The 127,002-nt window shown below is 32.5% G+C and overlaps 3 protein-coding genes across 5 annotated transcripts; 2 read left to right on the forward strand and 1 right to left on the reverse strand.

Annotated features, from left to right (window-relative positions):
• The first annotated feature begins 947 nt into the window (after positions 1–947).
• LOC136990773 (protein AF-9-like) lies at positions 948–75,025 on the forward strand. The gene is given in 8 exon segments (XM_067289209.1): positions 948–1,221; positions 17,427–17,607; positions 23,256–23,479; positions 42,894–43,091; positions 57,033–57,200; positions 63,563–63,670; positions 72,906–72,929; positions 72,931–75,025. Coding segments are annotated over 8 exon segments (2,127 nt in total). The 5' UTR covers positions 948–1,203; the 3' UTR covers positions 74,137–75,025.
• Positions 75,026–81,652: 6,627 nt separating this feature from the next.
• On the forward strand, positions 81,653–116,226 carry Aduk (Another Drosophila Unc-51-like kinase). Of its 3 annotated transcripts, XM_067289149.1 has the most exons (15): positions 81,653–81,766; positions 81,838–81,978; positions 90,451–90,571; positions 95,620–95,724; positions 95,802–95,945; positions 96,027–96,109; positions 99,074–99,229; positions 99,311–99,416; positions 104,387–104,427; positions 109,906–109,999; positions 115,447–115,514; positions 115,610–115,685; positions 115,767–115,807; positions 115,882–115,999; positions 116,061–116,226. In XM_067289149.1, exons 1-15 carry the CDS (start codon positions 81,677–81,679, stop codon positions 116,081–116,083), a joined length of 1,407 nt encoding a protein of 468 aa, XP_067145250.1. In that variant the 5' UTR covers positions 81,653–81,676; the 3' UTR covers positions 116,084–116,226. The 3 variants fall into 3 exon arrangements, 1 of the variants encoding a protein (XP_067145250.1); XR_010883104.1 differs by having other exon boundaries at positions 115,452–115,514; positions 115,767–115,999; positions 116,061–116,119; XR_010883103.1 differs by lacking the exon at positions 116,061–116,226 and having other exon boundaries at positions 115,452–115,514; positions 115,882–115,974.
• A 91-nt stretch (positions 116,227–116,317) lies between these two features.
• On the reverse strand, positions 116,318–117,275 carry LOC136990745 (homologous-pairing protein 2 homolog). The gene has a single exon (XM_067289176.1). The coding sequence runs from the start codon at positions 117,213–117,215 to the stop codon at positions 116,565–116,567; it is 651 nt and encodes a 216-aa protein (XP_067145277.1). The 5' UTR covers positions 117,216–117,275; the 3' UTR covers positions 116,318–116,564.
• Positions 117,276–127,002: the final 9,727 nt, after the last annotated feature.

Here is a 127,002-nt window from a genome sequence, read left to right on the forward strand (position 1 = left end):
TAAATCGTACAATTTAATTATTACCAACTTAAAAATTTATACTAATTGTGGGCCCCGGGGCGGATAGTGTTGCGGTCTTGTATGTCAGAGATTTCTATAGCATTAACTCCCGAAACACAAAAACAATCGGCATTATATAGAATACTAGCTGACCCGGCCACGCGTTGTTGTGGCTCAAAATGTATCTATTATAAATGTGTAACACTTCCCCCGTGGGGGAATTTCAAAAAATCCTTTCTTAGTGTACGGTACATTCTCTTGACGTCACCCTATTAAAACGACTTAAATACGCAAAAAACCGCGTGTAAAATAGTATAAATAGAAGCCGAGTTCTTCACGGTAAGCCTTAATCCCGTCCATCTCCCTCCCGTAAGGAGAATTTCGACATGTATATTATATAAAAACACGTGCATATTCGAATGCAACGTTGTGTCAAAATTTCAAAGGAATCGGTAGGAACAAACAAACGTTGTATTTTATTTATACAGATAAGTAGAAAATGATCTGCTTACGTCCATTCTCACAGAAAAGCGTAATGCCTTACAGAAAAGCAAACTTAGGTCGTCTGAAGTTAGCGCCATCTGTTGGACATAAAAGCCTTAATCCATATATAAATATATTTTTGAAAGGGGGGAAATGGTGATCTTCACATATGCCACAAACCTTCGCGGGAATGTATTAAACAACTTCCCGAAGTTTCGTGGCAATCGGATAAATGGTGTGGTAATGCATGAAGGACAAACACACACACAGACATACATTCGTTTTTATATATATATAGATATGTAGAAGTTCCGTATACATTTTTACATACACCGAGATTAATTAATTATACAATTGACCGTAATCGTTTCTTCGTCCGACTGTACAGTTTATAAACGAACGGCGAAAATTCTGCATCCCGTCGGGATCGGCAGGGGGCGCCGAAATGGCGGCGGGCCGGCGCAGGCGCGTTGGGTTGCAGTCACAGACTTGGCGACATGTTCGAGACGAGTGTCGAGTTTCGCCTTCGATTCTTTAGCATTAAACTAGTTTTAATCGACAAATTGGTGGTTGATCGCATTTGATACGAAGTGAAATCGTCCGCCGATCGATGTTTTTCGGTTGATCAGTCGGAACGACGTGGTTACATTTTGTTTTCGTGAGAAATAAAAGGAAAGGAGGAGTAGGCTTAAAGCTTTAATAGCCGAAAAAAAGGTTAAAATGGAAAATTCTTCGACGGTAAGACGATCGAATTGTTGTTATAGTTAATTCGAATCGTAATTCCTTTTTTGTAATTGCACAAATGACATGTTTATTTGTTCCATTTACTAAAAAATAGAACGAACGTTTGTTGTGTTTCTGTTACGCTCGACGAAAAAAATAGCACGAAAACAACCATAAACACGTTCGCACGTTGCGTAAACAGCGCATTTTATGAATGTCATTACCGGGTTTCGATACTTTTCCTTCCTCTCCCTGCCTACAAATACGCAACGAATACGTGAAAACTCACTTTTTTCACATCGAAAACGTGTACCTTTCACTCGCGCTTTGGCGGCAAAACAAAGTTTGAATCTCAAATTTCCTAATATTTAAAATAATTGAGCTTGTGCTTTGTTTACGTTTGTGGCAACCAAAGACGTGCGGAAATTACAATTGTTTCGGCGTGTGTCGTTGGTCCGTTGCAGTAAAGATGCTTTGGTACCGTGGCACTTGCCGAAACAAGAACGCTTTTGGGTATCTTCTTTTTTTGGTTTTGTGATGCTAAATTTGACAGAATTATACAAATAAAAGGTAGTTTTGTCTTCTCGTAAATGTCTGGTTTGATTTTGCCAGAAAATATTTCTCTAAATTTTATTTAGACTTAGACTTAATCGATGTTTATAAAATGCACCACCGACGGTAGATTTATGAAATGTAGATATGTTGTTAAATTTTGCTTGTGAAACTTAATTTCTTTATTGCAAATAGTATTTTAATACTTTCAAAGAGATTTAATGCTTATTTTCCAATCGTGGTCGACGAAAATGTCGACGGTTAAACTGCGACGTGATTGTTTATTGTACTCGATTCGAGGCGAAATTTTTTTCGAGGATGGTCTTGCCGCGTAACTTTGAGGATGTGATGTTTGCAAAGTATTGAAATTTAATTTGTCGTGTTAAATTTTTTTAAGACGGTCGGTTTTTACCGTTTGTCTTTTTTCGAAACATCTATGCTTTCTCTTTCAGTTATATTCCTGGCTTCGCTTAAAGTAAAATTTGATGTTTGTGGTGGATTGCATTCCGAGTCGATTTGCTCTTCGGTGGAGGAGACGAATGCAAGGTTCGTATTGGCCTGCAGCCGGAGTGAAGATGGTGTTAAACGAAACCTTGTCTTTCTTTATATTTCCGAATACGACAAAAGTTTCGACGGTTTATTTTTTATATTAAATGGATCCGTCTTCAAACTGTATTGCAGTAAATTTCGTTTATTATCCGTGTACTCCCAAATCTTTTAGATCCGAAAGTTGGTCGATAAATGAGATGTCGTTTGGATTACGGTATCGAAATGTAATTGGCGGCGAATGTTAAATTTAAACGGAATAAAAGAACGAGAAAAATAGGTGATGCGTATCGTAATTAGAATCGAAACGTCACATTTTGAACGGTGATAATTTTCCTAAATTACTATTATCTGTGTGCTCTCTTTGTTCGATATGTTAAAAGGTGATTAAATTTAAAAGGTTAATGATAGCTTGTTCTGTTAAGTTTAATGTGTGTAATAATCATTCGTTGCATAAAAATATATGTCTCCTTAGCACAGTTCTGAAGTTTTAAATTTTTGATGTCTGGGTTATAAATGATCTGTTGTTTTCATTTATAAATTTAATTATTTTCTAACTTGCATTTTGTTAAAATTGATAACTGATTTAATATTTTCTATTTGTTTGTTAAATCATAATTGAGACAATTAGCTATCTTAATTGGGAAGTCATAGTGCTCCTATAGTGCATTGTCCACTTACCGTACAGGTAATACAAGTTTGACTTAATAGATGTTATATATTTTTTGTTATTTGTCTTCCTTACTCCAGAGTTTGCTTAATGTTTTTTTCTCCCATTAAAAGCATGGGGATGACCCTAGCAAATCAAATAGTTGGGGATGGTGGCAGTAATGCTACTTTTTTCCTGTTTAAGGATTGTGAGAGATGGAGGTTTTGTGTTCATTGTTCAAATACCTACATGCTATTTTTAGGAATTAAATTTACATTATTTACACCACATTCTTTTTTAGAAATTAAGATACATGTATAATTTTAGAAAATTATTGACTTCTTTCAATAAATCAATTAAAATAAAAGATACTATACATTGTATCTTATATTTTATTATAGATATTATCTTTCATCTATATTAGAAGAATTAGAATGTCATTCATTGAAATCATATAAGTTGCTAGCTTTTCTCAGATTATTTTTATGGTAAAAAGAAATAAAGGAAGTAATTTGATACTAAAGATAAGCAGAACTAATCTCTTAAATACTAATAATTATAAGCCAGATAATTAGTTGAAATCCTAAGACATAAATTAGATAGTTTTCTAGTGATTATATAATTTTATGCAGATTTTTGATAATTTTATAACATAACCACAAGTCCTGTTTATTGTGTACTTTTTTAACTTTGCTTTTTGTTATATATTTTCTTTGCTTGTAATAAAAAAATTATAATTTTGAAGCTTAAATATCTTGTCTATTACTCAAATTTAAATAGTATTCAAATTTTTACTGGAATGTCACTAAGAGAATAGTATTCTATGTTTCTAGAAATAACTTTGTAAGGTAACTTGTACAGGTTGACATTCAAAAATCCGGCAACCTCCGGACTGAGGAATGCCGGAATTTTTATGGTTATATATGCTGTATGTATTTAACAGAAAATGACTACCTGTATAATTCTTTAAAGAAAGAAAATTAAACACTAAATGAAAAGCAAATGAAATTTTAATGTTTATCGACTATATAAAACAGTTCTACAGAATTTTAGTTAGGCGTCTCCAGAAAACAGTGGCGCACCAATGCGATAAATTTGAAAATGCTTTCCAAAATCCATGCTGGAAATCTGAAGGAATCAGATTATTGAAGGCGGGATTTTTGAATGTCAACCCGTAATCAATTTGTACAATTCTAAGTGTTTTTCCTGCATTTTCCTTCTAATTTAAATGCTTAGGTAAAGAATTAGTAAACAATTAAAATTTCTGCAAAGAATATCAATTTAAGTTGGAACATTTCATTTACTTTCTAGATATGAAAATAAGCTTGTTTTTTAATATGCATATGCAGACCATCTGTTCAAAATTATAGAATGATCCACATATATTGAGCTTTTAAATATCCTGTTAATACAAGAAAAAGTGTAGATAAATTGGAGAGTAACTTTCAAAATAAACTTTTTAAAAGTGTTTTTAATTTGAAAAGAACATTAAAATATGGAGATGCATACAAAGTTTGTAGTGTGTCTGAGTTTATAATAAACCATAAACATTTTTGCTCAACACAAAATATCAAAGTAACTTGTTAAAACCATGCAAACACTTTTACAAAATAAATATTGCAACTGACATAACATTTTAGAAACAAACTATGAATTGAAACACTAGTTTTGTCCTTCCTTGCAATACAAATAGAGTAGTAATTATGCATTGTTGCACAGGTATAGCAATTAGAAAGTTGCTTTAATGGGTAGAACTGGCGATGAATGTTTAATAAAAAGTATTCGAAGAAAGTTAAAAGATCTTGAATAAAAATAAGTTAAATGTTTTAGGAATTAGAGCAGTCTTATTAATGAAAATAACTTTTCCTTTCTGTATTAGCTAATTTTATATCATTATGCAGTATTGTGAACTTTAGAAGAAATATGGCAATAGTTATCATTCTTTTTTTCTTAAACTAGTATAATTCTTTGTCATACTGGACATATTTAAGTTACAAACTTCAAAATAATAAACTTTAATTCACTTAAAATGTTGGGTTGTAACTTGAAACATCTTTAATTTGATAAAATGTGGAAATGTAAAAGGTACCTACAAGCATTCAATGGAAAACTCAATTATTGTCAATAGTGTTTTTCCCTTATATGCCACATTATTAACAGTATTATTAGGATTCAAGAAAAGTGTTGTTCTAGTTATAGGTGAAAAACAAAAATTTACACTTTGCATACTTTTGCAGAATTCTTCATTTTAGTTAATTTTGCATATGTTGTTGAATTGAAATTAAATTTATATGGTAAAATTGAATGACAAGAATATCTAGGAATTTCCTTAAAAGTAAAGGTGATTAACAAGTAGTGTTGCCACCTTTTCAAAATTGCCGACCCAGACGGCAGGTCGGGTTTGTTCAAACAAAAGTCTCCGACGCACGCACGATGTTATTTTACCATGCAAAGAATAACGTGCACGTCAGTTCTAAACGAGTTAGGGACTTGTGTGGGAGCAACTTAAACGACAAGAAATAACTTATAACTTAGCCGTGAAGAGCCAAGAGGAAAAAAGAATAAAGGTCGACGGGGGTTCCGACGTACGTCGGACGTCGGCATAAGATGGCAAATTAAGTTTCGGCGAGGGTGAAGTCTTTTGCTGTTAAAAATAAATTTGTAAATTTATAAAAATATTTGCTAGTACTTTGTTTCATCATAATTTCACAATTTCTACAAAATTCCAGACAAAATTAATAGTTAACCCAGACAATGAATTAAAAACCAGACTGGGTGAAAACCGGCCTGGTGGCAACACTATTAACAACAGACATTTGGACATTGAGGGATGCACATTTTATGTATTGTATTAGAATTAATGATTGTGTTTCATTTGATTCACAAAATCACATATAGCCTATATGTGATTTTAAGAATTTAGTATTTATATTAATGCTTTAACTTGTTGATAATTATCTAAATTTTTATTGATATTATTGGAATTTTTCCCAATTTTACAGTTTAAATTTTTATTAACCATTTTTAATATATGGTTAATGTTAATAAAATGTAATTTAAATATGAAATTAGTGAAATTTATTAAACTTTCTTTTGTAAATTTCTCAGAAGTTGACAGTTTTAAGCTGGTAAATTGCATATATATTTAACATGAATCTATAAATACTAATTTTATATTAAACACTAATAATAATTTATTCAAATACACATTTGGGTTGTTGTACATCATGTCACTTTGTGTTGTACCAATATTGTAGTTTATATTAACCGTTTTAAAATATATATGAATTTTCTTGTTGCTTTTCTTCATTTACTGACACATGCAGATATTTAATTTACATTATCCTCTAGTGAAAGTTTAAGTAAAGCATTTTGTTAAATCAATAAACAAGAAAGAAAAAGCAACAAAAATTTAATATATGTTCTTGTTTGTGATATATTTGTGTATTTTTTTCTTATACTAATGTTTTTTTTTCCTTCTCTTCTTAACATTATATTACTTCAAAATTGTTTGTTTACATTGACATGATGTTTATTGATTACTAAATCCATGTAAAATTTTTTTAAACTATGTATATTACATTTAGTTGATAAAACTTCCAGAATTTAGTAAAAATACATTGTCAATTCTTTATTAATACATAAAATGAATATCTACTTGCCTTAACCTAATGACCAGTGTTCTATACTTGTAAATGTTTTCGAAGCCCCTTCAGGGCTCTTCCTCGGGCATCTGCGTACAATTTCCTGCAAGCTGGCTGTTAAAATTCGAACACTATTTGAACGGTGTTCTATTTAGGATGCTATATGCGCATGCATTCCAGAACCTTTAAACATCGAACAGTATGATGCGTATCAAACTGCGCATGCGTTCTATGTTAATTCTGTTTGTAAAATTAAATGCTATGCCCAATAAGACCTGCCACACCATTGAAAGGGACATCTCCTCTTTAAAATTAATGCATGTTGTTCTGCATCTAGCTTTAAATATTTCCATTGCCTCCAACCATTTGATGTGTTTCAAATGCGGGGTGGTGAGGATAATATGTGCTCTTGTGAAGTCCGCCGTAATGTCCGGGTCCGTCGCATAAGTTGAGAGGGCCATTGTACATCTATTATGCTGTATGTATATGTTCTTTTATTCTGACTCCCATTGAATGTTTGGTGGAGTCAACATAGACCAGTTCTTTATCCCATCTGTTGTCTCTGGTGGGGATGCTATAAATTCCTGGTAGTCTGTCTTGGTTAGGATGGTCTTTTCCATTTCGTAGTATGCTGAAAATGGATGGGCATCTCCTGTATGCTATATTTACTCGATGTTTCTTGGTGATTGCAGTATATATTGATTTTAAATGGGGGTTAAAAGTGAGGGGGATCCTCTCTTTATTCTCTTCCTGTTTATGTTTTGGTATTTCCATCAGACTAGTGAATGTTTCTTGTTCCCATCTATGGCATTCACATAAACAATGTATAAGGTTGGTGTAACCGTGAGCTATGGCTATCTCTTCTATATTTCTTAATTCTTGTGTTAGTGCTTGTGTAGTGGAAGAACGCTTGAATGCTCTCGTAATCAAGGCTCTGAAAGCTGCTATTTTGTATGGAAACAGATCACATGAACCAATAGGAATACACATGGAGATAGCATTTGGTTTACGATAGACCGATGTGTGTATGTCCGTCCCTTCAATTACGATATCTATGTCCAAGAAGTGGACCCTGGTGGGGCTGTGCTGTTTCACTTCAATGAACAGACTATAAGGATTGTCATTCATTGCATCGATGAACTGTGTCAGATTCGGTGCTGTCCACCATAAGATGATGATGTCATTTATGTATCTTCTGTACAGGAGTTTATTGAAGAGGAAGCCCAGTAGGATGCTGTTTTCTAATAGCCTGATCACCATTTTCAGGGGTCCCCAGAAACCAGACTGCCCATGGGAACACCTCTATTCTGTGTGTAAACAATCCCATTAAATTGAAATACCAAACTATAACATATCAAGTGTGCCAATTCAAGTGTGTGTTGGTGCATAACTTATCCACTTTAGTAAACAGGATGTCCCTGATAGCTCAAAATCAAGGTGGTAACTTTATTGATGGATACAATGATCGAAAGTCCAAGACCGCAGCGTACATGGGGGAGGCAATCTCTTTAAGTTGTTCTAATAGTTCCCCTGGGTTGGATATGGTAAATTGGTAACCTTCCAAGTGAGTATTAAGCATATTATGTGTGGCTTTCTCCAACTTACATGTGGGAGCTCTAGCCTTGTCTACCACAGGATGTAGTTGTTGCCGTTGCTTGTGGGTTTTGGCAAAGGTGAATAATCTGGGGACATCAGGAGCATCCATGATAATGCCTTTTCATATCCAGCTTTTTGGCTAGCTTTGTATTGGCAAAACATTTAACCCTGGAATGTAACTTATCTATCCAGTTTTCTGTTCATCTTCATTGAGACTGCTTTCATTTTGTCTGTATTTAAAATTTAAGGTATGTATGTTTTACTATTGAATTTACAAAAAGCTTTGGATCACAGGGGCCTGACAGAGAAGGAGTGTTGAGACAACAGAATGGAGGAGAAAAGTTTGGGCACAGGCATTATTAACCTAATGATAGATAGATTTACCTTTTTTTTTTTGTTTATATTTTGTGACAGAATCAAATAATCTCTTGATTTGTTTAGAAATAAATATATAACAAGTTACAACAAGGAAAATTTTATTTAACATTTTAAATTTACTCATTCTAAGTTAACATGGTAAATAGTTTTTTATTACCTAAGAAAATATAGGTATGAGTGTTTAATTTTCTTTTGTTATATTATGCATATTATTATTTCATTAAAAATTAACTTCATGTAAGATCATTCATCTTAAAAAATATGGATCATTCTAGAATGGAGTCTTGCAGTGTACTTTATTTAAATACAGGGTGAGGCATGGGAACTTCCTTATTTTAAAAAATCATAAAACAAAAAGTATTGGAGATATCAATTTAATTCTTTTCTCTTTACATAGAGGTACATTTAAAGTTTTATTTCATTAGGTTTTGAAAATGATATCTTGAAGGTGGCCTCCATTCTGGTCAATACATTTGGAGAGTCAAAATCAGAAGTTTCGGTCCACTTTGTCCAGCATGTCTGTGTCTATGTTGGCAATAGCAGCACAAATGTTGTTCTTCAGCTCACCTCTTCTTATGTGGATATCTTAAATCCTTGGTGTATACCAAGGATTTAAGATATTCGCATAAGAAGAGGTATCATATCCTTGGTGTATACCAAGGATTTAAGATATTCGCATAAGAAGAGGTATCATATCCTTGGTGTATACCAAGGATTTAAGATATCCCCATAAGAAAAAATTGCAGGGGTCTAAATCTTGCGAGCGTGTTGGCCACTGAAGATTGCCCCTCAAACAAATTAGATGTTCGGGTAAGTATTCATGCAAGAGAGTCATTGATGTTCTTGCCGTGTGAGCCGTGGTGCCATCTTGTTGGAATCACACATCCCTCACATTCATTTCTTCAAGTTTGGGAAGAAAAAACTCCTCAATTATTTGGGACATAATGCTTGGAAGTGATTGTAATTGCCCTATCTTTCTCTTCAAAAAACCATGGGTCAATAATGCCAATTCTGGATAATACACACCAAATAGTCACACATTCTGTATGCAGGGGCTGCTCATGAAATTCTCGGGGGTTTGTGCCACTCCAATATCGCATGTTTTGTTTATTCATACATCCTGACAGATGAAAATGTGCTTTGTCGCTGAAGAACACGAGGGCGTCATGAAGCAGGTTTTCAATCAAAGCTTCACATGTATTTTTTTTGTGAAACAAAATCGTGTGGATTAAGTTGTTGCACCACTGCCAGTTTGTATGGATCAAATCTCAGGTCTTCATGAGGAATTTGTCTCATTGTGCATTCAGAAATTCTAAGCGCAGCTGCATGTTTGCATGCAGATCGCTTAGGGATTTCAAAATTGTCAGCTTTACTCTCTCAATGTTTTCTGGTGTCCTGGTTTCTTTTTCTACACACTACCAGTATTCATAAATGTGTTCACCCACTGAACAATTGATTTTCAATCAGGAACATGACCTGCAGGTGCGATATTAAAGTGTTTCCTGAATGCACGCTGGGTTGCAATGACCAAATGGCTGTTGGAAAAGTAAGTCGCCACGGTGAACGTGCACACCTCTCTCATCCACTGCATGATTGTTACTAAAGTAACTGTTCAAAAAACATTAGGCCTTGCCCTTTTGAATGCGCTCAACCCTACTCTCCAAAGAGTAACGGCTGCTGTGTGGTGCGCATTTCAAATAAGAAAGTTTCCCTGTTGCATCCTGTACTTTCCAATCATTATTTCTTGGTTTTATAATTTACCAGTATTTACTATAGAAAGTTGTATTATTTCTTGGTTTTATAATTTACAAAATTACATAATTTATAAATTTTAAGTTGAATACTTGTTTGTTTTTAACATGTATAGATTTTAATATTATGAATGAGATAAAGTTTAGAATGTGCATGTGTGTGCTGCTGCTACAGTGAGTTCAAAAACGGCTTCAAAAATAGCAAAAAAATAAAGTTTTATAGATTATAAAATTAATACAAGTTATACTGTTAAATTCTTATATTTGAGTAGTTGTATTGGTGTGTAGTTATCCCGGGAAGTAATGCCGACAGAAGAGGGGCCGAAGCCCCTCTTCTGTCGGCATTACTTCCCGGGATATCTTGTAGTGTGGTAATTTAAAATACCATATTTACTTGCATATAAGATGGGTTTTTCTTTATTTTTCACTGCTTAAATTCTTATATTTGAGTAGTTATATTGGTTTCTTTTCACAACTTTTATTCTCTCTCTCTCTCTCTCTGCAATCATCCATTTGAATTGCAGTCATTCAATATGCATAACCTTGTCAAATTTCTTAAAGAAATCCTAGGGAACTAGTTTTAATTATAACTAATATCAAAATTTTGGTATCCAGTAGTGACCGAAGGCTTAAGTTATATATTCAAACATCAGATTACATGTGACAGCCTAAGAGACTAACATAAAATATATTTATACATTATAACTTCAATTATGCCACATAAGCTTCCCATCACTATTGGATACCAGAGCTTCATTATTATTGATACTATTTAAGGATAGACCTCATGGAAAGATTGAATTAAAACAAAAGCAATAAAATGGATAGAAAGATAGATGGATTTTTGGTTATAATACTGAGTTACTGGTAAACTTGTACTTGGTTACAAGATCACTTTTAATAAAAATTACAAATGGGACATTTCTATTTTCAGTGCTGTATTATTGCAATCTAGTAAATACTATTTCCAGCACTGTTAATGATTAGAAATGGTTTTGAATGTGGATTGATAGCACTTCTATATGGATTCCTTGTCAATTTTTTGCAATGCTGAGTTTTTACTGCACCACAAAAAGTTTTTCTTATACAATCTCCTGAGAGAATAAAGAATTGTATGGCAAACCTAAGGTAATTTGTTTATGAGGCATATCATCATAGATACCTATGAAATTCAACTTGCAGTGATGACTCACTTATGCTTATAAATCTGTACATGGATCATACTACATACAAACATAGAATTTGTAGCACAGCTGCTTCAATTGAGGTGATGTCTAGCAATGAGAAAAATGTATTATTTTACCATTATATTTATCTTAGGAGTAGAAGAAAAAGGTTGTTTAATTATTATGCCTTTGTGTCCTTTATCTTAAGTTAAACTACCAGTTGACAATTGATAAAGTACCAGTAGACGACGTAAGTTTAAATTTTGAAAGAGGTTGTGTTTATCTTTACATTTAAAGAAATATTAATAGCAGCTTGTTTCTTGCTGCTACAAAATTGTCAGATGATGATACAAATATTCAAGCATTTTATAGAGTGAGCAAAATAACATTTTAGATACTTGTTGAAATTTTGGGTCTGCTCATTCAAAAGCAAAATGAGCAAAAAGATGAAAACAAGTTACGCATCATATGCCTAGTGATTGACAGAATAATATGCTCGGCATCATGAAGTTTTCATGTTGTAAGAAATATACAAGCTATCATTCAATTACTGGCGAGAAGACTCGTCTTCATTATATTTCCATAAAAGAATCTGCTTCATATGTGGGATATCAAAACTTTGTTTTCTTTTGTTTACTGGAGAATTGCTCATAGTATTTTTCAGAACATTTCTCTTAATATATAAAATTTGATTTGTTTTGCTCTTTCTCAATCATTTCAGTATAATCTGACATTTTCGTTACCAGTTCTGTTTAGTTGGATAATTGTCCCCTGCTTACTTTATTTATATATACTGTATTTTATATATATATATATATAATGTATTAATTACTTAAGTTTACTATGAAATTTTAATACGTCTAAGAATGATTGGAATGGAATTAAAATCTACAACTCTTGCATAATGTAGGTATGCATTACAAATTACGAAGATTGACCTTGATGTATGTTAATTCTTCATTTGGAATATAACTAATAGCAATTTAATTTCTATATGAATTGGGTGCTCATCATATTAAATATTTCAAATGGCATTTGAAAAACAACTTATAAGTTGTTATTATTATAATTGTTTTTCTGTGGTAAATATGTTTGTAGATCTTACATTGTTGATTTACATATTGGATATTATTTGTTTATGGTAATTTATGCTGAAATAAATAATTTTAGAATGCGATGATAAATTATATAAATATTTAATTTGTAATTGTCAGAATGGATCAAAGTAGATGGTCATTGACTCTTCAAGAGATTTTTTAATATCTAATTGATTACTATAATGACAAACCTGTCATTTTTAATTAATCTCTTAATGAAAAGATAAAAGAATTGATAAATGTGTTATTTTAAGTACATAAATATGTTTTTTGTTATTATTTTGAAAATTAAAGTATCAAAGTTTTTGAACTCTGATAAATGAAAATTTGAAACTAGTTTCCGATATTGTGAAAGTTTAGAATCTGAATAATCCAATTCTTATTAAAAATGTTTCATTTAAACTTATAAAGAAGCAATTTAACTAAGAAAATTTTTAACTCTACCAATTTTATATATTACAGACTGTAGGATAATACATTAAGGTGTTGACAGATGTTTGAATATTTATTTTATTTATGAAATCATTTCATTGAACAGTAAAGTTTGTATAAATTATAGTATTTTAGTTGCAGTAGATATCCAGTAGCAATTTGTCTCCAGACTTGTTTAATCTTATCAGAACTGTGTCTATAGACAATAGTTTTTGTTTTGATTTTAATCTGGTTTTTCAAGCCAAGATTACAAAATATTGTCATAAAAACTAAGTAGTATATATAAGACTGGAACAAATATATTATAATGATTAGAAATAAATTGATATTTATTAATTACTAGATATGATTTGATTTAGTTGATTTTTTTTAAGAGAAAGCTAATATACAATGACAGATTTATGTATTAACCAATCAGTATTTCTTTAAATAAACAATTAAAGAATCAAATCATATCTAACATTAAGGCAATGTGAGTTTATTTCTAAAGAAAACTTATCAAATGGTTATTATATCTAAATAACTACATGTTTTTTTTTTATGATACCATTTTGTAATCTTTGCAACCAAAATCTGATTAAAAGCAAAGTAAAAATTATCATCTGGCAAAAATAGTTTTCATTAGTTGTATATTCTGAAACCGTGTCCTCTTTTCTTTGGATGATTTGCTATCACTACTAGGTGCTTATACGGACACTTGGCAATTCTATCGACTTTTATTCCAGAATTTTTTATTTGCCGAGACCTGTTTTGGGCCCGAGCCCCTCTTCTGTTGGCATTACTTCCCGGGATATCTTGTAGTGTGGTAATTTAAAATACCATATTTACTCGCATATAAGATGAGGTTTTTCTTTATTTTTCACTGCTTTAGAAACTTAGATTGTCCTATACGTGCGAGGGAAGGATTCTTTAGGTTTTTGCAATAATTTTTGTGATGCTCACCCTCTGGTGTTTAAAAACAAAAGTATTTTATCTGGGTCGTTTTAATCGTTATTGTGTATTGCAGGAGTAAAGATGAATAGCAAAAGAAAAAGGAAAGCTTTTGAATTGAATTCCAAATTGAAATTGCAAAATCACACGGGAGCTTGATCTGTTTTAATCCATTCCCACATGAAAACAGAGAATTATTTGAAAATCACAATTTGGAGAAACTCGTGAGTGTGGATTCGACAGTGAAGAATTGGCAAAAAAGGTTCCCGATTACATGAACAAATTATGTTGTCGATTTTACAAGATTTTCCTTTAAAGATTAAAATGCCAGTAATTTTTGCGGGACAATGTGTGCATTTACGTGCATTTGATATTTTATTTGTGATTAGATTAAATAAAATTAGAATTGTATTAATAAATCTAATTTTATTTATTTTAATCTATAAAGTCACACCTCGTCCTATATGCAAGATCGTCTTATACGTGAGTAAATATGATACATCATATTTTAATTCAGTTTAAACTTTTTGTAAATAAGGGTTTATTTTTCATATGCCGAACGTCTCAAAGGTACAACTTATTTCAAATTACCTATTTTATTTAAAGGCTTCTTAAATCCCTGTCCGTACATAGAACATTTCTTAAAACACATTCTGGATATCGGTCATTCATTTTCCCTTATTACAATTGCTTACTCATTGCCAAAAGGTTACATTATAAGAATACCTTTAGGTAAAGATATTTGTATAATGTAACCTTTTAGCAATGAATTTGTCTTCAAGTCAAGAAAGATCTGTGAAATATTTATATTAAGATGAAAGATTGAATGAAGTGTCTTCTCTTATTGCAGAAAGAGAAGAGGTTATAATTGACAGTGAAGATCTGTTGTCCAAAAATATTTTTATTTGATAAAAAGTTACAAGGAAATTATAGGAAATGAGTCAAACATTTCATGGCTATAGTTACAGAACGTACAGTGACTACAGTAAAATAATGCATGGTATCACAAAGACTTCTGGATATTGAGAGTACTCAATAATTATAATTTCATTACAGTTATAATTACTTGTTGTTTATAATATTTTGTTGACAAGAAATTTTAAATTACTGTGCAATTTGAAAAAAACTGAACTTTAGTTCTCTTCCATTATTTTTTATGTCAGTCCACATTTTATTAATATTATTAGACATTCACAATTTGAAGTTTCCCGACAGGAAGAACTTAAGAAGCCAAGAAGTCTCTGTCAGAAAGATATATAAAATAGGAAAAGAAAAAAATCTAGATTTGTTGACACTGATGGAGACCTCACAAAGCGTTAACAGTCGTTAGCAAGTGTAGACCGTTGTTATTGAAGTGGATGATTATCACCAGTTTTGGACAGATCTTACACCTATCACTCCATATAATGCAGTGGTTCCCAACCTTTTCTAGGATGCGGACCACTTTTGTGAGCAATTTTCTTTAGCGGAACACTTACTTAAGTTAATATGAAATACATAAGTTTGTCATCAGTTATTTTATTAGAATTGAGCAGTTATAATTCAAAATCTCTACTCATATTATTAACGCCAATTCTAAGACAGGAAAAAAATATACCTAAATAACTTTAATGGGAAACTTGTGCCCGATGTTTTTTATATATTTCATTCAGTTTTTATCATTGCCTTTATCTTATTCGAAACAGTAGTACACTCCATAAGTACGAGTCGTACATATATATTTAAGTTTATGAAAATTTTATGATTTTAATTTTTTGATATTCGGCGGCTCGAATACGATTGTACACTTTCCGATTTGCGACTAAATCTGCGGAACACTTGGGAGATGCTTACAGAACACCAGTGTACTGTGGAACACCGGTTGGGAACCACTGATATAATGCATTGATAGACACATACATGTTGTTTACATACAATAATGTAAATAAAACCTTAGGTGTCTATATTGGATAATGAAAGGTTGGATATTCAAGATTCTATTGCATTGCTAATAAGTAAATAAAATTGAAAATTAATAATTGATTTTAATGTAACTATTTAAAATAGTTTTAAATACTGAAAATAATAAGTAAAAAAATTGAATATTTGAAGATATTTTCATGTTTAAAATTTATATAAAAAGTTTATGAATAAAAACTGTAAAAATTTTGATGTTTTACCACAGAAATTTAGAAAAAAATTAAAACAGATAAAGGAAAGTTAGTGCCAGATGTATTACAGATTGTACAGGAATACAGTTTTTACTCCAAAATTTACCAAATGTGTAATTATTAAAAGTTTCAAAAACTTTTATGGAATTTGAATTTAGGTTGTAGTTAAAAGTAGTAGTAATAATTCAGTTTAAAATTTTTACCATTAGATGCATTTTATTGAAAAAATACATTCTTTGATAAAAGTCTGAAATGTGTATATTTAATAAGAATTTTTAAATATTAATACTGGAATTCAATAGGATAAAGATACACTCTTAATTTTTTAAAGACTGCATTTTTGAATTTTGGCTTGGTCACAAAATGGAAGAATTGCATTTGAATTTGTGTAATCAAATCCTAAGACTGTTATTCTCTATGATGAAGAACACCTGTTGTTGTTGTTAATCATCTGTTTTCACATTTGTTTGGTTTGCTGTACACTAAAATATACAAATGTTAATTTGTCACACTTGTGTATGTTAATAACTGTTACCTAAGGATCTAGCCTAGCTATTAGTTGTCCATGGATATAATAAGTTTTTACACAAATGGGTTTTTATCATATTTAAAATACATTTGTGGCACATTTAATCATTTCTTGTGGTACACCGACAATCACTAATATAAACAATGATTAATTCTGTTTAACAATAAAATAAATTTAGTTAGTAATGATTAATAAATCATACAAACTATAGCAATAGCATTTATGTATTGTTATTGCAATATAATTATTATATAATATTTTCAACTTCAAAGATAATTTGTGGATTTTTATTCTTTTATGTGTATTTTCAAAAGAACCTTAATATTTTTGAAGATTTATATTTCAGTTTTATGTATTAAATTCATTTTATATCTTTAATCATTTAGTCATTTATTTATTATGATCACTTGTGTTGTAATGAGTTTATTATCCAACTTAGCAGTTGTCGTCATTTCTTTTTCTATTGTTTTTATTCTATACAGTTTCTTTACTTATTACAAAGAATACTCAAGAAGGAAGAAGACAATCACACAACCATAGTCTTGGGATTACCTTCTTTCCTAAGCATCCTTCATAAATTATTTGTGTAGTTCTACATGATTTCCTTTCACTCATGCTAATCTGTATTTTATTTTTAATTGTATTTGTAAAAATTTATACACTTCTCAAAAATGATTATTAAAATAATTACAGAATTCCTAAAAATTAAAAAATTTGAAGAAAATATAATGCTATCCATTGTAAAATATAGAATAGGAGATTTTTATTTTCTATTAATTTAATTTTATTAATTATTACAGAGTGTCGTGGTCAAATTAGAATTGGGTCATTTAGCTTTTCTGAGGTCTCATCCGACACAAGATGGTTTCACTCACGATTGGACGGTCTTTGTTCGTGGAATCGACGGAAACAACAACATACATCATTTTATCGATAAAGTAGTCTTCTACCTCCATGAAAGTTTTCCAAAACCAAAGAGAGGTAATTTCTTTTCTATCTATTTAAAAAAGTAAATAAATCTTGGGTTATAATTAAAAATCAGATTGTCATAACTGGCAATATATTTGCATATTATTTGAAAGTTATGGCTCAAATCCCACTTGGGCATTTATTTTAGATTAAATTAATTTCAAATTTTACTAATTATTCATTTTATTGACAGATGGTGACATGTAACACCTGTAATTCAAATTCTCAAATTATTTAATGTTTATTAACTTAGTTTATCACATGAATTTGTAATTATTTTTATGTATTATTAGCAAACACAGGTATCTGCACCAAAATGATATCCGAACCTTTGATTTAATTGAACCAAATTGACAGGCTTGTATAAATAACTAGCAGACCCAGCCACGCGTTGTTGTGGCTCAAAATGTATCTAATATAAATGTATAACACTTCCCCGTGGGGGGAATTTAAAAAAATCCCTTCTTAGTATACATTCTGTTGATGTACCTTATTAAAACACAATCAAAAAAACAAAAAACCGCATCTAAAATAGTTTAATAGAAGCCGAGTTCTTCACGGTAAGCCTTAATCCCGTCCCTCTCCCCCGCGTGGGAATATTGAAAAATCCCTTTTTAGTATATATTCTGTTGATGTACTTTATTAAAATGCAATCAAAAACGCAAAAAACCGCATCTAAAATGGTATAAATAGAAGCCGGTAATAGAAGAAGGTAAGCCTTAATCCTGTCCATCTCCTCCTAGTGGGGGGAATTTCGACATGTATATTATATAAAAACACGTACGTATTCGAACACAACGTTGTGTCAAAATTTCAAAGGAATCGGTAGGAACAAACTAACATTACATTTTTATTTATATGGATGGATAGATGATCTGCTTTAGTTCACCCTCACAGAAAAGCAAACTTAGGTCGTCAGAGTTAGTGCCATCTGTTGGACATAAAAGCCTTGATCGTAGATGATATCTTTTAATTTATACGAATGTTTAACGGAATAATATACAACCTATGTCCACCCTGAAGGTCCATTCTAAATATTGGTGAAAGAATTTTTGAAATTGGATGAGTAGTTTCGGAGATTACCTGTTACATCCAAACTTACAAACATTTCCTCTTTATAATATTAGTATAGATTATTCCCCACTAGAATTAATTTGTGTTTTCTGTTTAGTTTTGTCAACCTTTGTTTTCTTGTTTTTTCTGTTGTTGGTTTCTGCAGCTAATATAATTTAGAAAGGATTAGGATAGGAATTTTGTATATAAAATTGCTATGTTGGACTCCCTGATTCACTCACTGACATGAAACATTTGAGTAGAAGCAAACAGCTTACTATAAAAAAGACAGTATAGTCAAGAGGATGTCTGAAAACTAGATGATCTGCCAAATTATTGGGCTACAATAAGACCAAACTAATAATTAGATATAAAGTATCAATAATTTGTCTATAGGTAGGTGATTAATAAACTAACTTTAATTTAGAGTTTCTTGAAGAAAAGAATTAACCTGGAGAAGGAGTCGAACCCATAACTCCTGCTTACAGTGCGGACATGTTACCTGTTACACTATCCAGACCTCCGTCCAGTCTTTGCTTCCAGAACTATTAATTTAGATATAACCATACAGGTCAGTCAAGGTGTCAACCGGAAATGATTTAAGCTCCCATGGTTCTTCTCAATGTTACTCAGCCAGCTAACACTTTTTACCCCAGCGTAGTGTGTGTATATTTATATATAAATTTCATTTTGACATTTTGATTTTTTTAGTATATAAACATATATACAGTGATACCTCGGTTTTTGTCGATAATCCATTGGAAAACAATCGGCGAAATCCGAAACCGACGAAAACCGAGGCAATTATTTCCATAGGAATCAATGTAAATCCAATTAATTCGTTTTAGACACTTCAGAATAATACCAAAAACACATTTTATAGAGAATAAATATTATGTTTAATACTAGAAACAATAAGAAATTAATATTAATGAATATAAAAAAGTAGCGTAAAGAATAAATGAACATTTAGCATAGCATGTAACATGACATTCGAATAGCTGCTGGCTCTGGAAACTTTCTTTAGTCCTGTGATGGAGCTAAAAAGAAAGGAAAGCAATGAAATTGTTTGGCTAGATGTGTGAGGTAATGCTCACACGAGAAACAATGCCACAGTGAGCAGGAAAATGCATGGGTTGCCCTATGTTTTCTCAAAATTAGCAGGAGGTTACATGGGCATGCCTTTGTAAACCAAGACAAATTTTTTGTGAAAAAATTGACAAAAACTAAAACTAACGATAACCGAAGTCAACGAAAACTGAAGTATTACTGTATGTGCCAGAAAAATCAAAATTTCAAAATAAAATATTTTATGCACTACGAAATGTTAGAATTTGGCCCTTGGGCCACACAGCATGTGATTAAACACCAGATGCTTGTTTTCAAAGATGTTTATTATTAGTGTTTACTTGATTACTTGTTTATTATTATTGTTGTTAATTTGCTCCACATTATTTTAAATCACAGTATTTTCTTTTGTCATACTATTAATTTTCTTTATTTATTCATTTGTTTCTTTATTACATTTTCAAATATACTTTACTGTTATAAATAATAAACATCTCTAAGCCCAATGAGTATATAATGAATTATCAACAATTGCCTTAAATATTTAAGGCAAACGTTGGTAATTCATAATTTACTGTTTGTTTATTTATAAAAAAAAACAAATCTTGTTTGTATGGAAATAATTTTGCATACAAACAATATTTGGAGATTGAATGAAGCAAGAGGAAACACCAGAGTTAAGCTGCAGGAAGTAGTTAGGAGTGGAGAGTCTAATATAAAGATAAAATCTAGAAGTGAAACAAAAAAATAAGCTTTCAGTTTTTGTTTTTGACAAAGCCTTGATAATATAAATAGAAATACAGAAATTCATAGTCTTACATTTATAAATAAACCAAATAGCTCTATTGTTGAAATATTTAACTTTGCTAATTTAATAATGAATTTTAGGAAATAATTTATTAAGCAACATCATAATGGTATTTGTATGTTTGCAAATTATTTAAAACAAAAGTTAAAATATACAATTTAGTGATTTAATAGTCTAACGCGACTCATTGTAATCAATTTGTAATTATAATGATTTGCATCAGCAATCTTATATTGAACAATATAGAGATATTTGTTAAGAGCTAGTAAATTTTGATAATTTAAACATCCTGTAATTTTTAAACACCAGTTATGTGACCCATTTTTTGAATCAACATATAGCTGCTTAAGTGAAGAACGTATGACTTAAAAATTTAAATTATGCGTATAAAAGTTTATCGTGTGAAAGTCTCGATTTAATATTTTTTTGCACAGTGTTTTGAAGAAGATAAATGCTATATAAGGGAAGAGGCGGTAGAGAGGATAATGGAAAGATTTCAAAAACAAACTCTTCTAAAGAGATGCAAAACAATATTGGCAGTTTTTACTGTAATGCATTTTATTGCAAAGAATTGCAGTCATACTTTATATAACTGTCTTTGCAGATGGCTGAATTGTCAATAAAATAATTTTTAAGTAACTCTGGTCAATGCCAGGCTCTTTATAGATCCTTTATATTACAAGAAATATGAATAATTTTAATGGAACATAACTCTTGATATTTGAAAATATAATTTGATTGTGTAGTTAACTAAAATATGTTTAATTTCTGTACATTCTTAAAAATGTTTTAGATTATAATCTGCAAGTGCAATTGGAACAAACATTATAAAACATTTTATACAAATATTTATTTGATTAAATGGAAATGTATTTTAAATATTGCAATGACTAAAAAGTTTTTTTCCACTTCTTTTATTTAAACATTAATCATTGTACTATAAAAATTTTATCTTTCTATGATACTGTAAAAAAAACTTTGTTGTGTTTTTTGCACATGTATTTTAAAATGATATGAGGAAGTTTATAAAATTAATAACTTTCTGTTTAAAATTACTCTAGCAGATTTTTAAAATATATATAAAATGCAGATCAAGTTTAAAAAAACATACCAAGACAAGAACTTAAATTCTAATATTATTATAAAAGAGTAACTTTATTTGAGTTTTGTAGGGTCAAGATTGGTTGCTATAACAACCATAGTGTGTCACTGGTTGCAAAAATATCATAGCTTGAAGGAAATTGTAGTTTGTGTAACAGTATCAAAATCTCAGAATATACAAAAATATATTTAAATTTAAAGTTGAATGTGAATGGATAAAATTATGTACATCTGCATCTTAAATGAACTGATTTTATAATGTGTGCAATGAAACATTTAACATAACAGTAGAATTAGCAGACATGTTAAAAACACACAAGTGATGAAATTAACATAACATATTTTGTTTATATCAAGTATAAAATACTTTATTTAAACAGATCAATACAATTTTTTTTTTTTTTTGACAATAGATGCAACCATAGTATGACTGGTGTATGTGTTTTTGTTGTTAATTTTATGGACCCTCAAAAATTTGTTTTAAAAAATTTAAGACATTTTTTATGCAATTGGAATTCTTTCAAAATGAATATTTTTTGATTATGTGCAATCAACAAAAGTCTTCAGTATTCAGAAATTCTTGTTGTGGCATTGAACATGAAATTTTTCAGTTGTCAAAGAGCCACCATATCAAGTGTCTGAATCGGGATATTCAGGTTTCATTATGCCAATCAAAGTGTATTTTAAAAACAAAGAATCCAAAAAAGAAAATTTTGAATATGATCTTTATTTAAGACTCGAAGAACCGCCCGTGAATCAAATTAAGTCAATTAAGAATATTAATTGACTTAATTTATCAGTCAGTTATTTATGTAATCAGACATAATTTATTAATTCTAAAATTTAATGTTTGTTTATTATTAAGAATTATGTATTTCTGTCTTTATTATTTTGTAGAAAATTTCATGGTTTGCTTGCTTACAATAATATATAAATCTTTTCTACTTTAAAGGCCATTTTAGTTTCTGATATGGTAATGTGAATTGATACAAAATCACACAATACCATTTCAGTTTTATGCACTTAAGTAAAAATTAATAATTATATTAACAAATACAGTCAAACCTGTTTTTGTGGGGTCTTTTTCTGTGAGATTTTTTTTTGTGTGGTATATGAAAATTTCAATCAAATTGGAACATAATTGACTCCTGTAAAATTTTTAAAAACTCTATTGGTTGTTTTCTATGACATCGGCAGGTTTTTTCATTTTTTATTCAGAAAAGTTTTTTTCTCATACGTTTATTTCGGTCCCCTCTTATTTTAATAGCATAAAAACCATAAATATTATGTTATATTTGAACAGATGCGGTAAGTTAGCTCCCCTCCAGCTTTAGACTGCGGGTGTGAAATTTCATGCCTTGTTAAATGAAATAACACTTCCTGCAGCTATATTTATCAAATAAAATCATTTTTTAACAATTATTTTTAACTTTTTAATGTTAGATTCGTATTTAAGTGGAAATAATTAATTAATATAAAAATTAAAATTCTTAGAGGATTTTTTCCCCCATTAGGTGTTGCAGAAAAAGGCCCAAGGAGTTAAAAAAATCAAAACTTTATATTTGGTGCTTTATTAATTTATTAGTGATTATGCTTTACTTCATTAAATTGGTTATATGAAATTTTTCAGTTGTTAAAGAGCCACCATATCAAGTGTCTGAATCGGGATATGCAGGTTTCACTATGCCAATCGAAGTGTATTTTAAAAACAAAGAAGAACCCAAAAAAGTAAATTTTGAATACGATCTTTATTTAAGACTCGAAGGACCGCCCGTGAATCACATACGTCAAGAAAAACTTACCTTTCAAAATCCCGTCGATGATTTTCGCAAGAAATTACTTAAAGCCGGAGGAGTAAGTAGCTTTTCTTGTCATTAATATTAGAATAATTATTTGATGTAAAAAAAATACATTATGCAAGTAAAAAAACTGAGCCAAATTGTGTAGTGGTAAATCACCACATGATTTTTCTTTCGTAGATTAAAAACATTAACGTACTCGAACTTCACTCTAAACAATCATTGATGAGTGAAAAATGGTTTAATGGAGTACAAAATACACAAAAATAGCAAAATTAAACATTCTGATACTTTCAAGTGTAACCGTTTATCTTCAGGAACACACAAGAATAGTTTTGTAGCTAGGAAACATAAGAATGAAAACAAAACAAAAAACAAAAAAAAGTCGCTAAGGTAATAGTGATTCAACGTTACGTTAGAGAAACAGTAAAAGGCAATTAGTAATTACAGAATAAAAATTCTTATATTCCATATAAGAATTTTTTTGACAAATTGAAAAGCAAACACATTAGGTCTTCTAGCATTTTGTAGACTATGTGATACTAGAAAGCTAAATGTTTGCTCCTTGATTTCAGTCATAAAAATGTTTATTTTTCTTAAGTTATTCATTTCCATCTAATTTTTAAGATTTGGAATCTTATGTTTCTCTCTAATGTTTCTGTAACATTGTTACTAGGGTTTTTCAAACGGGATCCCGGGAAATTGTTCTTATCCTGGAAAATCTCGCAAATTTCTTAAAAATTCACTTTTTTTCTTATTTTGTGTTAAAGTTCAGGAAATTTTGCAAATAGAAAGCATAATTAACTCATAAACTGTCAGAATAAATTTGTATTTATTAATTTTAAACCTACTTATTAGTTTTTTAAATTTTTTCCTTGTTATGGCATGTTACAAATGGTCAATAATCAATGCGTAGCTTATTTGTGACAGGACTCTGAAAATTCTTTACTTGTCAGAACCTGTAATATCTGGAATAATTGTGCTTATGCTGTCTTAATTTTTAACCATGCCCAGTAACTTGAATAACTGCATTATGCCAGATTGTGCAAATTGACAAGGATGCAAACGAGTATGAAGTTTTTCTTCATAAACCTGATTATTAAAGACAAACGAACTGTCAAATTATCGGGCTACAAGCTTAATACCGCTGTTAAAGCAGCCAAGGTAGACAAATCAAGAATACTAGAGAGCAAAAAAGTACTACACTCTCGAAGACAAACTAGAAATCTTCCAGGCTACGGGTGAAAAAACACATAAAACATCTATTTTCTCTTAAATGCATTAAACACGATTCCAATCACATCAATTGAATCGGAAAGGGCATTCTCGGTAGCGAGACTTTTCGTTACTAAAATAAGAATTAGATCGAGTGATCGGAAGTATCGACCATCTTTGCTCTTTAAAATCTTATAATACAAAATATTATTGTAAATTATTATAATGTTTTATTTAAAAAACGAAAATTACCTTCTAAGTTAGAAGTTTGATCTAAATTCATTTTTTCTTTAAATTTTCAACTCAATTCAAAGTCCTTTTTTTTTGTTGTTGTTGTTGTTGTTGTAGGCAGTTTCCAGCAAACTTTAATACATTTTTTTCTATTAGTGAACATTTCTACATAATTCAAAGATAATTTTTAATATATATCTTACGCAGCATTATTAATGTGATTTTGGAGGTTGTAGAACGTATTAGATTACTTTAAAAAATGAAAAATAATTATATCATTTGATTTCAAGCTATTTTGTATATCTTAAAAATAATTAATTCTATTCCGGGAAACAGTTCACTTTTATCCCGGAATCCTGGGACAAGCAAAAGACCGGGAAACAAGAAATCCTAATTATTACCTTAGAGATTTTTGTTTTCATTTTCAAGATTTTGTAGCAACAAAACTCTGTCTTTCTGAAGGGAATGATTAAGCTTGAAAATATCAGAATGTTTAATTTTGCTAATTTTTGCATATTTTGTACTCAAATAATTTTTACGTATTAAACACTATAATGTAGTATGAGATAGTCAACATTAAAAAAAGAAAAATATAGGAAATGCTTCTTTACTAGTAAAGAATTTATCAAGACAATATAAAATATACTTTACACTGGAATCTACATTACACAATTTATATCATTGTAAAATACAACAGATAAGAAATATATTTTTCCAATTACTACTGTTTAATGTATATATTTTTTTATTTCTATATAATAGTTCATTTATTTTTATAGTTATTATACAAAAACACTTTTTTCTTATTTAAATTAATATATATTAAGTTTAAATTTTTAATAGAACAAAAATAAAATTGATTCATCTTTTTTGTACAGTACATGTTAACTTAGTTATTAAACTAAAACAGCTTCAAAGTTTGGAAGGGCATGGCTGAAACTGAATTCTCTATGATTATTATTATGAACTATTGGAAAAGTAATGAAATGTCAAAATCTGTATAATAGAATTTAATTTATAATTTTTTTACTAAAATGTTTCCTTAATATAATTTCAAAACTGTTTCTATATACAACCTAAATGTTTATCTTACAAATAAATACCAATGGATTTTGTTCTATAAGTGATTTCAGGAACTTATTTTATCAATTTTTTGTTGAATGTTTCTTAACTTGGAATATATAAAATTAAAAAATAGTTTGCTATTACAGCCAGATGGCTCACATTAAGACCTTCTGTTGTTGAGATTAGGTTCAAATCAAATCCAGATCTAGTAGAGACCACTGCAATTTATTGTAGAGTGTGAATCCAGATATTGTTTCTTCTCTCATCCATACTGATTGATCCCTTTGCTGGCAGGCCACCAGAATGGATGTAGTGTCATATAACTTGTGCAGGTGTTTTGTATTAGTCAGTCACTTATTGATTAATTGATGAATAGAAATATGTTTCATTATTGTTTGTTTCATATCGAGTAGAATTTATTATCATTTTGGTTATTGGCTATTCTATCCAATTTTCACTAGATTTGTCACAGTGAACACAGAAAAACAATTCTTATTTCATATAATATCCTTTATTTAAATCGAAAAGCATTTCAGACTTTTAATACCTCTTCAGTTGATTTTACTATTGTTTATTTGACATTTGATTACCTTTCAATAAATTATCAGTTTAATATTATATGAAGTAAGAATTGTCTTCTGTGTCAACTGTTGTGACAAATCTAGTGAAAATTGGATAGAATAGCCAATCACCAAAATGAAAATGAGAAATATATTTTATTGAAATGTATTAATACTTGGGGAATTAGAAGACTACAATGATTATAATTATTTTATTCTTTTAATTTATATTTTATTGACTCAGTGTTTATAGATTTTTGTTTTTATATAATTAATTTCAGTTATTGTATATCTGATTCCACCTACACCCTTTAATGTCCTTACACTGCTTTGTTTTTCACCCTACAATTTACTAGACCATAGGTCAAAAAGAGTAAGTTGGTTACATAAAACATACCTGGGAAATAAGAGAATAACTAATTTTTTCCATCTCTTCAGCATCTACTTGAAAATTTATTAAGACATTTGATTTTATACCCCTATTGGCCCAGTAATCCTGTTACTTGCAAGTTTATGTTAATATTTAACTGTAGTGGATAGCAGAGCAGGATACATTTTGGAATATACTGGATACTACAAAATCTGAATTGTGACAACTGTAAATTTAAATGGTTTCTTTATTCACCTCAATGTGCAAAAAATGGTGTGCATGGCACTTCATCTTCTTCTGGAACACATTTGTTGCACAATATTTCACTGATGAGTGAATTTTTTGCTCAAGATCAGAGTGCTGTATGAGTTCTTTTTATAGTTTCTTGCATGTGTTCCCAGTACTGGAAGCATAATAGTTACATTTCACTAGAAGCATTGTCTTCAATGTTGCAACAATAAGTTGAAGTTTTCTTGCTTGTCCCATGTAGTATAGTATTAACATGAGAGATCCATTTAGTGCATTTGTTCCAAGGAGACCAAGGAAGCTGCCAAATGGCAGTTTTAGAGGCCTCTCTCAAGTTATATTGGATTATTGTATTGGACTGTTGGTTGATTTGTAGTTAAAATGTACTCATATGAGAGCAATTCCATTTTGCAACAGTTTGTGTAATCTGCTGTCAATGCATCTTGTACTTGCTTTACCATATTTTAGTAGCATTCAGTCAGTGAATTGAGGTCATCAAAAGCCTCCTACTTTCATGAGGGTCATTCATTATGTCATGCCCCAAAGTAGGATTTTTGTGCTGACTACCATGCATTTGGAGGAAAGCAGGACATGAAGCTTGAATGCTTCCAATAATTTTATTACAATGCTTTTTCTATTGTTAAACAATAGGAATTATTAATTAATATATATTTTTCCAAAACAGAAATGAAAATTAGACTTGACAGTTGTAAAAAATCAATTACCCAAATTTTCAAATAATGTGTGTAAAAATTTATGAATAATTCATAAGTCATATGTCATATGCTTTTTTCTTATACATTTTAGACACTGACAGCAATTTATATAGAATTTCCTAATAATTGAACAGAGTATGAAATTTATTTAGTTTTCAAAATCCTGCGAGCATCTTTAAGATTCATGTTTCTCAGCCTTACTTTAGAAATTTGTCTCCTAAAGGATTTTATATTAGTTAGTAAATTTAAAAGGGTAAGATACTTTATATTTAATACACTTTTTAGTCTACAAATGGGCTGTTCTTATTATTATTCTGAAAAATAATTATGATTGTATTCAGTACAGGTCGCTTCAATGTATTTTTATATAAATGCCAGCTGAAGAAGAGTCAAGGAGATACAAAATGCTTATTGGAAAATAAAGCTGTTTCTCTGAGTTAATTTATTTGCTCTCATTATTGAATGTTTTATAAGTCCAGAATAATAATAATAGTCTGTTTGTTGACTAAAAGTGTATTAAATATTATTAGGAATGGAAAGCTTAACTTAATACTTTATATTTGTTATATGTTCATTTCCTTTTATCTGGTGGTGTTAATTGCATTCCCAGCTAAAGTGATTCTCACTCTGCTATTTTGTACTTAAAATTAATTTTTGACCCCAAGAAATTTTCATCCCTTGGAACAAAAAATTTTTGTTGAGAAACAGTGCTCTAGATCAATTTTTCAACTTTTAATTCCTGGAATTCTATAGAGAAGTTCTAATAGTTTACAAAACATTATAATCCAAAGAAATTGATGAAATCATAAAAGTTTAATTAAAATTCTAATTTAGAATAAATATATGTACTTTTATTAAAATATAAAAAGTAATAATCTGTATAATCAGAATCATTTAACAATCACTATTACAGCAGAGTGTTGTTTATCCGAATGAGTTGGGGACTGGGGTTGTTCGGATAACCAATTAGGTACAAAAAATATATTAACCTGTCCGATGTTGAAATTTTTCTCCATTGCGTGTCGCTTCGTGTCGAATTTTCGTCGATGTTAAGCCTAACGTAAACTTTTTAAAATAATAATCGTGGCTATTGTATCGTTAAAAATTATTTCTTTATTTTGTACAAACAAAATAAATATATTGAAAAATATAAAAACAAAAAAAATTTATACTTTAGAAGTTAATCTAGAATCAAAAACGTTTGATTCGGCACGTCACAGTCCGACTGGAAAGCTTTCGGTTGATCGGCTTTTGGATGAACGATGCTCTACTGTACTACTACTCACAAATTGAAGTGGCAATTGTGATTTTAAAGATTACATAGGTCACATTCAATGATGACACTGAAAAATATTTTTAATTTCTTCATATGTGATATATTTTAAAAGCAATATCCAATGATTAATCAGTTCAGCAGTTAAGTGCATTTATTTTTTGAGCTATCCTTGATCATAATTTTTCTGGCAGTTGTGATAAAGTAAGCTTATCTGCAATAGTTCTTTGGTTACAAAATGTTGTACAAGAAACTCAATTCACTGACTGGATGCTACTGTCACAGTGAAGATTTTCCTAACAATGAATTTTGGAGCTCCTTGAATGTTCCATTTTTAAATATTAAATCTAAATATAATTATAATATTAAATTTAATATATAGTTATTTCTATTTGCCCTTTAGTTTGAAAGTCTTGAGTAAACACTTAGCTTGTTTATAGGATAAGTTGTCATTGATTTTACTTAAATATTTAAGTTTGCTTGACTGTTTCATAATAAACATTCTTCTATGCACAACCATAATAAATATTTTTATTTTAAACAAGCTACATTGAAATTGGCTAGTGTAGTCATTCACCATCGTTGGGTGATCACATCTTAGATGTAAATTGAAATTTCAGCAATATTCTTAAAAATCATAAGTCAGGAATAATCGCTGATATTACATTTATTGGCATAACACATTACATTATTATATGTATTATGGCTTTAAGATAGCCTTTTAATATCAGACTTATTAAACTTTCTTTCGTGTGCATATACTTCATTATTGGATGCATTTCAGAACAAATCTCACATCACCCATTATATAGGATGAATCACTGACAATTAGACATCTTTAAGTAATAACTTATACTATAACTTACTATAAAAGAACATTTTTTAATACAAAGAAAACACAAAACCAATCTAATGTTCTTTGTAAAATCTCATGCATATAAAGTCAGCAATACGTTATTTATCACATCTCTAAAAGCCATATATATTGATAAATTCTTCAATACATCTAATGACTGCAGACAAACTGCCAAAAATTTACACATAACTGTTAACCTTTTTGCCACATCCTCTTCTTAAATTGTACTTTTCTAACTACTCTCTCTATTAGCTAAATATGTGTACCACAAAATGCGTAATTGCAATCTCTTATCATCATTACTTTTTTCATTATTCTTGAGTTTTAATTATTTCCAAATGTTCATACGATTTTCTCTTAAATTTATTTATTTTTTTTTTCCTTCTATTTTTTTATTAAGAGAAGACTGTATGAACATTTGGAAATAATTAAAATCAAGAATAATGGAAAAAGTAATGATGATAATAGATTGCAATTACGCAATTCGTGATGTGCATATTTAACCATTAGAGTAGTAGTTGAAAAAGCACAATTTAAGAAGAGGGTATGGCAAAAACAGTAACAAGTTTGTTAAAATTTTTGGCAGTTTGTGTTCAGTGAGTAGCTGAATTAAAGAATTTATCAATGTATATGGCTTTTAGAGGTGATAAATAATGTATTGTCAACTTTATATGCATGAGATTTTATAGAGAACAAGTTCGGTTTTCTGTTTTTTTTTTTTTGTATTAAAAAATGTTCTTTTATAATAAGCTATAATGTTAATTATTACTTAAAGATGTCTAATTGTCAGTGATTTATTCTGACAATGATATAATAACTGATAAGGGACTTGCTTTGAAATGCATTCCATAACAAAGTAAAATTTCTGTTTTCTTTCCTATATGTATAATTTCTTTTCATTTATCTGTCTCCTTATGTTGGTGTAATAAGTCTGATATTAAAATGCTGTCGTAAAGCAATATAACATATAATAATAAACAATCAGACAAGTAGTAGTTTCAGAAACATATTATACTAGCTAATGTACCTAATGATGCTCAGGTTATCTTCAGAAAATATGGAACAACTGGGTTATTTCAGTTGAGATGAAAAGATTGCAAAAGCTTATTTATACAATATTTATAAACTATGTAGGTTTGTATGTATAGTGTGTAAAAATAGAATTAATAAAATCTAATAAAAAGTTATTAATACACAACTTCGGTTATTCTGCATAAGGGTGGCAATTCATTTTGATGCAGCTCTGTTGAACAGGTTCCAAAATGACATGTGGTTCTGTTAAACATTACTACACATGATAGTTGGTGACTGTTTACATTTAATAATTGTTTCTGTTACTGACACAAATCAGGATTTTGAAGCAGGAGCCCTTGATTGTGGCTCTGACTCCATGAATCCTGATTTTGTTTTTAAGTGCAGTTGTTTGAGATAGCAGTAATTTATTCAAACCATTTTACTTTGTTAATTTATTTATAATCAGTTTTTATTATTTTATATAAATAATAGAAATAGATCTTTGATCATATATAATAATATGTAATTTTAGCATTATTCTCATGTATATATATTATGCAATATAATTAAAGAATAAATCATAGAAAAGAAAACGATATACCAATAAATAATTAACCAATAACTACTATTCACTGGTTATTTACCATCATTACACCTGCACGTGACTGGAAAGTGGTTCAGTCTGTTTTTACAGTTGCCAGTTTATATTAGAAAGGTTATAATGGTACTTAACATATTAACAAAACTTAATATCAATAAACCTTAAATCCAGTAAACACACATTTTTTGTTGGATTTAAGATTTATTGATATTATTTTTGGTAATTATATCCAGTTTTTGGAGTTTTCATTTTAAACAAAATTAACATTGAAACAATTTAGTTGTTATTTAAAAGATACCAATTATTGTCCTTATTATAGTATTATCAATTACAGTTAATATAAATTAATTTTGTTTAGTTCTGAAAAATAACCAGGATATGCCAGGAGTGTATCCTTAGTAGTAGTCAGAAATATAAGTTATTAGAGAACTTTTGGTTACGTTTACGAGTATTTTTAAATATTTGCAAAGTGTAAAGCTAAGAACTTTCTAAGAAATAGTGAAAGAAATTAACACCTAAGCCCCTAAAAAAGAAAATGGAACTGGAATTAAGAATTTTTTAAAGACTATATGGTTCTCGAGTTCCACAAAAATGAAAGCTCCAATTGGCTGCAAGGCCCTGTCATTGTTTTCTTTTGATCCTTTCTTAATAAGATAAATTTTGTTTTATTTATGTATCTTTGTATAGACTCATTTCATTGTATTTTATGGAAATATTTGCAAAGGTTACATAAATCTCTCTTAAACGACGAAAGATATATGAAACTGTAAGCACTAAGTTTTGGCTCTAAGGAGGACTTATCACAAACTATTGACATAGTTGTAGTCGTAGTGATTACTCAGACTATATCAATAGTGTGTAATATGTCCTCCATAGAGCCAAAACTTAGTGCTTATGGTTTCATATTGTAACATCAGGACAATAAGCAATTCATGAATGAAAGAAGTAATTCTTAGAAGAGCAGTCTGTAACAAAAGAGTTTAAAGTGGTATATTTCAAGGGAAAAATTATACTTTAAAAAAACATTGAAAGTAGATGGGAAATATTCCCATCTACTTCATTTTAATAAATTTATTATTAAAAATATTAATAAGATTTTATTAAAGAGGGAATATTTTTAAGGTCTTTTTAAGTAAATGTTTTCAAAATATTCACACATCATTATACTTTGTTGGAAGCGATATCACCGGATACGGCCAATGTAGTTTGAGACATCCATTAAACAGTAATGACACTGTGACCAATTTTAGTTAGTCACACATTGTTATTTTGATTGCATGTTCTTAATAATTAAATTGTTATAATAATTTTATATTTCCAAAAAAGTAGCCAAACACAAAGTTAAATGTGTTGTGGCATTTTCAGTTGCATATCAGTCTGTATACGGTGACATTAGATTCGTTTTCTGAAATAAACTCTTATGGCCATTTGAAAGAAATTTGCAGGCTTTCATGAATTTTTCTATAAAATACTTTAGAACAGGTTTGTATGAAAGTATATAAATAAAAAGATAAGTTCCCAAGAAAGTCGAGGAAAAAGTAGACAAAATTCAGTTATGTTGCCAATCTAAACACAAACGTGTCTAACATTTGTGTTTAGATTTGCAGTTCTTAGTGGAAATTTACACAAAGAAAAATTATAGAAAATTAAGGGGATGGTTTATGAGAAAATACTTCTAATCTTCAATGCCTACAAATGGTGTACTTTATGTTACAAACATTTTACTAAGTGACAAACTTTGGTTCTGTGGATAAATAAATAAAAAAGATGTTATTGTGAGAAAGACATTTGGGTGAATTCTGAAGCAAATTACACAAAATGTTTATGGTGTTTGTGTCATCTTACAGCACTGTTTATGCAATACAAATTTTGACCATAAAAATAAAGGATTGTTATGAACTTTGTTTGTTTAGAATTTCAGATGTTATCTACTAAGTCTATAGTAATTAAATGTTTGGGATTTTAAGTGTTTCTCAATATGTAGGACAGTAATAAGTGGGGCTGACTCGTGGCTATGCCCAAGTTCGACTTGCATCATCACAAATTCCTTTCATTTTGTTGCCCAGTACTATTAAAATAGTACTAAAATACTAATTGTGTAAATTGAATAAAAACTACTGCTGTACTGTTGTCAATTATTTTCAAGTAGGAGACTGTGTCCTACAATATTTTTTACATTGTCAAATGTAACAATCCTGCTGTCAAGAGTAGTAAGATCTTTACTGAAAATCAGTTGAAGATTTCAGTTAAATTTAATCTTGACTTGAATTTTTAATTCTTTATTTTACTTGTATTTTATTCATTGTTTGCTTATGCCATTTTGTTATTTTATATTTTGTTTGTTTGAGATACTAAAAACACTTTTATTTTTCAGCAATGAATTTACTGTATTAAAAATGCTTTTGGCCTGTTTTTTTGCTTGCTTGTATGATATTTGAAAACTGCCAATTAGCCATGATGATATTTATTAAGCAAATTAATTAAATAAAATTTAATTATAATTAAGTTGTGTTTTGCATTAATACATAATTGAGCAACAAAATAAATTTACTACATGTTTATACAGTATATTTATTGAATAGTGGTTTTGTTTAATCCTCTTAGTATAAAAATTTATTACATTGTCAGTAGTGCATGACAATAGGATTAATAGGATGTTGTTGCAACTGTGTCTGTATATAAAACAATGGGTGCATTCAGCAAACCTGCAATGCTCCAGAGTAAAGTGACTGGCCGAACTAAATTAGTCTTACAAGCCGTCACTTTCTCAAAGCAGTCTGCCATCGTTTTTGACGGATACTTATTTTGCCACATTAAAATGCTTTAGTAAGGCACGTTTTTATGTTCTGTTGTGTTTAAAAATGGATGAAAACATAAATTTAAAATTCAAAAACAATCTTTAGGTATAACTGTAAGGATGGAAGAACAAGAGAGAATTACAAACACACAAATATTTCTGTACAAGTGTTCATTAGGCCTTGGTTCCAAATCACTACTTTGACATCTGTCGGCCAAGGAACCGAACACGTCTAGCCAATCTTATGGAGCTACATGCTTTCTGTTCACCAAATACACCCATTATAAATCTTTCAGAAGAAGTCTATTGGTTATCTGTTGCACATGTTACAAACTTTGTGGAAACTATGGTAATAATATGGATTGTAAATAATATCTATAGTGCTTTTCTTGTTAATTATAATATTCTTAAATATGAAATTTTGGAAAGGACTGTCTGCCAAAATATTGATGCCAAGCAGTTAATTCTGGATATCCACTGATCTACATTTATGGGAACTGTTTTGAGCTATCTTGATTTTTCAGAAAAATAATTCTCATTGCATCAAACTTAGAAGGTTATTTACAAAATACATTTAATTTTAGCCATTGATTTTGACAGCTTGTTAGATATTTTGATCCAAAACCTGCTTGAAAGTAATTTCTAAGGATCATTTTATTGTGCTATAAATGAATAGATTTAATTTTGGAACTATTTAACTGCAGCAATAAATTTTTCTATACTTATACAATATTGTAGTCAGAAGTGTGAAATACGAGCGGAAGGCAATTTTGCACGGAGTTGGAATTAGTAAAAGTAAGTCAGTTCTAACTTCAATATAAGTTCATACATACTATATTTACTCACATACAAGATGACCTTGCATATAGGACAAAGTGTGATTTTCAAGATCAAAATAAATAAAATTAGACTTATTAATACAATTCTAATTTTATTTCGTTTAATCACAAGTAAAATATCAAATGAACATAAATGCACACATTGTCCGGCAAAAATTACTGGCATTTTAAACTTTAAGGGAAAATCGATAACATAATTTGTTCACGTAAATCTGGACGATCGGGAACCTTTTTTTTTTTTTTTTTTTTCCTTGCCAATTCTCAACAGTCGAATCCACTATCCGTCGATTACACTAGAGTTTCTCCGAATTCTGATTTCCGAATAATCATCCGTTTTCACCCGGGAATGGATTAAAACTTATGTCGGACACCCACGTGATTTTTGGAATTTCGATTCGGAATTCGATTCAGTTTTGCCGTTCCTATTGTTATTCGTCTTTACTCCTGACAATATACGAGAACGATTCAAACGACCCAGATAAAATACTTATGTTTTTAAATACAAGAGGGTAAGCATCCGGTAAAAAATGCGAATACACAGTTCACAAAAATTATTTGCAAAAATGCAAAGAATCTTTTGCTCGTGCATATAGGACGACCTAGCAATTTGAAGCTGTGATAAATGAATAAAAACCTCGTCTTATACGTGAGTAAATATGGTAAGTTTTTATTATATTCCTTGTCGATTCACGCCGTGTCAATAAAATTTCTTAAGATATTAATCATCAAGTTTAGTTTATTTAGTATTACGGATACAAATCTAGCTTTTACAAAGAAGTCAGAAACTTTTAAGTGTGGGAGTTGGCAGATTTATGTCCTGCTCCCAAATTGTAAAAAATTTTAGTTTACATAGAGAAACTATTTGAAAGATGTAATGAAAAATTTTAAAGTAATCAAATATAGTTTTTCTATATTTTATACAAACAATTTAATTTTTTTATGAGATTTTGACTATTTTAAGTTGTTATATAAAACTACATGTATTTTTTTATATTAAAATAAGTAAATTTAAAATATATTAATAAATAATAAGCTAAATTCATTAGTTTTTTATTCAAATAAAATTATTTTCATAAATTTCACATGACACACAATATATATATATATATATATATATAATGTGAAACTCTGGGTGAAAAGAATGATTTATTATATTTTAGTTTGATTGTTGTTTGTCAATTGTTCAGAAGTTTTGTGTGCAAAATGATAATTTTTTTCTATAATTTTCTGTTTCTTTCTGTTTTTTTAAACTAAATTAACAAATGGAAAGAGATGTTAATAAATGTGCTTCTTCTCTTCTTGTACTGTGTTATTAATTTTAACGAAAAATATAATACTACTTTGTATCCTAAGAATATTTACCATTTATAAGCAAAGTGTTTTAATGTTTCCAAAAACAAAGTAAAATGTTCGTCTTTTTTTAAAATTAGCTTGAATGAAAAGGTTGATTGATTCTGTACACCAGCAGTTTGAGAATCATAGCTTTGATTCTGGTAAATGTGTCTTTGGAATATACGGTACTAATTTCTAGTGGCCTACAATTGAATTCTAATTACGAAAAAGATAAAATATTTAATAGTTGGAGTAATAAAGAACATATTTGCAATATTGGAAGAACACCAAGTATAGTTACAAAGTAATATCTAAAACTGAAACGAACATCACTTTAATTATTTTGAAATTCCTGCCTTTAAACTATTCTTTAAATGCTTATATTTAATGGTAGGTTCTCGGTGGAAATTGAGACAGAGGTAATATAACTATAGCAGAAAAGAAACAGAAATTGCCACCTGTTTTACATTGTGTCTAATTTCAGTTTCCCGTATTCTGTCGCGAGATCTAATTTATTATACAAGCGAGACTTCTACAAATGCCTCTAAATTGATTTTACACTTTCTATTATCATTTTTTGCCATTTTAAATTTCTTACCGCAAGTTGAAACTGGCATAAATGCGCCCGATCTAATGACATACTAGTTTGTCGCTGTCGGTCGGTTGCCGAAAAGTTAAAATTTTCTCAATTTTCTTCGGCAGAACTTTGTCACTTTCCGTTTCTGTCTTTATTTTTGCTTCAGAAACGATGTCAAATCCCTAAACTATCAGTCATTCGGAGAATCCTAGACCCGAATTTCACTCCATCATAAAATAGTCAGCGTCTCTGTTAATTACGGTTTTAGAAAATGAAATTTTACTATATACTGTGTACAAAGTAGCAATTAAATACGGGCTAATTAGAGGAATAGTTTTTATGACTACTAGTATACAGGTATACCTGGAGTTACGTCGTTTGTCAAAAAAGTATACGGAAAAATAAAAATCGAATTTAAGTCATTTTATTCGACTTTACATCCGTCCGCCACAAATACTGAAGTCGTAATATGACTAGGATAGCGTTAAAAGCACAAAATTATATTAAAATATGTATATTTACCGTAAATAGTAATATAATCATCATAAATCCTAGAGAACGAAACACGAAAACATCTGTTTCTGTGTCGTCTTATTTAGCGATCTTTAAGTGCTCATTATTGGCGTTTTTCCGCCTCTCCTGGAACCAATTACCGACGTAAGGCGAGGTATACCTGTATTTATCATTTTAGAGGAAAAACGCTTCTAGAAGTACAGGAGAGAGCGATTCACAAGCTTGGCAGCATCCTTAGTCGATCATCATAAATTTATTATGATTTTTCATTTTGAATGCAAATAATATATCTGCCTATTATTTAATATCGTCTTACGCCTTACTCTGAAATGTTTGTTCGATATCAAAAAATCAATGCAGTTCAAATCTACGTTGACACATCGAAATTCGTCACAGAAAATTCTTTTTTAAATGTGATCTCGAGCCCTTGATACTTTTAATTGCGTAATTTGATTTTTATTAAAATATGCAATGGCCATACACTTAACGTAGGTTATCCTATTGATTTAAATCATCTTTGTATTATGTTAGCGGCGGTTAAATATTGATTAGAATCGTCATCCGAAGATTCTAAATCGACCTCTTCCACTTGTCCCCAATTGAAAAATATTTCTGTTGGTCTCCGATGATAATGAAATGGTAAATATTTTGTTAAATAGGCTGTATTTATTGATAATTTTTAGTAAAATTATTAATAAATTTGATAACAGACAATAAAGCTGTCTTTCAAATGCTTTCTTTTTGTCTTAAACCCCTTTTTTGCACGAAATTACTTTATTAAACAAATATTTCTCAAAAATTGCGACTTTAATTTGCTATTATCATATCTGTTTGGAATATTCTTCTTCATTAAGAAGGTGAATAACTAAAGGAATTTTACAGATTTGGGGTAATAAATGAACTAGTATATGAGGAGGAATACATCTGAATAATATTGTGTTGCTTAAGTTTAATATAATATTGTAATAGAAAGAAGTGTACCAAGACAATTTTTGAATTGATAATTAATAAATAAGCCCATTAGTTGTTAAAAAATATAAACGTAAGATTTTCTAATTCCACGTTTTTGCTGGGGGAGAGAGTTTAAATAGTTCTCGTATGTATTTAATTCCGGAAAGTCCTACCCGCATTCTACCAATTGCAGAATTCTCTGGGCCAAGTTTGAATCGAGAAAGTAAGATAAGCCGACACAATCCCCCTACGACGGAAACTTCCGGTGTATTATTTAACTACGCACCACCAAAGCGTTACACTCGCGATACGTGCCTGCGCGTAATATCGACGCGTTAACGAGCATTTTACACGCCTCTTCGGTTAAATGGCACCGGTAGAATCATATTCTCTCTCAGTGACCGAGAAATAAGATAGATAAGGCGACTTTCAATCGACCCGTACTTTAAAATTGCCACTTTACGCGTAAGCGATAACAATGGGTCTAATCGTTAAATTTCAGACGTTTAATTAAAGGTAATTCGAACCGGTTGGTAGAATTGGGTATTGGTGTTAGAAAATTAAGTAAAATCTCGCTTGGAAGTTCTCTAGTCACTAATCGAATAAAAAACACCAGAACTTTTAATATTCTCCTGCTCTTATATATAACACAGGAAAGTATGGCGATCGGTCAAAAAAATGACCCAAAAGATATTTACGGGACAGCTCGAAACGTCGTGAAATATAAAATAAAATAAATAAATTCGGAGGTAATTTCTGTGTGTATGGAATGTTTGTGTGTGTTAGGACACGTTTTAGTTCACCCTGTTCGAAGTTTAAATTAATAACTCCCGTGGTTTTTGAGAAAAATTACTGAAATTTTGCAGGGAGATTTGTTTGTTGGGAGATCGATGCTGTTAAATTTGGTGATTAAAGGTCGGGGGTGAGTGGATAGAGGTGGTCGTGTGTATCTCCAGTAAGACCGGACTTATGAAGATTTTACTCGTTTGTTAGCATTTACAATGTTTTATAAAACTCATCCGTACCCTCGAAATTAAGCCTTTTGCTATTTTATAATAGTTAAAAATATAAAAAGACTTTAATAAAATATGATAACGGATGGCGCCACCAAATGTTGCCGGGAAAGTTAAGCAACTGGTTCCTGGATTTTTTATATTAAGAAATCGATTTTAAGGCCGAACGAGCATAAATCGAAGCGTGAAAACACGATTTCTCCGATCGGAACGTTGTTTTGTGTCATTTAAAATCTTTTCTTTCGGAAATTAAAATTCGAAATAATCAGTCAAATTGGGCATTTTAGAAGACTTGCGTCACAATCCCCGCTTTTAAATCACTATCGAGTTTTTTACGTATAAAATTGCTGATAATTTTACATACATGTAACTATAAAACCCGAAATTACAACACTGGAAGGGTGATGAATCGGAGTTCGATTTCCCGTGGCTGGCTTGACGACGACGTAAAAAAGGGGGACGTATATCAAAGCGATATATCGTCACTCGGCCACGTTATACGATATCATACTTGTTATTCTCCGGACGTCCCATATTAATCGTTATTGAGAATGACCTTCTCCGACTTACTCTTGGTAGATTTTCGATTTTCCACACGAAATTTTATACTTTACTTACGATAAATACGTAATTAACATAAACCCCGTCCCTGGTTACCTTTGTTCTCAAATACTTACGTATCTCCGTTGTTCCAAATTATCTCGTGTTGTTTCAGCTGTGCCGGAAATAGATTTTATTTTAATTTTTTTCTCCATTTTCCTATTGTTAACGTTGTGTCAGGGATTTGTAGCCCGCGTTTCTCTCGATTTACTCGTCTTTCTAATAATTGTTTCTGCTTTTGATAGTGTGATTAATCGACCTTTACTTTCGAAATTGCTCTTCTTCGAAAATAAATAATTTCTTTTACAGTACTTTCGTTTTTATTGTTACGTGATATCTTCCTTTGTGTTGCTGTTTATTCGTGACGTCATAGTGGATGGTTGGAGTTGATTGGAATAGAATTTGGAGAACTGTCCGAACCGAACCTCAATTTATGACGGAGCCTGTGGGACTCGGGGTTCGATTTTCGTAATCAACCAAGCTCTTCCATTCTTCCCTCCAAATTCTGCAGTTTTGCAGAAAAAAGAAATTGCAAATTTTGCAGTTTTGTCGCAAACGTACCGACTTTTCGGTTAAATTACTTTATTTTACGATCAAACTTCGATTTAGTGCCACTATTTGTTCGCCTCTAAAATTAGCACTAAATCGAAACGTTTCAAATATTAATACCGGCGTAATAATTAGTGATAACAGTATTGTTTGCAATGCAAAATTATAATTTAGAAATCGGTGGATACCGAAGGATTCTCTAATATTGAGATTCGTTTACTGGCACTGTTTAAGAAGATGATACATCGAAGTTCGACTGTAATAAAGTTATACATAGTCTTTCAGTCGATTTTTGTGTCGTTTTGTTCGTTCTGATCGGTTGTAGGTTGGTTAAAAGGGGGCAAGGTAAGATAGATACGCTTGCCACATGCATAATAGTAGAAAATAGGCTATATTATCGGTCGATCGTTATCCACTGCCGTAAACTGTGATCGTATAAGCGAAGACAGAATGTAATTTCGAAGGTATTCGTGCGATAATCCGGGACAGAAGTTTAACAAAAGACAAAACGCGCGTGGAATCGGTAAGGACTCTCGTCCGGTGCCAAATTTCGTAAACGTACCCGACGAAAATTGCATTTACGTCGGATCCGTTTAATAACGAAATCAATCCGCCATTCGTACTCACCCCTTTAATTCGGATACGGCGTCGGTAAAACGATTGACGTGGAGCCATCCCGTGTCTTAATGTGACGTAAAAATAAAAATTTTCGAAGTCGTAATCAAGCGAAAATCTTTCCGTCAGTCTATGGATTCGGTAATTAAAAATAAGCGGAAAAATTGCTTTTTTTTTCTTTTTAATCATCACTTTCGCGCCAGTTTGCGCTCCGGCTCGATCGGAAAGCCGCGATTAAGGAGCGAACTCTTCTCTATTTTCACCTCTTTCGTAGAAACTAAGGATAAACGAAGTTTCCGAAAGGTTCGAACTTGTTTTATTTTCGGGTTTCTGCAGAATTTCTCTTTAATCGAACGTTCTAATAATCCGCAATACTCTACCGCTCTACTGCATATTGTATTTAAGCGTGTAGGAATTTGTGCCTAAATTGCGATAAATCTACGAAAAAACCACCGGTCTACGATAATTAATTAAAAATGTGGGAAAATTTCTCGTATTTTTTGCCATTTTTCTCCCTTTCTCTTTCTCTCGATAATTTCTGTTAATAAGTGGGAAATCGATGAAGACACTTATCGTGATTTGCTCGATAAATCGATAAATTGCGCACGAAAGGAAGATTTCTCCTTCGATTTCCTTTCAGAAATGAATTTTCTTAATATTTAATTACGATTTGTCGCGCGATTGGGGAAAATGTGCTTGTTTGCCGGCGTGGAGAAGCAACTTTAACAGAAATTGGCGTGAATTCGGGGGTTAGCGTCGTTAAACGCGGGGAACGGTGACGAAAGCCGCGCGCCTTCACCCCGCCGTTTCGTAACGATAAAAATGACGCAGCTGCCATTCTTTATTATTGATTCACCCGGTTTCGTTAAGTGACGTAGTCGAATCCGATCTTCTACCGGTTCTGCACCGACCACTTTCCGACACGTACCCTTTCGCCACCGAAAGAAATGCCACTTTACAATATGGCGCCCCGCCATCTCCCGTTTTGATTAGTCGATCGGCAAATCTCGCGTTTTATCGCCACTGCCGCGAGAACTACGGTAATTCCGACGCGTTCTGGTCTGCGAAAAAGTTTCGGGTCGCTCCATTTCCGTTTCCTGCTTAGGTGAACGGAGCGCGCGCTCGGCGCGGCGCGGCGCCGGGCTAATTAATTTCCCTAATTCGCAACAAAAATTTCTGGGAAAAACGGTGGCGTTCCGCAGCGTATCGATCGGCCGGGTTACGTCAATGCGTTATTTCGCGCCAGCGTCTCGGGCGCGCGCACTTCCATCCCGTCGGTCGACGTCCGGAAAGCCAGGGCGAACGAAGTGGCGGCCGAAAGAGCGGAAGAAGGGAGGAGAATGGCGCTTCCGCTTCCGGGCGGAAAGACGAGAAGCGCGGTGCGGAGAAGGGAGACAAAAGCGTCGGCGCGCGCGCCGTCCTCGACGGAGTTTTGCCTTCGCCCGCCGAGGCGAGGCGCGTTTTTAAAAGTCGGTCGGGCCTCTACGTCACCCGATCGATGGCCGTCGAGCGTCGAGGCGGCCGCCGCTGGAGTAGGCGACGAGAGCGCGGCGCGAGATCGTCAGTCGGGCCGTCAGCCGGACAAGGGGTAGCAGTCCGATGAATGAGCGCCGGTCGCAACATGCACGCTTCACCGATCTGACGCGATCTCTGCACAGGACCGGAAAGAAGTTTCGCATCGCACCCGCCGCCCACCTGGTGGCCGCCGCCAAGAGGCACCCCTCCGTCGTTACGGTAAGCCTTTTTCCCACCTCCGGCCGCTCTCCCGTCTCGCCATATGTTAGCCGAACGGCGCGCCCGCGGCTCGTTCCTCTGCCTCTCCGCCCCGTTTTCGGACACTTCCGGTCGGGACAGAACCCCCGCTCTTATCTAATCGGGCGACGTTACGCCTTTCCCGCACCCTCTTTGACGTTTGTCTTCCCCGACGGAAAATCCGTTTCTGCGGCCGGGCGACGGCGTAACGAGTGCGGAATTTTCGGCGGAGCGAAGAAAGGGCGCGGGAAAGGAGGCCGCGCTTTTTCTACCCTTTTTCGAGGGTCGATACTTCAAGGATAACCGCGTGTTTGCGCCTAACCTTGAGCGGCGCGGATCGATCCGGCGCGTTGGCCAGCGCCGCTCTCGGACGGAGAAAGGAACCGCAGGGGGGGACCGAATTCCGGTCGTTCCGGAAAGGGGGAGGACGGGGAAAAATGGTCGGGCCGGGTCGATAATTCGGAGGCGACCGGTCGACGGCGGCGGTTCCCGTCCCCGCCTCTACCCCGTTCGAAAATCGAACGGTCGCGGGTCGTTTCCCCCGCGTGTTACCGACCTTCTAACACACATTCCCGCGTAACGCGGTCCCGGATGGCTTTTACCCTTCCTCCTACTCCTCCGTGTCGGCGCGGCCGCTCCGTTTTTCGGACCTTTCCGAGCGACGTCAATAAATTGGCGCAAACGTCGGATTTAAGAAGCCGGAAGTGCCGCTGGTCGGGAAGAAAATCGCGCCGATGCGCTAATTGTCTTTACTCTAGTTTCCGGTCGGCCCCTTTTTCGTCCTTACGTTTTACTTCGTTCCCTTTTCCCGGACCGGAAATTTACTCGTTTCGCCAGTTTCTAAATCGCGCGAAAAATTTCGTTCCTAAACTGCTTTTTAAAAAGTATAACGGGTATCTTTCCTCGTCGATTTTTAGTATTTTATATACCAAAAGTCATAGATGTGAGGCTATCACTTTACTGGTTTTCCAAAAATAGTTTCTTAAATTAAAAAAGTAAATTATAAATATATTTTGTGTCCCATTGAACCGGAGGAACTGCTTCGGATGTAAAAGGACGCGTCGGGCATTACTTGTCTTTGTGGAATCGGAAGGACTCTCCGGAAAGTGGATTCGTCGGAAGGAGTTCGATTTCCCGGTTTCTCCTTCTCGGGACTCTTGGGTTTGTGGCCGAGAAAAAAATCGTTTCTTAATTCTGGTGATTTTTTTCCGTGTACCAATTTAATTACGGTAACTTCTAAACATATGAATAATGATTTGTGTAATGTTCTAGCGTTTATTTGTGCTTTGCTTGTTATCGTGTAAGCGAACATTATATGTGGCGACGATACGTCGCGCGTGTGGCTCGGATTAACTTCCGAGCCGTACGCGCGACGTATTTATACGAGTAAATATGCCCGCAAGCCCGAGCCGTTGCGTCGACGATAGCCCGTCGTTAGTTTGGCAACGTAAACGTCTACGAATGTCGTGTGTAACGCGTAACGGTTTGCATGCGTTGCGACGACGAGAAAAATAAAAAAATCGTGCAAAAGTTAGGCCTCTCCGTGCAAATAAGAGTGCGCCGTTTCCTCGATTTTGGATCTGCCGGCCGTTAACCCGGGATTTAAAAAATTTGAATAGTTTCGTGCGGACAAAACAAGTTGGACAAAAAAAGTATTTAATAAATATATGGGTGAAAATAATTTTTTTTTTTATTTATAAAATGTAGATCATTTAAATGTGTAATTTGAGCATTTACAGCCTTATTTATGAATATTTGTTCACGAATTACTTCCAAAATGACACATTTTAAAGTAAAATTAATTGTCTTTATTTTATGTCAAATTTTTTGATACATGGATTGCAGATAATGTTTTAATATGTACCTAAGGAAGTTTGGTTACCGGAAAGATTCTAGCCAAATAGTTAAATCTGGAATTTTTAAATTATCAGTTACCCATTTAGGATATAAAGAAAAAGCATTACCTATTTTGGATAATTTAACTAGAAATCGGGGTATATTCTTTCATATTGAAATGTCATTTCAACTTGTCGAAAGGACTTTAAGTTAATTCTTCCGTCCAGTTAAAAAGCTTTGAATAATAAATTGCATCTTTCTATCAATTGATATCAAGGTTGATAATGTTTTATATAATATGTATAAGGTTACATTACATTAAAATGCTTGTATGATTATTTGGGTGAAGTAATTAATGGCAAACTACAGAAAAGAAAAATTTCGGAAATTCCGTAACAACTTTGTTTAAAATTTTTGAGCTTTAAAGAAATGCATTAATACAATTGTAAAGATTAAGTGTTGCATAGAATTGTTTTATTCTATGCAATTTAGCTTATTATTTTGAGGAGGAAAAAACATTGTACCTGTAATTATTGTAATTTTATGATTGCACAGTCACTAGTTTTTGCCAGTTTCGTAGATAGTATTTATGTAAATCTTTAAGGAAAAAAAATATTAATATGTCAAATATTATAAAGAAATAGTGGTATATGATATTTTAAAATTTCTCTATAAAGAATAACTTTTGATCCACACAGTTCAAGACTGATCCAAAAGTTCTTCTCAATAAAGGAATTTTTAACTGTCATATATCTGTTTATATTTTAATAATTGTATAATTTACAAAGTAATTTCCTTGCTTAAAAGCTATATTATTTACTTACATATAATACTTATTATCACTGCTATTTCCCACATACATTCCTTTTCAAATTTTCTTGAATATAGAAGGAAAAACTGTAGATCCTATATATGTTTATAAAATTAATGAAAATGCAGTTTTCCTTTATACCATACAAATGCAAAAAAAATGCAGACAAAAATATAACATCATTCACGTAGTTCCTATAAAAATTTTTCTGGAAGGGAATATAGATTTAAAAATGGATTTATCTGTAAAAAAATGTGTTTCTTTGTTTTGTTTGTGACCGGATTGGTTACCATGGAAGTATTTAAGCTAACGGTTTCCAATATTTATATCCTTGTAATTCATAAATTGTATTAATAAAATATTTTTATATCCAAAAATATTTTAAACAAGTAATAATTCAGCCAGAAATAATGGATAGAAATTAGACTAATTAGAATGTATTCTCTGTATTGTCGAATATAATAACCGATTTTACTCGGTGTAATTTTGAAATTTTCAAATGCTCGAACGTAATTACTTTTATTCTCGAAGAAATTCTTTGTTCTTTTTCTAAAATGACGTAAGAATAAAAAATAGAGAACCGACTTACGAAATAAAAATGAAATTATTTACAATTGAAATAATGTACACTTTATTTACTTCTGTATCCTTTTAGTCATTTGCATTATGCTTTTTGTAAATACAAATGCATAAAAGTGTGTAAACATAAGCCCCATTTAAAAATTATCTTACTAGAAAATAACTGATTACAGTATGGATACAGAGAAGAAATAATTTTTTTTTTTTTTCAAAAATTTATTACACAAGATACTTATCTAAGCATCCCAGTTTCAATTAGTGATATTTTCCATTATATCTTCTTTTGATGTTAGCAGTACTACATATGTTTGTGAAGTTTCAAGAAATTCCCATTTAAGAAAAACTGCTACGTAATATAAGTGATGCAGTTAGAGTGAAATGGAATAATATTTGACGATTTGGCACGTACTAATTCCATAAATTAAAAATACCATGTCTACAAATGTAGATTATAAAAATTGAATTTATGAACTGTTTTAAAAACTGACTTTGTTAAATGATATTCTAATTAAATGTATTGGAATTGTTAGTGATTGTTAGCAAATTGATATATCTTCATATGTGAGCCTTCGTTTAATATTATGTTTAGTTTTCATTTTCATATACAGAATAATGCAGGTAAACTTGTGAAGAATTTTCGTCGGTTTATAAACCGGTCCAGGGGGATAGAGGTATAATCCAGAATTTTCGTACTGTTCCCTAGAAGTATTTTCCGAATGCCTCTTGCGTGAAGAAATTTGTATTCGACCGGTGTTCGATCGGTGGTAATTCCTTTATAGCTTTGCTTCTAGATATATGTCCATTAGTAACTCTTCAAAACTGGATCATATAAACAAAGACAACCAAACCAAAATCAGTACCTATGTAATTAATAAATAAAGAAAATATCTACTAACGTTTTATATATACCTGATGATGTCTATTTTAAATAGACGAATAACGTTAGTAAATATTTTCTTTATTAATTACATAGGTGCTGGTTTTGGTTTGGTTGTCTTTGTTTATATGCCGATTATTAATATAAATGAATGGAAATTTCTTATGGGTGTAGGATACCCTAAACAAAATTATTATTATTTTAATTACCGAGATTCGGAATGTGCATATTTTTTCCACTCGTTTTCCGTGCCATTCAATTCAACCACAGTTTGGTCAGATAATGGGGCCAATTTTGCCCACTATTCATTGCTCTAAAAATGCTTTGTTTACAGAATTAAATAAATTTTTTTTATATTAGTTTTGAAAAGCTTAAACTTTAATAATGGTCAAATTTGTTATTAGATATAAAGTATATTTTAATCAGTTTATTTTTAAATCAATGTATCCATCTTGCTAAATTTTCCAATAATAGCAAAATGCTATTTTAAGAGAATAGAAAAATTAATAATTTGGAAAAACCTTTGTTATTAATGTGCATAGAAAATAAATTCCAAACCAAATACTATGAATAGTGTAACTAAAAATAAATTAACAAGACAAATGCTAATTATCATTTTAATTAATTTTACTAATGAATTTTAATATCTTTTTTTTTTTGGCTCTTTTTGTCTTGTGGGCACTAAGAGGGAGTTTTCAATTAGTGCAAATAAACAATTTAACAATACACTTTTTATTGTTTATACTGTTGGAATCAGTTTTGTATAGGAATAAAATTCTTAAATTTTTTTTATTCCTACACAAATAAATTTTTAAAAAATGTATATAAATAAACATTTTGGAAGGTTGCTGTTTGATAGCAGATTTAAAATTTTTTAGATATTTAAAAGTTAGTCATGGGAAGAAAAATACATTAAGTATCCATTTTCCTTTAAACTTCAATTTAAAAAAGATATTTTATTGTTGGATATTAGAGTCCAATTGTTGCAAGATTCTACAAATCATATATTTAAATGTCATTTACTGTTTGTTCTTTTAATTATTTAATTAATATTAGGACAAGATAATGACCTAACAACCTATGTAAATGCCAAATTTCATACATTAAGCTAATAATTTAATCAATCAATAACAGTCTGTACCTTTGACTTTTGGTTATTTAGACCATACAAAGTATTATTATTTCTGTAACATGGATAATGTTATATGTTAGCACAAATTTCTTAACCCATGCTCTTTAATCATTCTGTCATTGATACAGTGCATGGATTGAAAAACCTGCAAAAACATTAATGAACACATTATTGTACAAAGTCAACATTCACAATGATTTGTGTGTATATATCATAATAATTATTTTTCAGACATACTGTATATGTAAGATTCACAAAGGCACATGTGCTCCAAGTATAAGAAACCTGCTTTTAGGTGTGCTGTTCTTGCATTAGCTTTTGGGAAAGAAAATACACTGGTGTGTAAAACTTAAGCTATGATGTAATTTTTAAGCAGACAGCCATGAAATTGTACAAAAGGGCTTGTTGCAATCAGTATAAAGAACACCCATTTCGGTAGAAAAGTGATTCGTATGCAAGAAGAAGACATCACAGTTGACGTGAGGGCATGCAAAATATATGCAGTCGGCATGCACGATGCAAGACTACAATGAAAAGGCTTTGATTCCATATTGTGTGCATTCTATTCATTTATGCACTAGTATGCTTTCTTCATCTTTTAAGTACGAAATATTGTGTCTGTATTCTGAATTTCGTGTCTCCCAGGTGTTTTCTTGCAGAGTTATGGCAAAAAACAATCATTGCTTAAGTTTTGCACACCAGTGTATGTAGTCATGCATGTTACTGAACACTAAATGTGTGCGCTAGCTCTTCAGTAGCACACATTTGCAACAAATTTTGATCTGCGGAATACTAGTACGATGGATAATTATCGGCTACTTTTTGGAGTGTGCCAGCTTGTCAATGTTGGATTAATGAACTTCTCTGTATATAGTTCACAATAATAATAATCTTATTTCAATTTTTATTTGTTTTTTGCTGATATTAGTGATTTATGTAGGAAACAATCAAAATTTTCTATAACTGTAACATGTAATTTCTATTTCTTTTATGTGGAGCTTAGTATGTATTTTTACACATGTAATAACTTTCCTAAAATTCATAATAAGCAATAAATGCAGACTGTATAAAATAATTGGAGAGAGAAAATGAGAAATTGCAGAATTTTTGTTGGATAAAACATAAATGGGGATTGAAAATCTATAACAAATAATAATGAGTTAAACAATTTTCTTGCCATTACATATTATGATTATTGCTTTTAAATAACTAGTCTCTAGACTTGTTGGGCTATGTTCAAGCTAATTTAATAACCATATAATTTGGTCTAAAGATAGATTAGGCTATCAAATTGTTACAAGATGTGATCTAACCATCTAGTCTGAAACCAAATTATAGTGTTGATTGCGTTAGTAGCCAAAGCCAATCCTGAAAAATTTGGCAATTATTTATGACTTAATAAATCGGGGTTGATGATTGCCTATTGTTTTAAATTTCTTTGAATATTAAAATTTGTTCATATAGTTTAAGAGAATATTGAGATTTTTTCAGATTTGAATTTAAAAAAGGCCTAAAGCATATTTAAAAAGTAATTAAAACAGAACTAAGTGGGTTTGACTTTTTGGCAGTCCTGAATGGCAAAATTAAATTCCAATTAAAATTTTATATGGCTGCAAGGTGCAATCCATGCGATAATTACTTTTTAATCCCTTGACACTTAAGGACTTGGTATGAATTTTTGCACTGAACTATTCTAATGTACATGTCCTATCTTAAGTAAAGCAGTCCAATAATTTAGAATGCTTAAATTTTGGCAAATTAGTATATGAAATCTAAATTTAGTAATGAATATATTTGTTCTTTAAGATCAAAATATACTGTATATAGTATAAATATTTATCTAAGCACCTAGTTAAGGCTATGTATGTCAAATTTAACAATTCTACATTTCATTATGTTAACTGTAGGTTTTACATAGTTAGATAAATCTGGTTTGATATAATCAAAATGGTTTACTGCTAACATAATCATGCATCTCGTGTGAAGAATTTGGATTCCATTTCCACTTGGAATTGTTGTTCTAAATATTTATGAAATTTAGTAATTAACTTATTTACTCACTATATTTATCAACAAATTAGAAATATTTGTTTAGCAGTAAGTTCATCTGATTATTAAGTTTTATTAACTTAAATTCAATTCAAATTATTATTAAATGTAGTAAATTTGGCAGCAGTTATTATTTGTTAAAACTTAGTGCAGAGTGAGAGATTAAATATAATTGCATATTAATTGTAAATGAGATAAAATTCTCTAAAATTACTAATGTAATGTGACACTATCTTTCGTAACTAAAAATCAAAAACAGTATTGTGTTTAATTCTGGTCATCAAGCTTTGCATTGTGCTATTTGTTTTGACAAATGATCATTTTTATCAGATTATGTGTAAGTGTGTGTTGAAATTTAAAGTTTTAAGTAATTTATCAATAAATTTTTTTATAAAGACATTTACAATTAGTGTCGTAGCATGCCACTAATTGCAAATGCATCATATGTGTGTTCACGTATTTTATATGCATGCGTAAAACGGGAACAATACATATCACTCGTCGAGTATTTGTGCACACGATTCGTGCTCTGTTTAACATACTTTTTGTGTTATTGCCGTAAAGCGGTTCGTCTCCGTTCGAGTATGTAAATGCATAGTTGTCGACATTATTGTAATGCAATGAACTCTAGATAATTATCTAAAATATATAAAATATAACATCTTACGAAAATAGATTAATAATTGCTATCAAATTTGCATAGCAATATAATAATTTAGACTAATTTTGTTAAATGTAGATTTGTTAAATAAATTTTGGTGTTTGTTTTTATTGGTTGTTTTTATGTTTGCATAAAATATTACTAGATAATTAAAAACTTTGATGACAAAAATTTCTAGCTCAGATAACATTTTAAGCATGGAAAGTGAATGTATGAAATATAATTAAATACTTTGAAACTGAATATAATCAATACATAAGTGTTCAATATATGTGCTATCGCTAACTTATATTTAAATAATAATCTTAGCTTACTTATATCAGTTCTTTCTTTCTTTGTTTACTTTTAGCATTAATTGCAAAATAGGATTATATCTTTGTTAGTGAATAGCAGAAATGTTGATATATTTTTAATAAATTATAAAGTACAAAATCCAGAAAAATCTAGCAATCTTCTTCCTATGAATAAGTATTAAAGCCAATTTTTTCAGTTAACTAATTTAACAGTGATTAAAAAAAATTTAATTTTTTCTTTCCTCTGACAGTAATACGTACTGCCATAGTGAAGAAAAAAAATGGAATCTACAAAAATGTGCTTAGACAATCATTTTAAACTCAAAATGACGATATAACTGTTTAAATGAGGACATTTGATAATGCTACCTAAGAAAGATTTGGAAAAATAGGTATAGTCATAAGTAACCTAATATCTATAATATGTTGTGTGAACATACTATTATATATGTACAGTACTTAGCCAAACTACACGGGATACTGTAGTGTACTTGTAATGACTAAATAGCCAAGACACTGTACACTGTATACTATTGTTCGTGTTGCCAATTCTTTAATAAGCTTCCCTAATATCGACCACATTTTTCTGCCAGATTATGCTACCATCCTCGAGATTGTAACAGTGATTCCTCATTATCCAATATTATAACCTTATTTTTTGTTTTAAACTTATAGGACTGTAGATGTAATTGCAGTCGGATGTTTCCTTGACATTGTGGTGCATGACTATAACAAAATGTAAACATTCAATCTTTCAGTTTTATTTTATAATGAAGAAGATATAAAAATACACTTATTTTTAATATTGTTTTTTATCCTTATACACATATCCTTTATGTAAATTCTCCAGACAAAACTTTTGTGTTCAAAAGAGTATAAGTCCAACAAAAAGAGGTCTTATGGTAATGTAATCTTATATATTTCTGAAGGTTTGAGTTCAATTATTTCAAATTAATCTTTCTTTTCCAATGACTATGTGTCTATATTACTAAAGTAAGTAAGTGAAAAATAAATGTAGTAATACTTTTAAATTGTAAATTAGTAATTAAGAAGTAACCATTTGCTCTTGCTTTTTGATTATTAATGAAAAAGCAAGAGCATCCTAGGTGCCACCATTTGACAACATTCTTTGTTTCCAAATTATGGATGCTTAGTGTAAAATATGTGAATTTTTCCATTTTTACAAAAAAAAATAAATAAATAAATAAATGTACCAGAAAAGGGGAAAACTACATTTCTATTGATTTCCGAAGTTTGTTGTCGAAGAGAAAGGTGTTAAGTATAAATCTCTTGTATGTTTCCATATTGGCTAAGATCTACAGTTCATATTTCCATTGTAATTGTTTATCTTTTCATTCACATTGTCTGCTTTACCTGAGAACGTTTTGGTGGAAACTTGATTATCCATATAAATATGGACAACCAAGTTTTTGTATGAATATATTCAATAAAAGATTTTTTTTATTTAAGATGTACAGTGCTTGAATTTGTCTTTGAAAGTCAGTCTTTATTTATTAGATCTTTCAACTATTTTAAATTTCAAGAACTTTTATGTAAAAAAAAAAGTTAATCAGTTTGCCTATCTGTTCTTTAATTTTTTTCCTTTGACTGTAACCTAATTTAAATATTTTCATATATTAATAAAAACAACACCTTAATATTTCCAGCAATAAATTATTTAATAAGATAATAATGTTTTTGACTATTTCTAATAGCCTTCCTCAGTTAAACGAACTCAAACAAAAAGAATGCTAAAAATAGAATACAAGCAATACAAAAATTTTTTGAAGTTCAAATTAAATTGCAACGTAAAAACGCAGTCGCGTAGTAGAAACAAAGAAATTGCACATGTGATTCGTATAGGAATAATAATAAACATAAATAAAATAGTGCCGCGATAATAGAATATATGCCTATTACAAGATAACTATTATGTACTATGGTAAAATGATTTCCATAAAGTGGATAAACCATCTGCATCCCTATGGTTAATACAGCCCATGTTAATGTGGGCTTTGTAGATTTCAAGTTTTTCTAGATGTTTTAGCGCCTGCTTGTTGTTCGTAACCCTAACAATAGATGCTTTGTTCCAACGAACGTCGACGTCCCGATGCTTAGCAAAAGCCACGAGCGCAGTACTATCCATATTCTTAGTGATGGAGTATTTATGTTCTTTAACCCTCTGCTTTTTTTTTTTTTTCATATATTATTATATTTTGAAATTATAGTTCATTTAGAATAAATTTCAAATATATTAATTTAAACAGCCTTATTTTAACTGAATTAAAAATTGGTAATTTTTGTATGCTAAAAAGACTATAAAATATGCAGAATAGAAACATTCATTTCTTTTCTGTGTGTTTGTGTGTAGTAAATAAATGAAATGTATTGAAGTTTGTCACTTAAATTTTTAGTACTTGCTAAATCTTTAGTTTTAATCACATTTTGTTATATATAAAAATGAAAGAATGTAGATAATATTTCATTTTATCTGTGCTCTTTAATGATAATTGTTTTAATCATTTTATATTTGCTAAATTTATCTAGGAATATAAATATTATGATTACAAAAAGAAATAATAGATTATTTTTTCCAGAAAAGTAATTGAAACAGCAATAAAATTTTAAATTTCAAGAAAAGGCAAAAATATTGGCAAATGTGAGATGTAATTGACTGAAAAATTTAAAATTAAGTTTTAAATCAAGATAAAATGACTTCTGTGGAATTTATTTTATTATGCAAAATATTCAGATTGGGTGTGTTTAACTTAAATATTTGATTTAAAAACTTTTAAATGCAGTTCAAATATATTCAAAATTTGTAAGTGTTAAAAGCTGTTCTTGTACATTTTTATCTTTTCTTAAATGAACAGTTTTACTTAAATGTAAAACTATTTAATCTATAAATTGACCTTTGTGTTCTTGAGATATTGAAAGTAATTTTTTTTAAATAGCTTCATTTAAAAAATAATAATAATGCAATTGAAAATGTCAGTGGACATTTTTTAAAATACATTGAGGTATATTCAGTTTTCTTACATAGTATTGTAAAAAGAAAATTCCTTTAAAAGAATCAAAAATATCAGATGGCCATAATTTTTGAATAATTAGATTTAATAATTTCCTTGCAAAATACAGGTTCAAAATATAAGATTTCTTTTTAAAGTTAATTGTGTGATCTTTTACATGATTTAATACTTGAGTATTTAATATATGTAGAATAAGTATTTGTAAAGAGAATGTAAGATTATTTTAATATTTAGGTTGCTAAGGAAAATATTACTGACTCGTTAAATTTTTAATTAAACTATGCTCTTGTTTTATCACTTAAGACATTGCAGATATGTATATTGTGTGACTAGAGGAAAAGTTATAGTAGTAGTTTTATATAACTCATATCAATGCATTATCAATGGAATAATTTAAGGAAAAAAGTATTGTCTGTAATACATGGGGAAAAGAATTTGTGTCCATTCATTTTGACAGTCTTTTTATTGATTTATTTTTTTTTAATAATAGAAGTGATGATTAGAAAGACAATAGTTAAAGAGTGAACTAAACAATACAAAACTGAAAGCTTGTGAAGTATGCTATTCTAAGTAAAACTGAAATAGTAAAGGCAAATATAGATAATAACCAAGAACAAAAACTTTGCTCATTGATGGTGAACGTATATTAGTATTATAAATGCGTTGAAAGAATCGGGCTTAGTTACGATGCTAAGATTTTTTATGATTGCCGTACTATGTTAGAGGAATAAAACATGTTTGGTGCGTGGATTGGCTATGAAAAAACCAACAAACGTGGTAATAATACATGACAAATAAAGATGTACTGTACTTCTGATCGGATATATAAAAGTTAATCCATTGTTAGACATCTTAAAGTGTCTCGGTCAGATATAAGCCTATTTCTAGTGTAATTTAATAAATATTTCTATACTTTTGTATTTCTTTTTGGTTCTGTTTGAGACTGGTTTAAAAATCAGCTTAAAATTTAATATTGATAAATCCCTATTTAATGTTAGAAGTTTCGTGTCACGGAAAGATGAATTTATTAATAATAAAAAGTAATAATGATCAAGAGAATTATTCAGGATAGTTTTCTGGATACTGATGATTGAAATGACTTGTTTGAAGATGTCTTTTTATGACTTGTTGCATTTTGAATACTGAAAGATTTGGTGGCAGTTTGATCCAGAATGTCCCACATTTCAACTACATTAGATTTTGTTATATTTCTTGTAGTCAGTTTCACTTCTTTAAGTATTAACTATAAAACAAAACTAATCAAAAAGTTTTATTTTAGTTCTTTGTATTTTTATTTAAACATTACCAGGATTATAATAATAGATGTCTAATACTTCTATATAGAAATATAACTGTCCTAATATATTTTTCAGATTGTTATTTTTGTTTTATGACAACGTTTGACAATAAATCCAGTGGAGGTTTGTGTTGTTGTTGATAAATCTAGCTTCTTAACCTTTAAAATGTATTGCAGATCAGTGAATGGATAAATTTCCCACCACAACATGCACAATTTGTCTGAATAAATAAACTAAATCACATATACAAAATAAAATAGATATTTGTATACTGGTGCTTGGAGTATCTGCACTTGTTAAACCATACTTATGACTGATGTTCATATTAACAATAAAGTACTGCTCCTTACTTTATTAAAGTCTTCTCCATAAATTTTGATAAATGTTTTTAAAATACTTTTTTTTATCTTTAGATCAAAAACTAAATTGAAATCTTTGAATTAATTTGATGATTATTAAATCTAAATAATATACAGTGAGATTTTTTGAACATTTCAAAGTTTTTGATGTTTTTGCCACTTTATTAAGTCTAAATTTTGAAATGTGTGATTATATTTTTGCATTTGTTATTAAACACACTTTAGTTGAGTGTCCTTATCAAATAGTCTAGTACAACCTCTTTGTCCTTTTGTTAATCAGTTTATCATTACTACTTACTACAAATAGCTCTTCTGGACGTTTAGTCTTAGCTATATTTGTTAATACTGAAACTTTGATATCCAATAGCAATGGGGGCTTATGTTGTATATTTGAACACCATGCCATATATAAGTGCCTAATAGACTAGCAGCCAATACATTTACGTGTGGTATGACTTTGAATGTGCCATGTGAGCTCCTGTTACCCTTAGATATTGAAACTTTGATATTGATAAAAGTAGTTAAGACTAGATCATGTACTGTTGTAAGAGGAACGGCTAGAGAAACTCAAAATCTTACTGATGCTCAGCAATAAAATCTGTTTATCCTAAAATATTTATTTTTGTCTAAGTTTTTTATGATTTTGTCAAACAGTAATGTTTGGTTTGCAATTTTTGCACTAACAGAAATTCTTCATGAATCAACTTCTGTGCATCAAATTAAATTCTGCTAGATAACACAATGCTCCTCATTGATTATTTCTTTAAGATTATTGCCCTAGCAGAAAAAAATACATCATCATATTTTGTTTTCAAGGACTTGCATAAAGCCTATATATAAAATTTTGTGGGCAGTATATTGAACTAAGTGTATTTTAATCTGTTCTAGATCTTCTTCTGATTTTGCTTATTCTATGAATACTATATTTGATAACCGTTGTATACAATCGGTATTTTTTTTAACAAAATGGCTTTTATTCAAAATAATTATATATTTCAGACTGCATCTGTGGCAAATGGCAACGATGGAAATGCAGCGACCGTACAAACGCACAGCACGTCGGGATACGGAAAAGGCGACTGTTCCCTAGATAATCAAAAGCTGACGGTTACAAAACTTTCTACCATTCACGCCCAGGAGAAAAAGAAACAACATTCGGTTACAAAGGTATTTTGCATTTACATATTTACTCGCAAACTTACAATAATTACCTATACTTGTACATAATAAACTTTCCACTGTCCTAGTACGTAATTATATTTGTGCTTTAATTTGCAATCAGTTGAAACCGTTCATATCTAGTTGTTGTTTAACTTTTTAAAATATATAATTCCAGAACACTCATTTTAGAAAGTTTTATTGTAAGAGAGACATCAAACAGGTTAAAATCAGACACTTTTACAATATCTTCATCATCTAGTTTTTAAATAATGTAGGTTCTAAGAAATGACATAAAGTTACTTAGCAACTATAATTTTAAATATTGAAAATGGAAATAATTTTTTTTTATTTGTTTCTCATTAAAGTAAAAAAAAGTTTCTGAAACACTATTTTTTCAAATCAAAACAAATCTAAATATTGTAAGTGAATAGCAATAATAAGCAAAAAATGAGGAAATGGATAATGAAAATTACTACACCTATCAAATTGTGCCTTCCTTAATTTTATTTATGGATATTTCTTCATTAAAATGTCTGTTTCTACTTAGTTGTATTCATAGATATGTTTTATTTGTATTAAAAACATAAAAATAAATTTTATTTACTTAAAAATTAAAATTTATTGACAAATAATAATTCAGCTTTGTTGATGTTTGCATGAAATATAAAAAATAAAACTCTCCTTAATGCAGTCTTGTTATTCTTTTAACTTCTGAAGAAAAGAAAATCACTACTGTATAAGCATAACTAGTAATAAAATATAATACTGAAAATATCCTTAAAAATGATGATTATTGATTATTTCTTCATTCAGGTATTTTATAAAACCTTTTATGATTATGATTATTTTCTATAACATCATCTCTACGTTCATTTAATAAAAATTGTCACAAAAAGAAATAAGAAGGTTTAAGTGAATATTGAAAAACAGATAGGAAATAGTATATAAAAAAGATGTTTTAAAAAACTTGTCTTTTACAATGTGTATTTTTATTGAAAAATCATAAATAATAGAGATTGTTGATAGATGATGTCATTGTGTTGACTAGACAATAAAAATTAAACCAGCCTTCTTCAAAAAATACAGTATGCATTGACACTTTTCAATAAAAATATATTGTATGATTTTAATAATTTTAAATATCAATGAAAAACAATATGATAGATCTGTAATACAAAGACTAAAGTTAAGGAACACAGGTTGTCATAGTAATGAAACCAATTTCAAAAATATATTCTCTCAATATACAGATTTGTGATATTTCTCTCAGTGGAATTTTCATATTTGAAAAGATTTAAACCAGTAATTTTTTATTTGGATGCCTGATTACTTAACTTGACTTTTTATAAAGCTGCCAAAAGTATGACTCAAAGTTTTTTCATGCAGTGACTTAATATATCAATAAATAAATTCCACATAGTAAACTGCTGAGTTTTTGTTTGATTTATCAAAAATTTATATCATCTGATTCTTTCTTAATGTATATCTGAAATATTTATTGCACATTCTTTTTTCATTTTATGAAAGTTTGTAATGCGTTGAACATTTATAAATAAAAATAACTTTAATTAATTAAAAAATTATGTACCCAGAACCTTTTATGGTGTGATAAAGCAAAAATCGACAAACAAATGTTTTCGAACTTCTTCTGCACTCTGCTCCTGGTTCCAAATCGTTTCTAGACGGATGTTCGATTGTCGTTAAATATCAGTTCGATTGGCATGTCATTTAAATATCGGCTCTATCGTAGTTCCAAAGGATTTACAAAAAACCCACATCGTGCATGCGCGACAAGTCAGCCCATCCATGTATAATGGATGACTAGAGTGTGCTGTGAATTAACTCTTCCCAGGCCAATGACAAAACCATCTCCTTTTTAAAATTTATGCACGTACTAGTGATGGATGATTTAAAGATGTGCATAGTCTCTAACCATTTGAGATGTTCATTGGGAGGTGCAGCGAGGAGGAGATTGGCCCAGGTAAAGTCAGCTACTATGTCTGGATCAGTTACATACATAGCAAGGGACGTGGAGGTTCTCCTGTGATGAATATCTGCTTGATGTTCTTGTAATCTGACATCCATGGATCATTTAGTAGAGCCTATATATATCAGGATACTATCGCACCTATTATCCCTTAAAGGCACACTATAGATTCCGGGCATCTGCTGGGGTTAGGAGAGTCCTTCCCATTACGTAGGATGTTGAAAATAGTAAGGCACCTCTTGAAAGCGAGATGTAGCTGGCGCTTCCTGGCAACCTTGGCGTATAGAGATCTTAAGTACGGGTTGTATGTGATGGAGATTCATTCTATGTCTTCCGGCTGGTTATCGACATGCTGGTCCAATTCTCGTGTGTTTTCTGAATATATACGTTGATGATGATGTATCAGCCTATGTATATCTTTGTGATACCCGTGATTGGCGGAAAAGTGGACTATATACACTAGTTTTGTATCACGAGCCTGGATGTTGGAAGAATGTGTGAAGGCTCTTCTGATTAAGGCTCTAAAGGCTGAAGTCTTGTATGTAAGCGGATCGCAGGACCCAGAAGGAATGTACGACGATGTAGATTCGGGTTTATGATATACCGAAGTGTGGATGCCCGAGCTTTCCACTTTAATGTTTATATCCAGAAAGTGCACTTTGGAAGGATTAGATTGCTCTATTTCCAGTGTCAACCCATAGGGGTTATTGTTAAAAGACTCGACCAAGGTTGTTACATCCGGTGCGGTTTTCCAAAAAATGATTATGTCATCAATATACCTCCTATACAATTGGATGTTGGTGAAGAATTGAGAGAGGACCTTGCTTTCCAATTGCCGCACAATCATTTCACACAGGTCCCCAGAAACCGGGCTGCCCATGGGGACCCCCCTACCCTGTGTGTAGATATTGGCATTAAACTGGAATATTGAATTATAACAAATTAAGTGTGCCATTTCCAGCACTTGGTTGTGTAATGCATGGTCTCTGGTAATACGAAATAAGATGTCCCTGAGTGCACAGAAAGTGGGAGGGAGCTGAATGGAGGGGTAGAGGGACTTCTTCTGAAGTCCAACACAATGATGTAACAGGGGGAGGTGACTTCTTTCAACTTTGTTATAAGCTCCATTGGGCTATTGATGGTGTAAGGGTATCCTTGTAAGTGTGGAGTAAGAAGGGTGTGCACTGCCTTCTCAAGTTTACGAGTAGGCGCTCTTGCTTTGTCCACGACTGGGCGGAACTGTTGGCCTGGTTTATGCGTCTTCGCAAAGGCAAACAATTTCAGGACATGGTGGGATCAACGGCCAAGTTAACAAGCGCTAAGTGTTTAGCGAGATTGGTATGGGCAAAACGTTTGACTCTGGAATGTAGCTTATCGATAAAACTTTCTTCCACTTTATTGCAGCGCGTAAGTGATAGGTATTGTTGTAGGCCCCTTTCGTAGGTGTCACGTTTCACGAGAACCACGGTTTTGCATTATCGCACCATAAAAGGTTCTGGGTACGTAATTTTTTGAAGTAATTTCAATGTAGTGAGTTATTTAACTTTAATTAATTAATTTAAATATCACAAAATCACTAAAACAAATCATAAAACATTCAAAAAATTATATAATTGATGTATTTCTAATTTTTCTCTGCAGTGGGATTAAATTTTTAACGTTATACTATTTTTGTATCATTTAACTCTTCCTATTGATTAAATACTTTATATTAAACTTTATTAAATATAATAGAAATATTTCTAAAATTCTTTCAATCTTTTCTTTTCTAAAAGTTTTTTAAAATCTAATACATGAAAAATACAAATATAGTAAAATCTGTCAAAAAACAGAACCCGAATAAAATTAAACTTGTCAAATATGGGAAAAAATGTTGGAATTGAGTGATTTTCTGTTAAATTTTACTATAAGCCAAGAAGTCTGTCCAGTGTGGAAACAAGTTTTTGGATGAAAAGAATATAACTTGACCAGAATAATGCAAAAAATTAAGATTCCACTTGTAGATAAATAATTAAAATTGTCTTCAGATATAACAGTCACTGCAGAGCATAACAAAATTTATTCTGAGAACAAGTTAACCTTTTCAGGGAAACAAGGTCATTTGATGAGGACATAGAACATGTCTTTGTTAGTAATAATGATGGGCAAAATCAAATACTTATAAGAATGGAATAAATTTTTAAGAATATAGTTCTCGAGAACAAACAAAATTGCAATTCATTCAAAACAGTGAGAATAAGGAAATGCAGTCTGTCAATTTGCCTTGTATAAACTATGTAGTAGTTCATAGCTAACTAGCATTGAGTATTCCAGAACAGGTTGATTAACATTATTGGTAATTGCAGAAATTGAAGTTAATGATTGATTAGAATACTAAAATTCTTCAAGAAGTCAGATCACATAATAACTTGATCTCTAATATTGTAATACAATTATAATTTCTTACAGAAGAGTGAGATACTAGTTCTTGGTAATCAAATTGCTTGTTTGCCATCGTGTGAGCTCATAAGTATCACATTTGAGAAGTTTTCAAATATCTAATACAAAATTCTTGAGAACAATGAGAATTTTTTAGAATCAAATAGTTCTCAATTCTTGCATTTGAATACATCCATCTGTATTTGGTGTTACTGGATTAAATCTAGTAATAAATATTTTATGTACATAAAAGTGATTTTACTATGAAAAAATGAATGTAACTTGTGTGACTTTATCTGGTATAGTTTAAAGATAAAAATATATATGTATATTTGTGTTAAAACCTGTTCAAAATAGAAAAAAATTCAGTAGGTGAGATTCTGGTTTACACAAGTTTTACTTTATTTAGAAAGGAAAAAAATATTTTAAAATCAGATACATTTAATAGATATTGGTGAGTGCAACTTTTATTTTGGGCTAATTGACCATTATCTAAAAATGTTTCTTAACTTCCACATAAATTAATTTTTCATGTAGATATTGCCATCCTTCTTACGTTCACTTTTAGGAAGAGCTGTGCACAAATGATGATAAAATTTTTTTTTATTATCCTCTGTCTAGATGGGTAGATTCCTAAATAGGCACCGAACCCTGGGCCAAGAGGGGCAACAAAGTTGGCAAGCATAATATAAGAATGTCACAATAAATAAATAAATAAATCTAAACATAAAATACATTTGTACTTTTTGTAAAAATTGCTGAATTATAGGTTTAGTGTTTTTAATTCTAAATATTGTGAAATTTATAATTAATTAAGTTATCTACGTAAATGAATAATGATTTAAATAATTAATTACTTCAGACAGATAGCTTTTATCACCTATAAGGTAAACATGCCACTAAGCACGTTAACTGTACCATTTAGTAAAATGTATTATTTTCATATTGTAAAAAGTGCCGAATTTAGTACACGTTTTTGTGATAATCCTAAATTATCCGAGTCCAAGTTAGTGTCGGAAGCATTGACGTATACGTCGGAAAAGGTGGCATACGTGCTAGTGCCTATAGCTGCAAAAGGCCAGTCTTGCCTCTAGATTTTCTGGATATGCAAATAAGTGTAAAATGCCCATAATGATTGGAGTTTTTGTGATTATATTGAATTTTTGTGATGTGAATATTGCATTTTTCAAATATTTGTTAAATTTTTTAGAAATGTATTCAGTTAATATATACCTTTCTTTTTATAGTTGTAGGTTAATTAAGATAAATTTCATATTCATTATTAATATAGTTAATTTTTTTTATCATTATAAAGGAGATTGAAAATTAATTTATTGTAGCTAAAAATTCAAATAACAATGCAACATTCCTGAAATTTTCTCATTTGTAATTTTTTTAAAGAAAATTGTTTCATCGCTATTTAGGCAACTCTCATCTATTATAAAATGATATTTTAAAAGCAACCTTTTACGTGTTTTTACAAAAATGTAATAGAGACGTGTCGTTTTTTTCTTTTTGTTTTGAAATATCTCTAAATTATTATATTGAATTATCATTATTCGTTATTTCTTCTCGGAAGAATAATGAATGGCAGCATTTCATAAATATGTATGCTTTAATGCAAAGTTTGATATTATAAAACTTGTACTTTAATTTTATTGCATGCAGATCCACATTAATAATTTGTCAAACACATTTTTTCAGCCTTTGTTCTATTATTTTTATTTTTAATTGATTTATTATAATTATCAATAAATTAAATTTATTTTTCTTTAATTTTTTAAATGCATGCCTTATTGTGTCTTTTTTAAATGTATGTTTGTATGTATTTATAGACATTATTTTGCTCTTTTATTATGGCATTATTAAATATAGCATTCATTTTGAATATTAATTTTTATTTTAATGATTTTTTTTCTTCAGTTTTGCATCTTTATTATTATTAATATTTTTCTTTCTTTAGGAATTAAAAAATCAAACGAGCGTGTCAAGGATTAGTCAACCTTTTACCGATATATTTGGTACCCCAATAAAGACTAGACCATCTCCTGATCATACAGGAAAATCTAAAGTAATTTTTATTTTTTTTAAGCTCTTAAAAATAAATATTTTGTGAGCGCAGTCGTCTCGAAACTCAAACAAATTTCAATATTTTAAAAGGTGTCAATTTTACATCATCAGAATAACTTATAAAAACAATCAAAGACAGATTATTCTTACAATGACGATTGACGAATTTGGTTTAGCAACAATAACCGGTTCTACTATAATATGCTGTTGCAAAGAAAATGAGGTTCTTGTTCTCATTTTTCTAAGAACCAGAAAATATCTTTACACAAAATTATTATATTTAATATATTTCAGTAAAAAGATTTCAAAATTAAAATCTGAATTTTCAGATTTTGAGTTTAACAGATTTGATTATATTTTTAAATATGAAGCGTGATATATTGATGCAAAATTTTTTACAAAATTATTATATAATAGTTTTATTTTATGCAATATACTAAAGTTATAGAAATTACATAAAATATTTGACTGATTATAAGTAACTTATATCGTGTTTGATTTAAATTGACTTAACAGCCTACACATTTCATACATATATAATTAACAAGCTTGATAATATTTAATATCTACGTTTGCAGTATTAGGTCGAGAGATGGAATTAGAAGTAAACTAATAATCATTTGCATACTTAAAGTAAAATAAACATTAATCAGTTAACTAACAACTCTGACTTTGGATTGTGGATTATGAATACAGATGCTAAATATTATTAAAGCCACTATCTGAATTAGCAGATGTAAAACTAGCATAAGCTTAGAAAAATTAAGGAAAATGCATTTTTATAGAGATTAATTTATATCAATTCTAAAAAAATATTTAATTGCATGACATTCGTATTCATTTACTCGCTATTTAAAAATATGTAAAAATAATAATTACACATACTTAAATGAAAGACGATATAACTGGATTTTTTATGTAATTTCAGACTTATAACAGTTACTTGACAATATTATTTTAGAGCTGTAGATTTGGAATATAGCAGAAAAATAAATAAAACAATATTAAATCATAAAATTTTAAGAAAATATGGAAGTATTTTCATGCTCTATTAAAGAAATTCTTCGGGCTAACATAAAAAAGAATAAAAAATGGAATTCAAACATATTTAAAATCTGTTTTTGCTGATGCAATGGTTTATGAACATTTTTAACTTTTTGTAAGTAACAAAAATTTTAGTAAATGCATTAATTTATTAATACGTAAAAATCTGTTGATTAGAAATACAGTTTCTCTAATGGGATCTTGGCTGTTTTTTCAACCGGGATGTTCTTTTCATCCTAGGAAATTCCATAAATTTCTTAAAAGTTTTTTTCTTTCTTATTTTGTGTTAAGGTTTTGGAAATTTTGCAAATAGAAAGTATAATTAACTCATAAACTGTCAGAATACATTTGTATTTATTACTTTTAAGCCTTCTTATTCATTTTTAAAATTTTTGCTTGTTATGGCATGTCACAGATTGTTAATTATCAATGTGTAGCCTATTTGTGGCAGGATTCTGAAAATTCTCTACTTGTCAGAACCTGTAATATCCTGAATAATTGTGATGATGCTGTCTTAATTTTTAACCATGCCCAGTAACTTGAATAACTGCATTATGCCAGATTATGCAAATTGGACAAGGATAGAAATGAGTACGAAGTTTTTCTTTATAAATCTGATTATTAAAGCTAAATGAACTGTCGAATTGTCGGGCTATAAGCTCGATGCCGCTATTAAAGCAACCGAGATGGACAAATCAAGAATACTAGACAACAAAAGAAGTACTGTAACGCATCTCGAAAACGAACTAGAAATCTTCCAGGCTACGGGTGAAAAACACGTAACATCCGTCTTCTCTTAAACGCATTAAAGACGATTCCACCCACGTCGGTTGAATCGGAAAGGGCATTTTCAGTAGCGGGACTTTTCAGTACTAAAATAAGAACCAGATCGAGTGATGGGAGTATTGACCATCTTTGCTTTTTAAAATCTTAATATCTTTAATTTAATATTTACACAAGATTAATTGAAGAGCCTGTTTCCACAACAACTTATCTTCAAGAATGACAGTGTGAACTAACAGTGCTTTGATGTTATACTTTAACAGAAGTATATAATATTGTGTTATTTTATTTTCAAAAAGACTTATTTACTATTGTTAGCAAATTGCAAACCTTTATGTTATTTCAAAAGTAACTTACTTCCACTTGTGTATTTATTCGAAAACATTGCATCTTCCACATGCCAATTGAGCAACTTTTTTGGAGTCCACTGCAAACCATGAAATATGTACTTTGAAAGTATTAGTTTGTTGCCGATTACTGTTTTCTTGTTTATTATGATAATATACTGTTGTGTGTTTGCGTTAGATTATATAATATATATACTTCATTTGATGATGATTTTGATATGCTTTTCTAAAATACTGAAGAAGCAAAACAATGATTGGTGAAAAATGAAAATTAATGTAATAATTCTCATCCTTTTTGAGTTATTGGCACGCACACAATTTTTGGTGGCATACCAAGAAGCCATTGTTTCATCAAATATGCATAAGCAAAACACAATTCATATCCTGCACTTTTTTTTTTTTTTTTTTTTTTTGAATTTTGTAGCACACCTATAAGAAGTGCATGGGTCTGCTACAGCACATGGGCTGGAAACCATTACTGTAAAGATAGCATCCTAATTCCAAGCTTGCAAGAATATTGCATTATGTATTATCATCTCATGCATTTCTAACTCCTTATTCTAATCTGTATTAAATGCTAATCTCAGATAGCCAACTATTAGCATTTAATACAGATTGCATTATGTTGTTAGGCTGTATCTTTTGTTATGCTGCCTTATTATGTTTAACTGATCTTTTAATTGTTTAAAGCTATTAACTTTCAAATGGAAATGTATTTTTTTTTTTTTTTTTTATTGGTGTAATTCATCAATGAAGGCCTATTGTATTAGGTCAAAAACATTATGATTTAGTAAATCTACTGCTGGAGTCATAAGATGATCTGTTTATTACTATTTCTTATTCTCCAGTTATATCTTATTTATTTATTAATTTTAATTTAGAATTTATGAAGAAAAGAATCAGTCTGAAGTGGAACTTTAACCTACAACTCCTGTATACCATGCAGATGTATTGCCAGTTATCCTGTCCAATCTTTGCTTCCAGAACTATTAATTTAGATATAACCATACAGGGCATTTATAGTCCTACTCTGGTCCAATTCTTTTCTTCCAGAAATTCTAAATTAAAATTAATTTATTAAAATTATCACAAGATGGCATCTTTACAGCTTACCTTTAGACAAATTACTTCATATCTAATTATTAACTTGGCTTTAATTAATCAAAAGTTTAGTTTTTGGCATTGTTGTTCTTCATTGTTTCCAGAAAGTGAAACCAATAAGAGATTTTGCAATTAATAGTAATTGAAATTCTTACATATGATGTAAATAATGGAGTTTGATACATTTTATAGTAAATATCATAGGAAAAATAATTAATCAAACAAACAAGCATTTGCAGTGTATATCCAAATGAATAGCATTCAACATTAACATAGTTTTGGAACTTTTCCAAGGATTGAAATCATTCAATGTTTGATGATGATAACTGTTAAATTTAAAAAATGATATATGAAATATGAACATTAATCCTGCTGTTTTATTAGCTTGCATTACAGCCATATTAACAATGGAATACAAATCATGCAGCTACCAGATTAAATAAACAGTTGTACATGTTTAATAAAATTTATGCAAAATAAAATTAAGTTAATTAGTGAATATTTTATTATGGTTTATTTTTCTCCAAGGTTCTGTGGGAAAAATTTTAGAAGCAGCTCACCGTGAACCAGAAAGCGATATGTGGCCTTGGTTGTCTCAATTAACTGTGTGAAGAATTTTATACAAAGATAAACGACATCATTTTGCATTTGGATAATCCAGGAATGAATTGATAATTACATTTTTGAAATTGGTTTTAATGTAAACAAGATGACAGATTTTTAGGAATGTCTTTTGTGAAGTAGTAGACAAACATTTATTTATGTCAGAGCATTAAATCAGCACATATAACATATATGGCCATGATATTGAAGTTTGCACATTGCTATTGTTAATAAAATATAAGGCGAACTTCAGCACCGAAATGTATTGTACATATGAAAATAATGTAAAAACAATAAACAAGCATTTGTCCATTTTCTTTGGAAGATTTACTCAAATACAATAGCCTGTTTAAGTTTTCATCTTTAATTTGTGGGGGAAGATAAATTTTTTAATTCTTTAAATTAGATAGCACTGCAGTATCGTTATATATTTTGCTAAAAGTTTATTCTTATTTGACATAAACATGCAGATTATAATAGGCTGCATGGACCTAACTGTCCACAGTTGAATGTTCCATGTAAGCAAAATATCATCTGTATTTGAGGGACTTTGTTGACAGATATAATACAGAGTAGTTAATGCTTTTGTCCATTCATCTGTCTAATTATCTATATAGTATCAAGAAGAATTTAGTATTTTAAATGCCTCCCAAAAAAAAAAATTTATAAATAATTGTTGTTTAATTCATTGTTTTGTATAAATTATTTTATTTACACACTTTTATTGCGTCAAACTTTTTAAGATTCTGTTTCTTGAATACAATCAAATGTTTTTGAACAGAGTTAAAACAAGAAAAAAATAACTAAAAATAAGATTTTTAGAAGCATATCATCAAGTAAAGAAGTTTTGTTTTTGGCATTCTTATGACTTGAATTAAGAATAACTTTATTGACTGTGTTAAATTTCTTTGGTATATTTACTTAAATTTACTCTTATTATGACATGATTAAAAAGTACAAAGCCAATAACCAGGACATACTTTTATTGCAAAGATGAAAGTATAAAGGATTTATCTTTAATCATACTATCTGAAACAAAATCACCCGGCATTCCAAGCATTTATCACAGTGTGTAGTGAGCATATCATTCTGTCATCATGTCTTCAAAAAATTTTTGTTTCTGTTGCTGCAGTCCGGCAATGACTGCTTTTATTTCATTAATGGAAAACAGTAACTAAAAAGAAAAGAAATCAAATTTGGGCAGAATAATGAACATCTCGTCAAAATACCTGCAGCAAATTTAGTCTGTCTGTATGCAAAGTGATATAGACCAGTGGTTTGCAACCGGTGGTCCTTGGACCGTTGATGTTCGGTGAGAAAATTTGGAAATTTGGGTTGTCTGTGGAGAAATTTGGACATTGATCAACTGAAGGTTACTCTAAGTATTACAAAATGCTTAATTGCATTTTTCACTCATTGAGGTTCTTTTTATTCAAATCTAAAACCAGATACAGTGACTGTTATCAATAAATAATGAATAAAACAGTATTATGATGCGATTGTCGTCCTTGGTGGAAAAAAGCTAAGAATCCATAAACTTATTTCAAACAAGCAGCAACGAACTGTAGGCTTGCATTAATTTGTTATAATTAAACAAGCAAGTTTCATATTAATATAGTAAATTTGAACTTTTATGATCATTATTCTACAGATTTTGTATCGTTTAAAAAAATTCATGATAGCGGTCCATGGGATTCAAAATTTGAGTTTAGTAATCTGTTAGGTCAGAAAGGTTGCAAACCGCCAATCTAGACCATTTCATCAATTCTTGTGGCATTGACGAAACGGTACAAGAATTGATTGTCGCAGCTTGGACACTCACTGTTTGCTTTTGTTGCTCACATTTTTTTGTCCACATGTAAGCTTCCAACACACTTTGATTGGACTGACATTGTCTCTATGTATTGTTGATGTTGATGTACTATGTACTGTTGATAAGTTAATGATGAATTTCAGCAGGTGAAATCTTTTTGTGTGCTTTTTCCCACAAAAATTGAATAACTGTTTGGAATTCTCAAGACCACTTTTCTGACTTAGTCATCATTTGGAAATGCTGATTCACAACTTTCCCATATTTATACATCATTCTAACTGTTCACTATTGCCGGTCTGGATCATTTCAATCTTCCTACGTAGGATAATTGATAAATTGTTTTTCAGAGTATTTACATTAGAGTTGCAGTCAACAGCACTTTAGTTTTTAGTTAAATTGTAGACCTTATAAAGTTACTGTTTGATCACCCCAATAAATATTAAAGACTTAGTAAGTATATATTGGGTCTTTAGTATAGTGCCAAACAATAAGCAGTGGCAATAAGTTTGTCTTTTGCACTTTGTTCAGGTTCAGATTCCACCCGGCCTACTTTCCAACTGTATCTGGAGCTCGATCTTTAGATGTAAAGTGGGTGTGGGACTGGCTAACCAAACCTTCCCCGGCTTTCCATAAATAGGTAGGGAGGAACACACACTTCTTTCACGACATCTTAATCATGCTCTAGAAAGGGTTCTTGTACCTTTTACTACTATCTTCTTGATCTGACTGTTTAATGTAGGAAACAGTCAAAAGATTGCAGTAAAATTGCAAAATTAGTTAATAGTTGTGTCCATATAATAGTATCACTTATGAGTTTGAATAATGTAAAATAACAAAACAGCAAAGAATTTGTTGTTGCTTATGTGTTTTATATAGTTATATATTTCATGAGATATATAAAACATATACTGTATATATATATATACATACAGTATATGTTTTACATTATATATATATATATATATATATACTGTATGTATGTATACAGTATATATATACATACATGCATAAGTTATTACTCTAAATTTGTCATTGTGTTTCAATTTTTTTGTACGATTATGTCATATTTAACATTGATTTATTTTCATTCTATTTACTTTCTCAAATGGTTAGCTTTTACTTAAGTAGTTTAGTTAATCAAGGTGGTTTGACTAACTAGAGTGAAAGTTTTCTGTGTTGATTTACTGAAGAATTGGAAATAAGTGATCAAAAACAGAACAGTTATTATTAAGCCTTATAAAAATTTTAATTATTTTGATTTCGATATATAGTTTTGATTCCACTTGCACATTTCCAGCTGTAGCGGTGGTTACTACGAAAACAATCTCACAGATCGTCTACTCTAGTGGCTTGCCATGCCGAACAACAGGAGCCATTCCATACGTGAAAGTGTGACGGTATATTTAATTGGCCAACGTATTGTTTTTAACCAGCTTTGTCTAATTGCATAACTGCAAGTGTTATCACCTCTGGTGGAATGAAAGTTTAGTATCTTTGTTGCCAAACATACGCTGCCATCTCTTGCCACGACTGCCAGAAATTTGTAAGTGGAATCGAGGTTTGACAGAGCCGTAGCTTTTCGGATGGGAAGTTTCTTACAGTTTTAAACCCGTCGATTTTTAACTTCCGATCAAAAATATATTTACACATTCATATGTTATGCTTATTTATCCTGTCTTGTTTTCTGTTTGTTTGTGTATCCATCAGTTGTACAGTACTTCGACAATTATAACAAGGAACTTTATATACAATTGTTTTATTATTATTAAATTTTTATTAACCACTGTTCTCACAGATATAACTACTATTTCCAAAATAAAATTTCTCAATGTGGTTAGAATATGTAGGACAATTGATGTGGAAAACTATAAATGTTTTCCTCAATTTGTCAGGATTCTGGCATAACGGAATCTTCATATTTAGGTGTATGTACTGTATGTGTGTACGTACATGTACACACACAATTAGTATCCGAAAACATTATTTAATGTCATGTTTTCTTTTCTGGAAATTCTTTATGGAGTGGCAATTAATATCGTGGACCGTCACCGAGCAACTTTGACTAGCATTTACTCTGCATTATTTTTTATAAACAAAAGAGAGATATTTTTTTTTAAACTTTAGGATGAAAATACAAATTGTTGATATTCAACAGTCCGACTATGTTAATATTGGATATTAGTAATTGTTTTAATTTATCAGCAATTTTTATTCAGAAATAACGATAAAAATACTATATTCTTTATTACCTATTTTTATATTCTATATACTCGATATAACACTAATTCTGGCAAGGGGTATCAGTTAAAGTCGAAAGTCTGTTAGGTAAATGGATTTTCCCAATACGCGTGTTAAAAAATTATCAAATTAGTTAGTTTGTGCACTTTAACTTGTGTAGATAGGTATGTGTAATTAAAATTAAGTACGTACGAGAAGTTTAATTTCACAGAAAAGTCTTCTTTATTATTCTATTTAAAATTGATTTTGTATACTAGTACTTTCTATATATTAACAGGACTTATTATACTGGAAATTATGGATGCAGATATTTAGTCTTACAGATCAAAAATAATGTTCTTTATTTAGTTCATCTGTTTAATATATAGAAAGTACTAGTATACAAAATAAATTTTAAATAGAGTTAAAAAGGACACAAAGGCATAATAATTAAATCTTCTTTATTATTGTTTATGTACTCGCCATAGTTTTGAGGTTGTAATAAATCGAAATAAACAAACATGTATTTTTGGAAAGTACTTTTTATGAGTAGTGACTCTTGGATTTGAAAAAAACCAGTTCAATTACGTATTAAAAGCATTTTTTAAAATTATCAGGGTGTTACTTTACGCGTACAACGTACCGACCAAAAATTTTGTCCATTAAATCGAGGTTTTACCGTAATAATTATTAGAGTCGAAATTTTGTATTCAGAAAATATTACTATCAAATTTACTGCAGTTTGGTGGTTAGACTGCGATTTAGACACCGAATGCGAACGATTCGGTTATCGCACGAGAAATTGACGAATAATCTCGGGCATATCTTTTTACTACCGATTTTGGCAGAAATAAATACTCGTTTGTGTGCAGACGTGCGATAAAAGAACTGCAATACCAAACTGGATCTAAGTAATGCTACATTTAAAATAATCTGTCGACATTTTGAACAACGAATAATATTCGTTGCATTTTCTCCAGATCCATTAATATAAAGATTTAAAATTTGAAAAATCGGCTATTTTCATTAATAAGCGGATGGTTACTTTTCATAGGATCAATGCAATTACTGTCTTCTCTGTGCCTTTTTTTATATTACGTTTTGAGACACTGGACTTTTCCACATCCACTTTATTTTCTTAATGAACTGTAAGAAAATAAAGTGGATGTGGACGAGTCGAGTGTCGCACGCTTCTCTGTCTCTCAAAACAGCAATTACTATTTTACATATAATTGGTTATCCCGGTATGACGAATGCGATTCAATATTCTTTATATTTTATAATAATGTATCGATGTGTTAAAATGACCGTTCCTTTTTTATTCGTAGGAAAGCGGCAATGCGGTCCATCAAAGCGGCCACAAAAAGTTCGTCGAATCACAAATCCCTCAAAACGTCGACGAATGCCCACTCTTCCGGCGGCGTCCAGAATGCAGCGAAAGACTGCAAGAGCGCTCGAGTATCGAAGGAGAAAGGTTTTACGGAAAAGGAGACTAAAGAACAGAAGCCGGCCAAGAGCGGCAAACACCCGGAGAAGGAGGGCAAACAATCCGGACTGAAGAGACACACTTCTCCCCCCTTCGGACGGAACGCGGAAGGCATTCCCGGCAAGAAGAGGCCCCGCAGCGCCTCCACCTCGTCGGAAAACAGCTCGGTGCTGTCGGCGGCGGGGGACAGAAAAGACGGCTGCAAGACGAAGAGCAAAGAGTCGAAGAGTAAGGACAAACGCAAGAACAGGGCGATGGACGAAGAGCGAGCGAGTGGCAAGAAGGAGCGCTCCAAGGACAAGGCCAAATCGTCCAAACACAAGAAGGCCACTCCGGAGCCCGGCAACTGCGCCTCTCCGGACATCCGGAAGACGGCTGGCGGGCCCCAGGAGACGGAGCGGTGCAAGACGCCCGAGGAACCACAGCCCCCCGTGGCGGGAGAGGCCCCCGACCGGGGCGAGCGGGAGGAGGTGGGCAGCAGCCCTTCGTCCAGCCTCAGCCTGTCGCCCGTGCCGCCGGGCGGCAGCCACGGTCCCTTGGCCACCATGATGGCCGAGATGGAGAAGGACCTGCTCTCCCCCCTCTCCAGCGACCCCCCGTCTCCCGTCCGACCCGACTCCCCTCCGCCCGAGCCCGGCCCGGAGCCCGACCGCGGCAGGGAGGAAGCGGAAACGGTTCCGGTCCCGGTGCCGGCGAAGGAGGAAGAGGCCTGGGCCCGGAGCGTGAAGGAGGAGGCGGAGAAGCCGGGGAGGGCGAAGAAGGAACAGGCCAAGGCCAGGAAAGAGGAGGGCGAGGGCAACAACAAAAGCAGGAAGGAGGTGGCCGGCAAACAGGCCAACAAGAAGGACGAGGAAGAGAAGAAGAAGCAGATGGAGTCTTCGTATCTGAAAGAACTGGTGGCGCTGCAGCGGCAGATCATGGCCCTGAGAGACCGGCAACTGCTGCAGAAGATCGTCGACGTCATCGAGGAGACGGGACGCTACAACATCTCCAGATCGTCTTTCGACTTCGACCTCTGTCTCCTGGACCAGTCCACCGTTCGCAAACTGCAGAGTTGCCTGACGGTCAAGTGATGGGCGGTGGGGGGTCGGGCACGTGCCAAAGTGCCGCCGCACCCGGTCCCGAAAGAGAAACCGGACGTCGGTCGGCGGTCCGACTCGCGCCAAATGTAATTATTCGTTCCAGCTGTGATAAATCGCGTTTTAAAATGTCCGGCCGCGTCGCGCGTTTCCAATTTTATACGCGATTCCACGCAAAGTAAACGGTTTTTAAGAGTGGGAGTGTCCGTTCTTTTTTAACCACAAATCGTTCCGCCGGGCGGCGTTGGAAGACGTCTTAACGCCTTTCTAAAGACCTATTTTGAATATTCTTTTGGGTTTGCCAAAAAGGGCTCCAAGTGCCGGGAAAATTGGTGGAGGATGGACGCGACTCTGGCCGAATTTCGTCTCGACCTTGTTTTTATTTTCTTACTTTTCTCGTGGAATCGAAGTTGGAGCGTCCGGAGAGAGCGGTTCGATCGATGGCCCGTGCCGATCTACCTCTTTTAGTTGAGACTCGTTCGAGTCCCTTAGTCGGCCACGCCCCTGGCGGCTGCGTGGTCGACGGAATGCATTTTTTAAGTATCTGTGATAAAACCGACCGAATTTTTTTCGAGAATAAGTGATTCTTTTAACCACGCCATTCGTTCGATTCGGTACACTCCGCGTTACGTTACGTCCGGGTGTAATGTATACTTTTCGTTTCGTCGGGACCGTTCGAGTGTTTAGTTGGCTTCGAAAGAAGTGTCCCGGGTTCAGTGCCAAAACCGTCCCCCGACAGGCGACGGTGGCGAGTTATCCGATTTTGTTCCTAATGTTTTCGTATCTTTAGTTAAGTACTAAAACTGTTAATTATCGGCTTAATTTGTGTAATTGTATAATATATTGTTGAGTAAATCTAATGATTTTATTAAATTACCGAAAACTTGTTTTTCTTTTCTCTCGTCGTTTTTCCGCCGATTACGAATGCGCCGGTAAAACAAGTACAGTTTTACCATTAAATATCCACGGAGTTTCTTCCGGAAAATTACGTGGGTTTTCCGTTCCGACGTAAATTTCAATTTAAATATCGAGAGAAATACGAACGACGATTGGCCGAAGAAACCAATGGGCCTGCCCGTGCCTATTTCCGTCAATCGTCGAGATCGGCCGGATGCGCCGTGCCGTGCCCTAATTGCGGGGCCGACAACCGACTCTTAAGTTTTTCGGATTGTTCCGTGGAATTCTTTTTTTCGTTTTATAATTAATGGTAAATCGATTTTTATATATCGGTGTACAAATAAAAGCTCTTAACTAAATACTCGGATAGATTTATAGCTTTCCATATTCCATCTATTTGCGTACACGAGGAATTTTCTCGTAACGTCTTCTTTATGTATAGAGTAAATTTGCAGCCAAAAGTTGTGTAGAATGTTAATTAATACGGGACAATGAGAACATTCTCAAACCACTTATCCCGGTTGAAGAGAGAAAGCCCGCGGACTACAAAGGGGAGGGGTCTAAATCTGGTCGCCTAGCCTAACTTTTAAAAAAACTGACCTTAGTTGCGATATGTCTCGTTACGTGTTACACGTCGGGGCCGGGAAGATAATTATATCGGAAATTTATTCACTTAAAATTGTTAAATAATGCTATACGGTACGAGATTACTGCCCCGACAAAACAATTAGGCTACACCGTATAAAACAAGCATCGAGTGACAAAAAGTAAAAGACGATATAAAATTTTAGAAATCCTAATTTTATTCGTACCACTTGGCTCGAATCGGTATAAGGTAGATGGCGGAAGATAAACATTGCAAAGTGCGTCGGAAATCTTGTCAAGTAGTAGTGATGGCGGGCGGACGATAGTTCGACCAGGAACTGAAAGTTAGCGAGGAAGAAACATCTCTGAACTACGTGGCGAAATTAGGTTGCGAGATTCCCTTCTGATGGCAATTTTGTTTAAAAATTTATTTTTCATCGAAAACCACTCCTCCATCGCTGTAAAAACGAACGTAATTAATTCATAAAAGACATAATGATTCGAACATTTTAATTAATAGTGGGTGCCGATTGGCCGTGACCACCTCTCGCTAATCTGTTTTGTAAATTTCTTATTTTCGTATTTTTCCAGGTAAGATTTATGGCTACAAAGCGGAAGACTTAAATTCTGTGGACTATCATTCGCGTAGAACTAAGTCTCGTCTCTCTCGGGGTATTTATTGGTAATTTAAATGTCGACCGACTGCTAGAAGGTGACTTTGAGGCGAAAGAGGGTCTGCTACCTCGATTGAAATGAACCGGAGTCCGAATGATAAATTGGATAATTTGATCTGGCGATTAGATCGCCTTCGGGTATGGGTTGAGAATTTAGAGACCAGGCGTTAGTGGATTTGGAAACGCGAGTGGAACAATTGAAAAAGACAGATTCTAGTGGACCTACTTCGCCTATTTCTACCACTATTAATCGACTCGAGTTACAATTGCCCACTGTCTCGAGTGCGATTCTGCAATTTGAATGTTTTAGTAGACGTAATAATAATATAGTTGCGGGAGTTAAGGAAATTACCGATGAAAACGATGAGATAACGAAGTCACCGGTGATAGATTTGTTTAGGCATTCGCTCGAGGTGGAAAATGCGAGTATTGATAGAGTTTTTAGACTAGGTAAGCCGTCTCCGGGAGGTCGACTCCCCGGAGATGGCTTATCTAGTCGAGACATATTTTGTGGCTTCTTCGATCGTAAAGATAAGTTTTTCATAAAAGGAAGAGCTAATAGGCTTAAAGGTTCGGGTATTTATATAAACGATGACAATCCCGAGCGAGTTAGAGGGGCATTAAGAGAAAAAAGAAACTGGGGCTAAGTCGATTGTTAAAAAAAAAATCTGATAGTGATTGATGGTAAAACGTATCAATAACTATCGAGATAAATTGGTGGAAAACGCAGGTACGTTTTGACGTAGTTCTGGTGCGAATTTTTTGGTTTGGACTGCTGGAATAATGAATAAACCGAAGACGTTTTGGTCTTATATCAAGCAATCTGAGTTTGTTTTTCTCTCGGAGACGTGGCGGAATGAGGATTTAAGGTTAGTGTCGGCCGAGACTTCGGATCTGTTTGAATTTATTTATGTGCCCGGATTTCGCGTTTCTCGGAGAGGCGGCTTGATGGGTGGATGGCTGTTTTCGTAAAGACTACTTATAAATATAATATACTTTTGAAAGATAAATTCTTCTTAATTATTGATATCAAAACTCGGAAGAAGACTTTCTTTTGTATTTATCTACTGGCATGGAAATTTTGTCTAGATTGGAACTGACGATAGACGATCAGAAAGTTATTAGCCAGGTTGAGGCCGAAGTTTTAAACGCGAAAACGTGTAAGTCGGACGTTCGGAGCCCCTTTTCTGTAAGCCTAGAAGTTTGACTATGGTGTTTGGAAAGTCGGTGGAATTGTGCTCGACATTCCAAACGCCATTTTTAAACTTCTAGGCTTACGGGAAAGCGGCGCCGAACGTCCGACGTACACGTTTTCGCGTTTAAAACTTCGGCCTCAACCTCGCTATTATTTGTGACGAATGTAATTCTAGAATTGGCCTCTGCGAACGGCGATGGCTAAAACCTATTTTGAGGGATTCTTCGTTATGGCGATTTGAAAGATATTCTAAAGACACAATTTTAAGTGTTTGCGGTAAAAAATTTTTAAATTCTGCGAACAAAGAATTTGGTTGTTTTAAATGGCAGAAATGTTCGGGGGCAAGTTTGGCGAATTTACTTTTGTTGGTCCTAGGAGTTCGTCGGTAATTGATTAGCTGTTAATACATCTTACTGTTAATTTGTTGAACTACGTAGTACGATCCAAAAGTTCGGGGACTGCAGTAATCTACGACAACAAAAGCATGTATTTGAAGTTACAGCGTATGAAATGGATTCTACCAAACCACCTCTACGTGTTCGGGTTAATTTCACCCGTGTCGTGTGATTAAACCGCGAGCGCTGCCGTTTTTTTTTCCGGAGATGGCTACCTTTGTTCCGCGACGTAATAAAAATGGAGTTTCGAGAACAACCTCCAACATTAAATTTTGTCAGCGTTTAGGTAAAACATTTAAGGAGACTTTAAAATTGCTAAGAAAGGTGTACGGTGATTCTACTACGGCGAAGTCGAAATGTTGGATGTTGTTTTTGAAACTCCACTTTTATTACGTCGCGGAACGAAGGTAACTATCTCCGGAAAAAAACGGCAGCGCCCGCGATTTAATCACATGACGCGGGTGAAATTAACCCGAACACGTAGAGGTGGTTTGGTAGAATCCATTTCATACGCTGTAACTTCAAATACATGCTTTTGTTGTCGTAGATTACTGCAGTCCCCGAACTTTTGGATCGTACCACGTATATCAAACCTTTTTTTTTTTTATAGATAACAATGGAATTGGATCATTTTCCGATTTGCTTTGATATTGTTGGCAATCAAAATAATGATTGCGTCACTTCTCGTAAAATGAGTACTGCGTATTAGTTTGGAATAAGGATGACGTGGAATAAAGTACGAAATTTAGATCGGTCTTTTTACAAAAATGGCAGTGTTTAGATAAAGATCAAATTAATCTTGATATTTTAAAACAGCCATATATATATATATATATATATATATATACACTTTTTTTTGGTGGGTAACCAGCTTGGCCTTGACAGAAAAGTTAATTGTCAATTTTCTTGGTTTGATTCTGCGTGTTACTCTGCAATAGTTGAAAGGAATAGGGCATTAAATAAACTGAGGAAGATGACTACGTATTGCGAACCAGTGGTTAAAAATTATCTTTAGTTGGGGGATCTGGCAAAAAATCTTTGCAGGGCTACGAAACGTAAATTTCTGCACTCGATTGCGAATAATGCTAATTTTAAGGATAGGCGAAAGTTCTGGTGGACTGTCAGAAGGTTGAATAGTTCTTCGGTCTCGAGAAACCCAGATTTGGACTGGTATGATAATTTTTTTTCGTCTTTGTGGTTCTGTCACCCTATATTCCCGATGTGTCGTTATACAACCATTGTTTTATTTGGGAAGATCGAATATTGGATTCTGATATTTCTGTAGACAGGGCCGGCCTTCTCGATAAAGGGGCCCGGGTGCAAGAAACTATTTGGGTCCAAATGTTTTTCTAAAATAAAAAAATTTACAAACACGAACATATATTAATGCATGTTTATTTAAAGCGTGATTTTGTTCTTGCTAATACATTAATTACTTCAGAAAAATTACTAAAAATACTGCATTCTTGATAATGTTGGGGCCCCCTCAATCGCGGGGCCCCGGTGCGTAGCATCCGCCGCACCCCCTCGATGGCCGGCCCTGTCTGTAGATGAAGTGAGGTCTGTTTTAGCTGAGATGAAAGGAAATAAAGCTCCTGGAGTGGACGGCGTTCCGATTGAATTTTATAAATGTATTCCATCATATAGTTTCCTGGCTTAATGATAGTTTCTCGACTCGGTCCTTTCCAGCAAATTGGCGCATTAGTAAAATATTTCCTATTTTAAAAAAGGATCGCGTAATCTTCCTCAAAATTATCGTGGTATTTCTTTTTCTCAGTCTTATCGAAGCTATTTGGGAGAATTTTGGTTAATAGATTGACTGGGCTGAGAATCGTGGGATATTTTCGGACTTCCACATTGGTTTCCGTAAGGGTTTTTCGGCAGTGGGTATTATATTTATTTTTTCCACGATTATCTAAAAGCATTGAGAAAGAAACGTAGTAAAATCTATGCTTTCTTTGCGGATCTTCATTCTTCCTTCGACTCTCTGGATAGAGACCTTCTGTGGCATACGTTGTGGAAGAATGGATTAAGCTATAAATTTGTCAATTGTTTAATGTTTTGGCACAGTTCTTCTTCTGCCCGTGTACACACGGCGAAAGGTAATACGAAATTTTTTATACAAGAAAAGGTGTGCCTCGGGGCTGTGTTCTTAGTCCTTTGCTTTTCAACTTTCATTTAAGTGACTCGATTAGGGGAGTTAATAATTGCAATGCTCCGACTTTGATTTTGAGGGAGTCGAAGTAAAAATTTTGGCTTACGCTGACGATATTGTGTTGGTCGCTGATTTTGTGACGAACCTACAGAGGATAATTAATGTTTTGGAGTCATTTGTTTGTAACATGGCACTGGAAGTTAATTTGGTTAAATCGAAAATTGTGGTTTTTAGGAAAGGAGGCATGGGTTCTGTTAAAGAAAAGTGGTTTTACAGAGGTCGTAACATCGAGGTGGTCGGAGAATTTAAATATCTGAGTGTATTATTTTGTTCGAATGGTAGATTTGTCAAGCATCTCGATTTAATGAGGAAGAAGACAGCTCTGTCACTTAAGATTATCCAAACTTGCTGCGAAAGGGAGATTGGTTAAATGGAATGACAAACTTCGTTTATATGAATCTCGGTTGTTATCTGTGGTGTTGTATGATGCCGAAATATGGTTTTATGAGTGGAATACAAGTATGAAGCTATCCAATGGAACTTTATTCGACATGCTTACTGCTTAGGGTGCTGGGTTCCACATTATTTTTTAGCGTTAGAATTTTGTCTGTGTCCCATTTACTTTAATGTTATTAAGAGAGTACTGAGGTGGCTGGAGAGCTCGAATTGTAAATCGTCTTTGATGCGAACTTGTAGGATTTTTCTTTTCAACATTAATTCCGATTGGGGAGGTGGAGTAAAAAAATTGCTTAGCCATTATGGTTCTTATTCTCGGTGATATAATGGTGATTTCTGTTGTTCGGATTTTATGATGCGCGTTTCCGATTTATTACTTGGTAATGGCTAGTCAAGCAAAGCTTAGTAAGAATTGTTAAATACAGCCTTTTCTGTCCTATAGAATTTCGGATTCGAAACAGAGCAGTCTTCTGCACTGAAGCCGGGCCCCTCCGGATTACGGGTCCTAGACATTTGCCTACTTTGCCTATTCGATAATCCGGCCCTGGGTCGGGTGGTGAGGGACGGAGGCCGACGTATCCGGTCGAACCGAAAAATTCCTGGGGATTTTTCGACCCGTCCTGTTCGAACCCGGGTCCCCAGAGCGATAGGCTGCCATCTTGACCGCTCGGCCATCCTTATGTAGATCCGCTCCTGGGTCTACCTCTGTTGGGATCCGGGAAACCTCAGAAACTTTTGGCGGGGTAATACGTCGGGTCCCGTTCCTCAGTAATTCTTAACAAACGTAATATAACACAATATATTCATTCTAATGGCTACAGTGTCGCTTGCCGAAATTGACGTATCGCGATTAGTTTGACTTCCGTTGCTTCGCTTTCTGACGAAGCAGCAAAGAATATTACCTCCCCGGCCGTCCCATCGCGATCAACTTGCTAAATGAGGCCTTCTCGGTGTTCTTAGATAGTGAAGAGTAGTAATAAAAAGAAAACAAAAAGCATAAGGCGGTGGACTCCGTACAACCGAAAACATAAAAGTTAAGGATTATACTTTTAAAACCGATCGTAAACTTTTCACATGTATATTAATATTATAAAGTATCGATTACTTTGATATTACGGAATTTCAGATGGCGCTGCGACGTTGTAAAATGGAGATGTGGTAGTATGGCGGAAGCGATATGACTTCTCTACCTCAACTCACTTCTTTCGTCTTTGCCGAAAAATTGGGAAGAGGATCGTACGCGACAGTCTACAAAGCGTACAGGAAGGTTGGTTCTAATAATTATAAGTGGAAATAACCAAGTTTACGCTTAAAACACGTTTAACGTTGTTGTTAAAGGGATCCAAAAGAGAGGTCGTGGCCATAAAATGCGTGGAAAAATCTTCGCTGAACAAGACTGCGGTGGATAATTTAATTACGGAAATTTCTATTTTGAAGAAAGTGAAAAATGAATACATCGTCGAACTCAAAGATTTCGAGGTATGTTCGATTCGATCGATAATGCTGCCGTCTTTTATGAATAAATCACGCGTAAAGATCGTCACCCGATCGTTCCGGTGCTCTTGAAAATCGGCACCCGCGACACCAAACTGTAGCCAAGTTCGATTAGCGGAATTTTAAGTTTAAATTTCGTTTCGAGCTTTGGAAGTTGTATAGAATGCACCATATGGAATTTTGGGACTTTGAGTATACATCTTAACCGAGGGACCGAGACGAGTTTGATGATACCCTACTTTTGGACCGGAGACGAAAAATAAAGTTGTCATATTTACGATTTCTTGCCTCTTTCGCAATGCATTCTATGCCATTTTAGAGTTTTCCACTAGAGTAGTAAGAGAGTTTTCCACTAGGTGTGAAAACTCTACTTGTAGTTCTGTGTACGTTTCCTTTTCTTTTTTCTGTTCGAGAACTGTCGTGAATTGATAACTTGTGACATTAAACGCCGGGCGGCCTGCTGGCGGCTCCCCTCCGGGAGGAGTCCGTCGGGACAACGCCACCTAGTGGAAAACTCTAAAATGGCATAAGATGCATTGCGAAAGAGGCAAGAAATCGTAAATATGATAACTTTCTTATTTTTCGTCTCCGGTCCAAAAGTAGGGTATCGTCAAACTTGTCTCGGTCCCCTCGGTTAAGATGTATACTCAAAGTCCCAAAATTCCGTAGGATGCATTCTATACGGCGACTCGAGCTTTTGATAATGTATTACGATTGCATCGGTTATGCCACTGCGGGGGGGTGCAGGTTGCACTCCTTGCGGTCGTGTGTCGGGGGCCGACGATGCTTGTCTACAATGCTAAAACACTATGCTAATTTACTTTCCAAATCTTCTAATGTGTTCCGATCGGAGCCGACGTTATTATCGAATAACAATAAAAATACAAACGTAACGTATTTTACAAATGTAATACAATTACAAAAAATAAACAGACATAATACACTCATGTTTGTGAAAATTGCAACACCATGAAGGAATTGCCAGAAATTAATGAAATTTATTTCACATATTACTGATAGTGGTACAAATAAACGATCAAATTTACAAGACAAAAAAACAAAAAGATTGTCGGAAATCAGTACTTTGTGTGTCCGCCATGCTGAGCGACGAGAGCTTGTACATGTCGTGACATTGAATCATAGAGGTTCTGAATGTAATCCTGGGGAATGGCATTCCAAATGGCTTCAACTTGACGCCAAAGTTCAGTCTTATTGTGTGCCCCACCAGCTGTACGAGCGAGTCGCCAACCAATGAAATCCCAGATATGCTTGATGGGTGACATATCCGGGGAATAAGCAGGCCATGAAAGAAGCAAAACCTGTTGTGCACTGAAGAAGGCTTGTGCAGTCTGAGAAACATGTGCACGGGCATTATCCTGCTGAAATACAGCACCCGGAATGCGTCAAAGAAGGGGGAGGACCTCTGGCTCCACAATTTCTCGTATGTAGCGATCACTGTTGAGGTTGCCCGCAATGTGTACTAGATGGGATCGACAATTATACCCAATAGCTCCCCACACCATGATGCCAGGAGTTTGTGCGGTATGACGCTGGATAACATACTGTGGGAGCAGACGTTTCCCTCTGTAATGTCTGACGCGTGCTCTTCCATCATTGTACTGCAGATTATAGTGAGATTCGTCGGAAAAACAACTTGTTGCCACTGGGCATGCCACGCACTGTGTTGCTGAGCCCATTGAAGTCGAAGGCGTCTGTGAATCAGCGAGAGGGGAATCCTGCATAGAGGAACCCTTGCACGCAGTTCATGCTGCAGCAGACGGCGACGAATTGTGGAGCTAGACAACAAAACACCTGTGGCCATGCTCCAATGTTGTGCTAACACATGAGAGGATGCAGTACGGTCCATCACAGCCACGCGGATGAGGTGTCTGTTGTCTTTTGCCGTTGTGCTATTGCTTGCCCCACTGCCAGGTTTTCACCTTATTTGGTTCTCCACTGTCCATTTCTTTCAAACACGCATCACTATTGTGGCATTACACTGCGTGCAGGCTGCAATTTCTCAATACGGAAATTCACCCTCTTGCATACCGATGATGTGGCTCGTACGAACTCCATTATTTGTTGGTATGGCTTCCTCCACTTTTGACGAGGCATATAGACCACCAATGAAATGTTTACCACAGACAGAGGAAGATAAACGGATTTCAATGCATCTTTACAGTCCTTTATATACCTGGAACAAGCGGCTGATAAGGAGCCATTTCTCGTTCCACGCATGTGCAATCACTTTGTAATTCTAATCATTTGCATGTCTTACCTCACTTTACATTTCCTGTAAGTTTGGTTCAATTTGCACAATTCCTTCATGGTGTTGCAATTTTCACAAACATGAGTGTAAGTACTGGGTGAGTGTGTCGGGTAAAAGCATAATTTTATTAGTTGTGTGTGTTTTTTTCCGCTAGATTCAGTAATGTATAAAAATGACGATTTGTGAGTGACGTTGCAATTTACGAAAAACTTTGCTGAGGATTCCGCCTGGGTCGGTACGAAAAGAAATCCACGGGAGTGATACCGCCGGTTGCCGTGCCGACCGGCAAGTGACGTTGAACCTAGTAATCTTGCTGAGTCGGATACGATTATATTTGCATATTTCGATTCCACGAAATGCAGATGCCCCAACCGATCCCCGTACGCGTGCACTCTCGAACCGCATCCTTGAAACTTTGTTAGACAACAAATGACGTTTTTTCCGATTCCTTATTTATTATTTTTATATATATTATTGTAACGAGTAAAATTTTGTTTCTAATTTCATATTGTAAGTTGATTTAAGCAAGCAGTTGCGTCGATGAATCTAGACCGACGGTCCCCAAACTTATTATGCCCGCAGATCCCTTCTCGTAGCAAAAACTTTACCGTGAACCCCAAGTGAAATAACTCTAGGCAACTACGTAATAGCAAAATTACGAATTTAATTTTGATGTCTTGAATGGTAAATGGTGGTGTAAAAATAAAATATAAATAAAACATTTTGATATTTAAAGTAATATTTATTGAAATTACTAGCTAAAGCTTTCTTGTTTTTGAGAAACAGGTATAATGTAGTGAAAACAAAAGAAATATATAATTTATTTCTAATTGGATTATAAATTACATTACAAAAATTTAAAATTAATTTTTTTTTTTTATTTTATCTATTGAATTTTCATACTAAAACATATTTTTGATCAAAATAAAATGAATTATTTATATAGTTTTAGTCATTAAATAGTTTTTATAATTATGAAAAACAACCAATAATTATCACTGTTTTGGAAAGAAAAATTCGATAAACGTGTAAAATTCCACAAACAAACAAAATAAATTTTAAAATGTCATAATGTATGCGATAAATGAAGCACGGAGCCCATTTTCAAAATGGGCAAACTTTAGCTAGTATTTTCACCGTGCAATGCTCGTCTTACTTGCATTTTATGTACTTATCTATCCACAAGTTTCTGGAATGTGTTTTTGAATTCCACCACACCGGGGTGTATGACTTGGCAGCCATTATGATACTGCTAGTCGTTAGTTTAGGTCTGCAAATTTTGGTTTTTCGTTGGCGACATCTCTTATAAGACCACTTTGGGTAGATACTGTGCAGTGGTTGGCTGCCATAATAGCCAGAGAGTTCTTTATAAGCGGTTTAAAGTTGAATGCGATACACACGAAAACATTATGCGCCGAGATTGTCCGCGTATTTGAACATACCGGTTAGATTAATTTCGACGGAATGAAAATTTTAAGAAGAGAATGGGTAACCGGCTATGCGTGTACAATACATCCAGCTAGATAAATAACTTTGCTATTATTAGACACACAAGTCCATACAAAATGATTACATGTAGATAGGGTTCGTGATTTATCTTAAGGACACAAATGTTTTGTGACAATTTATCAATTAAAATTTCATCTACTTTCCCACTTGAAAAATAATTATGAGTCAAGACTCCTAAAATTAAGCATTTCTTGGTAATCATAGGCTTTACTTTTAATAAGATATTTAAATATAGCTGGATATTCCAAAGATGGCCATTATCTGATGTTATTATTTTACGATTTTATACTACTAATTGGTGAAAATGACTGTCCATCTGAAAATAAATTAGCAAATACAAGTTTGCAGAAGAAACTATACAAAAATCCAAAAACTTTGCATTAGACTTAATTCTATGGTATTCTGTGAATATTTGGAGTACTTTATGAATTAAACGGGGATATAAATATGTCCTGATAGATAATAACAGCGGATTATTAGTAAAATTATAGAAGCCAATTTTCCAATTATTTTCTAGAGAGATAAAAATTAAAAAATAGGATTTATGTTTTCTTAATTTTACTTTAAATTTTTATCAGTTTTAAGATATTTCCCCACCATGCAAGTAGCATGCTTTTTTTTCTTTATGTTAGAAAAGATCTAAACTTGTGTAAAAACTCAAAAATACTCTCTTTATAATTTAAAATATAATACTCTTATCAATTACTAACAAAGTGGTCCTTATGAACAAATTTCTATTAGTTATTTAAAAATCAATTACCGTATTTTACGGATTATAAGACGCGCTTTTTTCTTTGAAAAATTGCCTCCAAAATTCAGGTGCGTCTTATAGTCCATAGCATCTTATAGGTATTTTTTTTTTAAATTGCTTAAAAATTAAGGTGCATCTTATAGTCCGTAAAATATGGTATATTCTCAATTGTATAGTTTTGCAGTTCTGTAGTTCTTGCAGTATCTTAGGGCAGCATGACGGTGTACTACAGTACGGGAAGATACATGAACCTTCTCTGGAAACTTGTGGACACTTATATTTTACTCGGGATGTAAAAATGATTGCCAATTTATTTATTATTATTTAGTTTTAACTTTCTTAATAATGAAAACGGGTGACAATCATTTTACTTTTTATTAAACCTTTCGTGGACCCCTGACGTCCATGCATCTCAAATTAATTTTAATTTGCCAAGGACTTCCAGGGGTTTGTAGGAATCACTTTGAGAAACATCGATCTAGATCGGTGTTCCACGACCTTTTTTTACTTGTGGCACACCCACGACTCGACATAATTCGAGATGGTACACCAAAATGTCAATCCCCTTAAAAACATATGATATGATACTATTAATAGAATTACGTAATGCCACTAACCTATTATTATTAGTAGTAGTATTAGTATTAAACAGACATCAACACCTGTGAGCAAATTTATTTTACATTTAATTTCTTAGAATACATAAAAATGCATAGTTGTAATAAAGTATAAACAAACATCATCTCATTTCATCAGTGATGTGGCAGAAAATAAAATACAAGCATAATAAACATGGCAATTGTGATAAAAATACATAAATGAAACTGTAAAAGAATATGCAACCGGTGTGCTGTCACAAGGCAAAAACACCTTTTGCCTTGTGACAGCACACCGGTTGCAGAACACTGATCTAGACAGATAAACTGTAGATTATTGTAAACTATAAATGCATGACGAAAGTAGACACTATGTACAGTGTCGTCTTTAGAACGTGAGGGGTCCTGGGCCAGAAGAATGTTGGGGGTCCCCCATGAAGAAACAGAATCAATACTAGATTACAGACTTAGGGGTTGCTGGTGTAGCTAGCATGGGTGAGACCAGTTACGGATATCATGCTATCACCCTTTTAACATATCCCGGAAAATTTGTTGACCTTTTTTTTTTTTTTCTTCTTTCTTTTAGCCAGTGAGATTTTTCACCCTGTACTCAACACTTCACACTACGTGTTGGAGGAGTAATTTCAATCGTATTATTAATGGTTTCTTCATTTCAAGTAACCTATTTGTTTTCTTTGTAACTTTATTACTTTCGGATTCGGGGCCCCTACGACCTCGGGGCCCGGCTCCCCTAAAGACGGCACTGACTATGTATGGTATCTCCACACATTACCAAAAAGTAAAGCTGGCTGCTACAAAAGATCAGAATCAAAATAGGAATTGGAACTGGAAACATAAGCGACAAAAGATACTAAAAGTGTAATGTTGGGAGCATAAATGCTATTGATTGCTGGTGTAATAATTGGTTGGGTAACCAACTTCTAAGTTTATTGCTGCACCATTATTAATAGATATAAATCTTCCATTTTAAGGTGAGCTACTACAAGAGTGAAGATAAAAATTCAGTCACTGGAAATGTGGATGAAATGGAATTCACAAAAATGTATGCAGACGGTAATTTTTACTGCCAAAATGTGGATGCATATATATAAATGTTACCCTAGATAATCAGAATGAGTTACTGAAATTTTTTTGATTAATTTAAAATAAGGTTTTGCTGAGAGATTTGGAACATTTTAATACATTTACAGATTTAGGAAAAGAAAAGTATAAAAATTACCCTGTAAAATTCTATGAGTTATTGAAAATCTTCCAAATTTTTAAAGACTTAGTTTTGCATTTGACCTGATAATGTTGAAAATTGGTTAGTGTCAAATAATTGGAACATAAATTGTGGGACAAAGTTTTATCAGTGTGCGAGAATTATGAGAATTTCTTGTATTTAGAATGTGAATGTAAGATTAGCATTTCGTACAAAAAATTCTTCTAGTAATGTGATGTAATTGCATTTAAATACGATTTGAGCTTCAAAATTACATTATATGTGATCAAATTTGGAGTGTTGTAACTCAACTATAAAAAATAGAGTCTGGATAATGTAGGCAAATTATATATCAATAGATATTGATTTGTTCCTGCTTTCCTAATATTGCAATGGCTAGCTTAATTTAGAATCATTGAAAGAATTACCATATATTAAGTATTGGGACAGACACATTTGCGAATCTGTTTAGGGAGAGAATTTATATACTTTTATGTTGAGAATTGCTGATATTTCTGTATATAAACTTTTATATGAAATACATGCAGTATTAACTTAAATGTGATACTAAACTGTGCAATTAATTGTCAGTCTTTCTGATTTACGTAATACAGTATTTATGGACTAAATTAACTTTGAGTATTAAGACCTGTGAATTTATTATTGTAAATTCTTAATTGATTGTCATATAGAATAATGAAGAATTTATTTTATAAATTAAAAGACAAATACTTGACAAAATATTAAAATATTGTAATTTCAAATGTTTTGTGCATACTTTGTCGTCAAATTATTTCACGGCCTTTGAAATATATTGAGGGATGACTAACCAGATATAGTAATAACAGATAATCAGTATTATTTTAGATAAGCCATTTAGCGCTGTTTAATTTAATATTATTTTTGTAAATAGGTCAAGGATTTCTGTCAGAAAATTTTGGGTACGTTCGTTAAGTCAAACGAGTTACACGAGAATGACGTCATCGTTATTCTTGTTTCGTTAGACTTTTCGAACGATTCGTTATAACTAAATGGCTGTTTTTAAAATCGAAGATATGAATGTTGCTAGTGCAGCCTTATCCAAAATATTTTTCTTAGGTTGCTTTGGACGAACAGTTATTTCAATCATTTCACTTTTTAATTCACAATTTAAACACTCGAGTAGATCTAGAAACATCGATATCGTCGGGCACCATTTTCTCAACAAAGTAAACTAACTCTTTCCTTCGTGAGCTTCGTTAGAGTTTCGTTCGATACGTCATCACCGCGGAGCATGCGCACCGAGCATGACTACTACTTTTCGAACGATTCGTTACTAACGCATTTAACTCGTTCGACTTAACGAACGTACCCTTTATTTCTGTTTTTAAGAAATGCAGTTGCTATAAAATAGACAAAATAAATTGCTTTTGTGGATTTTTCTTGTTTTAAAACTTGCAAATGAATTTTTAAAAATATAAGTTTCTAATTGGGAAAAACAATTTAATTGATACGTCGAATTTGTTACGATTACATTAAATTAGATTGGCGAAAACATAAATCAAAATTTAATATGTTTTTAATCTCTGATCTTCATGACTTTACCATAAATAGAGAATAAATAAAAAAATTTTGGACTAATAATGAGTGATTATCTTTAATAATTTGGAATAAAAATTGTGCTGATAAGAAGCTTTGTTAACTCAAAGTATTGATCTATACATTAAACAATAAGTCAATAATATGGCAATAAATTATTATTGTGATCTAAATGCTCACGATAATGATTTATTGCCATATTAGATTAATTATTTTGAATTATGTTTACGGAATAGTTTTCCGCAACGTGCTCGGCTTGTGCTAAAAAAATTTTAATTTAGAAAAATTACGCAATCGGAGTGACTGTTGACAAATGTGTGTTGTTTCGTTAATTTTTTAAAACAAATCTACTTACTTAGATTTGAATAAAGTCCAGTTTAGGTAGTTTCCTAATTTTTAAAATGAAAATTTAAATTTCAATTTTGATTAAATTATTAATTAGATTTAAATTATAGATATTTCTTAAACATAATTCTTTTAGGAAGATTGTGAATTTTAAACATTAAGAATTAAAATGTATTATTTATTTCAGTGGGACGATAAATATATCTACTTAATTATGGAATACTGCAGCGGTGGCGACCTGTCGCATTTTATTCGTCAAAGGAGAAGACTACCTGAAGTTATAGTCTGTAGATTTTTGCAACAATTAGGTTGGTTTTTCTCTTGTTTTAATGTTAAAGCTAATAGTAATTTGTTAGAATATTTTTTAAGCCTTAATTCAGTTTCAACTTAATATTTCATTTTAAATTCAAGTAATAATGACATAATTTTAAAAAATTAATATTAAAAGCTTAAATATGTAAAACTCCACAATTTTATATCAAATTAAATTATAAAAATACTTTAATGGAGGAATAAAAATATATACAAACTGAACTGTATACAAAGCATTTTTATACTAAACACACATCTTAGGATCAAATCTTACAGATTGATTTTTGAAAAACTAAATGTTAATTGTACATCATCATATATGTACAGTCCTGTCCAAAATGTTGTTCAGATTTTTGGGACATAGGTTTTTCTGCAGTATGACTTCTGCAGAAAATAGCAGTCATTGTTGTGTTGAATGTATTAAGTGTGTCAAGCACTAAACTCTTTGAATGATTGCCAGTCTCTTTTCCGTGGCAATAGATCAAAATTCTCATTGGAGAGATTAAAATTAATTGTCAAAATGTGTTTTTGGCAAAATTAAACAACTTCTATGTTGTACTAATATATTGTCTTTTGACTACTGTTATTACTAATCTTTGTTGCTGTGATTTTCTTGATTATAATTAATATTACACTCTCAATTATACCTGAGTTTATTTATTAAAAGTCTTCTAATGAAGCAGGAATCTTCTATTTAAAAACAAATAAGTTTTCTTAGTTAAAATTACTCATGTAATCCATGTTAAAACCACTTGGCTAAAGAAGAATGCATTTTGAATGTTGCTCCAAAGTTTTTATAACATTCATCTTCAGTTTCCTGGTGTAGTAAAATTTTAACATAAATAATTAAAACACTCACTTTAAAATTACAAATATCTATATTGTTGACAGATTAATCTTTATAATCAGTATCTTTTTTTTTTCCTTCACCTGAGAAGGACTTATTCATCTATTACTAATTATTAAATTTTCTTGCCGGATGGTGTTGACCTCTACACTCTCATTTAAATTCATGTTTTTCTTGGTATTCAGTATTTGTATGTTTTCTTTAATCTTATGTTTGAACGTGTTATCTTCCTATTTTAATGTTTTCTTTATCAATATAAATATTAAAACATGAAGATAGCATGTGTAAATGTAAGCTTAAAGAACACATACAAATACTGAATACCAAGAAAAACATGAATTTAAATGAGGGTGTACAGTCATTAAATGAGAGATCGACACCATCTGGTGAGAATATTTAATAATTAGTAATAGATAGCTAAGTCCTTCTCAAGTGAATGGAAAAAAAGATACTGATTATAAAGATTAATCTGTCAATGATACAGACATTTGTGATTTTAAAGTGAGTGTTTTAATTATTTATGTTAAACTTTTATTACACCGGGAAACTGAAGATGAATGTTCTAAGAACTTTGGAGAAACATTCAAAATGCATTCCTCTTAAACTGGATGGTTTTAACGTGGATTACATGGATAATTTTAACTAAGAAAACTTGTTTGTTTTTAAATAGAAGATTCCTGCTTCATTAAAAGACTTAATAAATAAACTCGGGTATAATTGAGAGTGTATTATTAATTTATGTTGCTATTCTGTGATATATTTGGGAAATATTTACCAGAAATATTAAGTGAGAATGTATAGCATCACTTCTAGAACCATATAGAATGGCCAAAATAGCATGTTATCATTTTTACTTTCCCAGATCTGTTAAAAGATATAGCAGAGGAAGAAAGTATGGCAATCAGTCAAAAAATGACACAGATTTTTACATTTTTGGACTCAGAACACCTTGAAATACTAAGAAATGCAAAAAGTTTGGGGTTTTTTTTCTATATGTATGGATGTTTTGTGTGGGGGGCATGATTTTGTCCACTCTCTTTGAAGCTTAATAACTCCTGTGCTTTTTGTCAAAAATAACTGAAATTTTGTAGGGAAGTTTGTTTATTAGGGAGATGGATGCTATCGAATTTTGGTGATTAAATGTCAAGGGGGTGGGGAGATAAAGGAAGTCGTGTGTATCTTCAGTAGGGTTGGACTTAATGGCTGTTTTAATTGTTATTAGCATTTATAATAAAACCCTACCCTCAAAATTAGCTTTTTGCCATTTTATAATAGTTAAAAATATAAAATGTTTTTTAATAAAATATGATAACAAATGGTGGCACCAAATGTTGCTAGGAAAGTTAAGCAACTCGTTGCTGGATTTTTTATTGAAGTCAACACATTACTTCCATTAATTTGAGTGCAATACATTTTTTTAATAAACAATCAGTTACAATGTTCTAAAAATAGCAATCGACGTGCAATGTAAAAAGAATCAGTTACTTCATTTTATGTATAACAGAATAAACTGGTTATGGTAAATAAGGTTATAATGTTTTCTTGTAATGTAAATAGTGAGTTTGTGCATTAGTATTTTCCAATCTACAGTGCTTTGTAATAACCTCACAAACAGTTATGTGGGAAACGCCGGGAGGTAGGACGGAAGTCGGACCTCCTTGTTCTCGGCGAATAGGTCGGCAAGACCCGCCCCACTGTCAAGGATGGCTAATTTTGCGCGATATCCCGACTTGTCGGGATCGGTCAGTTACTTGTCAGGTCGAGTGGAGGAGTGTGTGTGGGGTCGTCGATAAAGAAAGGCAATATCCGCATAACAGGACAACACAGATAATGGTTTATTGGAACATAGGAACTACTACAGAAACGCTACGCATCCCGTCCCTAATCGCGGGAGAGAGAGAGCTCACAATTGTTAGGGGATTCATACCTCTCGGTGATCGATTTCGGTCGAGAAGTGGAGTCGGACTCGGGCGTTTTCCTGGCGGTTGTGGCAGGTGGGCGGCAGGATAGGCTTGGCGGCTGAGGCTTCGGCGTCTCGACTTGGCTTTCGAGTCGGATACGATGTCGCCGGGCAGGTCGTCTACTTCGGACGTCAGCTCCCCGTTCTTAGAGATCTCCCCCCTATTTATACTCTAAGTCCCTTCCGCCACGATCACCAATCGCGATCGAGGATGATGACTTGAGTTCCGTGACTCAGGTCGGATCCTGAGAAGGAGGGAAGTGAGTTTGACGGCGGAAGATTGTACATCCTTCGAACCTGATTGTTACTCCCGAGAGGGCTTCGAAATAATTAAAATTTAACATTGGACAGGCCTAATACGGGTTTCACAGTTATAATGCTAATGAGTATAAGCAAAGTCTCCCGTTAGAAGCTTACATCATAAAATGACATTGTAGCAGTAGCCACAATAGCCAATTGAGTAGTCCTTTGCTTATAATGAGGCCAATGAGATGTAGCGAAAGATTTACTTTTTCTAACATGGTGAGCAAGATGATGACAGTTTCATTTTTCTGATACTGAACGGCTTAAAGTGATTCATGAATTACTTAATAATGTTTTCAAAGATGTTGCAAAGAATGAAAATTAACTATGGCAGAACATTTATTTCATATTATTTAATTAATTGGTAAATAAGCTGATAAATATTTGTAATTTTAGATTTGAACTTTGCAGTTTTCAAGTGTTAAAAGAGCATAAGATAGATGAAGAAATTTAAGAAATATGACTTTCTCGAGACTACGGAGGTCTAGAATGACCCAATACCAAATGTGGTACAAAAGTCATAATCTTGTGACTGTGTGGACAGATTATGAATGATTGGTGATTTATATCCTAAATGATTTTCCAATTTTTCCAAATAAAAGATTTCCAAGATTTGGATAGCATTCGTATTTGATTATTACAGTATTTCTTATTTGTTAGTCAACAACTTCATTTCATTTCATCACTTACTTCCTGTTATGGATGTTGTACATTGATAGCCTCATTTTCAAAATGGAACATCACAAGTGTAACAAATTTTCATGAAAACACCAACTAGGATGTTTAATGTTACCCTTGTTATAAACTTGTAATCCAATGTGCAAACTTTCTAATAATACTCTGATTTAACATAATCCTATTGATGGTAAAAAACATCAAATATTAACATAAACATTATTTTATTGCCTAGATGTCAATAGCATTCTATCTAATGACATTCTTTCAACATACAGTGTGCTATTGTTTGGACAATGCCAATGGGTTTGAAAATTTGTTTTAATGAATAGTTACATTGATGATTAAGTGCCAACATTGTTAGCATATTCCGTATATCAGTTTTTGTTGCACTGTTATTTTCCTATGCTTTTACACAGTAGAGATTGTACAAAAATATTTAAATTTGATGATAGAATTGTAACCAGTTTCATAATTATTATGTATATTTAAACCAATTACAAACAAGAAATGTAAAATCTGGTAGAGGAAAATCACTCTTCATAAATACAGATGTCCCTCGTACAACACGGCATTCCTGTAACACGGTTTGCTCTTACACGGTTCGAGAATTGGGAATGTGTTCCCCACACAACACAGTTTTTCTCTAATATGGTTTGAAAATTAGAGACATATTCATACAAAACATCACAATTTTAAATGCAAACACTATCATTTGATATTTAATTAGATATTAGTTATATTAATTTACTATTTCCAAAACAGAAATGACTGAATGTGAAGTTCAATATGATGATGTGTTTTCGGTAGCAGATTGGTCTATAAGCAGTGTTGTCAGCAGTTATTTGCTAAAATAAACTTTTATGGTCATTCAAAAAAATCATTGTAATTATTGTAATAAATATATAAAAAATAATTATTCTTTTTCAGTACATCATTTTTATTATTTGAAATGTATTGAGAAAGAATTTATATTAATTTACTAAAAATTACTAGAAATTATTGATGTACGTAATAATCAGAATTTATTTCAATATATAAATTTTTCATGCCTGATTAAAAAAAATAATTTTTTACCAATAAATTTTTATTTTATTTTAATGACAAGAGTCCTTGAATTATCAATGTACTACATAATTTAGAAACAAATAATAAAAGTCGTTTTTATTTGAAAAGTATGTCTATTGAATAATGACACGTGCTAATTTATTTATTTTATTGGAATAAATATTTTAAGAATAACTTTGTATAATTGCTAGCTACTGCGTTAAAAGTTCTTCGTTCTAATAACATAACTCACATGGACCTGAAACCTCAAAATATTCTCTTGTCCAATAGTCAAGACCCAGTATTGAAATTGGCAGGTTGGTAATATTAATTACTATTAGATTATTTATAAGTGGTTTACATATTATAATGCATTATTTTATTACATATAAAGATTTTGGGTTTGCTCAGTACCTAAATCCTGAAGATAGAGCTACGTCTCTGCGTGGTTCTCCTTTATATATGGCTCCAGAAATTTTGTTGAAACATCACTACGATGCAAGAGTAGATCTCTGGTCTGTTGGTATAATACTTTATGGTAAGCCCTATTAATTTTTTAGTGATAAAATTTTTATTAATTTTTATGATTTTAAATACTTTATAAATTTTTTCAATGTAGAGTGTTTATTTGGCCAAGCTCCTTTTTCCTCGGATACGTTTTTTCAACTAGCGGAAAAAATAAAGAGTACAAAGCCAATTCAAGTAAATATCAATCTAAAAAATAATAATCTTGTAATTTTGTAATGCTAAATTTGACATTATTGATTCTTAAGCAATTGTATTTAATTCTATAATTTACAATTGAAAGAGATAATTCTCACATAAATTATTTTTTTTTCTACATTAGTCATATGGAAATTTTTCCAATCTCCAAAAATTTCTCTATGTCCTGTATTGAACAGGATAAATCACATTAATATATTTTCTGAACTTTTCCTAGTTCTTTTGGATCTTTTAACCCATCTTCAGGATGTTAACCTCTATAAGTAACACTCCTTCTGATTGAAAAATTCTATCAGAAAAATTGCAGTTTTTAGAAATGATTATATCCCTGAAAATCAGTCAAAAAACCTGAATGTTTACAAAGTAAATAAACTTCAAAAATAGAAGCATTATTTTTATTTAGTATTTTTTTAATTATGATCAATTTGAGTTAGAACATATTCAAATTCAAGCCATTGAGACAGGCTGTTCCAATCAGATTTTTCTCAGTTATTTTTGTTTTCAACTGGTATAGAATTCCATTTTATATTAATTAACATGGAATAAATTAAATTTAAAATATTGTATAATAACTGTTAAGTGAAGACAATTATTAAAAAAACTCTACAGCAATGTTCATTAAATTATTATGACCAAACAAAATAGACTCCGTATTCTGTTAGGGATACTACTACAGTCCACATTGCTTTTATTGTACAAGATAGATAATTTTTTGCCAGGAGAACTATAAATAGATATCTTATGTTTCTGTTTTTAATGTTATATAATTTTACTTGAAGACTATTATATTCTGTTCAATTCTATCTGCTGTATATTGTTGTTTATGCATAATTTTTATGGTTTTCTAAATAACAGTTTTGTTTAGTTTTTAATATTGACATCATTCAAAAATTGTTAAATGAAGATTCAATTTATTAATCTAGATCATTTAAATAATTATTTCAAAGAATTTTATTAGTTATTTAATAGCATGTAGAGATAATGCTGCAAAATAAGAATAAATCTTATGACGTTCTTATGCAGTGTCAAAGATTATGCATAAATAAGCAGTAAATATTGAAGCCTAACAATTGCCAAATTATATTGAGCTATATTGATAATACTATTATTAATTAAATGCGAAGTAATTTTGCACTAGAGGCAGGCATTAGGTGCCATCTCTTGCTAAATGTACTAATTATAATTTAATTAATTAATTAAGGAAGTTCTAGAAGAAAAGAATTGACCTGAAGCGGGACTCAAACTTGCAACTTCTGCTAACCTTGCAGTTATGTTGCCAGTTATGCTACCTGGACTTTCATCCAATCCTCACTTTCAGAACTTATTAATTTAGATATAACCATACTCAGTTACTTATGATGCTGGCTGGAGATGATTTGGCACTATGGCACTCAGCTGGCTATTGCTCGTACTGCACTTTGGCATGTTATATATACATATATGTATTGTTTAAATTATATTATTTACTACATATAGATTTTAAAACAAAGACTGTCTCAGAAATTTACTCTTAAGAGTAATTTGTCACCATTAAAATTTATGCATATAATTATTGTATATTTAGATAAATTACAGTATATTGTATACTATTCTACCTGGACTAGTTAACAGTGATCACTTAGATTAGATTAGACAATGATTAATTATAATTTTTATTCTAATCTAAATAATCACTGTTAACTAGTCCAGGTAGAATAGTATACAATATACTGTAATTTATCTAAATATACAATAATTATATGAATAAATTTTAATGGTGACAAATTACTCTTAAGAGTAAATTTCTGAGACAGACAGACTTTGTTTTAAAATCTATATGTAGTAAATATTTTAAAATATAATGAAATGAAGTTTATCAAGATTTTAATGAAAAAATCAAATAAATTTTAACAGATTATTATTTTCAGCTATTTGAAAAATTATTTTTGTTCATTTTTCTTACATTATTAATATTTTTCCGTTACAGAACAATATAGCATTATCATAAATAGCATCACCTTAAACCACCAATGAATATTTGTGGGCAGATCTCCCCCATATATGTATTAAGTACAGAACCCTTCAGTATTAATGAATTATTAATTGTATAATTTTATTGCAAATGGTATCTCCAAATCATATGCATTTTAAACTTATGTACTCAGACATGTATATAAACTACATTATTATATATATCATTTGTTTGTACGTTTGTTTTGTACTGTTTGATGTACAGTACATTCAGATATTACTAACAAATGATATTGTTATGGCCTAATGTAAATCATTTCTATTGACTGTTTAAAATAACATGTAAAACATGTTATTTTAAACATAAATATATTGTTTTTGAAGCTTCTACTGATATCAAACATTTATATATTCAGAGTATTATTCATTTTTCATATATTAGAGTATTATTCATTCATATATTCAGAGTATTATTATATTTTTATGTAATATGATTTAAAAACCAAACAAATATGCATGTCAAATTTCAATCTGTTATCATTCCTCTCACAATACTCCCAGCCACAGGCTATTTGTGTACTTTTGTACCACAAAGGGTCATGTTACAAGATCAAGGTTTGGGGTTGAAATAACAAAAACAAAATTATAATTTAGGTCACCTGACTTCTATGAGAAGCTATGCAATTTTTCTCAAAACTGATAAAACAATACAAAGATTTTTTTATTGTAGACTGTAGAAAAACTTATCATCTTTCTTATGTTTAGGAAAATAGTAATTTTTTCAGAATTTGTGACTGATTTTTTTTTCAGTATTTTTTATTTTTATTTTTAAAGCACTTTATATCTCTCAGAAGCCAAACAACACCACAAGGTTATCATAATAACTAAATATATTTATTTATAGTAAATATTTATTAGCAAATTTGACACAATAAAATAAAAATTGAGATTTCTGATAGGAAACTAACGTTTAAGTTTTCTTTGCCAACGTAGATTCCCTATGGCGTCAATATCTCCGACAATTGTCGACACCTCATTTTGTCTCTTCTGGAAAGAGATCCAAATAAAAGAATAACTTTTGAAGAGTTTTTCAATCATCCATTCATTGATCTGAAGCATATGCCCTCTCTGGAATCGTATCAAAAAGGAGTAAGTTTGCACAGTTACTTATTTTGATTGATCGTCGAGATCAGTTATAAATTATTAATATATAGTTTCATTTAATTTTAGGTAAAATTAATTCAAGAAGCTATATTGAAGGATAGTTATGGTGATTATAATGATGCTATTCAATTATACTGTGAAGGATTGCAGTATTTAGTTCCTCTCGTTACTTGTAAGACATTTTATTTTGTTTGACTTTCATACAGTTGAATGCTAGTTAGTCATGTATACAAATCATTCCACATTAACAGAAAATTGTTAATTGCAGTTAACAATTTTAATCGTTTAATCATTTTCTTATTTTTGAATTTAGATATGTATATTATAAATTTTCTTAATTTTCTGCGTATAGCATGCAAACATTTCTAGAGGCTTAGCTGCATATAATTTAAATCGTATTTAAACACAGATAACCTACAGATTATGTGCACGAAATTATAGTGTATAATAAAATCAAATATGCAATATACTATAGTACTTTATTAATATGGGTCAAATTTATATGCATTTAAAATTGCAATATATGCAAATACATATACATGTAAAAATGCCAGATATATGCACTCCTATATGCATATACTTGTATTTACATAAGTTTATTGAAAGATTGAAATTTTACATTATTAAATTAATAAGTATAACATTTAAAATAATTTTAATCCAATTTACTGATTCAACAGATTTTGAGAATTTGAAAAATCAGAGGTTTCCACAGCAACACAAAACATGTTTGTTTGTGGAACTGTAAAAGAATGCAAGTTAGACAGACAAATTTAAAACATTTGAATTTTGCATGCTTATCTATAATTGGATGGCAGAATGACATTTCTCATGTAAATTGTACTTGTGCAACAAAGATTCACTGCATCAATAGCAGAAATGGACTATAGATTGTTTGAAAAAATAGCACTTGCAATCATGCAAACTTGCTATAAAATGTACAAAGCACTTGTTTAGTCTTGAAATTTGTTGGAACAACAAAATATGCAGTGAAAATCATATAAAGACACGTAAAATATGGATTATTGAGCAACTTTAACTTGATTCATGTGGACTTAAATCATAAGGTCCCAAAGCCATTAATTTTATTTTGCAAAAGATTAATTAAGCCTATGATTGTAAATTTCAACAAGGAAGTTAATAAATTTTTATCAAATTTTAACTTCTCTTCTACTATGACACATCTTCAAATGAAAAAGAGGTTATGTGAATGCCAAGAGTCCATCAACAAAGACATCATCAATACTGACCTTATCACATATGTTTTAAAACAGTGGTTCCTACGGACCCCCAGGGGTCCTTGGTACCATTTTGGGGTCTGTGGCAAATTAAAATTAATTTTGAGGGTGCGTGGACAAAGTCAGGGGTCCGTGAAAAGTTTAATATAAAGTAAAATAATTATGACCCATTTTCATTATTAGGATACTTAAGAATAGATAGCAATAAATAAATTGGTAGCCATTTTTACATTCTGAGTAAAATATAAGTATACGGGTACATAAAATACAAAATGCAAGTAATGGCAAGCGTCGCACAGTGAGAGTCGAGCTGACCGCAGCCGCCTATCTATGCAGGTTTGAACATGAACGGAATCTCGCCACTACATGCAATAACTTGTCTAAAATATGACACTAGACGAGTTGTGCATCTAATCAACAATTTAATTCTGTTTTGTGCGTGATGTGAAGTGCATACAACAAATTTTTCAAGTTTTGAACAGAAAGTTGTATAATTTTTTTTTTATTGTTACAAAGATAGAGTACGTTACATGAGTATTTTTGAACACATTTGATATCTTCTTGTATATTAAATTCATAAGTAAAATTATACTGTGACTGTCAGCCATATTGTTATATGTAGTTTAGTTATATTTTATATTTTATTTATATTCTGTTCTTCCCTTTTTGTCATAACTTCCTTCTAGAAACTTCTTAATTAACTCTTATTGTCTTAAGGAGGGATTATCTCTTCTCAGAACTCTTAGTAGAACAAAAGGATAGGGGGATTATCGTTTCTCTGAATTTTGGAGAAAACAAAAGAAAGGAGGAAGCCTGAGGCAAAACTGCCAACAGAAGAGCCATTCTTGGTCAAGATCTCAGAGCAGACGGGAGGACAGGGCTGTGCTCCGGACTCGAGAAAGGGAAAAGGGGACTGCGGAGTCAAAGAAAGCCATAGAGGTCGATGAAATAGAATAGATTACAACCACAAACTTTTGTTAAAGTTAATATATTTAATAGTTTTATTATATAATATTTACCAATATTTTATTATATTATTTATTTATTATTACTTAAAATTTTACCCTTATATCTTAAATAATTAATTGATTCGAGTGTTACTTTGTAGTGTTATTCTATTTTCAAATTAAAATAAATTATTTCTTTGCAAAAAACAAGAAACAGAAGTTTTTATGAATAAATAGTGGTTATTTGCAAAGAAATAATTTGTTTTATTTTCTTGTATCTTAAGTTTGTGTCCTTTTTTATAGATAATAATATGAGAATATTGTGAATATTTAAAATATGGCTTTATTCCGTTACCAACAAATAGTACTTTACCTATGTGCCTTCTATGCAATAAAACTTTGTCAAACGAATCAATGAAACCTTCTAAGCTTAAGGAACATTTGACAAAAGTCCATAGTGACAAAAAAGATAAAGATTTAACTTTTTTTAAAACAATCAAAGAAAAATATTTGACACCGTCATTGAAACAAGTCTTTATGACAACATCTGAGTGAGATCACGATGGACTGCGTGCTTATTATAACATTTCTTTACTGATTGCAAAGTCCGGAAAGCCACACACCATTGATGAAGAACTCATTCTACTAGCTGTAAGTGAGGTAATACACACCCCTGCTGCATAAACCAGCTTCCGATATTATAAGACAAATTCCATTGAGTAATAATATGGTGCAAAAAAGGATTGATGAAATGGCTCAGTCCATAGAAAATTCTTTATGTGAGTACTAGTACTTAAAAACATCTGAATTCTCTATACAGCTTGACGAGGCAACTTTGCCAGGAAATGAAGCATTACTTTTAGCTTATGTAAGATTTGTAAAAGATGAGAATATTTCCCAAGAATTATTACTTGCCAAATGTTTGGAAACTGATACAACAGGTGAAACAATATTTAATGAATTAAAAACATTTTTTGATGCAAAACATATCCCCTCGAGTAATATCCTCTCCGTTGCTACTGACGGTGCTCTGGCAATGGTAGGACGACACCGAGGCTTTCTGGCATACTTGAAACAAGCTAAATTGAATATATTATCTGTACATTCTGTCATTCACCGACACCATTTAGTTGCAAAAACCTTAGTGAATGCTTGCATGGCTTACTAGATTGTCATTCGGGCAGTTAATAAAATCAAAAGGAATGCCTTAAATGAGAGATTATTTGCTCAACTTTGTCTAGAAAATAATGAAGATTATAATCATTTACTATTTAACATAGAAGTTTGTTGTTTATCTAAAGGTGCATGTTTGGATCGATTTTATGCACTCTTTGATTCAGTGTTGGAATTCCTGGACAGCAAAAACAATGATTTGCACTCAATTTAATTAATTCAAAAAATGACATAGCATATATGACTGACTTATATGCCAAATTTAATGAAACCAATTTGAAGTTACAAAGTGATCAATTAAATTTAATCAAAACTAAAAGTATAATATCTGCATTTGTTGCAAAACTTTTTTATACAAACAAAACTTGGGGAGAGGAGAATGCTCTCAGTTTCCAAATCTTTCAAAATTGCAAAAACGAGATCATGATTTGCTTGTTTATTGTCAACACTTAATGGCTCTTCATTCTGACCTCAGCCAAAGATTTGAAGATATTCTTCACTTGGGCATCCCTGATTGGGTGTTGGACCCTTTTGCAAGAAGACCCACAAACTCAGATGAAGCCATACTAATACAGGAGGAACTTATTGAATTATCCGCAAATGAAGAGCTGAAACCAATGTTTGAACAAGGATAACACAAATTCTGGTTACAAAAACAGATACCAATTTTATATCCTGAATTATGGGCCACTGTACAGAAGCTGTTGATTGCTTTCTCATCTTCTTATTTAGTAGAATGTGGATTTAGTGCAGTTATGAACCTCATCACTAAAAAGAAATCAACTGCAAATTAGTACCCACGGAGACTTATGAATGTTACTCACAAACATCGAGCCGAACATAAATAATCTCATATCATCCCACCAGATTCACTCATCTCATTAAAAAATAACGTGCTTTTGTATTTTAAAACAAAATTTATAATTTGAATAAATACTACTTTAAATGTAAAAATGTTTTATTTATATTTTATTTTTACATCACCATTCACCATCGAAGACATCAAAGTTAAATTTGAAATTTTGCTATAATGCAGTTGTATAGAGTTATTTCACTTGGGGTTCATGGTCAGGTTTTTGCTATGAGAAGGGGTCCGTGGGCATAATAAGTTTGGGAACCACTGTTTTAGAAGAAGGGTTTACCTTGTGTTAGAATGATGTCACCCTACTTAAGAGCATATTCAATCGTAAACTGATTTTCATGTGGAAAACTTTACTCACATGGCAATTAACATTTATGAACAAGTCTATGTTGATGGATTTCTGGCTAATCTTATATAATTTTTTCCATTAATTATGTTTGTGTTTTTATTCACTTTATCTGAATTTTTAATGCCTTTTAAAAGGAAATTCTGATTGGTTGTTTTCAATTAATTCTATTTGACATACAAAATCTTTTGTATGTTTCAATATGTCATTATTGTTCCAAAGGCAACTTTCCAAAGACGACATTTTGAACATGTCAAAAACATTCAAATCTTAGTTATTTATTAAAGTGGACAATTTTAATACTAAATACTATGATTAATTTACCTTGTAATTAAGAAATTTCTGTACTGTATTGCACAGTTACATTGATTATGAAGTTATAGAGTACAATCTTTAATAATAGACTGCTTTGTTATCAAAAGAGTTATAAAGCTATATTCATTATTGTATAAATGGGTATTATCATTAAACCTCATTAACTGATTTATATTCTGTTATTAGTTTTATATCATAGTTATTGCAGTAATTATGATGATGATAAAATGTAATCATTGACACTTTTTATTCTTTGTTTAGCCGAAAAAGACCGGAGACGAAAATTAATTTTTCAGCAAAAGGTAGGAAATATGTTTAATAATATTTTCAAATTTACTTTATACAGAATAAGGCAAATTACAGACATTGCATTAACCTCAATGAATTCTTAATTTATAATACTTTGAAACCATTGTTGTATTATGAAGATAAGATTCAATAGATAATTAAGTTTATTTATTAAATGCATTTGTGTGAACAACTGGGGGTAGCCAAGTCACCTATGACAGCTATAAGCTAGTTCACTTTTGTATCTCCTGCTGGTGGGGTCAATTGCCAAGAAACACTCAAGAAACTGTTATGTAATGTGAGTGAGTATCAATAAAGCAAATTTTTGTTATTAATTAATTTAAGAGATTTGAGTTATATTTGTAATTATGCATCACTTCACTCAATTGCAATTTCAACTTAGGTTGGAAGTACTGTACATAACTCGCATTTCCTTGATTGAAATACAGTAGAGCATTGATTATTTGAATATTGATCAACCGAAACATTGCTTAACCGAAAGCATTCCAGTTGGCAAATTCAAATTTCCGCTAGTGCTGTGACACTGCAATATTTGGCTATGTCTTGGGCTACTCCAATATTATTTTTGTTGGTGTGCATGTTTTAGCTGGCAGCACTGGCACGACCATGAGAGGGTACTTAAGGACACACCGGGATTTGAACAAATTTCAACGTGGGATAGGTTAATATATTTTTTCGTACATAATCGGTTATCCAAAAAATCAATTATCCGAACAACCCTAGTCCCGAATTGTTTCAGATAATCAATGGTCTACTGTAATTAGTTTCAGGAACAAATCTTTGCTTCAGCATTGTTGAATTGTCTGCATGAGACTGTTTATGTGTAACAGTCAAGTCATGATGGGCCCAACCAGTTGAAATCTTTCTTTTCTGTAAATTGTTTGTTAACTGACGTTGGCAAAATTCTTGTAGATTCTGTAGTTTCTACACATTGCCTGACAGTCTTGTTTCACACATTGCTTGTCCATTGTCATTTTTGGCCTCATTGATTTCGGCACATTGTTTATGCTTAAATGTCCTTAAGAAAACAACTAATCCAGCAGGAAACTGTACTGCAGTATGTTGTTTGATCATTGTGCAAATCATTGAGAACGTCATTGGACTTTTACAGATAATGTCTCAATCTCGATGTTTGACCATTAATCTTTACACTTTACTTTATCTGAAGCCTGTGCATGACTCTTTCTAACACTCCGCAGTCCAAAATACCACATACTACATGCGCTGTAGGAATAACAAAGCCACTTACCTCTTTCTCTAGTCTTACATAATGATTTATACATCATTGAGATTGCATCATTCGCTTTGTGGTGGTGTTATGTTGTTTACCATTATGAAATGACTTTTATATATGTTTGACTGGACTGTAAGCCATCGCAAATTTATTTATATCATTTTTCAATATTTTAATACGTGCACTACCATTTTCATCAAAAAAATTTTTTTAAGAATTTGATATTTTTCCATTTTCAAAAAGTTCTGTAATAATTGTCATCTTATGAATTTTTCCAATGTTTTGAATTGCATTTATTTGATATGGTTTGAGTCAAATATGAATGTTTGTGTCCTCTATGTACTACTACTTTAAATTATTATAAACATAGATATTACAATTCATCCCTTCATTATACTTAGATTGAATGTTATTTCAAGCATATTTCATATAATTATTTTAACTTTTTCTGTCCTATGGGTGCTAAGAGAATTTTTTTAATTGAAATTATATATATGTTATGGACAAAGTGATTAATACAGGCATTATTATCCAAAAAATTTTTCACGGTAACCACAACAAAGCAAAATTTGGCATTTGTCTGCTCAAGCTGCTGGGCCCCTATTACATAGGAAAACCAGCAACTCAACTCTACTCTAGTTATACACTATATACCACTTCACAAAAATATTTTAGTCCATTTACGTAAACAAAAAAATACCTAACGCATCATTCATCAAATGAAATAAATATACCTTCTTAATGCAAGCAATTTTGCTGGATCCTGTTTTGCAAGTGGACCTTGAAATCACTCCAGAAAAAATCGACAAAAAAGAATTTGCTCTTGAACAAAAACTGCTTCAAGACTTCGTTGCTGTATATTCGGAACTTAACCTGATTTGTCAAGATGGACCGATGGAGCTTGTGAATTTTATTCATTGATACAAATTGATCGATTCAGTACCGAATATAGAAATCAGTCTCCAAATCTTTTTAATGATTGGAGTTAGCGTTGCAGCTTGTGAGATAAGCTTTTCCAAGCTGAAGCTAATTAAAAACTACCTGAGATTGATGAACCTTGCCATTTTATCCATTGAACGTGAAGTTACTGATTCCGTCGATTTTGATTCTGTTATTTCTGATTTTGCTAGTCAGAAAGCTCATAAAGTAAGATTTTAAAATTTAAATGTATCCTAATATTATTTGTTGTATTCACACAAAACGGAATAAATAAATTCAAAAGTCGAAATTTACAGAAAAAATTACTTGTTTTTGTTTGGACGTTCCCGATTACCATTACGGAAAAAAAACACCAGTGCCGAAATTGTTTTTTCGGGGCCCACAAATCTGGTTCCATGCTGGGCCCGGAGAACCCTAGCTATGCCACTGATTCCTGGTCATTATTCATAATGACCAACAAAATCGGGCATTGTAATAAAGTTAAATAATTTATCAAATTGACTGGTCATTATGAATACTGCTACCACTTAGTTGGGCAAAGTGATAATAATACATTGAGGAGTGATGATCTGACATACACTAGCCAATCGGAACTTACAACTTAGTTGCACATGCGTATTGCATTTAGTACCGAATTTTAAATTTATGTGACCGGTAGTTAATCTTTCTTTTTTGACAAAGGTAACAATCGTGGAGGAATCATTAAGTGATACAAATAATCGCTTCGACGACCAATTAAACGAGATAATAGCAGAAAAAAATGAGAACAATCAAATTTTTACAAAATCGGTGTATTTGTCAATGATACAAAAAGTGAGAGTCAAAAATGAAAGTTACTTCTAAGTTACCGGAAGAATATCAGTTAATAGTACTTTGAAATAATTCGCAAAAAAACAAACATTTCTAAATGAAATAAGTGGAGTTTTTTAAATCAAATTTAAAATTTGGTACTAAACGTGATACGCACGCGTAACTTGGAGTGCCGATTGGCTAGCGTATATTGGATGATCCCTCCTCAATGTATTATCATCACTTTGCCCGACTAGGTGATAGCGGTATTCATAATGACCGATCAATTTGATAAATTAATCAATATTTATCACACTGCGTGCCCTTTTTGGTCATTATTCATAATGCCCAATTAATCACTTTGTCCATAACATATATATTTTTTAATTTTTTGGCTTATCATCAGTGAACTTTAAACTGTTTACATAATTTTGCAGAGGCATAGCCTCTAATAAAAGGTCATCTCTGCAAATGAAGACTGTTTTTGTTTCTGGTGATTAGACATGATGGAAATGAAGACAATTTTTTTATATTGATACTCTTTTTGTTTGTTGTGGATTTGACCAGACTCATGACAGACAGCAGGCTGCTAAGGAATGGGATCCAATGTGTATGTGTATGATCAATCTGCCCATGTAATTTTGAGCCAATCAATACTCAAATCTGGATCTTTGGAGTAGTGTGTTGATCTTTACTGTTGTTATAAAAAATTCAAAAGAATTCTTTTGAATTTTTATTCATTATTTTGTTTGGAACATGATATGTACTCATTGTTATAAAAATTAGTGCACCGAGTTGTCAGAATCAAATGAAATTGTATATGTGTATTGTGAGGGTAACAGTTATATAAGTAAGTGATTACAAAAATGAAAGCAAAAGGATCATTTATTTCAGGAAAAATTACAAATGAAAGGAGGTTCTAGTGCCCTTGGGCCACCCCTAGTGGGAGTACACGATGTGATATGGGCAGGCATGTTGGCACACAGGTGCCATATGATGTCCTGCAGCATCTCGGTCCATGGTTGCCACAAGTGGTCCTCTAGTTTGGTCAGATTACTAGGCTATCCAACTTGGCATCCCAGGTGATCCTAGACATGTTCAATTGGTGACAAATTGGGACTGAGCAGGCCAGGGAAGTACAGCAATGTGGCAGAGGCAGTCTCTTGACACCCTTGCTGTGTGTGGTCAAGCAGTGTCTTGTTGGAAAATGGCTCACGAGAACCCTGCCACAAGAGGCAACGTGTGGCTGCAGGATTTCACTAAAATATCACTGGACTGTCACTGTCTCTTGGATCATTACTAGTTGAGATCAGCTGTTGTATGCGATGGCACCCAGACTTTCACACTGGTTACAGGGGTAGTGTGCACCTCCAAAGTGTGAGCAGGATTGAGGCATTTACCACGGCCTCCAGACACAAAGATGGCCATCATCAGTGCCCAAACTAAATGTGGATTTGTCACTATATATGACCCAATTCAATTTTGTTGTAGTCCAATCCTGTCGGGAGCAACACCACTCTAAACGAAGGCAACAGTTGACGGTGTTAATGACAGCATGCATAATGGCGTCTATGATACCAAATGTTCCTCACCCAGGCACCTCAAAACAGTTCAGACAGACACAGGGGCCATGAATAGTGGCACCGTGTCTGGTTGGCCGTGTGCGTTCTTGACGGAGGACCAGGAGGTCCTCTTGATTAGTGATCTGCCGAGGGCATCTCAAGCCTGGGCGCAGTGCATGCAAGCTCTCTCTCATCCACTGGTCCTGACACCACCTCACAGTGTTGTCAGAACAGCACTGTGAGGGGGTGGCAGGCTAGTTGGCAAGATGACCATTTAGCTTCTCTGAACTTGACAATCCTTTCCCTCTGAAACTTGGTTGTTCATATGGTCTTTGCAATGTAAAGGCATCTCTAGTGATACTACGTCCCTCTGCAACAGGTAAACTACAGACAGGATGCCCTTGCACACTTGTTTTTATAGGCCAAGGGAGATGCAGTTTAACCTGTCCCATGTTGAAATTTTTCTCTGTTGTGTGTCACGCCATTTTTGTCTGTTATGCCTAATGAAAATTACACATTTTTGAAAAAAATAATCGTATTGTCTGAAATTATTTTTTTATTTTGCACAAACAAAATAGATATATTAATAAATGTAAAAACAAAAAAAAATTATATTTTGGAAGTTAGTTTTAATATAAAAATTATAACGACTAGCAACATCTGATTTCAAGAACGTTCCAATGCTGACACAAAATATCTCAGTCAAGGTCAAGGTCATTAGGTCACGACCCGAGATATGTCAGGGGTACCAGGGAGTAGGTTAATGCCCTCTGTTGGCATTACACCACAAGCAATCATGCTATAACTAGTCATTTCCATATCAGTTTGAGACTTATCTGCACACCAAGTTTTGCAGTGATACAACTTCTTGGTGTGTTAATTTTTATGGCAATGAGTGTATTATCAAATTGTAATGTTACAAATGTCATAATTACTTTTTCTTTCAGGTAGAAGAATATATGAATAGGGCTGAAGAACTAAAGGATATGGTGAAGACATATTCTGAAAAGACTACACCAATAGAAATGTCTGGAAAGTTAGGTAAATCAAACATTTCTTAATATACAAATGCAGAATTCATGCAAGTTACATTAACTACTTTGTAAAGTTGATCAAGATAAATGAAAATGGTGTCACTTTCGTTCTTACTTTTGCTAGACATTTCATCTGATTTGTGTACAAATGGTTGATATGTCTAAGGGTTAAAGTTGAGAATGTTGCTAGTGTAGTCGTACGTAAAATGTTTTTTTGGATTGCTTTAAGTAGGCAGTTACTTTTATCGTTTCACTTTTTAATCCACAATTTTTACACTTGAATGTATTTAGAAATATAGTAAGACCTTGCTAATCTGAAATTCTGGTTAATTTGAAACCACCAAAAAGTATCTTTGCCGTTTCTGTCTCCGAACAAACTATGTAGCTGTTGCACTTTCCTTGTGCTGCCCAGAATACGTGACACGTACGAACCCTCAAAATAAATTTAAAATTTCTTATCAGAGTTGAAAACAAATGCTAATCTTACACTTACATAGAGTTTTTGACCTCTATGAGTATGTGAAAGGAATGTCAGTCATCCTGACATAAAACAATGTACTCATCCAACTACAGTATATTGAGAATTCCCATGTTAATACAATGTGATTGAAAAATCAACACAACCCGATCATCATACGTGTGCTTTATCGAATACACCATAGCCACGTTATAATTTTTTCAGTAGGAGGCAGCACGTGTGTTGCGATTCATTTCACCTCGTGTTTGGATTGTATTTTGTCGGTGTCACGAGCGGGATGTCATTTCTCTAGATCTGGCACATATTTATCACGAAGCAATACTTTGCTACTAGCTTTCATACAAGCATGATTGAAATACTTGGATAAAAATTATTAGAAAGTTTCTTGCAGAGTTAATTAATTGTGGTATTATGGATAGATATGAATGATAGCAATGGTTTGAATGATAGCAAAAGACGGCTGTGTGTAAAAAGGTGTATAAGAGTCTGTGCTGTAAATTTAACGCAGTCTTAGAAGAGTGTTAAATTGGTATCGTCGGACACCATTTTCTTCACAATGGAAACTAACCACTTCCTTTGTGAATTTCATTTAAAATGTCATCAATGTAGAGCAAGCAGAACTAGGTAATTATGACTCATGAGTGTCAAAAGTACCTTGTTTAGTCATTAAATTTTACAAACATTTCATTGCATGCTTTATCCATGATTGCATTTTCAATTTAAGCTACTTACTGACAAATAATCACAATTTGAAATTTGTACAGTATGATCCTTTAAAATATCCATAGGTACTGTACATTTGCAATTTAGAAGAATGTTCAAGATATGGTCAAAATTTGCTAGTTGGAAATTATATACAGGTAACCCCCGTATAACACGGGAGTTGTTCCAAAAAATTGCCAAGTTATACAAAACAAAGAACTAGTACAAAAAGGGGAGTTATGTTCCAAAAATTAAAAAACATGCTATTATATTCTAATAAAGATATTTATCTTAATTATGAAAATTTTCTTAAGAAGTAATACATATTAATATAAATTCAACAACACCAAAAGCAGAAGCGTCGAGATCTGGCAACATCGAAACAAGTTTCGAGAAGGACCACGTGTATCAACAGAAGTCGGGAAAAGAAAATTTACATTCTGTACTTAAGTACTAATAGTTAAAAATTATGTAGGAAAATCTGATAGTATGTACGCGCTCGAATGAAAAATGTCAAATGAGATATCTTTCGCATTTAAAAGCTTTATCACGTTTATTGAATTGTACGGGGATTTTCCTAATTTCAAATTAGATAAAGTTCGCTTTTAATGGTTTTTATTACATTTCGTGTCGTACGAGGGTTTCACCCAGTTCTCGAACCATGTTAGAGTGAACCCGTGCTATAAAAGCACCGTGTTATAGGGAGGTTACCTGTAAAATAGCTATCGTACCTTTTTCTTATATAAAATTGAATAACGATTTTGTGAAAAACGGAGTCGTCTTAGATGTCGTTTGCCAACCAAGTAACCGAATTGCACAAATGTAAAAAGCACGGATTTTTCTGTCGTCCAAAAATATTTAATGTATGAGTATAATTATTACATTTTGAATTTTTTGGTTTTCTCTCATTTTTTTACTAGAAAATGAAATTTGATAAGAGAATCGTTAAAAGAATTTTTTTAAAATTGTAAGCTTAAATGAAAATTCATTATTTTTAAGCAAATTCTGCATTATGTAGTTTAGTTAATTATATGCAACAAGTATTAGTTCCTCTAAGCTGTGTGACTGTGCAATTGCATGACAATTTTATTGTTTTTTAGTATGCAGTTCTCAATATCTGGTATTACAATCACTGGGAAATTTTGAACATTATTTTTAATTGTAAGTTATAATTAGACTGAATTTTGGACAAAAATTTGTCTGTCAAACCGGGTCCATTCAGAAATTGCAATTGTTTTATTGTTTTCCGACCCGTCCCGGACCGTCGACACGATAAAAGCAACGGTCTGCTGCTCCGGTCGGAAATCTCGAGTTTTTTTACAGGCAATCCGTCCCAGATAAGTTGGGCATTGCCAACCCGTCAAATTCAACAGACGTGGAAGAAAGGGTTGCTTCCTTAATGTCCTTGAGGTGCAGTCAAAAACAAAGGACTGGCCTTAAGTATATTGCCAAACTTCAATTTGATATCTTGTGAATAAAATCTTTTTATTTTTTGAAGTAACTTTAGTCGTGTTTAACCCTTTGAAGAGTGCCCGCGACAAATTGCCACACAATTTCGATAAGGTCTTGTTTAATCCAGTTTTTTATAGCTCAAGTACACAAATTACAGCATTTACTTATCAAAGAAGTGCAGCAGCTGTTAGGGTAAAAGCAGTGTTATTATTTTGTAATCCAAAACCTGAATGTTAATTCTTTTCTGAAAATTACTCCATAGAGCAATTTAATTTTTTAAAATCAATTTGTATTTAGAAAATGTTTCTCTTTATTTACAGATTTTTTTAAATTAATTGTTTCTAGATTTTAGAGCCTATTTAGCAAGGTGAATGGACTTATTTTAGACACCTAAAATAAAACTTTTGGAATCATTGGATTTTTAGTCTCTTAATAAATACCAGTTTTCTCTGTCGACGTTCCCCGCCGGCCACTCGCTTGGGCACCCGTCGGGTCGTCCCGTACGCTCGAATTCCCACTTGGAAAACATCGTGACTTGCAAGTCGTCTCCTACTAGAGGGAATGCAGACAATAAGAATATGCAAATGTTAACGTTATAAATGGTTCTAGCTATGAGACAAAGTTCTTATCTTGATAGATAGTTAAGGATGTTACAATCGAACAGATGCAAACATAGTGATCGGCAGTAATTATGCACCATAAGCCAATTCTTTTTTGACAAGAATGAAAAGAAGAGAATGCATCTGTTCCCTTTGCCATTATTCTCTTCTCATGTTTTTATTTCAAAAGAATGAGATACATTTGTCTTGGCTTAAAATATGTCTTCCCGATTAACAATGGTAAGAATTGTAGGATATGAAACCAAGGAAATTAGAACTTATATTTTTTCCACATATCAAAAGAGAACAGAAGTATGCCACGAGTAACGTGCTGTGTTACGTGTCAAACCAATTCACGATCGAGCCAGACCGGCCCGAAAAATTATACCCACGAAAGGGAGAAAACAAAATTGTTCGGACGCTCGTTTTTCCCTCCTTTTTGCTGTAGCAACCAATAAACATTACAAATGTAATAACAGATACTGATCTTTCTAATTTTCCTTCGTCAACATGAAAGTCTTGGTTTTGATCATAAAAATAGAAACATGGCTTTATGACTTCACTAATTAATTTCTGATCCAACTTATAAAACTAATTTGGTATTTTGTTTTGTTTTTATCACAGATATTTCAATAATTTGTATGAATTTCAAAACCAGAGGTAAAAATGGCATGAGAGAGGCCAAAAATATTAGCATTTCTTAACTCCAATTGTTGAAGTTAGGAAGTTGACATAATCCATTTGAGATAAAACTACAGTCAACCCTCTTTAGTATGCCACTGTCTGTTCTTCCCTCTTTTTTGGAATTTTTTTGAAATTAGAAAAATATGTACTACTGAAGAAGAGAAAATTTAGTATAACACTTCTACAGCAGAAATAAGAGTTGAAGTGAAGGAGTAAAATGTACACACACTGCAAGTAAATACAAAACATATTTATTTTGAGACAAACAAATCTGGTATTAATGACTGTTTTTTTTTTTTTTTTTGTGTTCACCAATTTCATCAATATTATTATTTATGGCATAAACATGCGACATTACATCAGAATCAACACAGTAAGCTTCTAGGAAGGCTCTTACTATTCGAATGCTTTTGTTTGCTTCTTTAGCAGATGGTGCAGGTTGCACTTTTTCAGTCTCATCATCCGAATCCGAATTTTTAACGTGATTTGCAGTTCACAGTATCGTTTCTATGTTCATTTCTTCAAAAGTTAGCAAATTCTCGTCAAGGTTTAAACATTCTTCTGAAGTTAAGGGATTTTCCAACGATGCCGTTGCTCGAAACCGGTTCAAAACGTCGGGTCTTCGCCACGTGATTTTGCCATGATGGATTATAAACAAATTTCGTGTTTTTCTTTAACTAAACCAACTGCTCGTTTACTTGTATCAAGAACACACACACAGCAGCAGATTATGGCAAGTTAGCAATACGGTAGAATAGAACACTACGAAAGAGCAACAGATTTCAAAGCAAGAAGTCAAGACTCATTGCTATCCGCTGTGGGTTAAACACACTCAACATTCCACCAGAATAATTCATCACCAAACTGTTCAGGAGAAAGGGATTCCAAAACTTTTTACTGGCATTAAGTGAGCTGGCATAACAATGGGGTTTTTTAATATATATTACTCTATAGGGAAGATTTGTTCTTCATAAATATATGGCAATAAATGAGGGTGGCACTCTAACGAGGGTTAAAACAAACAAAATAGAGAAATTACAATAGTTCATCTACAATTGATCAATTTGATGTCATTTCTCTATTTTGTAAAGCTACTTTCGAACCATTTAGAATTAATAACCAAACCCATTTGTATCTGTCGTGTCGTAAATTTACACAAATTGAATTAGTGTCGTAGAATCAGACTACGACCTAATGTTTTTGTCTATTTTTGTTGATTTCTAAATTTGGAAGAATAGTAAGTTTGACGACACTCTTCATTTTGGAGAGATTTATTTTTAAAATTGCTTGATGCATTTCCAAAAAGTTTCATTTGCAAAAATATTGGTTTTTCACTCGAACAATCACGACGGATAGCCAGTTGGACTGTACGGAGCAAAATGACGTGCAATTTAAACGAGTAAGACTACTCGTTTAAATAGGCTTTTTGGTTTAAAATATAGCTTACGAAACGGTAAAGTTGGGGATACGACACAGAATTGACTTCAAATATTTATTAAGCCGCACACCTCCGAAAAATTAAAATTTCTCGATTTGCAGCACAGATCGCCTCCGAAAATCCAGATTTGGAAAAATCCTTCCGGAAGGCCGAAGAAGCGGAGAATTTGGTAGGGACATTTTACCTCCTTAATCATAAATTCAAATACAAAATTTAAAGCTCAAAATGGCAGAAAACTGCTCAATGTCGTCTTTTCTTTTAAAGAATTATTTAGGAATGCACGAAGAATCTTCGAAACTGTACCAGGAAGCTCTGGAAGTGATGGTTAGTTACGTCAGAGGTAAGTCTAGTGCTTTTGTACGTTTTCCTTCGTATCGTACGTTTTGTATTTCATTACTTCCGCGTGGACTTTACTCGCCAGCTCTTCCCAAGGGAGAAAAGAAGTCGATCTTGCTTCGGGAAGTGAGTACCGTACACACATTTACGTAATTGCACTTAAACCGGAATAATTCATCCGTCTCCGACAATCCCCCCAGGTCGACCGTTGGATGGGAAAGGCGGAAGAGGCAAAATCCAGTTCGAAGGCCCAAAGGCTCCGATCCAACGAGATACTGGCCGCCATGAGGTCCAACATAAGTCCCGCCGACACGCTAGGTAAGAGCACGTTTGGATTTTTGGCGGAATGTTTGGCACCGTCTGACCGGTATCGTTTCAGGTCAAAACTGTTGCATCCAGTGAAATTTCTTTCCGGAGCCACGTCGGTAAATTATTAGAGTAAGGAATCTTCGGACACGACTAGCATTTTGTTTAATTTATATACATTTTGTAAATATTGTAAATAAACAGGAAATTTGTTTTTAATAAATTATTTATTATTTGCAGATTTTTTATGCAATTGTTTTTTAAGCATTATGAATTATGATTTCAATTTTAAACAAATTTACAAAGTTTGCTTACGTAAGTATATATTGTCGGATAATAAATTCGTATACAACCAGATTTTAAAATAATTCCCTCGGATTTCTACCAATACTATTACCGGCAAACGTCAGAGTAAGCAAAGAATTTCGTTTTCTACTAGAAAATTCTATTGCAAATCTGCAATTCCGTTTGGCATTTATCAACTTAAGTTTGTTTTGTAAGCCAGACGACGACGTAACCGCACGGGAAGTAAATTCGGTAACAAACGTTTTCGAAAGGACGGCGACGACAAACGAATCTACGCCGACCCCGTCGTGCCCGGGTAGGAGACGTCGGCGTCCTCGTCCGTTTCCACTCCGATCTCCTCCAAGAGCGCCTTCTTGCCCTTGGGATAACCTTCGAGCACAGTCTCCAGGATGTCGCAGGCCATTCTCTTCCTCTTCCTCCACTCCTTCAACGCAGACTCGTTCTCTCTGGCAATCTTCTCTTTGGCTTCGGGCGGAACGTCTTTGGATCTGCACTTCAGCTCCTTCAACCGGGTCTCCATTTCTCCGTTTTCTTTGCGTAATTCTTCGAGCTTGTTTCGTATCTGTTCGTCCGTTAAACTGTTCTTTAAGGAAGCCAATAAAGTCTCTTTGCTCTTGACCTCTCCCTGCAAACCTTTCAAAACGGAAGTCGTCTCGGAAATGTCCTGGTCCATTTTGGCGATTTGTTTCTCGTCCAGAGACTCCATCCGGTCCTGATCGGCGTAATAAATCTTTTGTTTTCCGTAAACTTTTTCTTTAATTTCGTTTTTTTCTGCCAGAGATTCCAGACATTTAACCACGGCAGTTTTTCCGTGTTCTTTGTGCAGATTGTTGAAGACGTCGATGGCACTGTACGGCCTGTTTTGCTTCTTTAGATATTCCAGAACGGCGTCGTTAACCGACTTACCTTTGTTTTTACTCATTTTTAATCGAAACCGACTACGATCCAGACGACTTTCCCTCCTCTACATCACGTGATATATTTCTACGACAGTCCCTCTGGTGACGAAATATACTTCGAAATATTAAATGCAGTAAATAAATTACAATTTGCATAAACGATGTACTGTAGTAGTACGATGACGATAAAAAGTGAATATAGTTTTCATTATTATTATTAAAACTTTTTAAAGTAACATAACAATTACCAGAAGAGAGATCGTTACTGTAGTCAAAAGAATCAATCTTTTCCAAGTTAAAAACTCGAAATAATTATTAAATACAAAATTCTAATCACGACCAAGAATAATGTTGATCGTTGCTAGAAATTTGCAGTGTTATAAAAAAAAAAAAAAAAATTGCTACTGCAGACGAACTCGAGATGACGCCTTCCGATGTTCTAAATTTTTTCTCGGAGATTTTCAGTTAATCGAAATATTGCATCGTAGCGTTTAAATAGTCTCGATGGATTGAAGTTCTATTTACGCCTCCAGTCAATTTAACATTCGACTAAAGTCTCATAATTCTTATTTTTCTCGTATATAAAGATTTTTTTTAATCCGATAAGACAACCGTTAAATCTTAGGCTTAATGTCGCCATTTTAGTTCCCTTTCGATTCTTTACGTTTAATTAAAAAATTTTGGCTCTCGTTTAATCGGGATAAATAATAATCTTTCCTTTTGGTAATTCGCGGGCGTTTATATTTTTTTCCGCGGTTAACGGTGCGGTAAATTATGTACGCCAACGCTCGATTATAACGTTTTCATCGTTTATAAAATATATTCAATTATTAATATTTCTGATTAGGCTTACTAGACGCCCTCGCTTTGATGTTTCCGCGTCCCGGCCAGTTTGTCACTTTATCCCGGTTATTTGATAATAGCCAGTTGCGAGGTTGCGGCCGAAGTTTTCAACGCGAAACCGTGAACGTCGGACGTCCAGTGCCGCCTTCCTCTAAGCCTAAAATTTGACAATGGCGTTTGGAACGTCAGTGGAAGTCACGCTCGACGTTCCAAACGCCATTGTCAAACTTCTAGGCTTACGGGAAGGCTGCGCTGGACGTCCGACGTTTACGGTTTCGCGTTGAAAACTTCGGCCACAACCTCGCTAAAATTTAAAAAGTGCCGAATATACAAGAAGTAAAAATAGTGCAACCCTGGGGTAAAATGGCGATATGGCAACTAAAATGTCTCCTCTGTTACACTCACAGTTGCCAATCTAAATATTTTATGTCTATATCTAAGTACTTTTAATGTTGTCTAGATGTTTTCCCCAAAAATTTATAACGTGTGGTCTAATGAATTTACATGTTTTATTTTTTCAACTAGATAGATATTTTTTCACAGAATTTATAATAGCGTGTAGCCTATGGAATCCAGATATTTTTATTTAAAATTTTAGATATTTTGTTTCAATTAGAGTTGGAAATCCCGAAACTTACACTGGCACGTCCTATCTTATAAACTCCGTATCGTATCCGTATGGCCGTACCGTATTCCGTAAGAAAAGTTTGGATCGATCCAGTGGCGGACAAAGGCTAAAGTGGGCCCTAGGCAACATTGTAATTCCGGGCCTATTTTTCAGTCACGACACATACTTTGCGTTTGGTAGTTTGGTTTTAAAGCATATAATATGTAGTTGTATTTAATTATCGGATTCCAAGAAAAAAAAGAAAAAAATAATATACATGTACAAAAATTAAATAAACATAATTTATTAAAACAAACAATAATACTTAAACAAATATACCCAGATTGATTAGTTATATTGCCTTTTTTCTCATTTTTAATTCTGCAAACTCGTCAATTAGTTTGTCATAATTAATAGAGTTATTTAATAACTCTTTTCTATGTAAAGTAATGATAAACTATTTAATTTTTGTTGGCCTAATGTGGATCTTAAAAAATTTTTCATTCTGGCCATTACTGAGAATGATCATTCACCGCTTGCATTGCATATTGGAAGGGTTAAATAAATTCTCAGAATTATGTTGAAATAATATTATTTTCCTGAATAAATGACCACACGGATACAGGCGAAATAATATTTTCTTTACTTATAAAAGGCTTAAATTGTAATACTTCATTTTTCAGTTCTGCTAGGTTTAAATCTTGTTCATAACATTTTAATTCCTCTATTGAAGTCACTAACATCACTATCATGAAAAATTGTTTTGAATTTATTGTTAATAGTTTTATATCCCTCAGATCTTTTTTTAATGTTGCTAATTAAAGAATCGCATACAACAAAAAAAATATTAACTTTAAAATGTTCTTTGCCACTGAATCTTATTTCATGTTCTTGGAATTTCATCACGAAATAGTTTTCGTATTTCCTGCCGTTTTTTATCATTAGTATATGCAATATCGTTAACTTTTTTTGCTTCTTTTTCTAAATTGTCAAAATCATCTCTAACAGTTTGTATGAAATCTATCAATGAATCATATATTAAAACTGCTGTATTTAGGGATTCGTCTTTTTGTTGAAGAGTCTTGTTTGAAGCATCTATTCTCTCTAAAATCTTTTCCCATATAGTAAGTAACAGTACATACTCAAATGTATCAAGTTTTTTTATGTAAATCGGCAGCTTCGGACCTTGTTAATGGTTTTTCATCTTTGTTTGAGGAAAAATGACGTAAACAATGTTTAATTTCTTCATAATTTTCCTTTAAGGATTTCGCAGCATCGGAACGAGCAGACCACCTGGTGTCACAAATAGGTTTAATACTCGAGTGTTTGCTCTTACAAAATTTTTGTAATGCATTCCACCCATGTGTAGAACTTGAGAAAAATACGTACAATTCCTGAACGATATTGAAAAAAGTGGTCATTTCCATGCAACTTTCGGCAGCAGCGTTTCCAATTAAATTTAATGAATGATTTGCGCGTGGTATAAAATGGGCAGAAAAAATATGTTGTTTTATTCTGGATTGGAGTCTCTTATATTTACCTGACATATTAAACGCATTATCATAACTCTGTCCCCGACAGTTAGTGATGTCTAAATCTATATTATTTAAAAATTCTAAAATAACTTTCTCCAACTTTTCACCCGTACGAGAAAATATAGGTAGAAATCCCAAAAATCTTTTTTTTATACCACTCGGAAGAACATAGCGAATAATGACAGTCAGCTGATCTACGTGAGATATATCGGGTGTCGAATCAATAATTAGAGAGTAAAATTTGGCTTCCTTTATTTCGTTCACTATTGTGAGTTGTAAATCTATCGATATAATAGAAATAAATTCATCACATATTGTAGACGACAAATAGTTTATAGTACCGGTGCCGCAGTTTGCACATTTTTTCATGTGCTCCCGCAAAAATAGATCGAATTCGGATAAATATTCTAAAGCACCTATATAATTACCATTATTTTTACTAAAAAATACTTCATTTTTACCACGAAACGCTAAAGAGTATGAAGAAAGAAATTTAATTGTCGCTACCACACGTTTAAGTACTTCCCTCCAATATTTTTTCATTTATAATTTGTTTTTCCAGTTCGGTGTCAATGCGTCCGGTAATTTTAGATCTTGTTATAAAAATTAAAATGGAGTTAATGTGGTCACTGGAGTTTTCGTGCTCTGACAATTTTTTATGTACATTTTTCCAATCATTCGTCCCTTTTGTCATTAGCGTCGTTTGCTTGGAAAATAATTTACAGACATAACAGTACAATAAGTTGTTGGTTTCAGTATAAGCCAACCAATCTCTTTTAACTTTTTCCCCGCTATTAATAGTTCTGAAGGAGCCAGCAATAGTTAATTTTCTTGTGATTTGTTTTGACCCTTCGTTGCATCGAATAGAAGATGATTCCAAAGATCCATTTATTGATTTTGATGGATTTTTTTATATAATACTCACGCATGGCGTCTGTTAAGTATTCTGGCCATAATGCAATATCGTTTACAAAACTCTTAGTTTCGTCATTACTTTGAGATGATTTTAAAGTTATATTTTCTCCTTTTGTTTCATCTTCACAAACGGAATTGCTTGATTTTTCCTGCTGGTCTTTTTGCAGAATAGTTTCGAACACAAATGATGCTTCTGGAGTTTGAGCGGGTGAAATTTGTGAAAATGATGACGATTGTTGTAATTGTTCTCCATCTACAGTTAAAAATTTGTCCAACGATCTTTTCATTTGTTTTGCCACTTTATCTCGATCTGCTTTTCGTTTTCTTTTTTCACTTCCACTTAAATGTTTATAGGAACTCATTTTAAAGACCACGTACTAAAAAGAAAGAAGAAAATGATCTTCAATTAAATTTATTTTTACTCAATATCACAATCACAAACAAAATCACAATTTGTGGTATTTTATATTATATATTATTTTAATTAAATAATGTAATACTTTTATGAAAACTTACATTTTTATTTTAGGAATTCCAGAAAGTATTAACTATGAATCCAAAACAATCCATTTGCAATCGAGTCTAGGTACTTAAGTCTTAATTGCACAATTTTCGATCACAACTCACATAAGATGCAATACGTTCGGGAGACACTGATTTTAAATAGCTACGTTTGACTTTTTAAACACGTGCATAGTAAAGGCTCGATAGGCGCGAGGCTCGATCGTATTTACCAAGGTCTATATAAGAAGGTCAGGACACGCGTACTGGAGCCGCCATTTTGGGACTTTTTGAGTCGCATGTTTAAAACAAATTTGTACGAGCAGTCAGTTTCATACGACATTAATTTAACTAAAATTGCATAAATTAGTTTAATTAATGTCGTATAAAACTGACTACTTGTACAAGTTTGTTTTAAATATGAGATTCAAAATGTCCCAAAATGGCGGCTCCAGTACGCGTGTCCTGACCTTCTTATATAGACCTTGGCGTCCTGACCTTATTATATAGACTCTTATATAGACCACATCGACACTCGCGGGCGTGGATGCATAAGCACGGGAACGCTCGTCCACACTTGTCGACTTTATCAATCAACGATTCGGCATAATTTGGATACGTTTCAGCAATAATTATGAATATCACGTTTTTCTGTTAAATAAAAATAAAAATTAATTATAAAAATTAAAAAATTAAAAACCTAATTTTCGGGCCCCAAAAATTACGGGCCATAGGCACGTGCCTAGGTTGCCTAGGCCTTAGTCCGCCCCTGGATCGATCAAACTTTTACGGTAGGGATACGTAGAATTGACCAACTGCGCATGCGCTAAGTCGACGTCAGTCGATGTACAATCGGAAGTTGTGCCGAAAGCAATCGACGAAACTTTAACAAAATGGTTAAAACGTAACTTTTAACCGACAATGCTCCTTCTGAATAATATAAAATTTTAAGATAAGAATTAATTTGGTCATAAAAAAATAGAAAAATGATAAAATGAATAAATAATTACAGTATTAGATGTGGCAACGTAGCCGATGATTTCGTGCATGCTCACGAGGGACTGCTTCGTAAACCGTAAAAAGGTTTGTTACCGAAAAGGCTTTGCGGTAGTTTATAACTATTGCTATAGATATCCGGTGTAGCAAACATTTACGAATACGGACATGGAATTTATAACTCGACCCTTAGTCGAGTTCAAATTGGTAGTCGATATTTGCGATTATTTTGTACTGTGCATTAAATTAACTTAATCTTCAAAATGCCAAAAACTGTGTGCTTACTGATAAATTAAACAAGGATTATCCGCTTTTGAAAAAAGTTTGTGATCGTATTGACAAAGCGAAATGTGAACTGTGCTTTTCAGAATTTTCAGTAACTCGTAGTGGGCGTTCGGACATTAAAAATCACTCAAAATGTGCGAAACGTAAGGCAAACCTAGTAGCAGCGAAAGGAACTTCCTCAAATATATTGTCATATTTTAAAGTATCGATTTATTTGCTGAAAATTGTCCCGGTTTAAGAAAAACATATTATGGTAAACCTATTTCTGACGGAAGGTTCTATGGGAAAAATTGAATGCGGTAAGTCCAATTGCTTGTACAGTACTTTTATACAAATAAGTAGAATAGCTCGAAGGCTTAACCGCGTTGTCAATGTAGCGGGTGTAGGGTAATGTTGTGTTACTCGTTTTGCCGGTATATTCTTTTATCTTTCTTGTAATATGTTTAGTAAATATCGCCCTCCCAAAACGGTCACGCTCCTCTTCCTTTCCCGTGCCCCAAAAGATATTCGCTTTTTACCAACGAGGTAACTACTACATCCCGAACCGGACCGCCATCTTTAAATCGAATCGAACGTGCGTTCGCCACGACACTGGAAAACAGAAAGCTACGCACCTGCAGGAAATACCTAATACGGATACGACTGTTCGTCACATAAATACACAACTTTCGGGTCTAATTTGCATAATCGATAAATAATAAACGAAATAGTCAAAACGCTCTGAAAAATATTAAACTAATAGTAAATACCAGTTCCCCTCGATGAGTAAAACTCTCGTCGGTCCCGAGTCAAACCTAGTTCAATATATAAATTTAAAAAAATAATAATAATAATTAACATAGGATAATAAGGGATTTCTGGAAGAAGTTTAATGTTTCTTCGAGAATTACGGGACTTTGATAGGTAACCGGAGTAAACGACTATATCTGACTTCCGGTGAAACGCCATACCGGATCCTTTCTCGTTCAATTATTAACTCCGGGATTTCTGTTACGCTCCCGTGACGATACCGCGCATTGGGGTCTAAATAATTAGCGATTACACCAGAAATAGTTATTCTAAATCGGCAGGCGACAATCCGTCCGCGGCGTAGGCACTTTTTGCCTTAGACTGTCGTGGCGGCGCTAGTTTTTACCTTAACGTTTATCCGATTCGGGGTTTAGTAGTTATATGTCGTTGCTTTTCACCTTAAAAGTTCCGAATGCGAAGTGTCGGGCGCCGGGCATAGAGATAACGGGCTAAACGAACGTCAAAACTTTCAACGGATTCAGAGAAATTTCAAATTTTGTACACGGCTCATTTTTTGCATTCGAGAGGAACGAAACGATTCGTCGTCTTTTAAGAGACTTCAACGTCGAAATGCGTTAATTCGCGTGGGATATTAATTTTTTGAAATAATTTGATAATTATTTTATATTTTTCTTTCGAGCTTCTCCGCTATTTCGATACGATCATTTTCTTCGCCAACGAATAAGAAGCCGCACTTCGTCCAGAAATATCTTTGTATAATAATATGCGTTTTCTTAACGATACGAAGAAACAACCTGGCGACATTTTTTTCTTGATGCGGATACAAAATCTTGCGAGTAAATTTATGTGGATTTTACCCAACATATTGAATACTTTGACCTTTACTTTTATACGAGCACTTCCGTGGTTCCATTCGTTCCGAGATCCGCCGCTCGTAACTAATCTTGGTTTCACACTCCATCTTTTAAGCTTTCGCATCCTTTTCCTATCGGTCTATTCGGAATATGCGCTCGCTGTGTGGAAGGTTTTCCACATTTTAAACGGCTACTTTATAACATAATTTTTTGTATATTTGAAGTATATTTTTTATCATGTCTATTGATTTTTCCTTTTCTTATTAGCATTTTAATCTTTGTTACGGGAGTTATTTTCGGGGAGGATATCAATTGTCTTATGTTCTTTCCGTACATGCAATAAATAAGTAAATAAAAGTATTTGATTTACAAAGTTAGTCGAAAATCAAATCGCGTTTCGGGCACAGCCTCCGAAAACTGATTTAAGTTGCATTTAATTCCGGAAATAGTCGCAAGAGGGCAAAAGTCAGATGGAGTATTTAACTTATAACAGCACCCCGAAGAACTTATAACGCGTATAATTTGGCACGAAATTCCGATTTAACTATTTTGTCGGATGGGCCATCATTTCCAGAAATAAAAATCTTGTAATATTTTAACTTTCTCGCCAGGATTTCTTCAAATTTTCCTAAATTTTTTATTAGTATTAAAAATTAATTTTAAATTATGTCCGACTTGTGATGAAAACGTGGATCGAACGGCTTTAAACTTACGATCATAGCAATCCTTTTTGAAATAATTTAAAATAGGAATACGAATCTTTCCGAGTGGCTGTTTCGTCACGTGATATCCCCGATGCGGTTCGAATGTCACTATCCGGGAAGAGACACCAGAGAAACGAAAGTCGAGTCTCCCGTCACAATATTATGTCATTTGCCGTAACGTAACGTTCAAAATAATTATTTACATCCGAATTTCAAATTTACCGAAAGATGGAGACATTCCGAAATTCGACGCAACCTACGTCTTAACAGTCGGTTTCTGTTTCATCCATTCTGTTGCCGACGTTAAGTACTTTCTAGTGTTTTGTTGAAATCGATAGGCAAACGGTCTTCCAGACTACCGAAATCGCTTCCAGATTTCGACATCTGTCCGCGAAAAAGAACACCAAACAGCAGGAAACGACATCAGTTTACGTCCAATACCCTCGGTAAAACCATTTCGATTCGGAAAAAACAAAATTCTCCTCTGGCGGGATTGTTCTTCTTTCCAGGCAGTCAGAACCAGCTACAGGTGGGCGTTTCGAAGGACCTTATTCTTCTTCCCGCTCGGTAATTTTCCACCCCCGAAGATCGCCCCTCGTAATTACTAGTCCTACCTTCTTTCCGCAACGATAACGACCTTCCTCCATCCCGCCAGGGATGTCTCTCGAAATCATCAATTTTTGTTTTGACAAAGGTTCGATTCTTAAAAATTTACCCGAGAATGTTAAACGTTGTTATTTAACCATTGTAATTTCGTGGAGAGTAATTAATGCCAATCGTCGCCTAACGATGCGTCATCGCAGCCCGACGGGCATTTTTTTGAACGTACGCAATACAAGTACGTACAAGGACGAGTGCGTTTGCATTTCTAAGAAACGCGTATGACGAAGCCCGACGTCGAAGGTGACAAATCGATTTTTTTAGAAGCGATTGTCGAGTTTACGGATCGATAAACGGGAGTTATCGCAGGAAAAAACACGTAGGAAGGAACTGCTTCCTTTCTTTTGTCGAGAGTTTCCCGTTGTGCCTGTGGAATGTGGGCACGACGTTTCCCATTGTCAGGTAGTCGGATTCGTGTTCTAAACTGAGTCACCCGCCTAATCCCGACCTGGCGGTGGACCGGTCGTCTCCCTCCCTCCCGAATTGCGGGTACCGGTTTGGTCTACAGCCAGGGTTCTCCTTTAAAGGGCCTCTCAATCGGTATTTTGACTAATTGCGGCTTTGGGCCAGCATCTCTCGTTTTTTATGAACCTCTTCTTAATTACGAGCGGCGGCGTTCCCGTTTCCGATTGGGGATTTTTCCCTATTCGGTAAAATTTCCCCCGTGTTCGAATGGAAGAATAATCCCTAACTACCGCGTCGCGATTCGTTTAACACAGAGGAAGCGATAAAATTACGTACTTTTTAAATCGACCGGCAATCTAATTAATTTGAGAGCAAAAAATGGGGCCGATTACCACCGCAAAACCCAGTATTAACTCGGAGCAATTAGTCTCGTAATTAATCTAACCGTTGCACCGACACTTAAACTATTTTTAAAAAAACATCATATAATTGCATTTACAATTAAGTAATTAAAACAGGGCAAAATTAATTAATTAAAGTCTCGCTCGATTAATCCTGTCGGGGAATTTATATTGTTTTATCCCTAAACGACTTTTTTGAAGATAAACTTTACGAATCTTCGACGTTTAAAAACTTCAGGGAAATTACGTAGGTTGTAATTATTTTGACAAATTGCGTGTTTTGAAGTAAAATCCCTACGGCGAACAAATGGCTAAAACATTAATTAGGCCTACGAAAATAGAAACTAAAAACAA

The sequence above is a fragment of the Centruroides vittatus genome, unplaced genomic scaffold (genome assembly GCF_030686945.1).
Source record: "Centruroides vittatus isolate TY-2023 unplaced genomic scaffold, ASM3068694v2 contig_134, whole genome shotgun sequence".
NCBI classification, from domain to species: Eukaryota; Metazoa; Arthropoda; class Arachnida; order Scorpiones; family Buthidae; genus Centruroides; species Centruroides vittatus.

What these genes read in the sequence shown, in the direction of transcription:
- Aduk (XM_067289149.1), top strand. Translation starts at nt 81,677, where the DNA reads ATGACTTCTCTACCTCAACTCACTTCTTTCGTCTTTGCCGAAAAATTG. An exon ending in TTTAGTTCCTCTCGTTACTT is followed by an intron (nt 99,417 to 104,386) that starts GTAAGACATTTT and finishes TTCTTTGTTTAG; the next exon opens with CCGAAAAAGACCGGAGACGA. An exon ending in AGTCGATCTTGCTTCGGGAA is followed by an intron (nt 115,808 to 115,881) that starts GTGAGTACCGTA and finishes CAATCCCCCCAG; the next exon opens with GTCGACCGTTGGATGGGAAA.
- LOC136990745 (XM_067289176.1), bottom strand. Translation starts at nt 117,215, where the DNA reads ATGAGTAAAAACAAAGGTAAGTCGGTTAACGACGCCGTTCTGGAATAT.